The 123,992-nt window shown below is 37.4% G+C and overlaps 10 protein-coding genes and 1 long non-coding RNA gene across 23 annotated transcripts; 5 read left to right on the top strand and 6 right to left on the bottom strand.

Moving 5' to 3' along the window:
* Window positions 1–2,867: 2,867 nt before the first annotated feature.
* si:ch211-178n15.1 (uncharacterized) lies at window positions 2,868–14,936 on the top strand. The gene is made up of 3 exons (XM_055058369.1): window positions 2,868–4,569; window positions 9,295–9,939; window positions 14,418–14,936. Exons 1-2 carry the CDS (start codon window positions 3,607–3,609, stop codon window positions 9,832–9,834), a joined length of 1,503 nt encoding a protein of 500 aa, XP_054914344.1. The 5' UTR covers window positions 2,868–3,606; the 3' UTR covers window positions 9,835–9,939; window positions 14,418–14,936.
* A 4,927-nt stretch (window positions 14,937–19,863) lies between these two features.
* loxl5b (lysyl oxidase-like 5b) lies at window positions 19,864–27,078 on the bottom strand. Its single transcript, XM_055058145.1, has 7 exons — window positions 26,306–27,078; window positions 24,634–24,742; window positions 24,128–24,265; window positions 23,755–23,911; window positions 22,857–22,952; window positions 22,653–22,768; window positions 19,864–21,690 (listed from the first exon to the last, which is right to left on the bottom strand). Exons 1-7 carry the CDS (start codon window positions 26,955–26,957, stop codon window positions 21,684–21,686), a joined length of 1,275 nt encoding a protein of 424 aa, XP_054914120.1. The 5' UTR covers window positions 26,958–27,078; the 3' UTR covers window positions 19,864–21,683.
* A 1,711-nt stretch (window positions 27,079–28,789) lies between these two features.
* On the top strand, window positions 28,790–42,909 carry LOC129377935 (uncharacterized). 3 transcript variants are annotated; one of them, XR_008608010.1, is made up of 4 exons: window positions 28,790–28,873; window positions 29,097–29,283; window positions 40,240–40,383; window positions 41,133–42,909. It is a non-coding gene; the product is annotated as an uncharacterized LOC129377935 (long non-coding RNA). The 3 variants fall into 3 exon arrangements; XR_008608011.1 differs by having other exon boundaries at window positions 41,123–42,909; XR_008608009.1 differs by having other exon boundaries at window positions 40,240–42,909.
* Window positions 34,554–37,391, bottom strand: LOC129377933 (nicotinamide riboside kinase 2-like). Of its 2 annotated transcripts, none has more exons than XM_055058151.1 (8): window positions 37,188–37,391; window positions 37,015–37,105; window positions 36,308–36,356; window positions 35,909–36,086; window positions 35,764–35,835; window positions 35,581–35,687; window positions 35,416–35,501; window positions 34,554–35,334 (listed from the first exon to the last, which is right to left on the bottom strand). In XM_055058151.1, exons 1-7 carry the CDS (start codon window positions 37,211–37,213, stop codon window positions 35,416–35,418), a joined length of 609 nt encoding a protein of 202 aa, XP_054914126.1. In that variant the 5' UTR covers window positions 37,214–37,391; the 3' UTR covers window positions 34,554–35,334. The 2 variants fall into 2 exon arrangements, with proteins under 2 accessions (XP_054914126.1, XP_054914125.1); XM_055058150.1 differs by having other exon boundaries at window positions 34,554–35,337; window positions 37,188–37,390.
* On the bottom strand, window positions 38,490–52,110 carry atcayb (ATCAY kinesin light chain interacting caytaxin b). 3 transcript variants are annotated; one of them, XM_055058148.1, is made up of 14 exons: window positions 51,620–52,110; window positions 51,195–51,343; window positions 47,608–47,715; window positions 46,181–46,224; window positions 45,881–46,108; window positions 45,329–45,487; window positions 44,637–44,739; window positions 43,953–44,084; window positions 43,793–43,879; window positions 43,048–43,146; window positions 41,954–41,989; window positions 41,824–41,871; window positions 41,585–41,631; window positions 38,490–39,138 (listed from the first exon to the last, which is right to left on the bottom strand). In XM_055058148.1, exons 3-13 carry the CDS (start codon window positions 47,682–47,684, stop codon window positions 41,592–41,594), a joined length of 1,053 nt encoding a protein of 350 aa, XP_054914123.1. In that variant the 5' UTR covers window positions 47,685–47,715; window positions 51,195–51,343; window positions 51,620–52,110; the 3' UTR covers window positions 38,490–39,138; window positions 41,585–41,591. The 3 variants fall into 3 exon arrangements, with proteins under 3 accessions (XP_054914123.1, XP_054914124.1, XP_054914122.1); XM_055058149.1 differs by having other exon boundaries at window positions 51,258–51,425; window positions 51,620–52,109; XM_055058147.1 differs by having other exon boundaries at window positions 51,258–51,343; window positions 51,620–52,109.
* A 5,412-nt stretch (window positions 52,111–57,522) lies between these two features.
* On the bottom strand, window positions 57,523–64,111 carry rx2 (retinal homeobox gene 2). Its single transcript, XM_055058146.1, has 4 exons — window positions 63,888–64,111; window positions 63,049–63,513; window positions 60,648–60,904; window positions 57,523–59,719 (listed from the first exon to the last, which is right to left on the bottom strand). The coding sequence occupies exons 2-4, from the start codon at window positions 63,338–63,340 to the stop codon at window positions 59,282–59,284; spliced, it is 987 nt and encodes a 328-aa protein (XP_054914121.1). The 5' UTR covers window positions 63,341–63,513; window positions 63,888–64,111; the 3' UTR covers window positions 57,523–59,281.
* A 3,085-nt stretch (window positions 64,112–67,196) lies between these two features.
* On the bottom strand, window positions 67,197–74,825 carry cplx4c (complexin 4c). The gene is made up of 3 exons (XM_055058239.1): window positions 74,536–74,825; window positions 69,289–69,376; window positions 67,197–68,271 (listed from the first exon to the last, which is right to left on the bottom strand). Exons 1-3 carry the CDS (start codon window positions 74,700–74,702, stop codon window positions 68,053–68,055), a joined length of 474 nt encoding a protein of 157 aa, XP_054914214.1. The 5' UTR covers window positions 74,703–74,825; the 3' UTR covers window positions 67,197–68,052.
* Window positions 74,826–77,545: 2,720 nt separating this feature from the next.
* On the top strand, window positions 77,546–81,375 carry LOC129378085 (excitatory amino acid transporter 1-like). Its single transcript, XM_055058368.1, has 10 exons — window positions 77,546–77,936; window positions 78,098–78,293; window positions 78,378–78,515; window positions 79,082–79,289; window positions 79,374–79,416; window positions 79,502–79,559; window positions 79,668–79,833; window positions 80,084–80,317; window positions 80,396–80,590; window positions 81,237–81,375. Exons 2-10 carry the CDS (start codon window positions 78,125–78,127, stop codon window positions 81,373–81,375), a joined length of 1,350 nt encoding a protein of 449 aa, XP_054914343.1. The 5' UTR covers window positions 77,546–77,936; window positions 78,098–78,124.
* Window positions 81,376–83,243: 1,868 nt separating this feature from the next.
* calr3b (calreticulin 3b) lies at window positions 83,244–88,043 on the top strand. Its single transcript, XM_055058367.1, has 9 exons — window positions 83,244–83,443; window positions 83,749–83,850; window positions 84,466–84,669; window positions 85,109–85,203; window positions 85,279–85,488; window positions 85,578–85,691; window positions 86,030–86,173; window positions 86,257–86,349; window positions 87,043–88,043. The coding sequence occupies exons 1-9, from the start codon at window positions 83,356–83,358 to the stop codon at window positions 87,241–87,243; spliced, it is 1,251 nt and encodes a 416-aa protein (XP_054914342.1). The 5' UTR covers window positions 83,244–83,355; the 3' UTR covers window positions 87,244–88,043.
* Window positions 88,044–89,082: 1,039 nt separating this feature from the next.
* LOC129377985 (epidermal growth factor receptor substrate 15-like 1) lies at window positions 89,083–113,623 on the top strand. Of its 8 annotated transcripts, XM_055058210.1 has the most exons (25): window positions 89,083–89,165; window positions 89,551–89,592; window positions 89,695–89,784; window positions 89,883–89,930; window positions 90,028–90,123; window positions 90,776–90,832; window positions 90,917–91,042; window positions 91,132–91,191; window positions 91,267–91,563; window positions 92,944–93,101; window positions 94,082–94,247; window positions 96,265–96,327; window positions 98,420–98,505; window positions 98,816–98,888; window positions 99,461–99,622; window positions 100,569–100,766; window positions 101,161–101,325; window positions 101,445–101,556; window positions 101,656–101,795; window positions 101,943–102,003; window positions 104,892–104,977; window positions 105,168–105,219; window positions 108,230–108,351; window positions 109,386–109,402; window positions 110,499–110,585. In XM_055058210.1, exons 1-24 carry the CDS (start codon window positions 89,139–89,141, stop codon window positions 109,398–109,400), a joined length of 2,502 nt encoding a protein of 833 aa, XP_054914185.1. In that variant the 5' UTR covers window positions 89,083–89,138; the 3' UTR covers window positions 109,401–109,402; window positions 110,499–110,585. The 8 variants fall into 8 exon arrangements, 7 of the variants coding, with proteins under 7 accessions (XP_054914185.1, XP_054914184.1, XP_054914181.1 ...); XR_008608015.1 differs by having other exon boundaries at window positions 108,230–109,402; window positions 110,499–110,598; XM_055058209.1 differs by lacking the exon at window positions 108,230–108,351 and having other exon boundaries at window positions 110,499–113,623.
* A 2,041-nt stretch (window positions 113,624–115,664) lies between these two features.
* On the bottom strand, window positions 115,665–118,073 carry klf2b (Kruppel-like factor 2b). Its single transcript, XM_055058397.1, has 3 exons — window positions 117,721–118,073; window positions 116,686–117,583; window positions 115,665–116,539 (listed from the first exon to the last, which is right to left on the bottom strand). Exons 1-3 carry the CDS (start codon window positions 117,790–117,792, stop codon window positions 116,364–116,366), a joined length of 1,146 nt encoding a protein of 381 aa, XP_054914372.1. The 5' UTR covers window positions 117,793–118,073; the 3' UTR covers window positions 115,665–116,363.
* Window positions 118,074–123,992: the final 5,919 nt, after the last annotated feature.

Raw genomic sequence — 123,992 nt, 5'->3', positions numbered from 1 at the left:
CTGAGTTAGCTTAGCTTCGGCGCTACTATGGCGACTCCTGGATGAATTGTGTTTCACAAATTATTTTAGAAGCTATTTTATTAAGTATATGAAATGTTCTACATTGTTAAAAATGGACAGTGAAAACATTCAAATACAAAAAGTCATTCTGGCTGTCGTTCCCATTAACCAAAAAATGCGCAATTTAATTCTTTGAAAATAAATTTGCTAAATGAAAACAGCAATTTCGAAAGAAACTCTTGTTTTTCGATAAAAAGTTGTCACCTTGATGAATTGTCGTTTTTTAGTCTTATTAAAATTAGTTTATTTTTGCAAAACTGCAGTAGAGAAGCTTTTTTTCACGTGAGTCACGTGATCAAACGACTACAGGAAGTATTTGGAGAATAACATGGCATGTTTTTTAATGACCTACTGCATGAACACATTTAAACATGTAATTTTGTAAATCTAATCAAAACACCACAATTAAGAAATTGTGTTTTTACAACATTAGCAGAATATTGACAGAGGTTTACACACATTTGTAATTGAAACTCAGCTATAGACAGGGTTAATTCTGAGATTAAATTACGAACAGATGGACTCTATTATTCCTAATAGATTGTTCCTGGGTTGAACTGGGTTTTACTGAGGGATTTTTATTTGTGAGCTAATCTAAAAAGGAAAACCTCATCTTCCCCCCACTTCACGAAATATGCCTTACAAAATAATCAGTGGTTTTCCCTTCAAGAGATTAAATACTTTTGTAAAGCACTATCCAAAAGGAATACTCAATTCACTTAAGTAACTAAAAACAAACACATAAAGCTTTTTAAAACTTTTAATGCAGTTCTCTGCATGTACATGTGCATACCTCTGTCTTCCACAGGAAAGCTTGTATATATTTATATAATAAGATAAAGTTATCTCAATCCTGTTTCATCTCTAACCACAGTACTTCCTTGCAGCTGTGGTTGGACTGCTCATCCTCCTGCTGGGATGGACGGATCCCTTCATCTTCCTCTGCTGTTACCCTCAGCAGTTCTTTTTTTACAACCCATTGTTTTCAAGGCTCCAGTTATTTTCTTTCAAAGCAGAAGCCTTTCTCAGATGAAAATCTGCAACACAGGCGAAACAGAGAGAGATATTGCTAGCTCATCCTGCGCTGACACGCCTGTTTTCTTCTTCTTATCAAGTTTAGTTACACACATGAAAATGAAAGAAGAAAAACTAATGACTTTAAGTCATAATTGGGCACCGCTTTCTCCTACAAAACCGTGGTAGAGTTGGAGTTAATTTAGTGCCTCGCAAAAGTTACAATCACAAATTCGAGTGTATATCATTGGGCTGTTGTTCATAGTTGTAAAGGGGAAGGCCCCTTTTCTCTAAATAAAATGAAGCCCAAACATTTACCTTCAGAACCCACCAAGCAGTTGATGTAGTCCACGTGTGTGTACAATTTATTCTTAGTATAAAAATAGCTTTTCTAAGAAATGTTTCAGTGGACATTTGTGAGCAAACAGCACATTGAAAACAGAGAAAAGTAGAAAACAAAAAGCCAAGAGGCTCATGGTAACTCAGAAGGAACTGCAGGGAATCAATGCTGACGTTTCTCTTCAGCTAGTTCTATCTGATTAGTCTGCTTCCTGCTTTTGAAAGACTTTCCAGTCCACTTGCCGTTCTGTACATTTGAACTGCAACGGAGTTCATGTCAACCTAACCAAGATCTACATTTTTAGATGGACCAGGGTTCTTTTTTTGGTGTTCATCAGAGTTTGATCGTGCAATAAAAATTCCTCAAATGAATCATACTTTCGAAGACAACAAACTCGGGTTCAAGTAACATGGACTAAATACAGCTAGTGTGAATGCACCCTTGAAATAATCCCAAGTCTAGAACTGAGTCCAATTAGAAATCTTCAAAATAACCGTTCACAAATAATCTTCATCCAATCTGATCAAAATGGAGGTAATTCAATTTGAAGAATGGTCAAACATTACCTACGACACTAGGGCTTGGTTTGGTTGCGATTTGAATGCATATGTGGATGAAAGCAGACTAGGAAATGCTGCAAAAGAAGGAAGTAAACTATAGCACTGGGCATTCTGGGTAAATACAACCAAAACTAAAGCAAGTGTCTGTCACTAGTGGGAGAAATGAATCATGGTCTTTTCCCAAAGACAAAAGAGAAATCCTGCAGTCGCTAAAGGCTGATATTACCCCATCTTTGTTCACATTCATGAAGAAGGAAGTCAAACTAATCTTCAATGTTTTTTGTGTTTTTTCTTGTAACTGTTTTTTTTCTTGGTGAAGAGCCACTACAGGCGAGGCCATGAACAGGTTCTTTAAAAGCAATGGATCATTTCACAGTGTGAAAGTGAACTGCATCATCTGTGAAAGTAGCAAATGGTTTTATTTGGTGCCCAGTCACACCACCACAAGATCAGGTGTGAAAACATCCTAAATGCGTAAGGCCCCTAGAGACGTGCTCCAAAGTTCAAAAGGTGGTTTTGTTCACATGTTCATTCCTTCCGTTGGTTTGTCACATAACATGTCAACAAAATACGTAATATCCTGTGGTTGTGAATTGAGAAAGTCAGAAGCGAATGAAAACCTTTGCATAGGACTGTGTCTGTAATCTGAAGTTTTTTCAGCTGCTGTGCTGAACAACATTTTTTGAATGGAGAGAGCAAAAAATATATAAGTGAGAGAAATCTGAGGATGAGACTAAAATAATGAAAAATTGTCGTCCCTGACTACATCTCTTTTCACTCAGATTGCTGTCTGCTCCCTCTTCTGTGTATGTCTGAAACTCCACCTCCCTGAGCGGTCCTCTCCAAACCCCTCCCCTTCACTTTTCTCTCAGTCTCTGGCTGAGGAATCCCAGGCAGCGTTTAATTGCAGAGTGCAAAGGCTTTTAGATGGGCTAATGAGCTCAGCACCGGAGCTGAGGCGCTTCCACGCACCCTCTGAGAAAGCAAAACACCACATGGAGTCCTTCACCAGACGAGCCTCACACGGCGGCTGGATTTCAGGTGGAGGGGAGAGAAGGGATTCTCAAATAATCCAGGTACTATCGACTATGTGAGAGAATATACCAGAGGCGAGAGGCGCTAAGAGGTGGAGAAAAGAGCCAGAGAGGAGAGGGGAGGGGAGGAGACGGGAAATACTCTGCCAAAGAGAGAGAAAGAGAAAGACTGGACGCCTGCAGCACCAAATGAGACAGAGCAACGAGGCGGGAGAGGTAGAAAGAGAGACAGAGGGAGGGAGGTGGAGAGGGGCCCCGTCCTGAAGAGAGGGCTCGAGGGTGACCAAAGAAGAAGGAATGAGAAAAAGTTTGAGGGGGGAAGTACGTAAAGTAACGAAGGTCTGAGGAAAGTGTGCATGGAAGATTAGCAGTTACAGAAGAAAAGAAAAGGGAAAACAACAGACAGGAAGGAAGGGGAGGGAGGAAGGAGTCTTGGGTTGAGAGTTGAAGAAAAAAAAGAAAGACAAAAGTTTTCTTGTGGGAAGACGTAGATGAGAAAAACAGCGAGCAAATGACTGGGCTGGAGTGAGCTCGTATGGTAAGGAAAGCAGTCGTTTTTTAAGGCGTTTTCTTCTCAAGTCTTCTGCCCACTTCGGAGATGTACACAGAAGGCTCCGAAACGACGGGACACCACCGATTTCTGAACTACAGCAACAGTAACAGTCCCTGCCCCTGCCGGCACTGCATCTACTATGACCAGCTGCACGGGCATCAGCAAGCCAGACAAATGGACCCGTCATTGCACGGCTGCTGGAGAGACACCCAGGCTCCTCGGGGTAAAGATGGAGGAGGCAGAGACTTCCTGGTGGACAGAGTTGAAAGAAGCGGTCATTTCAGCCCACAGAGGAGGCCTGTGTTTGTGGGGCCGGGCCCTTGGAGTCAGTCGGACGACTTGAGTCAATCCTGCCCGTGGGAGTTGAACCCTGCCCAGTGGGGCGACCCGACGGAACCTGGGGTGAGACACTACTCATTTGTGAGAGAACAGTGTGGCTGTGTGGCAGGCGGTGACAGAGCACGCCCCTTCCACTCTGGGATACCCCACCCTCTCCCTCATCTTCAGGTCAAAGGTCAAGGGTACAGAAGAAGGCGGACTGTCAGGTACATATCGGTGGACGAGGAGGAAGGCTGTGCGTGCGCTCCTAATGGCTATCATTTGGAGCTGCGCCATCCCCAGTCGGGTCATTCACACTTGACAAATGGCCACTGTGGACCGAGGCGTGTGGTCTTTAAGGGAGAGGAGGAAAGAGATTGCTATCTGGACCAGGGCAGGCCAAAGGGTGGATCAGAGGACCACTTTAACGGCTACGCTGAGTCTGATAAGGGCTTCTTTCCGACTGAAGTCCCTCAGAAGCACTTGAGCCAAAGGAGACATAAGGGATCTGACATCACCTGCTCAGAAACCTCCAAAACAACCACCAACAATAATCTCCACAGCGAAGGTTCAGAAGTGACGAGGCAAAGGGGGCGGCAGGACTTGGTGAGGGATCAAATCCGACAAGTCGTAGCAGATCTGGAGGAAGTGTTGGGGGGTCTGAAGCAAGTTCACGTGGAGATGAAAGAGGTAGGAAGGTCTGTAATTAAAGATGTTTAGTCCTCTGGGCGTACCTCAGGTGTCCAATCATGAAAGACTGCATCAGCTGCAGATACCTCAGCCTTTCATCAATTCTCTCCTGGCTGCAGTGACATTTAGAGTGATTATCACAAAGCTCAGATCCAGTAATAAATGAGCATTTTGACACAGGTCGCGTGTGTGTACATGTGCACACGTCATAGCATGTGTGTGTATGTTATACACTCTTACTAAATCATGCAGCATTCATTGTGCATGCGGCTGTAAATAAGCGTTGATTTGAAGCCAAATGCCTGGTGTTGCTGCTCAATGAATAAAACTGAGCCATACGGACACAAAATAGATGAAATTTTTTTTAATTTAAACCAGTTGTTCATAATTTATATTAATGTTTACACAAATATTCCAATTTGGCAGTGATGAAATAATTAGCGATTGCTAACAAAAGCTTAAAAATGCTCAATCTTCAGGTCTGGCTTTAACACAGCATATTATTAGACGTTATATAACACTTAATAATACTGTTAAATAAATAATAATAATAAAAAAACACTTCTTTTTTTTCTTACATGAGCTAGAAACTCAAATTTATGTGAAGTAATCAGAGCCAACCCAACAGTGCTAAAGCAAAACATTCTGCCAAGTTGGTCTAGTCAATAATTCCTTGATATTTATAAAAAAACTGCTTGCTATTAGTGAAATAATCTGTCAGTGGAACAAGACATGGGAAAAATGCCATGGGATTATTTTACTGATAAATAGAACTTATGGTTGTAAAACCAACCACACAGTCTGCGTTGAAATGCTACACAATTTCCAGATCAAATAGAAAAACCTTTTAGAAATAATCTGAATTCTAATAATTTGAGGGTAAAGCAGAGCCAGTTTGTTCATTTTGTTTGTTAACCATAAAATAAAGAGTGTTAAATACACAACTTTCAAACAGTTGAGTTTTGACAGAGTTAAACTCAACTAATAACTCAATATTGATTATAGTAACTGGAAGTGGGGCCCCAAATTAAACTATATTTTTGGCCACTTTACTGTTTTACCTGCAGCAGACAGAAACCCCTGTGGTCAGAGTTTGAAAAAAATCGGAAAACCTTTTTGCACAAGAGTAATGCTCATGGCAAGTTAGCCTTAAGCAAGAAAATGATTCTCTATGAATGTGATTTTAGGCATTGGAAACATCCTTAAGTCAAGAGATTTATATTTGGTTGACCACAGTGTATCACAAGCCTGGCGGACCGCCAGGCTTTTCTTGTGCCCCCACCAGGCTAAGCATTGCTTATTTTTTAAAGTTTTTTTTAAAGATTTTATAGTTTGTGTTCAGGTATTAATCTTCTAATCTTTTAATAACTTATAATGATCAACTCAAAAAGACAACGAGCCGCTGGCTGAATGAAAACCCCGGGCCTAGCAGGTTTTCTTGGGGAAACCTGTTCAAGCAAACATTACATTAACTGTTTGTTGTGGGGAAGATTTGCACAGTTTGGCCTCGTTTTCTCAACAAAGAGGGTCAGTGTTATTTCAAAAACAACTGCTCGACAGTAAAAAGAAGCGATAGCAAAGCAGAAAATAACTTTGCTCTTCGGTGGACATGGGAATAAACAAAGGAACATAAACACAGAAACTACTGGTGGTTACAGAGACGCCAACAGAATGACAGAACAGGGATAGAAAGTGACAGTGCTAATGTGAAGACTCCAGAGAGAAAAAGTCTCCCTGCTGCATTTTGGTGCCACTTTATTTCAGCTGCAAATGCTGAAATGAGTGGAATAAATCAAGGACACAGCTTCATTTTATCTCCAGAGGAGATGCCAGAGCTCTGTAGTCGGTCTGTATTCTATATCAAGCAGATATCCAAACCCTCTTAAATCCTCCTGTAGCCATTTTGTTATATTTCAAAGATATATGCACAAAAAAAGCAAAAACAAAAACAACCCAACACCGAAGGGGCCGGATCAAAACATTTACTCCTCGGATTGAGTGACAGGTACAACCAGCAGTCAGCCCAGGTAGTTTGTGTGCCAACATGTTGACATTTTGTTTGTTTCCATGCTTGTATTTCACACACATTTGTATAATTAAGCCATTGCACATAAGTTGATTTGTCATATTACTGAGACAAATAAACATAAAAAGCAGACTTCCATCCATAATTCATTCGCATATTTTTCTAATTCCAGTTTCAGCAGCTACCTAATGCAAATATAGGGTTTGATCAGTGATCCAACTCAAATAACTGAGCAACCTCTTGCTAGTTGACAACTTTTATTGAAGTTATATACATTTTTTCTTCATAGTAGATCATTGCAAATTACCTCAAAATATTGTTTCTGCTGGTACAAATTGATTTGTGACTGGCACAAAATTTCTAAAAATATTACGAAATCATGTTTTGCATATTTTTAGAAGACAAGTCCTTTTTGTATCAAGAAAGGGCATAATCAATATGACTAAACCTGCAACAAACAGATATAAAGGAACAGCAAATAACCAAAAAGATTTAAATCGACCAAATTCAGCATTTCTTTCTTTTTCTAAGTAGGACGTTTTTAGTTGTTTTGGTTAAGCTGTAAATTGTTTCATAAAGACACCATGTCTGATGAGCTGCTAACTTTACTCTGAATTTTTAAATTGTTAATTCTGTTTCAGAGTGCTACGACATCTGTTGATTAGCAGGTAACATAATGGCAACTAATATCAATAAGATATATAAGAAGCTCTCCACAAATTACCAAAAGACTATAGTATGTCTCTCTGTTGTTTATTAATAGAGCATAATTACAAAATGCTCAAAGCAGTTTAAGAACATGACACTTTCATTTAGCTTTAGCAATATAGCAGATTGGTTATTGTTAGACATTCTGTCAAAACAGAAATCATCTGTTATTTGTACAGAAACTGGTTTCATCCCAATTTAGAGCAGATATATTTACTTTAATAAAAACAAAAAGCTGTTTGTGTAGCCCTGAGCATGTCATATATGAAAGAAAGCAATGACAAGTACAATTGCTTTAAGGCCAATTATATTTCACACCTACTTCACAGATCCCTGCTTCAAAAACAATTCAAGACATCTCTTCTAAATGCATCTTATTTTTGAAGTTTTTGTACCTTAAGTGTCTTTTAAAAATCTGTAGATAAACACAAACGAGTCTATCATTTAAAATGTATATTTCTGTGATCATTTTGAGCAAAATCCAGAATGAAACTTCAGAAAGAAGAATGTTAATAATGGCACATGATTATGTATTTAATCACAAGCTGACAGTATATTTTGAGTTAAATGAAATTCAGTGATTTCATTAGGATTTTTCTAAAGTAGTCTAAAAAAATGGAAGAATAAAATTTTTAATAATGTTTGCAAAGTAAAAGGTGAAAATCATTTGTTTTCAGTTTCACTCTCTAGTTCAACCAGATGGATTCAAATGTCACATAACTAGAGAAAAGAGTTCTGGTTTGGGTTTAAAGTGGTATCATGTTAGAAAAACGAAACTGAACAGTTCAGACCTGCCATGGCTGTCCTTTCAAACATAGTAATTGACGAGCATTAATCAGAGTTAATAATAAGGAGCTTTGATTGGATGAGAATAAACCATAATTTTCTGGGCTACCCACATATGTGGCAAACAGCTACAACTGTGAATCATGATGGTGGCAGCATCATGCTGTGTGGCTCCAATCAAGTGGATGGGGCCCAAATACACGTCTGTCCCAGAAAAATACAACTGTTAAAGGCAGCAAAAAAACATCAGACGGGGGCGGCGATTAATCCTAATAAAGACAATAATGATGAAGATACAGACAGAATTAGAGTAGAATAGCTTGGATCAAAGATTAGTCATGCGAGAGCGGCCTAGTCCAAGTTCAGACCCAAACCCAATTGAGAATTTGTAGCAAGATATATCTATATCTTAGTACACTTGAAGTAAGACAAAACTTACAAGTAACTTTTCAGTAAGTAAGTATTTTTTTTAAATATTGGTTTAAAAAAGCAGCAGTTCCACTGGAAGATAGTTTTATTTATAACATTTTTCCTATAAATGAACTAATGGGCAAGTGGAAATAATACCTTTTCATCAACATTAAGAAATTACTTACTTAAAACAAGATTGTACATCTTGCTGAAAAGTTAATTGTAAGTTAGTTTTGGCTTATCTCAAGTGTACTAAGATATTTCCAGTAGAAATTATACCAAAAATATTTGGTAAAACTGCAGTGTGGACCAGAACTTTAGTTTTCAGATACAACAAACAAGAGAAACGTCTAGAAAGCATTAGGTCAGTGTGAGGATTAAAATATATATTTTTTATATTTATGTACTATCAGTTAGGCTAACACTTAAATTAAAATAGATTTGTAGCTAAGAGTTTACAAGAACAAATACCTTTCTAAAGTTTGGCAACAAGTTAATGTTTATAGGTGTCTGAAAAATTAGCTGTTTCAAAAACCTTCTGAATGTTAAGTCACAATCAAATGCGCTGATCAGACTGAAATCTCATTATCTAGCAGCGATTTTGTGCAAAAATGTAATGAATGTGTTTTGTTCAGTCTATAGAGCCATCATAACTTGTTCAAGGAATCACAATGAGTCACTTTTAAGAACATATAGAGAATCTTTGTAAAAAAAACTATGACTCAGAAATTCAGTGGCAAACTGCAAATTGCTCTGCAGTTTGGTAATAACCGCCTCCTCTATTATCATTCAAGGTGGTTGAGCAGATTGATCGCCTCACAGCAAATATCGACCTCAGTGAAGAGGAACCGTGCATCCCTCTGGAGTCATCCAATAACCTTCATGATTCAGCGTCTTCAGGGGACTTTAGGTTATCCCCTCTACCCGCTCGCAAGCCCGCTGCGGTCCGGGTGTCATCGCACGGCGCTGACGAAGACCACGTCGCATTCAGAACCAACTCTGTCTCTCCCGTCCACGTGGCATCCGTCGTCAAAACGAGCCACTTCACCCCACCCAGTCTCCAGAAAGGCGTCAGTCACAAAAAGCTGAGCGCAAACGGCCACCTGCCTCACCTGAAACTCGCAGGAGATTCAAACCACAACGGTCCAATTCGTCCAGAACCTTACCCACACAGCCTTGACCCTACAGTCATCATAGGCAACAGCACTTCCAGTGCAAGAACTCAAAAGCCGCCACCTTACCCTCAAAATGGCCGGTGTGGGAAGGGCCCATACCCGCCACTGAAGCCCATTAGGACCCCTGCTAGAGGACGCCAGAGCACCAGCATGGTGTAAAGGAGGCGGGGGGTGGGTGGGTTGGTGGAAGACCCCCACTGGCACAGGAGGCCCAGCCATGGAGAGCAGAGCTCAGAAAGGGACAAGGCAGGGGAACAATTCACAGTAAGTCTTTTCCTTTTCTCCCTCTCTCGTCTTTTACAGTGTTGATGTTTCTGTCTGTGCCTGCAGCTGATGACGTTTGCTCTGTTTACTGGCAGGGCAGGGTTCAAAGTCAGTAAATGAATAGCAGCGTTCCATCTCTTTGACAAAAAAAGAAAAAGGAAAACATGTGTGTTTAAAGTGTGTGTGTGTGTCTGTGTGTGTGGGCGGCAGAGGAAGGAGAGGGCGTAATATGTCTGCTTTTGTTGATATCACATGATTTCCCGGTCCTCACCACACTGCAAAATGTGTCTGGCCTGGCGAGCGCAACAGGGAATTTATTTCTGAGTTATGTTACACATGTGGTTATAATCAGACAGCAGAGTTGGATGATTTTCTCTCAGGAAGGCAAAAGTCCTATTTTAAGACTTTCTCACTTTATTGCAGCAAATTGAAAAAGTATTCACACTTGTTTGACTTGTCCCACATTTTTGCAAATTACAATCCCAAACTTCAAAGTATTTCATTTGAATTTTGTAGTAGAGTTCAGCTCAGAATTGCACATTATTGTGACATGTATTGAAAAGATAGGTGATTTTTAAATTTATATCTGAAAAGTGTGGTGTGCACATGTAGCCAGGTCTTAATAAAAACAAATATCACTGCCATGTTGTTCAAAAAAATATATATCTCCCATATAGGAAGTTTTCATCCACATGAACCCACACAAATCCACCACTGATTGTTGTTTTAAACATGCCAACCCATAGGGGGCAGTGTAGAGCAACTCTAAAATCTATGTCAGCCAATCAGATTTCTTCAAAACAAACACAGCTTCCTGATAGGACTTAAATATGGTACCAAAAAAGTTCATTTGTGTGGATTGATATTTAGGTTGAACTACTTTTAAATAGTATTTCAGAATATAAAACTATTAAAACACAAGACGGTGTCGATGGGGACTCATGTCAAATTAAGTGTCTGGATACATTGGTGCTTTATTGTAAAGCACTGGACCCGAAATCTCAGTTTTCCCATATACATGCGCAAAAACAAATATGGAGTATTTTTAAATCTCTACTTTGACCAGAGTTTTTACAAATGATCTTCTTTAATTCTATTAATCTGAGGTCAAAACACAAAGATATTTTTGTTTTCCCAGATATCTGCCTCCTTGTCAATGCTTTGTCGAACTTCTTGCTTACTCTTCATTACAAAATTGCTCAGGCTCAGATGGAAAGTGTCTTTATATGTTAAATTTAAATTCCTTCTATGTATTTAGATCTGGACTTTGAATATTCTGTGATACAGCCTGAATATGTCCTCAAAGAATCAGTTGATAAAATTATCTTTTGACAAACCGTTAAAATTTCTCTGCTGTTTATAAGTATTTTTCAAAATGTAAACATCTTTTTATATTGATGGAATTTGGTTATGTTCAAATGAAAACTGATTTAAGTGATAAAATATTTAACGATACAACAGTTATCGTAAGCTTGAGATATAAAAGCTGTAGCGGGCCAGATTTAGCCTGCGAGCCTCGAGTTTGACACCTTTGATCTAAACAGATCCACTGTTGGTTGTATGTCTGGGTTTAAGGGTTTAAGGGTTAGGATAAATATCTGCGCCAGTCTCACCCAGATGCATTCATAAGACGCTTCAAACCGTGGGATATTGTTTTATAAAATAACTCTGCTTTGAGTTCTTACATGCCATTAGCTAAGACATTTAGCTAAAATAGCTTGTACTCATAAAACTGTAGATTTAAACTAGAACAAAGAATCATTCCAGTCTGAATAAGCAGCCAGAGATAATGAGCCAAAATGGAACTTGGGGTTGCATTCACATCAGGCCTGTTTAGCCCACTTAATCGAACTCTAGTTTGTTTATTTAGAAAGTCCGGTTCATTGGGGAGGTGTGAATGCACAGTTGAATTCTAAACCTAAAAGGCGAACTCTGGTCTTCCTAAAAACCTACGTCTCACTTTGATTAAAGTGAACTTTGGTGTTGTTTGAATGCATATCTGTATGCCAAACAAACTAAAGGCTGCTCCCAAAGCAGAAACAAACTATAGTACAGGGAATTATGGGTAAATACAGCCAAAATGAAGGGACCAGCCTAGCTCTACCTCAGAGAGAAATGGTCGCACTTGATTTTATCAACATTTAAAGGTTTTCAATACAAATGGTCAACATGTTTAGATTTTAAAATACAGAAAAATAAAAATAAAACCCTGCATTATCCACCACTGTTTAATGGTCTGTCACATAAAAACTACATGAAGGTTTGTCATTCTGATGGGATATTAAGTGAAAATGTTAAAGTGGTACAAATATTCAAGTAAAACGTACAAGGTTGCCTTGTGTTTCCTATGTTTTAGCTAACTGGTTTGAATCTGTTGGGTATGAAGACAGAAACATGAACAGAGCAGACATCTTTTTTTTAGCAGTCATCACTTTCAGAAAAATAAGATTTAACAGGAGTTTTTCTTTTTCTTTTTTTTTAATGGAAAACCCCAATCTTGCTTCACACTCCTCTCATGAGACAAAAGAAAGCATTGGTATATTTACTGCGTGACTCAGAACTGGGTAAAAGACGGGGAATTTAGTCACTTTCACATTTGTTTTCACAGAATGTGAAAGTGTAGTTGCAAAATGTTTTCAACCAAAGGTGGAAACTTGACTTATACTTGAATTTCAGTCCTCCTCATGCGGGTCTACCTTTCCTAATGCTGCAAAGGCTGAGGTGCATGCTTCTGTACTTCCCTCTTGTGAAGAATATCGGTAACTGCAATCTATTTTTCTGGCTTCTGCAAACTGCGGGAGTCTGGTTTTAATCACTAAACTCCTTCAGCCATGTGACAGAGCAGAGTAAGTCAAACTCTTCGTACGTCTGAGAGGTCGTTATAAACATAAAACCTGCAGCTCTGGGTTTTATTCGTTCAAGGTTACAGACTCAAGCTGGAGCTTTGCAATCTTTCAGCTTTTCTTGAGTTTTACATATTTAAATAACACCAGCTCCTCTGTTTATTACTCTCCTTTTGTCACCAAAGCATCTCTAAACCCTCCCTGCTGTTGTTGCTTTGCAAGCATGAATAATCTAAATTAATCACCCAATGCAGGTTCAATGTTAAAGCGACTAGTGCAAGACATTGCTAAGCAACTGAGCCCTGCACAGCAAGTTGTCTCTTGGTCCCCTTTTCTTTATTGCTAAATAAAGAATTCCCATTAGAGTCCTTTTGTGGGATCGCCGGCCTCCGAGTGGGCATCAAAGAAACAGAAATTAGTTAATTAAAAAATGATGCATACTGTAATGCTAATTTGCAAAAATGTCTTAAATAATGTAAGATTTGCATGTTATCTTGTATATTAGATGTTATTTGCACCTTGAAATTGCTAATACTATAATACATTATTGGATAAAGACATAATTTATAAATAGAATGGTAATTAAAATGAATAAATTGAGTTTTAACGTTAAATGAGTGTGACAATCTGTTTTTTTTAAATTGTCAAAATATTTTTTTTATTGTTTGGTTTTTTCAGTGCTTTGTTAAAACATTCAACACCCTCTGAACATTAAACCACAGACTTTGTTTTATTTTATTGGGATTTTAATTTATAACAGACAGTGGTGTGTCACTGAGAAACAGAAGGAAATTGACTCATGATTTTCAAATATTTTTAAAAATAAAATATGAAAAGTGTTGCTTGGAATTGTATTTAGCTTTTCTAACTTATTTGTTTTACAGAATCGTCTATTGTTGACATTACATCTGCATTTGTGTACATGTAATATCTACCTAAGAGAAATTTCTAATTTCTAGATGAAGTTTTTTAAATTTTAACTAGAAACCTAAATTTTGTGAAATTTTTGTTTTTGCAAAGTGACCTCAGTCAGATTGGATGTAGAGAACCTGTGAATCTCACTGTTTAAGTCTTCCTTAAGGATCTTTATTTATGTTTCGACTTTGACTAGGCCATTCAAATATAATGATCTGAACCATTCAATCAATCTTGAAGAAGTTCTTATGTGTTTCATGCTGTTTGCAGCCTCTTAAGAGCAGAAAAAAGTAAATAAACAGTGAGAAAAAAAAAATCTTCTGTGCATCAGTAATGACCAAAAAGTTCATTTTACTTCCAAATGATAAGATGTGAAGTTAACATCTCAAGTTTCCCAAATTTGTCCTTGCAAAAGGTCCAAAACTTGCAGTGGCTTTCATAAAATCAGAAAGATCAAATGCACAAACTTTTGACAAGTTTGACAGAAACCTGAGTCACAGTAAGCCGACGTGACTCACAAGGACACACAGTGTCTCCCTTTCAGTAAAAGGCTGAGTGGTTTTGCCACTGAATGATGTTACTGGAAAAACCTTGAAAAAAGCACAGACTGTGAATAAAACCATATTTGAATGGGGAGTTTGAGCTTTCTGAGCTACTGCTAAGTTCTCAATTTAAACTGTTTGTTCTGACATTTTTAATTTCTTGGTGTTTTTTTGGTAGATGCTGCTGAAACAAGCTGGTGGAAACGGAGCACGGCCTGAAGGTGGAGATGTTTTCACAGGGAAAAACTCTCCTGAAGTCGAGCGTTGACCTAATGCTGTCGCATGAGAGAACAAGGCTCTCAAATCTCTCTCAAAAATCAACCTGGAGATGTACAGCTAGGACAAACAGAAATTAAATGCAAAACATCCATCAAGTGAAACAAAAGGATGTATTTTCATGATAAAATGTATTTATTTTTACTGTTTTCATCCCACAAAGATCTATTTTTATGCTGTTTCCAGTAAGAATGTTGCTTAAGATAGAGTGTACTATAAAAAAAGATATCTATAAAGCTATTTTCTTACATGAGACTGTTTTTCTTTCTGCTTTCTGAAGAGCAGAGACTGAATTGCAATAAAATGAGATTTCCTGCACTTTTGCCACACAAATCAGACATGTCAGTTAATTTAGAAATACATAATTGATTATTGAATGTCTCGTGTTTGCAAATCAAATAAACAGAAGACACCAGCATTACATCACAACCGTGTATGAGAAGTTCTTAATCTGTCCTCTGAAGGAGGAGTGCTTTTGCTCAATCCGCTGAAACGCTTCTTCCTCATCAGTGGTGTGTGGTCCGAGAACATCTGAACCGCCATCGGTCTCGCCGTTTGTTTAAAACTTGTCTGAGAATTTCACCACCCTCTTTATTCGACCTGCTGCTGCTATCGGAGCGCGCCGCCTCCATTAAAGTGCAACCACAGTTAGTCCGTTAAAAAAATGGCCCTTCCCTTTAAGGACCTCTTTGTGGCACCAAGGACGATACTTACACATATCTTCTTATTCACTCATGGAACAACACAGAATATGTGACTCACTGCTTCTTGCTCATCAGCTTAATCTTCACCTTTCTAACAGCAATATCAGCTGTTTTCTCATTAAAGGGATCCAAGATTAGCTGAACATGTTGGCCTAAATATGTTGTATCTTTCCTGCTACCTAAAAAAATTGTTGTGATACGACAAAGCTCAAAATTACTTCAAAATAGATACTTTTTGTTATATTTTTCACCCATGGAGGTCACCATTTTTAAACCCATTGAGTGGATGACGCATAATACATAATGTTCATTCTGTACTGGAATGTACAGCGTAAACACAGGAAGGCTAACTTTACCTGAGTTTATCATACTGCCTTTGACTTGTGTAACTTTAGATAATGTCACACTGTGTCACTGTTGGCTGCAATTAAAAAATTAAATCAGTTGAGGTGAATCTGGATGCTTCCAACACACACACACAAAAAGAGCGCAGTGCGAGAAGAATCAGAGCCGAACACAGCTTCTGAAGGACCTAATCTGTGACCTCAACATTTCTTTCCAGAAGACTTAGAGTCACTTGTATGAGCAAAACTTACAAATACTCTAACAGGTGATCATTACCTTGGCGAGTTGAAAACAAATGCAGTGCGGACAGTTTTTGTCCACAATGCGCCTAAACCCTGCTACCGCCGGAGCAAAAAACGCTGGGAGATCAGACTGACAGCACTGGGAACTCTTTTAAATGCTAACAGAGCTCTGCAGCAATATAACCGGCGGCACTATTGCCTCCCCAGACGAACACCGAACCAGACACAGAGCTGTAGAAGTACTGACTGGATCACACAGTCTGATCACAGGTACTGTCATTCATTGTTTCATTTACGAAGCTGAAGGCAGCAGCAGCAAACACCAGCTCCTGTGACTATCTCTGTCCTCTTCCTCCATTTGGTCCTCCTCATCACCTCTTGTGATTTCTTCACTCCCATGGTTTTCAACACTCTGGTTCAAATTAAAAAGGTTCCATGATGCTACGCATCGCTGTTTGGCTGGTCGGGGCTACCACAGTTGGACCATTAGACATCATTTACCCAGAATGCATTGCAGCCTGAACAACATGGAGACATTTGTGAGACAATATTCAAATTTATGAAAGCTAAATGGCCTACAGTATTATTACTGTATTGTTTTTACATCTAAAATAAATATTTCTCAAATAAAATTTATTGTTACAACTAATAACATTAATAAACTTTATTCTGTCATCTCTTTTCATTTATTATATTAGGACCCAGATTTCAAAAATAAGGTTTTTTGTGTTCAAGCAAGGTTTCATTTGTTGTATCAAAACAACTTTTATCTTGTGGCCACGATCACTAGAAGAGATGAAGAACATGTTGAGTCAAGAGAAGCAGAAATCCCTCCAAATACCACCCAAGTCACGATACCACCCACCTTGAGAGAAAGAAAAACCGAATCCATCACCAGTCCTTTCAAAGATGACTCAACTGTTTTGTCTTTGGCTTCGCTGGAAGAAGTGTGTGTCTGCTTGTTGTGTAAGGACTCCGATGTGAGGAAGTGTGTGTCTGCTCTCCGACTCCCCTGGGCCATTGGATGACCCCCAAGCCGTCCTGAATAATCTCAGCAGGATTACAGAGCTGCTGAGGAATTTCTCCTCTCTGCGCCTAAACCAACCTGCCGATGCTCTCTGGAGGCCGAGCACGTTTCCCTTTTCTCGCCCGCTGTCACGCGGCCCGGCTTTGTTGAAAGACGACCTCCAAATACCAAACCCTGCCCTCTGTAACCTCTCCAAACACTACAAAAGCTCTTCTGGTTTCCATTCAGTGTACGTTAAATACATATGGTACAATCTCCCTTCTTTACCTCCCTGGACACTGGAATATACGTTCTCCAGCCAAATAAAAGATACCAGGCTAGTATTTTTTCAGCCCTTTAGCTTGTCAGTGCCAAAAGATCATCTCCAGATGTTGACGTGAAGCTGCACAGCTGAACAAACAGGTATTGTCTTCTCCACAGCATGGCTTGTTTGAAATGACATATTGGTCTGAAAAAGAACAAACCGTTCTCACTCAGGTTTAAATGCGTCATTGGATGCATATTGGCAAAAGCAATGTGGAGAGTGAAAATTTATATTGAAATGTAATCTTAGCTAAGAAAATGCGCCACAAAATCTGATTTTCACTGCATTTTCAGCCAATTCAACCAATCCTAGTTACATTACATTCAATTTAGACATCGCTACAGAGGATTTCTGAGTTTCAAATGCGACTCGGATGACAACAACAAAATTCAGAAAATTCATATTTAGGACATGATCCATATTGTCTCGGTAAAAGAAACTTGTCATATAACCTTGAGGATTTACCCAATGGCGAGGCGATCAACATTAACTGACGAGCCTTTCAATAGCCTGGAAACATGCAATTATTTTGTTTGGGTCAAACATTTATGATCAAGACAAGTATTAGATGTCTGTCGACTTGTTTAGGTGAGTAGCGCGTTGTGCTATTTTGAGTAATTAGTTTACGATAACAATGCTGTTGCTATGCTAACAACAAGCTATGTGCTTGAATCTACATCATTTGACTGCAGCCCAGAAATTCGTCCATTTTTCTGTGGATTTCTTAGTTGAGCGCATCTATAATACTGTAAAAAAAATTTGCAGTTTAGGAAATGAAAATACTTACGACAGTATATTATGGCCATTGTAGATTTTTATGAAGAAATGGTAAATATCTGCCAGATAATGATGACATTTTCTAAAAAAAAACAACCTGGTTGTATTTCTCTTTTGTTATAATTACACAAAATTTCTTTTTGTTTGTTTTTTTGTTGTTGTTTGTATTGTTTCTTACCTGACTGAAACACCTCTAAAAATCATTGTTTTAACCGTGTTACTTTAAGATCCGAAGCCCCTCCTTTTTATTTCTTCTTCTGTGGTATAGCCTTTAAATTGTTACACCGCCGCCCTTTTGTCATGTTGTCCTGCGGGGGAGGTGTGTGCTGTTTATTTTTCATCTAAATACATCCAGTTTATTTATAGATTTAAATAAACTGGATGGAAATGAAAATACTTACAATCAACTAACAGAACTTATTTTCTGTTAGTTGTTCTCATCAGAATAAATCGAGGAATCATCCTTTTTGAAGACAAACCGTATCACGGCCTGATCAATCGATAAAACCAGCACAACAAAGAAAGGATTCGGTTACATGAGCAGTGCCAAAATTTGTGACAAAGAAACTTCAAAATGTTCATATTCTTTGTAGTACATATACATAATTAGTCTCAAAATAACTATTTATAGTGGTTTAAGAGCTAGAAACCTTTCAGGAATATTGATAAAAGTATACACTTCTCTTTCCATTTCGAGACTCCTTATTGATTATTTTCTTTCTTCCTATTTCCTAACATTGCATGTTTTATTTTCCTGATAGGACTCACATACATGTGAAGTTCCATTAAGTCCTGAATGTCCCGGCAGTAACAGTTATTATTCTTTCTTGAATTGTTTCTTCCAGCACAAATTGCTGGAGGAAACCGTTGTTTGTGCTGGAAACACAAGCAATTTTAATTAAAAGAAATGCTTAGCATTTCAGAGAACCATTAAAATCCAAATGGTTCTTTGAATTGTTCGAGAACAATCCCTCTTTTGAATCATCTTCCAACTGTTTCTGCCATTTTATCTTTAATTTTCCTTTCAGGAATGCTTTTAACCTCTGATTCAGTCAAAGGTCGTCTGCTAATGAACCATCGTTTGATTCAGGTGTGTTGAACCAGGGATAAAAACTAAAACACGCAGGATGCCAGTCCCATAACGACTGGATAGTTCCTAATGAACATTTTATTGCAGAAACCTCAAGATGTTGTTTTTTCTGCCAACATTAGTAACAAAGAAAACAGTTTCTTTCTCAAGTACAACCCTGATGAGTTTTTAGCACATTGCTGAACTTTGATATTTATTTAGTCAAGCACATCAATCTCAGCTTTAGGCTTTTGTAGCTGAAATCAGCTGCTGGAAAGATCCCTGTCTGTAAATATTAGCTCCAGAAGTCCAAGACAAACAGGAATGGAGATGGATAATTGGAGTAGGGGGGATTTCCAGACATATTTTGTGGCTTACACAATCTATCGAGGCAGGGAAGGAGCCTGGCAAATAAAATGTCCTGGTCTCTAAAGCTAACACTGAACTCAAACACCATGTTGGTGAAATACTTTATATATGTCCTCCAGGATTTATGCATGTTTGCAATTTGAAACTTCTACAAAGTCCCCAGTGACGATGAATGCACGATGTGTTGAATTAGAATAAAAATGGGCTTTTTCTTTAACAATGCAACAAGGAGGACAGTAAGAAATGGCCACTGTTCGTTTCTCCCTGGAATGAGCAGTGGTTTCAGTAAAAGTGACACAGAAACACGAGATCTCGTTATTGTGCCTTCACAGAGATCTGTCGGCAAACATGCCATCGGTGTTTGATTGCAGCTCTGTTTGTGTTTGAGGCCACAAGCTGCTCAACCTCATCCATCAAAACCAGAGCTCCTCCGCTCACCCGACAGTGGGAAAAAGACGTTTGCAATAACGTACGACTATTTTCATTTTCATATTAAAACACAAGTATTTATTGCAAATAAAGAAGAGGCGATTTAGGTTTACTTTAGAAATGTTGCTCTCATAAATTTAAACACTCAACAAAGTGCGTTGATTTAAATCCAACTGGAATCAGTTCTCAAGAATATTTTATTAAAATAAAGTCGAGATCCACATGAACACATGTACGTAAGGTCAGAAATTTCACACTCACTCGACAGTTTATATTAATTTCAGGCTTTTAAAGATTGATTCAAACACTTCTTTTTCTAGGAGAGAAACATCAATTCATTGTCAATATAAAGTGCACCACTATGGAGCCCCAGGATGTAATAATGTACAAAAACTTTAATTCTTTTTTTTAATAAGCAAGTTTTTAGATGCACATGTTTTGGTTGATTATTGTGCCTCATAAAACTATAACCTGACAAATAATGTTTTGTAGCCTTTGACAAGTTTTTGTGCAGTTCTTTGTGGGTATTTATCTAATTTTATTCTGGTTTTTCAACCCAGTTCTTAGATCTTCAGTAGAGCTGAGTTGGGGATTCATTTTAGCCTAAATTAAAATGAATTAATCTGTTAAATTAACTCCATAGCCAGTTTTGATGTGTCAAGGATCATTGCCTTGTTCTAACTGTGTTCAATCAGCCATCTGATCCAAACTATCACTAACTCCGTTTTTATAAAATTGTGCAAATTTAAAGTACAAATATAAATGTACTTAATGGAAACACAATTTAAAAAAAATAAAAAATTTGATAGTTTTTGCACTAGGATGAAATGATCAACAGGATGTAGTTGGAGGATAATGGTGCAACATCTCTTCCAATGACTTATTGCATGATTTTAGTTTAATTTCTTATTTAATGGCAACACCGCAGTTGTGAAATTGTGTTTTTTTTTGGGCATCTGCAGAATAGCAACCAAGACTTGTAATGGAGACGCAGCTTTTCCTATGAGGAAACTGGTCATAATATTAAGGAACAACCCAAAACCAATGAGGTTTTAGTCTAACTGGAACACCAGTGTCTTCGTTGGAGAGAACATCTGGAAAGAGTACATTTCTAATTAATCATTAAAAGCCCACATTAATTTGTGTAGGTAAATTTCTATGCTTGGAAACAGCAAATCAGATGTGAGGTTGAAGAAAAAGTCACAGGATAATCAGTGTTTCGTGTGTCATGGGGAACAAATCTGATGTGCCCCGAAAATATTTGGTTGTTCTGTTTAAACCGGACATTCCTTCATTATCACAGCTACTTTTGGTCGAGCCCACATCCACCATGAGGTTGCCATGTTTGTGCAACAGTTGCCAGAAGTAACACTTGACAGTTGTTTCAGTATCCTGCTGCGTGCAGCTTTTTAAATAAACCAAACTACATAACTCGGGACAAATCTTCGAGGTTTCTGAGATTGTTTTCCCCAGAGTTGGGTTCAGACTAAACAACGTTCACTTGACGGCTGTCCAGCCTGGAAGATGGAGCCTGACCAAAAATGCTGCTGGTTTTAAAACTTTCCAGGAGTTTTTATTGTTAAAATATACAAGTATCCCTGCGGACACAGACAGGACAGAGCAGAGCACAACAAGAACAGAGCCGAGAAAAGACAACAAAACAAAGATTTAAAGCCGACAAGCAATGCTTCTCAAAGCAACAGTACTTGCTAATTTTGCATAATCAAGTAATTCTTTTTAAATCTATAGTTTCATTCACAATATTTTACAGAAATGACCAATAAATGCAACTTTTTCCATTTAAATCTGTAATACAAACTTCACCAGTTGCTTTTCTTAGAATACAGGAGGCGACGTTCTGCTGCAGAAATCCAGCAGCTTGATGCAAGACTTTAGAAATATTTAAGCCCTGAAAAAAGAAAGACATGATAAATGTAAAGGCATATGACCAACCGGGGTTTATATGCATATTATGGATAAAAGTGTTTTTGAATGATGGTCTTTAATGATTTATTTTTGCTGTTCTGCAACCATTAGCATGAAAACAATATTATCGTTTGCAGAAACTACAATTTATAGAGAAATTTCTGTAAAATCTATGCAAAAATTCACCTAAATCGTTTCACAAATAACGGTGAAGATCTTACTTCACAAAGTCATGACCTGTTTACTTCTGCAGAACGTTAATCCCATTTACAAGTAAACAATAATTTATTTGCCTGCATTCATTGGATTAGCAAATACTCAGAGAAATGTGAGAAAGAAAAAGTTCAAACTTGAGACCTGCAAAACTTGGAATAATTTCAAAACAATAGATCAAACCAAAATCTATATTCAGACATTGGCACAGAAGTCCAAGATTTCTGTGACTAATTAGTTTAATAAGAAACCACAAACTGAGCAGCTCAGATGAAAGTGAATTTGTTTGAACATTCAGAGACAATTAAAGAAAAGTTGATGCTCATGAAGTTGAACTTGCTGAAACAACTCCATAATTTACATCGACACAACCTCCTTCAAACTCAGGAACTCCTGATTAAAATTTTTGCTCACATGGAGAAACAGCATTACTTCTTATATCAGAAAGATATTGAGCTATTTGATGATAAGGCATGGTGTTGACAGTGTCATGCTGTGGGACTTTTTTCAGCAATTGTGCTGCTCAAAGTAGATGGAATAAGGAAGAAGGGTTAACTTTAAATAATTTTATCTCATACTTCAAAGAACAAGTTAAGATGATTGAGAAGTGGACACAACTTTCACATTAATTTCAAATGAATCAAGTTTTACCACATAATCTGTAACAGAACAACAAAGTGTGTTGCCATACAAGCTAACTATTAGAAGGTTTCTAAAGTGCGTTGTTGGTACCTTGCTATTCGACAGCCACGTGTCTGAACATAAACGCCCGTGTATATGACGTCACACCTCACAACGTTGTTGGTGAAATCTGATTCCAGGACGTGGAAATTGGGATTCACTGTAACCTGAAGAAAACAAAACAAATGATGAGAACTTCTGCAGGAACATTTTTTAATGTTGGGAGTTCTGCTGTGAACTAAACAAATCGTAAACCTGCAGGATGTAATTTCCTGGAGGCACGTCGGTGATGTCGATCCACTGGCAGTCGATGTTGGCGGCGTAAGTGTCATGGCAGCCTGGACTCAGTCCCTGAAAACACAAACACTAAAACTGTGACAACCTGGAAAAAGTTTCTATTTCTTCTTGATGGAAGATTAATTTATCTTTTTAGGATAACTGTCTTTATTTAAAGTTTTGTATTGATTGTATAAACTGATATAAATTTGAAGTTAAGTCATTTTTAACTTTGTTTTGTATAACTTCTGATTGTTTTTAGCAAGACAAATTTATCGGGAATAACATAAAAAATCAGCTATTTGACTAGTTTTGGTCCGTTAATATATATATAATAATATAATAATAATAATAGCTATATAATAATAGCCAGATCTATTAATGTGAATTGTCCCTACCAAATAAAATAATAATTATCAAAGACCAATTAACTTAAATTTTTGTCAAGAACACAACTATTGACCTGGAAGACAGTTAAAAAAATACAAATAAAAACCACACACAACTGAAACCAAAAGTAAATTGTGAAGTCTTTATGAACAAAATATCCCATCAAAAAATAGTAATCATCAAGCTCATTTTAATTTAATGTGATTAATTGCTAAATTGCTTATTGTGAATAGTTTTGGAAGGCTTTATCGTTCTTTTCTGATCAAATTAGGACAAAATCCTACTGAAATATGTTCTGGAAAAGGCAGATTTTTGACAGGTTTTACCAAATACTCTCTTGCTGAGCAGAAACTGCGCTTGGCGGCAGACCTTCCTCGGCAGCTGGAGGTCCGTTTACAGTGACCCACAGGCCCACCTGGACTTGTATGTTTGAAGGAAAATCATAACAGCTGTAAAGTCTTGGCTCTCTCTTCATTTCCAGCTCTACCTGCGTGTGAGACGTGCAGGCGTAGCGTCGTCTGAATCCGGGGTCGCAGCCTGTGTCCTCCAGGCAGAAACTCGCCTTGTGTCCCTCGGCCACTTTACGTCCCGTCATGATGTCCAGCAGGTCGTAGTTACTGAAGGCGTCCATGCTGTGGAAATGCCTGAGGATGTAAAACAGATTAAGCTGAACTGAAAATAACGTTTTATTTCTTCTGGCGGGCTTCGGGAATGCCTTCAGGGACACAATTTTATTGTTATGACTATATTTTGGGGCTGTGGTGATGCTTTCCTGGCTCGTCAGATCAGAACGGAGCAGCGCTAATCCGACCATCTATGAACAAAATGATGCAATGCCTCTTTTTCTCCATTAAACTCACTGGTGACAGCTGTGCCAGTCCCACTGATATCTGGGCTTGAGCGGGAGGAAGTCTGCGGTTCCCTGGTTCTTCACTTTCTGAGGGAATCGCAGCAGAACTCTGAAGTCGATGTCTCGAACGTTGGGCGCATAAGCCGACCTTGGATGGAGATGAAAATAAAAATTAAAAAAATAAAAAATGGCATAAGAGGAGCTGGAAAGAGCTGCTGCTGCTGCTGCTGGCTGAGCTCCCAGCTGTAGTTTTCTTAAATGTATTGAAGCACAAATGATTTGTTCGTGTGAGCTCAGTGCTTTTGGGAAAATCAACCCAGAACATTTATGTCTTGGCAAGACTTTATTCTGGCCAGCCACTTCTCCATAGGAAGATCAAACAGCTTTTATAACTTCACTCATGTAAATCAAAAAAGAAAAAACCCAAAACAACCTAAAGCTGAAACGTAAAGGAAAGTTACTGTGCAGACGTGCAGCTGAGCGCGTACCAGACTTGAATGACCTTTGGAAACGTACCTGGACAGACAGTTTTCCTCTGCAGCACAGCGTAGCGCGTACATCTGCATGCGCTGGACGTAAGTCCCTGCTTGGATGGCGTAGGGGTCTGGAATGAGGTCTGGCAGTCCTGGAGAGGGAATAAGAAGGACAAACCAACTTATTTAGTCTGGAAACAGTTTGTGGAGGTGAAATCTGGGCTGAAAGATGTTTGCATTCCTTCACGATCATTATTTCTGGTATTAGCTTGATTCAAAGGTTTTCTCAGTTCACATCACCGCTCTTTAAACTGAAATACTCACAGAATCAGGTGATTCAAAGGATAATCATCAAATTATACAAGTTGGGAATTAAAAACAAAGTCTTACTTTTTAAAATAAATTTTTTGTTTTTTTTACACATTTGTAAAAACGGTCATCATCTTGTGAAATTGGTCGCCTCCCTCTCTGAGCTTCTATTGCCTTTTGAAGAAACGCACCACTACCAACAAAAACTAACCAATCAGAGCCAGGAGGAGGGTTTTAGCGCTGTCAATCATTCTCATGTACTCACTGCTAAATTGAATTTTCCAATAATGTGCCAGGTTACACATTATTGACTGAACAGCCAACTTCTTAAGCAATGAGTTGGTGTGCCGGTAAACTGCCAAGTAAGCAATATTCCCTCTTACTGTGGAGGCCATAACTGGACCAAAACATGTCCGACTTACATGCTGTAGTTGTTGGTTTTGTGTTACTTTAAAAAAATAATAAAATTATCTTTAGAGAAACAGAATTTTAGGTTGCAATTATAATAGTTTTGAATTGATTACATTAAATCAATGATTTAATGTAATTAAAACATTTTTACATTTAAATTTATTGAGATGCAGCTGAATAAATGATGACTCTCTGAGAATTACACTAACAGATAGACATCCTGGCTGTTCTTTCAGATATGAATGAATAATTTTTACGGTAATAAAATTTGACATTCATTTTAACAAACCCCCTAATCTTAAGAATAATCACCAATAAAGGATTATCTAATCCAGTTTGTACATTTCAACTTCTGGATATCAAATTCCATCAGATGCTTCCTGAAAATGTTCCAGTTTTTGAACGAACAAACACATATTTTTACTCCAGTGAAAGTAAAACTCACTCGAGTAAGAGTAAAATATGTATTAACAGATCAAAACATTAATGTTTTAATGTTTAAAAGTTACATATTGAGACGGATCAAAATATAAAGTTATGGTGAAATTTTGGTATTTAAAAACCGAAATGAAAAGAATTCATAACGTAATTACAAAATAACAAAATGAGGCAAAATGGCCATTTCCAAATCAGTTTCTGGCAATATCAAAATATAAAGGTTATGAAACTGCAGGAGTGTCTTCATGTTTGGTGAATTTTTGGTTAAAATATATTTCTGAAGTAACTCCAACTGGGTAGAGTATCCAGTATGAGTAACTTCAAACTGGAAATTACTCAAACTGATACTTTTACGTGTGTCACACGTAAAAGTATCGATACTTTTACTCAAGTAGCGATACTTCACATTAAAATCACTCAAGTAATTAAAAAACTCCTTAAAGTATTTTTTCCCCCAAAATGTTACTCAGGTTAATGTAACTAGTACTCCGATTAGGCTTGTTTTTAATATGCCTGGATTTATTCCCAATGAAAGAGACATGCACTTTTGGACTCACCATTTTGAAAGTACCTGGTTCCGTACCCAGTCCCGGGCGGGTGGCGCGTCCGGCCCACTGGCCTCCCTCTGGCGGGATACATGTTGTAAAAAACAGAGTTCCGGTGCGTTCTGAACGGATTTCGGGGGTCGTCGCTGACCATGCCGTCTCCGTCTGCCTCGTTTGTTAGATAAACTCTTGACACGGGGAGCGGGGCGGGAGCGTCAGATTCGGTTTCCAGAATTGATGGATGCGCGGGTTGCCCGGAGACAAGCATCCCGTCCCGCAATGCGCGTAACTGTTGGAGTCGGTGCTGCTCTCCTGTGATACTGGATGCGCCAAGAGCTTCTCTTCTCCTTAACGAGTCTCTTAAACTCCCGGATGAAGAGAAATTGAAGCGCTGGGCGTCAGTAGACCTCGCAACCTGCGCTCCTCTGTGCGCACCGGGCACGTTGCTGGCAGCGCCCTCCCTCCTCCTGCTCAGATAAACTCTGGACTGGCTGCCAGACCGAGCCGGAGCCTGGTACTCTGATCCGGTGCTCATCAAGCTGTAAACCTGCCCGTTGTTCTCCCACTGGATGCGGTGACGCCAGGGTCCGGCCGGGCGCTGCTGTCCAAAAACTAAAGGCAGAAGGACTTGTGGAAGATATAATAAAACCAACCACTTTGCCATGACAAAAACAAGAGAAAATAAAGAGAAATGCACGAGTTTAAATGATATGTTATCAGAAATCAGGTGCAGAGAAGCTGGAAGAAGAGGATAAAAAGCGAAGATGCGCTCTCGGGTCCAACTCTTGGAAGCAGCATAACTTAACAGTCTGAACAGAAAGGAGGGACGGACCTGGCCTCTGAAATGTGTCCACTTACTTTTGTAAAGTCAAACTCCCATGACGATGAATTAACCCTTCCCTCGCCTGGGTTAACTTTACGCACAGGTGTGAACACCGGCCATCCCAACGATAACATTCAATCTAATTATTTTCCACAAAGAAAAATTACCCAATCTTTAATATCTTACATTTACCTGCGCATCTATAATTAAATATGTGGGTTTTTTTTTCTCAAGTGTTGCAGATCAGCAAATAGAACAAACAGCAGATGTTTATTATTATTATATTATTATTATTATTATTATTATTATTATTATATTATTATTATTATTATTATTATTATTATTATTATTATTATTATTATTATTATTATTTGAAGAACTGGAATGTTGAAACGAGTCCTAAAGTTTGTTTGGAGTTCATACGTAGGGAGCAGTTTTAAACGTTCACCAGAAGGCGGCAGTATAGGTCTTTCTATTTCTTTATAATTCATGTTTTTGTCGCATTAACGTTGACCAATGTGCCTGTGAATTTTCTTAAAATGTGGATAATGAGGAGCACCAAAAGGATAGGCAAAGTTTTTACATTCTTCTGGATAAATGCAATATTGTTGATTTATTTCTGTTTTGATTGTCAGGTTTATTTTTGTTCATTTGGAATATTTCTATGAAATAATGACATATTATTTGAGGCAATTCCAGAAGACATAAAGCTGCTCTTACTCTGAAACGAAGCCTTCAGGGTCACATTAAACCTGGAGATTTCCACATGGTCAAACTAAATGCCTTCGTGAGAAAAACTGAACTATTCAGCTATTTTGATTTGGACAACAATTCCATCTGGATGCTGTACAGTTCGAGAAATTTCTGCCTTTATTTTTTTTTTACTTTTGGATGCACAACCGTCTCAACAAGGTCTTATTTATAGAACCAGGTGCAGTTAGTTAGCATCTCAAAAGCTCAAATAAAACCTTATGTGACCCTAAATCCCAGAGCAGATGAAAAAGAGGCCCCATGTTTGGCGAGCTTGAGAAAGAGAAAATCTTTTCCATCTGTTATAAAAGGGAAGTGTTATGTCTCTGATTCCAACGTCTCTCTAACTATCGGCAAAGATTCAAAGTGGAGCAGCAAAAGCAAATGAGGTGGATTAGCAGTGCTTGCTAACAGCTGACGGTGTCATTCAGGACAGTTTGCTCAATATTGAGCTGTTAGCATGTCATGACACAGTCAGTCTTCAGTCAGAGGTCTCTTAAGAATCACTGCAAGACTGACTGCTACTGGAAATTCTTCCTACCTATAGATAGATAGATAGATAGATAGATAGATAGATAGATAGATAGATAGATAGATAGATAGATAGATAGATAGATAGATAGATAGATAGATAGATAGATAGATAGATAGATAGATAGATAGATAGATAGATAGATAGATAGATAGATAGATAGATAGATAGATAGATAGATAGATAGATAGATAGATAGATAGATAGATAGATAGATAGATATTCATCTTCTGTCAGATGTAATAACACCCAGTGACTTTTCCTCAGCCAAATAGGGCATCGTCATGGAAAGTTGCTCTATTTTTAGACAGAGAAACCTTCCTCCTGTTCTGGGTCCGGCTCCACCCCGTTCTGGGTCCGGCTCCACCCCGCTCTGCTGTCTGCCACCACCCGGATTTATAAGAAGCACCGAGCCTGGGCAGCGGTTTGGCAGGAGACCTCCTGAGAAGAACATGTAACCCACAAAATATAGCCAGTAAGTATTAACGTTGAATTGAGCCTTTATTGTATGTGTGACCTGAAAGTAAACAAATCACAACAAATGTTGCACCAATAATAGTTTTTACTGTAATTTAGAAATGGTTTGGAAATAAAGCAAAAAAAAGTTTCTGGTTGTTTTGATAGTAGAAGAGCAGCAGCAGCAAATTACTCCCTGAGTGAAAGACTAATGCTTTTACACTTTGAATATATTGATCTAGGTGACCAAGGCTGCTCACACCTTTGCTTCTTGTGAGAAATAAAGAAGATGATGGTCTTAAAATGGTTTTACTAGAAGAAACTCCCCCCGTTCATGGAATATACCAGTTGTGTTTCTGTGAGGCCTTACTCTGCCATTCTGATAAATCCAGAGGGTTTTTACCACTGATCTTTGGGGAGACAAAGCAGGTGAGAAGCTGGAAAACTGTTTGAAAAAAATGAAAATTAATAAACTCTGCTGCTATGTATGTGTGTCAAAGACAAAAACAATAAATAAAACATGTATGTTGAAGGAAAATGGTTAATTAAAGTGTAATATTACAGAGTAACTCATGATTTGACACGTCGTTTGGTGTGACATGTCTGGCTAACCTTATCAGCTCGGTCAGCTCTCCTCGTGTTTCAGCCCTGAGCCACATGCTGCTCTGTCCATCTTCACGTTTTTCATTCATCGACATGTGACAAATTAGTGTTGCAACTTCAATATGTGATCCATTAAAAACACTCTGACCTTTATTCTACCTTATGTCGATCACATGTATTAATCTTGATTTCTTTTATTAGAGAGAAGCAACAAAAACTTTGAAGTACTACTTGCATTGTTAAAGCAAAAATGTCCACATTTAGAGGAGGTAAAAATGAATTTATTTGTAGTTTTCAAAATTCTCCCACTAAAACAGGTGAAATTATGCAGCTCACTTTGCTTCTAAAAAATGAAGAGACCACTTTAAATGATCAGTTTCTCTGATTTTACGTCTTATAGGTTTTAGTTTGAGTAAAATGATTGTTGTTCTTTTCTTCTATGAACTCCTAACAACATATCTATGACTTTCCAAGCAATAATTTGGTTCAGCGTTCAGGAATCAATATTTGGTGGAACAACTTTCAGGTTTTCAATGTTTTTTTTTTTCAGAGCTGTTTTGCTGTTTAGTCGTTTCCCTTGAAATTGTAAATATTTCAGTAAATATTTTCCTTTCATCAACCATGGAAGGAAAAATTACACATGGTTGATGCAATGAGTCCCCTGGTGGTATGTCTTTGCAGAATGACCTTTTACCTTTGACCTCATTTGCAGCTGCAGGTATTTCATAGTTTGTCTCTGTTGGCTTTGAGACTGAAAACATTTTCCATTCTCATCTGATGGAAACTGTTTGTAATTTTTGACACTTACCAGAGATATTCAGATCTAGCTGTAGACCAGACTGATTGTAAATAATAGAGTTTGATCTAAATTACGATATTTCAGCCTTTGCTGCATGTTTAGGATCGCTGACCTGCTTGAAGTCTCACATCTTTTGTCGTCCTCTAACAGAATATTTAGCTCCATTAATCTTCTAGTCAACTCTGATAAGTTTGCTTTCCCTTCATATTTTTATCTTTCAACAGTAGCTTTCCTCTTGGGATTTCAAGTCTTTCCCTTAGATTTTCAGAGAGATTTAGATCTGGACTTTGACTGGTCCGTTCCACAAAATGTGGGAAACGATTCACCTGACATATTTTAGATGCCATTATTTTACATATTAATGTTCTTTGTTTCTGGCTTTATATTTTGGTTCCTTTTCTGCTTGTTCCTGCCAACAAAATGCCTTTTCCCACAGTAAGATGCTGCCACCACCGAGTTTCAGTAGGACCGGGGTGTTTAGAGAAATGTATACATGAGATTTGTAATTAGGACAAAATATATACATTTCTGTCCCATCTGAACAGAGGACAAGAGTAGTAGTTTTGTTGATAAACTTGAGCTGTGTGTCTCTGCAGCTCCTCCAGAGTCACCTTCAGTTTCTATGATTAACTCTCTCTTCGCTCAGCCAGTTTAAGTGGACGGCCATGTTGTTTTAGGTCTGCAGTTTTCCCACACTATTCAGTTGATAAATGATTTAAGAGAAATCGGTGAGACGTTCTTGGGAAATTGTTTTATACTCTAACTCTGTTCAAACATCTCCATAATTTTTGACTTCGTGGTTCTACCCCCCCTTTCTGTAACCAATTAAAATGTAAGCAATTATCAAAATGTTTTTCCAGCAGAAAGCAGTTAGCTAATGTCCCAAGAAGTCGTCAATTTATTTTTTCATGATGGCACGATTATTATTTTCTATTCCTCAGCGCTCCATCCTTTTCTAATGCACTGTAAAACATTTGAACATGGTTTACGTTGAAAATGAAAGTCCTTGTTCTGCCTTAAAAATGCAATTTCAGTCAACAGGAAAATTGTTTTGATTTTAACTTAGAAATTAAAGTGCATGAAGTTGATTTAGCAACAACAAACAAGTTGTCTAAATATATATTTTTTAAATTCATAAATCTTGAATTGAGTTTTAACTTAATGCTGCAATTTAAATCAAATAATTAGTTCACAATATGAAAGAAAAAACTAGTCAAAAAGCATTCATATATATCAATATCAAGTTAAAATAACTTGATATTTGACTTTAGAATAATTTACAATCTTATTTTAAATTGCATGAAAAACTTTATGATCTGCCAATGAATTTTATTAAACTTCACAGTGAATTCAGCTCAGAAGCATTTAGTGTAAACAGGACATTATCCTCAAGCATTAAAACGACAGACAAGAGTCAGATCAATCTGACACACTTTCATCTCAGGATACAAAAACATGCCGCTAAGCATTCTGGGAAATAGTTCCCACTCCTCTCTTTTTCTTATTTTAGTTTTTTAAAGTGCTAACCTAAAAATTCTGGTTTATTTGACTCTTGTTAAAAAATTAACTTACTGTTGTTGTAAGTTCATCTTTCACAAAGTTACACATCCCAAAATCTAAAACTCGCTAAATTTATTTGACTCAAAGACACAGAGCTGAATGCAGCTCAAATGTTTTACAGTGCAGTACAAAATGGCGGCTGTTTACTGCTGTTATACTTTTAACTTTTACTTAAGTAATATATTTTTGGATAAAATACTACTATCCTTCAGTTCAGGCTAAAGTGAGACTTATTATTCGTGAACAAGGTTTATTTTCAAATGTTATTTTCTACCTTCTGCACAATTTGGCACTAGAAGTACCTCACCCTGTTCAAACATATATTTTATTTGAATTACTGACTATAAATATTAGTTTCATAGTTTTTTTTTTAAATATTTGGTTATTTTTATTAAATTTGAGGTTGTAAAATACCAGAATTTAGACATAACTATTTTTTTTCTCAATGATTACATTATTTTTAAATATTAAAACATTAAATAGATGTTTTTACTTGTTACTCAGTACTTCAGTAGTTTTTAAACCACGTATTGTTTTTACTCTTACTTGAACAGCTACTTTGTACTTTTATTTGGGTAAAAATATGTTGAAGTTGTTCTACTTTTACAATTTTTGGAAACTACCAAACTGTATGTCAGCAATGAAGTGCACTGTTTCATTACTGTGTATTTCTGCTTTATCTATCTTTATTTATCTATTATATTTATCATAATAAATAAATATATGAAGTTGTAATTAAATTAACTGTTTGTAAGAATAAGACAAAAGCAGGACTAAGAAGTATTTTTACTCACATAAGAGAAGGTATTTCTGTGTCATTTGCACCTGATTTAAAGATAAACTCCTCCTCACACAGCATGTGATATGTCTCCTTATCTCCTGTGTCGTTGCCTCTCCGTCCTTTTTTGGACTCCCTGGCTGGCCGTCCGGAGGTTTCCATGATGACTGATCACGTTACGTTTGGGGGCCGGGCAGGGAAACCACACAGGGCTTCAGAGCTGTGAGTGGGTGTGTTGCAAACAGTTATTGGCTGTACATTTGTTACATATATTCCCTTGATGCCTCAGGCCCCAAGCCTAAATTTACTCCTGCTTTTCTGGCATGTGAAGAACCCCGCAGACGCATCATGAAACCCTGACCTTCCCCCGACATACCCTCGGTAGTGAAAATGCTTTGAATATACAAACTGAGGTCTGTCTTTGAGACCTGATGATTGTAAGGATTATAGTAATCATATTTAATCTTTTTTTTTGTTTATTTTGTTTGTTTGCCTTTTATTTCCCACTTGGTTTTCATTTTAAAACAAAAATAAAGTGAAACTACACCGCTTTGTGTTTTGATTTGTTTTACTTTTTGGCATATTCTGATAAAATGTTGAAGCAGGAATCATAAAACAGAAAAAGATAAAGTTTATGAAGCATTTTAGCCCTGATTGGGACAACATTTAATGTTACAGGATGTAGAAAAATGTGGCGTAAGCCTTAAAACCAACAGCTGGTGCTCTGGGCGTTGGATTCAGCCAGACATACACAGTTTGTTCTGCTGCTGACTCAACTTTGCCCGGCTGAAAGGGAAAGAATATTTTACACATGGGTTTGTTGATGTGTTACCTCTGGAGGTCCTTTAACAACCTCAAGAAACACAAAGTAAATCTAAAAGCAGCATATTCAGCCAAAAGCACATTTGGTATTTCCAAATTTATCGTTTACAATTTACTATGTGGGCCAAAGTAACAAATTAAAAGAGAAGAAATAACAAATACAACAAATTAAATTATAGTCATGATGGGCGTAAATGAAAAATTAGGTTGAATTTTTATTGATTTATTCAAACTGTTGAAATTATTGTGTATTATTTACATCTATAAAAGGTTAAACGAATAAGGATTTCTCCTCTTTAACAATCCTTGAGTTTATCTTTGACCACATAAATTTTGTTATCATAGCTGATAATGTATCGCTCTTCTTGGAGGGTTGGATAGTTTTTAGTTAAATTGTTTGATTTTCTTCAACAGACTCAACATTTTAATGACAATTTAAATATTGTTTAGATTGAGGTTTATTTCAGATGCTGGCCAGTTTTATCCTTACTGTGGAACGATCAAATATGAGATGTTTAGTTTAGTTTAGTTTTATTTGTTATGTAATGCTTGTGCTGCGTTGTACTGTTGCTTTTGTGGGTATGCCCCAAATTAATATTACATTTGGGACAATAAACTCATAACTAAAATAAGTTCTTAATCAAACTAGAGATGCAATAAATACAAATTCACACATAAATCAAAAATAACATTTGATCTTTTTCACTTGTTTACACTTTATTCATATACTTCTTTTATTTTTCTATTGAATTGTGCAATATTTTTATTTTGCTTAGTTTCATCATCTAAAATCAAAATCATTCCACAAACTGATGTAAAGTGTATGGCTGCATTAAAGTACATCTTCCTCTCATGTTGAACTTTCCCTGTCAGTTTGAGGCTTTCAAACATAACAAGACCACAGCGGCTGAACACGGTGGTGGCAGCATCATGCTCAGTTGAGCTATCATTGGTTTAATACAAAAAGTGGCTGGGATAAATTAAAATCATCTAATAAAAACATTAAAACTATTTTTAAATAATTTAGTGTAACATTTTGCTTATGAAACGACTCAACAGGTAAAGATTTTCTATTTCTGCTGATAATCACTTCTGTTTCAAAAAGTCAGCAACAATCATAAAAGACGGCTTCAAACGTCTTGCTCATTTACATTTATACAATTATCATGACACAAATATTCTTTTATTTGTACATATAAGTGAACTTGTATGAATAATTGGTAAAAATTTACAATAGTCAGATCTGTGAACTCAATGGTCTGATTCTTTTGCTTATGAATTTAAAAAAATAGAAAAATTTCTGAGCATTGCTTGAATTGTCAAGCTAATTTCTTTTATGAAGTCAATGACTGGTGCACTTAACTCTTTTCAGTTGGAAAAAATTCCTGCACATTTGGAAATCTGTCTTTGATGCAACAGAAAGTTAATCTTAACCATCTTTATTACTTCTTCATGTTGCCTGCTTTCTTTCATCTTCTTCTACTTGAAGTAGCGATAAACCTGTAGCTGTGACAACCTACTGGATTTTATCAGTCATGTTCAATAAACACAAAGGATTTGGCACTGAGTCGCCATTTTACGACGCTTTATGGGCTCTATGTGATTGTGTGTGGAGGTGTTTGATTGTATCTAACAGGAAGGAAACAGGAAACATTCAGTTTTCTTTGAGTTGTTTCAGGTGACAGCTTTATAAGTTCACATCAGTTACAGGTGTTAAACACTGGGCAGTCCAGAAGTGACTAATCTCTTAGAAAAAAAAAAGTTACACATGATTATACAAAACACTTTTTCTGCTGTTCAGTCATAATAAGTTACACTGGTGTCTATTTACAAATCAGGCCAGAAGTACAGAGCTGGTGTTACACATTTACTCAAAATGATATTTACAAGTCTATACACAACCCGGTGTCGACCCAACCTGCTAGAGAGAGAAGAGAAGCAGAGTTACTCACATGCATCATCAAGGCTTTAATATGTGTTATTAAAACAACTTATTTACCTATAAGTATTTCTGCAGGGAGTTCTGAACGCTTTCGTAAACTGCATTGTAGATATCGTCCTTCGTTGTTGTTCCATCAAGGTATTCTGTCAACAAAGACACAAATTAACGTCAACACTTCTCAACAGGAAAGTGTTTTACGTCTGATTCTGTGTTTTTGCAAACCTATTCTGCTGCAGTTGTTGTCCATCTCCTTCCTGTGCTTCAGATACATGGGCCAGACATGGCCGTCGAACAGGCCAGGGGGGTCTGGGACTGTGTATGTTCTGGTACTGCAAAGACCAGATCGGTCCAGAGTTACAGCATGCTCTGATCTGCGTCCCGAAAATTACTCCAACAGCTGCTCACCTTCTCCTCCGCTTGCATTCCTCGTAAGGAATGGAGATGTAGAAACACTTGTCATAGACATCAATGAGAGGCCTGCGGAGGGAAACAGGATCTCAGGTCAGGGAGAAGCTTTGAAGGTCAAGAGGTCAGCTAAATGGTGACGTACTTATAGTTGTAGACGAGGAACCCCTCAATTATAAGAAAATGGATCCCTCTCAGCTCCGAGTCGGACTCCTCGGCTTCGGGTGACAGACTGACTCCGTGCGAACGCGCAAACTTGACGGGGTTTTCCTGCCAGCCTTTCACGGTGTTCACCATCGCTTCCATGTCCAGAGCGCTGATCACTGATGGAGACAAGCAGAACAAAAACAAAGCTTCACCGCGTGTGGGGCCGACGTTTCACACCAATTTATTTCAATCAGTGAATGACGTAGCATTCACAGTCTATTTATTATTATATATTTATATGTGGTAGTCTACGACTGATTGGTTACCACTGAAGAAATGTGCAGGAAAGGAAAAAGTACATTACTGAAAGGTTTTCCTACGTGAAATCCACTCTTACCATCCCACTGTCTAAAGCCGTCCTCCCCGACTTGTATTTGATCGGGTTTCTGAAATAACAGTCACCAACAAAACATTGCTGCAACCCAGTAACCAATGGGAGCTGATCCCTCCTGGACAGGACAAGCCAGGTACTCGTCTCCACCAAAAGTGAAAGCGCGGAAACGATTTTTTAAACAATATTTCGGCTGGATTTAATCTCCTTTGTTGTTACTTTCTCATTTTTTAAGTCATTTTTTCGTTATGGTCATAGTATATGCTGATGATGCCTTTTTTTAAATCTTCAAAATTTTTGTTTACAATTTTTTTAACAATCTTTTAAGAGAAAACAACATGTACTTTTTTTGTTTTTTAATTCAGCTGTTTTCCCAAAATAGGGAGGAAAACAAAGGATAGACAAACCAAAACTCTCGGCTATTAGTACAGACGTTTTAGTCATTTAACATTAAAGTCTGACTTTTAGTGGGGACGCTCAGCCCTTTCATTGGCTGTCCAGGAGACAATCAGCCAGATGATTACAAGGCTGCTTCGATGATAGGACATCTGCAGGTCAGACTGGCCATTTCTTAATTTTTAAGCATTTAAAAAAAAAAAAAAAAGAAAAGGCTTCAAGCGCAAATGAAACTTATGAGAAATATTCTAGCTGCCAAACAAAAATAGTTTAACACATAGTAGAAAAAGAACACCAGACTTCTTTTTTTGTCTCACCTTGAAAAAGTCATCCTGATGCACCACACAACAGTTAGGTAATGTCTTTAGTAGTCTATTTGTCAAAGTGGTCTTTCCACCGTTGGTCACTCTGAATTTAATGCCACACAATAATTAGTTACATCTCAATTTCTTGTAGAAGCATCTTGGCATCTATTTTAGCTGAAGCTTACCCTCCGATGCCGATGATGAACTTCATTTCTGACTTCTTCTGTGTTGTTGGTCACCTCAGGAATTCAGTAAGTCAAAGAAGGGAACCCCACCAAACCAAACTTTCTCTCTCTCTCTCTCACAAAGGTTTCAGCTAAAACCTCCCTCTCCTTCTCCTTCGCCAGAGATGTCCCCCCCCTTCACTACTTCATTGATAGACTATCTTCTTGTGGCGCATATAAAGGATGTGGCAGCCGTGTCACCGCCCGCTCGACCAATCGGAGCCGCGTTTCACCGGCCAATAGTCTGCCTCCTCAGAGCCGGAAGCACCAACTTCAGAGGATGCACAGCTGAAGTTTCAGTGTGAAAGCTGATCCTAAAATTTGCACCTGCTCTCAGGGGTCAGGGGAGCGAGGCCGACCACATTCGGGGAAAGTACAGACGCTAACTTGTGGCTGAGCTGTGAAATACAATTAAACCACAATGAAGTCACAAGGGGGGTGCGTCTGGAAAAGAACATGGAGATAACTGGGAGAGAGACAGTTTGAGTCTGCAAGAATTCAAGTTTCTGACACGTAAGCGGTTTAAATCCAAGAAAGGTCATAATTCTTAGGACAATACATCCGGACAGATGTAAAAGCGTCACTCTACCAAGCCGGCTGCGGGGCGAATGCAAACCAGGACCTCTATAATTAGTCTGCAGCGCCTGGCTTCTGCATCATGAATATTTCTGATGCAACCAGAGTACGTAGCAGCTCTCCTTGTGGGCAAAATGGCGCATCTGTCAGCCAAAGCTGCGATAAAACCTTTCTCTGAAGGTTAGCGCCTGCCGCTTATCAGCTCTGGTCGTTACACACCTCCGGGTGTGAGTCTGTCGTGTTTATTTTGTGTTCAAACAGTATTTACCCAATACTACAAATCAGTTTCACCATTTGTTCTTATCTCTTGGAGAGATACAGGTGTGAAGGAGGTGAACTTTGAGTTTTAGATAAAAGCTGACATGGTGTCATGTTTCATTGTCGGGATACATGGTGGCACTGTGCGACTAAAAGACAGATGTTTGTTAACTTAATATATTAAAAGGATTCACATCATTTAAATGCAAAATACTTCTACCATATGAGACTTTTCTCTTTAATCACTGAGACATGCAGGGTTAAAATAACCTATTCTAGGTAATTTTGCCTTTCCGGTTTACTAATTTCAGAACATAAAAGCAATATTCATAGTAAAGGTGAGAGATGTCCTGTGAGCTCCTTCATCTCTTAAGGAGGCTGTTCAAGGCTGAATAAATGGCAATAAAAGACAAAATAGACAAATCCAGCTTATTTTTTAATTTTGTTTTATTTTTTAGAAACATTAAATGGCACATTTTCATCGATAACAGTTAAAGTAATTCTTCAGGTTCTCTTTCTCGAAATATATTTTATTTTATCTATAACAATTCAGTCTTTCCGTCTTGAAAAAGTACTGCCTTTCTTTATAATTTAAAAACAAGACAAATACAAATACCGAAGAAGGAAAGGATACAAACAAGCATGCCAACTGCATATTTAACGCTGGAAAACCTGACGACTGTACAATACTTTTGCATCAGTAACATCTAGAACATGTTAAAGAAGAAGAACGTCATTGGGCATCATTCAGTGAGCAAATGTATTAAACCGAAGAAAAACCCATGCCAAAATATTTCAGTTTGATTCTACAGTATCTGCAAGACGAATCGGTTTTAGGAGTCTGTACGGTTTTAATTTAAAATAGTTGCCATGCATCATAGAACAGCTCAATCTCACATGCAGAAAGCAAACAATTTTATCTGTAACATCTTGTTGTTGACAGGTTCTGAATTTATTTTATGTAGAAACAAGAGAAATACTGAGGAGTGATTGTCCTGCAGCTAACGGGTCCGTTCTGTGCAAGAAGCTGCTGAGTTTACTGAACGACCGTTCCCCAGCAGATCTTCAACTCACTGTGCTGCAATGCAAAAAACACAGTTTAATTTGAGTATTTTGTGCAACCTTTATGCAACAATTGGCACATTGTTCACATAGACATTGTTAGTACTCGGGAGCATGTAGAGATCATAGACTGTAAATCTAAACTAAATCCAAACTGACACATATCACACCGGTTGGGAGACAGAGCCTGTTTCCATTCTTGGGATGTCAGCCAGTCCACCGGCCGCAGGATCTTTTGATATACGAGGGCAGAGAGGAGCGCACTGATGCTCATGGGGTTGGATTTCTGAAATAACCCCATGTACTTTACCCACTCCAACCCACTCTGACTGGCCCAGGCAGGTATTTCTCCTGATTTCATGACCGGTACTGCAGCTCATGACTCGTCTGTGAAGCCCAGTAAAAATAGACCTGGATGGTTCTGCATAGACGAGGGGAGCAGCTGTGTTTTATGTAACATCGGGGAGCCGGTCTGAGGATTAGCTAACATTTGGATTTGGATTCACACGAGGGCTGAATTGCAAGACCTGAAACATGACTTGGCAGAAAAGGAGCCAGGCTTGATGTCTGACAGTAATCAGAAAGCAGCATTCAGTGGGTTCATATTCACAAATACAGTTGTTCCTCAAATCGCTCTTTAATTGGATGGAATGGCTGACATTTTCATGTCAAAACATACTTCATCGTAACCAGACTCATCTACTTTGCCTTGCTAAAGTATCAACATTTTGTCCACGAACTCCAATCATTCCGTCACATTAGACCCAACGTGACAGATCAACGGAGCAATGCAGTTTTGTAAGGTGGAAGAAAAATCATTCATGACTTTCCTGCATTTGTATTCAACACATTGTAGAGGAACCTTTTCCAGCAATAAAGATGCAAGTTATTTTTGTCCATTTTCTGTCACAGTTTGATTTCGTACATCAAGAAATGACTTTTCTGCCTATTGTGCCATAAAAAGTAACTCAATATCAGTCACCTAAAGACATCAGTTTTCTCTTCTTGAGTTTGGTCTTTACTTTGACTGAGCCATCCTAACCCATTTGCTACCGCTGGTGTTGTAAAATGTTTTGCGCAAATTTACATTTATGCTTTGTGCAAATTTACATTTGAGGGTGCAGGTGCCAGTACGTGATTGGTGGATCCCGAAGATCAGAGGCAATGAATTGGTGGCCTGACCAGAGATGATGTAAAAAAAAAACCCGGCTGTGGATTTCCTGCCACCCTTCTTCTGCTCATCCCAGCCAGGTTGGACAAGGTGTGTTTCCATTACAAAAGTGCACAAAACTTTGTTGACATTCCACTAATGTCTAGAAAACACAATTTTGCAACTGCAATGTTTCCATTGAATAAAAAACACAACTGAAATCACACAGGAATAAGTTTGTCCACACGATAATTCATTAAAAACATGCAGTGCCAGGATCCTCCAACTCCTTCCTGTCACCTTCTTCTTTGTGGTTTGAGCCAGTGGCAACATCTGGTTGAGAGCGGACGTTTTCTGGATATACTTTTACTAAAGTTTGCTGAGATAACGAGTGAATCTTGAGCAACCAAACTCTATTTTGTACCAAAATTATGAGACGATTGGTGTTAACTTGATTCCATCTTTCAAATGTATGCACAACTGCATGCAGTGCCTTGCATTTGAAAGGTAGAATCAGGTTTAACACCGATCATCTTATGATCTCGAGAAAAGCATCAGGAAAACGTAAATGCGGAAAAAGTCTCTTGGCTTTTATACAACTCTTCTAAAAAGGCCAGAAGTTATGAATTAGGAGTGAAATCTGAACTGTAAACAGATTCCAGAGCTACTTTGAACCTCTTGGCTCGTTCTTTAAATAATGTTGTCTTTAGTTAGTCTGATCAGCCTCATCTCGGTGAGTTTGTAGTCATGTTCTCTGTCCATTTTCTGCTCATTAGATGTTTAACCCATTGCTACAACTAGTGTCGTAGCAAATACATGTTATTTTTTTAAATTTAAACCTGATTTGAAGTTCTCAACAGCTTTATCGCTGACGCCCGACGGTGTTCCTCGATCTACATGATGCTGCTCTTTCTCTGATGCTCTCCAACAAACCTTTGAGGCCTTTACAGAACAGATGGATTTATAACTTGTGCTATAACGTGACAATGTGTAAAAAAAAAAAAAAGTCCAAGTGCATTGAATATTTTTGCAGGACATCTTGTATTAGCGCCGTTAGCGAAGGATTTTTGAACTATTTCAAGAGTTAAAGACTCGAGGCGATGTAATAATTAGGCGACTAGCGCTTGGACGCCAAGATTCCCAACAAATGTTTCTGCAGGATTTAATTTGCTGTTTCTTTTGCACTCAGATCCAAATGTTGTGTGAAAACCAAACTGACCCTATGTGTATCAGGTATAAGTTACAGGGGACTGACATTACAAGCCGGAGTGCAGAGTTAAAGACGGACTGTTTAATGACTGGGACCTCTTACCTTAATGTCAGATGTCACTGTTGACTGATGCAAGCATCGACTTTGGCCTGAAAATAACATTTAAATAAAGCAATAAAGAAACATAAGTATTTTCTCAGTCATCTAGTGCTAAAGATTAGCTGACAAACATTTGCAAAAATAATAAACAGGATAATTGATGGCTGATGTGACAGAAATAGAGCTAAAAAAATGTTTCTGAGTCTTGCGTAACGTAGCTGCATGAAACAGAAAGAGGTCACCTTTCTCCAGGAAGAGCTGACTTGGTCTGCTGCTGCTCTTGTTCCTGTCTGCAGGAAAAAGACAATTTAGTTACTTAAAATAATGGTGGAAATTTCTTTCTTTCTTTTTTAGGGAAAAAGGGTTTCTTACCTCAACTTTTGTGCTTTTAGTTTCTCTTCATCATACCTAAATTAGATGAAATAGTGTTTGTAATATGCTGCTTCATTCCCACTTGTAGCAGCAATATGCTACAAACATGTCTTTATAAGAAGACACATAATGGCTACACCGAATGCTGGCTGCAGTGACTTTTACAGAGCTGTCATAGGTATCCTCATGTTTGATAGATACAAAGGAAAACAATAAGTTGGGCCAAAATCCATGTCTGAGTTGCTCATTAAAAATGAAGCAGGTCATCAAAAACCAGAACGCTCCATGTTTCCAATACTGGTGCTGCTCTGGTTTGGAAAACACTGAACTTCTCAGGTTTCCTGAGACGTGCAGAAGCTGTAACTGTTCCTTTAAATTGGATTTTTTTTTTTTTACAGCTGCTTTACTAAGAAATATATTTCTTCTTAAATTGAAGAAAAAAACATTGTATTTCAATTTGTGAGGCACAAAAGAATGGGAAAGTCAAGTTATTGAATCAATTTGAAATATAGTTGATATTTTTAAGATTTTCCAGAAAGGTTTTTAACATTTTAAATATCTGAAGATTATAATTTGCTTTGCAGATATTGTGAGACAATAAATAATGTATAGAAAAAACAAAACTTTTCTTGTCAATGATTAAAGGAAGTGTATTTTGTAATATAATTTGGTGTATTTTAGGGTCTCTTTGTTTGTTTGTTCACTAATGTTCTTCTTTCTATACAGTTATATTCAATATATTTGAATATTTGTCCCAATATATTTGGTTGGTCAGATTAAAGGTGCCTTATGACAATAACAACTTTCAAGGAAGTATTAAAAATATTTTTCTTTGAACCCAAATTTCTGTTATTTTCTTGGTCTGATGTCATATTTTAATTCTAAATGTCATGTTTCCATTAACTGTAAGCAGAAAACCGTTATAATTAACAGAAATAAATGCTTTCAAACATCAATTTGTGTGTCATTAATCAATCTAATATCTTTTATTTAGTGATAAAGTTCCTGAAATTAGTGTTTAGTTGAACGTTTGCTTGCATTTTGTGAGATGTGCGGCATCTCAACAGCGTCGCCCGGTGGTAGAGAGGACTTACTGCAGCACGCAGTCGGGAATCTGCACATGCTCCATGGGGATGATGTGACTGAGCTCTTCCAGGGAGTGAACGTATCGAATCTTATCCAGGAACTTCACACTGTGGAGATCATGAACGCGTCAAATTAGAGGTGAAATTTATCTCCATCAAAACAGCTTCTGTTTGTTAGATAAACTGCACATCAAAATCCTATTAAATTTGAACTGTCGCCTTATTTAGGAGTAATGAAACCCACAAATGTACAAGTTGTAAACATGCCAAGGAAAATCTTTATAATCTGACGATTAATGAGGCAAATTAGTTTTCTGTTTGTGCTTATGATGGAGTCACTTTGTTTACACATTGGAATGATAAATACATCTCAAATAAATTAAAATATTTCTTGATTTCATATTAGAAAAACCTATTCAGCTTGACTCCAAGTCTTCCCATTCTAATAAAAATTATACAGAGTTTACACCAGACAAAGATTTAAAAGATTTCAGACCAAATGAAGGGGAAATAATATTGTCTTTACAGGTTTTTTACCATTAGTATGTAAGGTGACTAATGTGGAGTCAAGCAAAAACACCAACAGTCATATAATACATTTAATTGTAGGTTTATATAATAAATTTAATTGTAGGTTTATATTTCAATGCACAGCCTGGACAGCTTTTATTATTATGAATAATGTTCAATATTCTCTTTAAATTTAGAGGAATAATCACAACCAATAAGCAGAATGAGAGTAAATGTTTATGACCTGATGAATGGTCTTGAGATGGCCAGGACGGTTCTGATAAACCATGTTGGATGTGCAATGATCAGACACTTCAGGTTTTTTCTCAGTCTGCAAACACAAACGAAAAGATTTCAGCTCCGATATCTAAGTCTGTTTTTGCTATTGATGTCATTTTTCTTACTTTCTGTCAATCATCTGGTAGCATCTCTTCAGCCAGCTGATTCCAGGCATCTTCCTGCGAGGAGTTGCACCGTTCATGTAAACAATCATATAATCTTCAGCCACCAGCAGCTCCAGGCTGCTCACAACGTACCTGAGAACAAAGAGACATAGTTTAAAGCAAGTTTGTTGTTTTTTCTCTGTGTCTGAGCCAAATGAAGGAAAGAGCACTTGACACTTTATCACTTCTATCACCCTGGTGCCTCAGAGTGACAATGCTGGTCAGAAGTGGAGCAGAAATCGCAAAAATGCTTCCAGAGTCTCAGATTTTTAGTTATAGCTTTCTTCACAAACAATCATTCATCACTGAGGCGACAGTGTGCTTTTAAACCCCTCTGCAAGGTGCCGGTTTGTTGCAATTCTTTCATATAAATATCACCACTCTTGAGCTTTATTGATCATGTTCTCAGCTGATTTTTGTATATTATGTATTTATACATACATCATATATATGTATCTATTTCAATTTACAATTATAAATGAATATAACTAAGTCTAAACACAACAAAAATTGAAACATAAAGATAATTATATAGGTTTTTTTAAGATTATTAAAGTAAGGAAAGCGTGTTTGTGACGTTTGATGAATCATGCAGTAAAGTGAGACTGATGCAGTATGCTGCAAGGAGACGTCAGAAGAACTTACAAAAACAGATTCTCCATGATGTATGTGTAATCATCACAGCTGCTGTCGGGGAGGTAACAGGCTGCAAACACAATGATGGCGTTCAGACCTTCACCATAATAACCTGAGAGAGAGAGAAGAAGAAGACACATTCAAGGTACTGGCCACTTATAACGTTTTTGTTTAATTGCTGCCAGATTATTAACTAGAAGTCAGATATTTTTATAAATAATACTCATTGATCAGGCATAAAATTGTGAAACCTCACAGTTAAAAATAAATACTGTTTGTCTTTTCACCAAGATCCTTGTTTCATGAAACCAAGAGGGTTGCTTTTATCTGCATTCTGTTATGCAAGACTTTTTGTTTTCTAGATATTTTTGGTGTTTATTAAATCTTCATCTTCACCATGATCCTCCAGCTGTACGGTGTGCATTTTAGAACAATCTTTGGATCTCAGGAAAACATTCTCACTCATTAGAAAAATTGGCCTCATTTGTTGGACCAAAAGAACATTTTATCTTTAAAGTTATCATACAAATGACTTTGAGAAGGTCACAATTGTGATAGTTACAACTCAGCATTAAAGAGGTTCTTATGGAGTTTTCCCAGTTTGCAGGTGTCAGTTTTCATCAATTCAAAGATGTGTCAGTGGGCTCATTGATAGGTTCATTCATTCATCAATGAATGAATGAACAGATAGTTTAGCTGACCTCCATGGGTGACCACTCGCAGGTAAGGTCTGATGATCTGCATGTCAATTCGCTGCTCCTGATCGCCGATTATCACCGTTCGCCACAGACGACCAGAAGAGTCTCTCTCTTCTTCACCTTCACCTGGAAGACGTTTGGCTGTGGCCACAGGAGTGTCATCTAAAAAAAAAAACAAGCAAAAGAAACAAGGTCAGTCAGCTTTATCTTAGTTTCTTCATCCTTTAATTAGTTTAACCAAATAATTTACTTCACTGTGCATCAATATGAACAAAAATAAAGCGAAAAAATTCCAATATTGCAGCTCTTATTTGTATTTAATCAGTTTTATGGGATTTTAAATGTTTTTTTATATGAAAAAAAAAAGTTTGAGTGAATAAATAAGTAGATATTTTTCTCATTGGGTTCATTACTTTTAGTTGCAATTAATGTTTATTGTTACAGTTTAGTAACAATAAACATCTTCATTTTTCTCCCTTTGTTTTCACCATCATAATTCATGATGAAGAAGAATCCACTCCTCATTTTGGGGTCTGAATCCTCCTTTTGTCTGACCTTCCCACTCCAGCTCGTTGCCGTTGTTCAGGAACTCCAGCGAGTCGGTCTCATCTGGAGTCTCAATGTCGTCGACGTTGATGTCAAGGTCGTCGGGCGTTTCCAGGAAGTCGTCCGAGAGAACGGAGCCCTCGCTCTGATCCAGGGACAGGTTCATGTCGGGGGCGACCAGCGTGCGGCGCTTCCTCTGGTTCATGGACTCCCCGACATTCAGGCTGGTGGGAGGATCTGCAGCAACAAGCAGGTGTAAGTTTACAGTTTATGCTCGGCGATCGAAAGCTGGATGTTTATTCCACCTACTGCTTCTGTTGTCAGTGAGACCAACTCCGTCCTCTGGCAGCGGCCTGCACAGACGGCACAAATAAGATCATACATTAAAACAATTTAACAGCAATTCTGCAGGAAGTAGAAATACTCTCATTGTTCACTCTTTAGCCAGTTTTTATATCCTCATTCGGTGTAATCGTCTTTTGTTTGAGAAAGCAACACCATTATAATTACCAACTCCCCTCAAGGATTTATTCTGTAGACACCTTTAAGCTCAATGTGTGGGAGAAATAAGGGATGGATTACAGTTTTCTGTACCAACATGCAGACTGAGAGAAAGATAGGGATTTATCCAAACACACCCTAAACATTGCAAGCATGGGCAAGCTGATGTGTTGACGGAGTCGGCTGTTTGAGGTGTTTCAGCACCTCGCAAATCTATTCATACACCTTTAACTTTTTCACTTTTTGTCTCATTACAAGCACAAACATTAATTTATTTTATTTTGAGAGACCAGGGTTTGTTTGTTTTTTTTTTAAATGATGTGAGCAAAAAGAAATCCAGTTTCTGGAATAGTTGAATAGAATGACAGCAAAGAGTTACTGTGTCTAGATGAGCCCAAAATGTAATTGCTCGTTTCGGTTTGTGAAGGAAAATAAACACTGCAGATCAACCGAGAAGCACAGTTTGGATTGTGAAAAAAAGTGATGGCAGCATCTTGCTGCAGGGATGTTTTTCCTCTGCAGAGAAACTGGTGCGAAGTTTAAATTTTCACTAGAGGCTTACAAAAGAATGGTTTATATCAAAGCATTCCCATGTCCAAAGATGCCGATTCAAAGCCATCGTAAATTAATGTTTACAGAACTGTTTTGAAAGAAAAATATAGAAAATGTTCCGTCTTTAGATGTGCAAAACAAGTAAAGACATATCACAAAACACCAAAGCTGTGACTGCAGCAAACAGTCGTTTGCAAGCTATTCCTGCTAATTATGGGACTTATGGAGGCAACTGCCTGCACACAAAGTAATTTGGGGATTTCATGGTGAATCTTTGATTACACATGAAATTTGAAAAGCATTCCTCGGGTCAGCAATTTGTGGAATTCACACTAAAATGGTTATTGTTCAGAAAAATAAAAGCAAAACAGTAACCAGTGTTACCTTATTTTCATTGCGCATTATATATTTTCTCATAATAACTCTGATTATACCAATATTAGGTGCAATAAAGACTTATATGAGGAGGCAGGAGATAAAGACTTTTAATACACAATATAACAGCACGACACACACATTTTCCACTGACGTCTTTTATGCTTTGCCAGCTGCTATTTTGGTCCGACATGCTGCAGTTTCTCCATGTACTCACAGCAGAAAGACCTGTTTCCACGTGACTCATTTTCCATCCATCCCAACCCGTTTGTCTCAAACTGCACACAGACCCAGCCGTAGACAAATACCTGGGGAAGTCCTCGTCCTGCCACTCGTCCTTGACCTCCATGCTGTCCATGCGTAAAGTGGCTTCTGCTGTACCCATCCTCTGCAGGGAGGTCGGGCACAGCTGCTCGCTTTGGGCAACAGAAAGAGGGAATAGGTAGTGAAGGGTGAGAGACAAGGTGTCATAAGACAAAATATTTGAAACAGCTTTAAGCTGAGGTGCAGAACAAGGGAGCAAAGTAAACCGCAGTAGTACATACAGCTTATGCTAATATATTTTAACATAAAATGCTCAAATGTAGCCTGAACAAGTTTTGCCACGACTAATAAATAAAACAGGAATAATAAAGTTCAATCCAACATTCAGACCTTTAAACAAATGCTCAAAATGAATTTAAAAAGAAGGTTGCTATGAAAACATTGGGTTACAAAAATGTTTTTTTTAACTGAATTAGGATTATTTTGCACAGTTGAATGGTCAGATTTTTATTCTAATTTGAGTCAGAGAAATCAAATGAGATTATATTTTTGTGACATTAGTTCATTTCCGTTAATATTTCCCATCCAAAAAAGGTTTTAGGAGAAAAAAAATGGTTTTCTAACAGTGTATTAGTTAAATGTTGCAAACTTGGATTTTTGTAAATTGAATAATAAACACTTGACTTTACACCAATAATTCTGACTTTCGGTGCTACATGGAACATTATATTGATCTCATCTACAAAAAGCCCTTCACACAGAAGCATAAAGTACATAAAAAGCATACGAATTGTCATTAAGGCAGTATATTTGTAGTATGTTCAATTTCTAACTCACAGTTTTGACTATTTATAGGAAAATGGTCGTCAAATGAAAGCGTGACATCATGTGAAAGTGGATTTTTGACCCCAGCTGCTCCAGGGATGGAGACTAAAATAAAACACTGATTTGCTCATACAGCAGCCGTTCCCTGAAGGCAGCACACTCATCTCCTATGTGCATGTACGTAACCAAAGCACAGGTCTTCGTCTATTAACTTCCATTTCTGGTTTTTCGATGTGCATCTGCAGAGTTTGCTGTGTTTGAATCATTTATACAAATATCAGTCAAGCTAAGTAGAGCAAACCCATCAAAGGGATTTTCCCTCACAAATAAATCTCTGTCCCAACCTGAGTTTATTTAACAGACGTCACCCTGGCCCATTAGTCCGGTGGGATGGAACTGATTTGATACAATCTATTTTTGGATCTAAAACTGCAGTTGTGGGGTAAAAGACACATGCTCTGTGCCTACAGGCTCCTGATGCTGCTGTGCTGGGACTGGGGAATCGAGGTTGACTGTTTAAACCCGTAAGTTGCAACGATTTTTTTTGCAGTCCTAAAACAAAATGGTGTTTGCCTATTAAGGCTGAACCTCCTCTCACAGACATCAGTCATATCTCAATGAGCAACGAGGATTGTAGTCACAAATGTCACAGCCTTGCTTGTCCATTGAGTGAACATCTGAGACGCAGACGCACGTGTCTGGTGAGGATTTGTGTCCCGATGGCTGCAGGACTGCCTGTGCCTTTGTGCCAACCAGAATATAAAAGAGAAGAAACGTAAACTGTTGCACAAGACGGCGATTACAGGTTTTTTTCCTGACAGGTTTGGTCCCTTTGAAATTCAGTAGAGGAGTTTCACCGTGACAGAGCGATATTTGTGTTGGCTTGCAGCTTGAAAGGCGTTATTGAGGATTAAAGATAACTCAGAAGAAATGATTTATTACAAGCTCAGTTTCTTTAACTTGTTTGTCTTTATCCAAAGGCAAAAGGAAGGGATGATAAGGCCTGAACACATTAGAAATCCTCTGCAGCATTTAATGTCCCTCACAAAATAAACAGTATATAAGATTTAGTTTGGTAATGCTCTATTTTAATGCTATGATCTAAAATAATTTGTGAGAAAATCACTTAGTTTCTTTAGAATAACCTATTCAGTCCTGAAGCTAGCTGCTTTTCTGCTGCAATCTGCTAGCTAAAACCTGAAAACATTTTCAATAAACTACAATAAAAGCTACTGATCTTTGAATTTCTAAAGATGCAGTTTTCACTTTAAAACTGGAAGTTGGCCTTTTACTTACTAGAGCTGATTTAAGGTCATTGGTTGTTAAGTTCAAAAAGATTTTGGAGAATGTTTGTCCATCTTTAGGAATAACGTTATTTTCTCCATTTAGATCAGGGGTGTTGAACTCAGTTTCATGATGGTCATATCTAAATTTGTATGTCCTTAAAGGGCCAGTTGTGCCAGAATATATTGATAAAACCCATGAAATTGTTATTTAATTTTTATTTTAATTGAATAATATTTTATTTTCACACTGATCAGTCCAGCCAGGATTTCATGAGTGTTTTTATTGCAATCAAAATAATAATATTTTTAAGGAAGTTTTATTTGCGCTAATATAACATGTTAAATACGAGTTTTTATTAATCGCCGTATTGATCACGGAGTACAACTAGACAGCAGCCAATTCAACCGAATGTTTTTGGCCAATTTTGAGAAAAAAATTGCAGCTAAAAAATCTGAAAAAAATGTGAGGATCTGTTGACTTTGTGTGAATTTTACAGATTTGTTGAAAAACTGGGGGGTTTTCAACAAAAAGCTGTTGTAATTTTGAGTCGAGAAGGCCACATAAAAACCTACGGTGGGCCAGATTTGGCCCTCGGGCCCTGAGTTTGACACGTGTGATTTAGAAAAGCTTAAGTCATTCAAGCTTAAGTCAGAATCTAAGAGACAAGAATCTAAGAGTGACTTTTAGCAAACAGAATCAGTTGGAAAAAAAAACTCGACTTTCCCTGCAGCTTAGAGAGACGAAGGCGAGAACCACATGAACAGACATGCGAGTTGGATTTCCATGAGAGTTTCAGAGCCGACGTCCGACCCAGTAACTCCTTTTCGTCTCTCTTAAGGTGGTTGATGCTGAAAGTGGGCTCGTCAAGACTGGTTCTGAATCTTTCTTTTTCCCTTCTCTCTTATTTTGAAGTGAGGAAAATGTTATTTAAAAACGGTAATTCCTAGATTTTATTTCAGTTGTACAACTTCGCCTTTGTGTTTTCATATGTTTTTCTGTTGCCTAGACATTAGTGAATACTCCTGCTCATTTTTACAGTTTTAACTGTGAAATAATCTGTCGGGGGAACAATGAGTTCTTTTTAAATTCATATTAAGAATATTGAAGCTATAAAACAAGCTGCTCTGTCTTGCTGAAAAGCTACTTGCATGTTAGCTTCGTCTTATTTCACATGCTCTAACCAGATGAAAAAGACTTGGTAAAGGTTTCTGTTTTTCAGTGGAGATCAATAACACGCTAAACTCTTGATTGCACTGATTAATAACTCATGGTTGAAACCAAAAATTGTTGCTCTTTGTGATGATTCAAAATAAACCAGATCCTTCTTCCAGTGTTTAAAAAAACCAACATTTCTGAAGAGAAATTCCTCCAATCTGAATTGCGACAGATTATTTCATGTAGCTGAATGAAATAATCTGCATCTTCATGATGTAGATTTATATCTGCAGACCTGAAAGTCCATCCAGAGATTGTTTTACCTAAACCCAGTCCAGGAACAAAAACCTTGCAGAGCACTTACGTTATATAACGATGTAGTTCTGCTTTTCCTTAAATCAGCAGACGGAGGGTCATCACTGTTTACCTCTCCAGGTGGTGCGCTCCTGTCTTTATTGACGCCGTAGTTCCTGTTGCGTACTGATGTTGCTGATGGAGGGAAGTCGTGTCTTCCTGTGGAGAGAAGATCGATGAAGGGAGTCTGGAGGTGACATCACTGTCCTCTCATCTGTCATCCAGACGGATCCCAGCCTGACTTTTGGGCAAAACAAATTGTTCTAACTCTTTGCAGTATTCTCTTCTTTTTCTCCAATTTGCATCTGCTCTTTCCCCCCTCATCATCATCATCCTCCACCAGCAAACACTAAAACCCCCGGGCTCTAATCCGTTCGGATGATGTCAGCCGTTTGGGAGCAACGTTCTGATGGTTACGCAATCCCAGCTGCCTACCTTTTTCCTTTGATTGTGTCAGGCTGGTCGTTGGCAGGATCACCTGTTTTCCTCCAGTTTAGTCCATTTTGGATCCATCTTGAACTGACTTTTCATCCTCTCCCAAACTGCAAAAGACGGTTCCTTCTCTCTCAGTCTCGTTCCCTGGCAACAGCATCTTCCTCCCTCACATAACCTCTATCTCTCTCCTGATTTTTCTCACCATCTCTAATAGCCTCTCTCACGCTCTGTGAAACTCCTCCTCCACATGAACTCACCTCCTCTCCTCTTGCTCGTTGCCCGTGATGCCGTCGCCACCTCCCCTTCCTCTCTTTCTGCCCTGCTTTCCTCACAGCTGCTCTGAGTGCGATGACAGTGAACACACAGAAACGTTTCGCTCTTATTGACCGTGTTCCTCAGCAAACGCAGCCACAGTTCCAGCTCCTCTTTCCACCGTCTACTGTGGAAAAATATGGATTTCTGGTTGTTTTACTGTCCTGCACTACACCACAAACACTGCAAGCTAAAACAATCTGTTCTTTCACCAACATATATGGCATAACCCATGGTTTTGGTGTTCACACTCAATGTTTTGTCATTACATATACAGTGTTTTGTTGAAATAGGTCAGCCAGCAGGTGGCGAGAGAGAGCTGCAAAGGAAACTTCAGTTTTCCTCTCTTTCTTTAGCTTGTAGAGGGACAGAGCTACACTTTTCTGATTTTGTTTTGGTGTTTTCATTATTAAAATCAAGTAACCTCAGGTTAAATTTTAGCTACAGCTTAGGAAGCTTTAAACCAATACAACTGAGGAAGTAAATGTTTCAGTGAGTGTATACTTTTCAGGAATTTAAGCTGCTGAGGTAAAACGGCATACATAAAAATAAATGAGACAAGCTGCTACTAATAGTATTTTTATGTTGTTGATTCTTCTTCAGGACAAGGTGAACAGAATTAAATAACGACGATTTTAATTCAAATTCAATTCAAAAATACTTCATTGATCCCAAAGGGAAATTGAATGTTGTAACTGTCCAAAGTCTTCACAGAGTTATTCTAGACAGTGATGCTCTTGGCAGGAAATATTTTAGAGAAATTATAAACCTAAATCTAGTATTAAACCCGGACACAACTGCTGGAAAACAAAACCCAACAGTTTTACAGTTGATGTACCATCCAGAAACCATTTGATGCTTCTGCGTTTCAAAGATGCACACGATGAGTTGGGGGGCGTGGCCATAAGCAGCCTGTTTGGATTTAAAGTTAGAAGCTAACAAAGCTAACATTTTATTCCAAAAGGAGCGTAAAATAGGCAGAACTGATCAGACTATGTAATGAACGTGTTTTGTACAGCCCATAGACCTATCCTAACAGAAAAGATGATCTGAGGATTCTCGAAGTTTAATAGATCAACTTTTAAATCAGGGTCCAATTGTTAAAAAAACAAAAACAAATATTGATTCAGAATTATGCCAGAACCTTGTTGATTTGAATAAAAACCACATGGCTAATTTGCAATTTGTTAAGGGATGTTCAGCCAATTATTAGAAGTTGTGTGTATTTATTTGAGCCAGTATAATTTTTACACTGTTTGGATTAGAAAACACCCTCAGTAAATTCATGCTTGCAAAATAATTAAGGTTTTTTTGTTTTATGTACTCTCTTCATGCCACTGTTTGTAATGGTGCTTGTTAAAATCATCATGTAAGTTTGACAAAATGTAGCAAACTCTAGATTAAAACATTTGCAACTGTGTTTGGTGCCATGTGACTAAGTGGGCAGCAAAAGAGGATGTTCTGCTTGAGTGGTGCGTCCATTTTCTAAAGGCGAACATTGCCGCGAAGACAAGCAACTGGCGCCAGCCATCAACCCCGCCGCCCCTCCCTCAGAGTGATCTGTAATTATGTCAAGAGGGGAAAATAGTGTCCCTTTGAAAAGTGTTCTTAATCAAACCCAATTAATTCCGCTCTTTTCCCTTATTATTTTCACCATGGACCACGTCCTGCTCGCCAGCCTGTTAACTAGAGACTCGGCCCAGCAAAGGTCATGCTAGGTCAACCAAGATAACATCATAATGCATGTAATTAATTACTAGCTGCAGTATGTCATGAGTGTATTCTGGGTGCAGTTTGCATGATATTCTTTGATTTATCACCTCAAATTATTCTATAAAGGGTCTCAAAGCTAAATTTTATGGGTGAATAAGATGATAAAAATGATTCTGTGATTGAGACATGATGTTAAAAATTAAAACTCTGATGGAAATTCATTTTATTCAACCAGAAATTAAGATAAGTTGAGACAAAAACTCTTCTGACATGGAAATGAAATAAGTAAATACAAAATTGATCATCAACATGCTACTCACTTTATTAAAGTTAAATTAATTAATTAAATTCTTAGTATCTTCTAGGAATCATTTCTCACACTTTGAGCACAGAGAGTTTAAAAAATACTTTTACATAGTTTGCCTGTCTCTGTAAGTGCAGAGATGGGTAAATTTATTTATTCAGGCATAAAAAAGTGTTTTGTTTTTTTCTTTTTTCAGTTTCAGGTTTGGTAGTTTCAGCTGACTTCATGACTGTTCGTTGATATAAAGTATTACTAGCACTGCTGTGTTACATAAAAATGGACTGAGGAGGTGGAAGAAGAGTTGAAACTTTTGATTTTTGTGAATAATTCGTCCTGACTTTAGAAAATTGTTCCAAAAGCTGAGGAGAAAAAACACACAATTAATAGTAGAAAAGGATAAAAACTTATATATTTAGGTGAATTATACTGTTTATATGAGTACTAAAATTAATGTCAGTTTCTCTTTGAGCATAAAAATGTTTTTTATGATAATTAGTCCACATGTTATCTGGTAATATTGTCAAATTAATTTTTCCAAGTACCCATTTATAACTTTATCTACTTTCTATCCCATTTAAGCACCAAGTTTCCAAACATATTGCAAAGCTTATGGATTCATTTGAGTATCTTAAACAGTTCAAATGTGGGAATAGGGAACTGAGTATGAACAAATCTCTACAAAGTTTAAAGACTTTCCTCCCTCCTGACATAAAGAGGGACATTCGAGCCACACAGGCTACTGGAGGGCAATTAGGGCTTAGCCCTTGTGGCCTCTGCAGCCCGGCTGACTGGGCCCCCCGACGCCCCCGGTTGGGCCTGATGGAGTGGAGCTTCATCTGCCTAACGGGCTGGCAAGGCTCCACAGGTTTGAACGGACACAACAGGCCCCCATCAGGCCGGCTCTCCCTGTCATAGCTTACGTTGGCCTATTGTCAACCCGTGCTTCAAGTCATTTTAGAGCCTCGCTAATGGATTTGTGGAGAGAAGACAAAGTGAAGACAACATGCAGCCTCGAAATAGATTAATCGTTGTGCAAGAAGAAAGTGAAAGCCGCTCTAAACCCAGGAAGATACTGAGCAATTGTGCAGAATTGTACTATTGATAATATGTGTTGATATTTTTTATGTCATTTAATTCATCTATATTCAGGATTAGTTGTGTTGATTCCACATTTTTACTTAAACTTATAATTAAACAAAATCTTACCAAGTATTTTTTTTTTTTTAGCCTAGTTTCTACTGAAAATATCTTATTGCACTTTAAATAAGTCAAACTACTTTACAAGTAACTTTTCAGCAATAATTATATTTAAACAAAAAAGTTCTAGATTTAGGTTTAATAATCTGCCGGTGGAACAAAACTTATAATATCGGAAAAATGCCTTGTACTGGCAGATTATTTCACTTGTAACTCATAATTTTTTTATAAATATTGAGGAAATATTGACTTAAAAAAGCTCCTGTGTCTTATTGAAAAGTAAGTTTGTTTTGTCTTATTTCAAGTGTACTAAGAAATTTGCATTAGATAGAAGACAAAATACTTTCAGACAAAAATATTTGATGTTGCTGTAGTGTTTATAGTTGGGACTATCACAACATAGGCTGCTTATTTAAATCCTATGCTTATTTAAAAGTTTAAATAAGCATTTCTAAAATTAAAGAGGTGAGCTTGAGTGAATCCACTTTAGTTTTTTATACTCCTCCTTGAATTTAGTGAGTGAAAATCCCATTGACAAACTACTACAGTACCAGTTTAAATTCTTGTTTTTTAAAATCTATTATAAAGCCTATCTCATGACAGCGACATGAAAGATTATCAAAATATTTTAAGTTGGCAAAATTTTATCTACTTAATCAGATTTACAAAATTGATCATTCCTCTAATAGATGTAAATTTGAAGTTATTTTTGTTCAACCGAAACGTTTGGAAATGACAGACATCTCAAAAGATTTATATAAAAAGGCAAAAAAAAATTTATTTACATGTTGAAATCTATTCATATGCTTCTCAATAATTATCATAATTGCTATCTAATGTTTTGCTTGTTTCCACATTTTGATTTTACAGATGAGCTGACGCCAATCTTTAGTGTTTTCCACAGATTCCCTGTCAGTTTTAAGTCTGAGAATATTAATCCTACTACTGGTAAAAAGAAGCAGAATTACTTTAAATATAAATCCACCAGTGGTGTGAATGTTTGTCTTACTTTTTTGTGATTGATCTGAAACATTCGATTCCTAAAGATATCCAGGAAAGCAAGCAAAGGAGTTTCTGTCATCATCTGATTTACTTTCATTTATAAGAAAGTTGGCTCCAACTTCTTAAAAATTCAGCTTCATGCTTTAACGTGTGGGCTGCACCTTTAATTATACACTGCACTATATCCTTACAATGTCAACCTGACTGTAAACTTAGCAGTACCTCCAGGAAGGATTTATTACCAATTTGAGTATCATATTTTACCACCAATAACCATAATCATCATAACAATAAAACAAATTGTCAAGTTTGCTTGAAAAGGACAATTTAATCTGGTTTTAAACAAGGTTTTTCAAGGGTAACTTATGCCATTCTGTCTGTGGCTGAGAATCCAGGGTTAATCGCTTTAAAAGCAGTAATTAGGTGTTAAGAGGTATGCTTGTCTGTTTAAATTAGCCTCCAAATCAGATTACGCTCTGTGACTTCCGTTAACCTCGCTCATCAGAACTCAATGCTCTTCACAGGCCGTTTTAATTATTTAGATATAAATGCCAGGATTCCCTTTAAACCCATTCCTAAGTGAAAATTGAGCAAACGTTTGTACAACTCTGTGAAAAAGTATTTGCTCCCTCACTGATGTCTTAAGTTTTTGTTTCAGATCATCAAGCGAACATTAACATTGGACAAAGACGACCATAATGAGTCATTTATTAAGGGAAAAACTGTCCAAAACTACCAGCAGAGCCGTATGTTTAAAATTTATTCTTTTTTAAAAACATCTTAAAAGAGCATAAAACCAAAGTAAAGTTGAGGAAATTATGTCGGATTGTGTCGTTTCCATTAAGCTCTTGTAATGAGTTACTTAAAAAAAAAATGGCTGTGATACGTATGAGCCTAGAAACATTTACAAAGTGAGACTTTGGGACTCTGACATTTGTTATCCACAAATGAAATAAACATAGAACAGGGATGAATGCCCCACTAAAACCAACCAGATACGTCACAAAACAACCCAGAAAACATCCAAAGCACTGCTGGCCTCATTTCCATCAGTTAAGGTCATAGTTCAGGACTTAAAAAAACGCACACACATATATATAAATGAATATCTTCAAGGCAAAATCACCTGTCAACCAAAGAAAAGCCATGAAACATCTAGAACAGGTCTGTCAAACTCATTTTCATGTTGGACCATATCAAAGTCTAAATGTTCTTAAACGGCCGGTTGTGCCAGAATGTATTAATAAAACCCATTAAACTGTTAAAATATCAATAAATAGCTTTTTGTTTCACCATTTAGAGTGTTGTAAAATTAAATAATATTTTATTTGAACATCTTTTCACAATAATCTGCCCACCCAGGATTTTGTGATTGTTTTTGTGTTTTTTTTTTTTTTCAATCAAAATCATAGATTTTGTGGTGCTAATTTACAAATATTTTTAAAGGAAGTTTTACAATATTTGCGCTGATATAAGATTATTGATATCACGTAAACCTGAAGCAGCACTCACTTAAACCAAATGTTTTCGGGCCAATTCTGAGAAAGAATTGCAGTTAAACAATTAGAAAAAAATGTGGGGATCTGCTGACTTTGTGTGAATTTTAATTGTAATTTGGATTCTAGAGAGCCTCATAAAAACCTCCGGCGGGCCAGATTTGGCCCCAGGGCCTCAAGTTTGCCCCATGTGATCCAGATGATCCCCAACATATGTGGGAAAATGTTCTGTGCAGTGGAACTTTTTTCATCTGGTTACACCTGACATGAAACTAAAAGCATAACAGAATGATAATACCACACACTGAGTCAAACATGGCGGCAGCTCTAGGAGACCTAGACCAGCTTGTTGCTCTATGATCCCTCAACTTTCTAGCCATTCCTCTTTTGGATTTCTACTAGAAATCTCCAAAAACTGCAAGATATTAAGACCTCTGAACATATATGAGAACATAATACCCTTCCTTCATTCGCTCTACTGGCTCCTCATCCCTGCAAGAACTGAATCCAAAAACTCATTTCCCCCCCAACATGTTCCCTGCTCAAACTGACTCCATCTAATGATAGCAGAAAATGAATCATGTTTTATTGTTGTCAAGATGAAGCATAATGACCCAAAGCAAGTTGCCTCAAAAAGAACGAAATGGAGGTTTTGGAGCGGCATTTAGGAAATCCACATTTGAATCTAATGGAGATGTTGTGGCATGGTACTCGAAAATGTTTCAATATATCTTCAATGAAACAAATTTCGTAAAGAAGAGTAGTTAGAAATTCCTCCAAAACCAGTTCTTGTTAGCAATTTGCTGACAAGCGTGGCACAAATATTGATTTCTCCATGAAGGAAATACTTTTTAAGATTAAAAATAAAACTGCTACCTGGAAACAAATTGTGTATTTACTCTGGTTGTCTTTGATATTAAAATAAGTTTGATGATCTGAAACATGCAAACAAGTGCCAAAACAAAAGAAATCTGCAAGCTACAAACATTTTTTTGCAATATAATTTGTAAAAAAACAACAGGTTTTTAACTTTGTAAAGTCTAGAGAAACAAAACATATTTTCATTCAAAAACAGTGAGAACTTTACAGGTGTGTGAAACCTTAAAAGCAGAATTTATTGGCCGTTAGTCCTCAAGAAGACATTTTCATTTCAGGGTCTCTTGCAAAATCTTCACAGGCAGCTGAAGCAAGACCTATAAACATGTGTTTTGAGCAAACACCAAAATAAAATCAGAACACCTCTAGTGAAGACATCAAACATATATAAATTTGTTCAGATCTCTCAATAAAATCCATTAAAAAAGTTAGCTACCTCTGACAAAATGGCTTCAAACTGCCTTTCTGTTCATATATCTGGATGCAAATACAGTCTAAAATAAAGACATGCACGTTTACACCAGGACAAAAAAAAAAGGATCTAATTTGGGACTCTACACCTAAACATTGGGATGAGCAAAACCAACGTTTTACCAGTCTACTAAGAATTGGTCATATTCGAAGAAGACATTGAGAAGTTCATTTTTAAAGTGTTAGTTCTTTATATCTTTGGTTCCACACTTCACCGCCAATGGTTTATGAATCAAAAAGCAGTCTGTAAACATTCACAAGAGAGAGATCCGTTCACATTAGGCAGCACAATCACATGTGCTGCCAGGTTTTATCCATCGACTGAATGTGCTCTTTCGCCTTCATCCTGAGCGCGGCGATGCTGGAGCTCCTGTCGTCCTCTATCGGGTACTTATCGTTGAAGCTTGGTGGACACTGATATGGAGGTGGGCCCATGGGCTGCATGCCTTGGACCATGCCAGGTGGGCTGTTGAGGAAGCTGTGGCTGGAGTAGGTGGGCTGCAGGGCCTGAGGCGACCCCATGAACCCTGGGATGGTGTGCATGGGCGTGGCACTGGAAATAGGCGAGCTCAGCCAGGGGTCGAGTGGCATCGGGTTGGCCACCGGGCCGACGTTGGGAGGCATGGGGGGCCGATTGAAGGATAACATTGGAGAGTCGTGGAGCTTCATGGTGCTGGTGTCCATCTTTTCTTGCCGTCTCCACTTTGCTCTCCGGTTCTGGAACCACACCTGGACAGAGAGTCAGAGAGACTGAACACTGAGGTTTTTATTGCACTTGCTGACATAAGGATGTATTCACACCACCCTGCTTAATTTGCTTTAGTTGAACTGTAGTTTATATGTCTGGGAGGTCTGGTGTTTGTTTGGGGAGGTGTGAACGTGCAATCAAACTTTGATGCAGAACAAAAAAGCGAACTCTGGTCTGCCTAAAAATCTAGGGTTCATTTTGGTTGAACTGAACTATGATGCGGTTCAAATGCAATGTGAATGCCAAGTGGACTAGAGATCCCTCCAAAAATGGAAAGTGGACTAAAGCGCAGGGCATTCTGGGTAAATACAACCAAATCAAACACATGTGTCTAGCGGGAGAAGTGGCTTGTGGTCTTACACCAAAGACAGAAAAGAAATCCTATGGTCAATAAAATTTGATACCACTCCATTTTTGTTTATGTTTCTTGAAAATAGAAGTCGTGCTGAGTTTCTTCAGACGTTTGTGTTGTTTTTCTCAGTGTTTCTTGGTTGAACTGGATTTTTAAACAAACCAACAATAGATTGGTTCGTTTTGACTCAGTGCCGTGTGAAAGCGAACTGCATCAGCTAAAAATTTAACAAATCTAATTTTGGTGCCCAATGAAACCGAGTAAACCGGACTATCAGATGTGAAAACACCTTTATAGATTGTGATCTAGTGAACACAACTTAACAAAACAAAACAAAGGACAAAAACAAGCTCTTTAGTAGCTGAATTCAATGTTCTTGATAGACCTCTGGGAAACAAAGTGGTTTGGTCACAGGAGATATTACCATCAACTCTCACTAAATGAGCATCATGCCAATCATGTTCAAGGATCCTTCAACGTACAAAGAATTACTCAGCTTCCAAGCATTATTTAGGCTCTGACTAACCATTCATTCGGTGATTTACTTCAGTCTTTACCTGAACGCGAACCTCAGGCAGATTGACCTTCATTGCCAATTCCTCCCGACTGTAGACGTCCGGGTAGTGGGACTTTTCGAAGGCTCGCTCCAGCTCATGAAGCTGGTAAGTAGTGAAGGTGGTACGATTTCTTCTGTGCTTCTTCTTAGTGTGCTCTTCCTCTTTACTTCCATCTGGAGAGTCTTCAGCAACGTCCACCTCCTTGTGCAGGTGGCCTATTTCTTCATCACACTTATCGTTGGAGAAAAGGTCTGACTCTAACATGAAAAAGGGTTTAATTGTTAATATTTAGTGTTTCAGAAATACATATTATATCTCATTTGATTTAATAATCATCCATTTTTTATTTTCCTGAAACCCATGATCACCATGTGGGCCTTGACCCAATTTGCTTTACTATGAAAAAGTTAACAAAAACCAATAGTACATCACAAGTAGGACCAATATGTCTCATAAAGTCTATAACCAATCTGCCCATTTTTCATCCCACTTTCAACATTTATGAGTCCCATATTTGAATGAATGAGAGGTGTGGCAAAGATTTCAGGCGAAACGTATTTTATTTCTGTTTGTTTTAGACAATAATTCAAGCTAGGATTGCATATTTACAGCATAGAAGTAGCTCAGTTCACAAATATTTGGTTTTATAGTCATAATTCGCTCTAATTTTCAACTAAGTTGCAGACATTCTTTCAGTGTAGAAAATTCACTTAAAAATAAATTAAGTTGGACCCTATAGGAGACAATAACACGTCCTAATTGTCTGAGTAAAATGTTTAAAATGATTAAATTACTCATTTTTACCCACAAATGCAAAATTATCTTCCTATTATTAGATTTATCTGCTTGCACTTATTTAATACTTGTCAAGCAAACATGAGTTTGATTGAATTAGAGTCAAAGCTATGGATTTGCATCACTCTGTGCTTCCAATCTTCTGCAGTTAACAACATTCATTTAAATTGGGCCTGATAATAATTAAACTGATTTGTGTTTAATGGGATTTTAATTAAACCTGTAGATTTGTAGTGGCAACTAACAAATTAATAAACACGATTACACCTATAAAACTTTGAAAAATAAAGTTTTGATTTTGTTCCTGGTTGCCGCATAAGTTTTTTTGATGAGTCAGCATACCGGCAGACGAGAACCTTTAAGCGTTTTTGAACTCGAGGTATTTGGTGAGTCCAGCTGACATCAAGTCTTTCACTTAATTCAGTAATCCCATAGTAACAGATGCTGCCTGTCAAACCTGCAAGCCTCTACTTCCTCTAATCTAACGCGGGAGTCTTCAGTTCATTTCTGCACAAGCAACAAGGCGAACAGTCAGAATCAACTAAACAGATTCAGATGTTCAAAATCAGTTTCATGGACATATTTCTGTATATTAAACAAGCCTTTTGAGTGACAAATACTAACTTTTTTGTTTAAAATATGAATGCAGAGCACAAAACCAAAACCTAGAGACCAGAAGCGACCTCTTAGATTGCATGAAGAAAGGGTTTGACGAAAACAATACAATTCTAATTAAGTAAAACGATACAATTTATTAAATTATGGCAAACTGACAAATTAAAACAACATTAGGATCTTTGTAACCCTCAAGTGAAGGTTCTGCTGATTTATATGGATAAGCACTGCTCCTGAACATAAAAGCAGTGCTCTTAGAATAAATATTTTCATTACTATTTAGACTTCTTATATGTGTTTAATTTATTTTAAATTCCTCCTGTCCCAACACATTGGTGGGTCTGGTTGCTGTGGAGTGTCAGCACAGATTTTCTCAGGAAAGAGAATAGAAAGTTTACCTTAATAAATAAATACATACAAAAAGAAAAAAACATCTAAATTAACTGTTAAAATCTAAACGAATTTATTTTGCACATTTCCAATGATCTGCATGTCAAGCTGAGTGAAACCAAAACATGTTTAAGCATTTATAACTATTATTCAATACACCCATTTATGTTTATCAAGTGAAAACATATAATGGGAAAAAGACAAACTGTTTCTTAGATCTCTTCCTCTTCAACATCGAGTCTTATTTCTGTCTTATGCCCTCTAGTGGAGGACCGAAGTACTGCAGGAGGCGTGGAGCAGTTTAAATAAAAGTCTTTGACTCTTAATATGGAGTTTTTATGCATTAAAGACATTCTTTAGTGGTGGTAACAAAAGATTAAAACTTTTGAGAACCTGATCTTTAATCGAGTCATGAAGCATATAATAAGTTATAGAGCATTGAATGTTTTTCAGAAAAAGAGGAAAAATTACTATTATGAATAGAAGTTCTTTTGGAAGTAGGAAGAGTTAGCAGTTTTTCTGATATAAAGTTGGTATTTACTGTGTTTCAGAGGAAAGTGATCAGACATTTTTGCAGCAGCGTCTTGCTGGACGGACTCACCGTGGTAGTCAGCATGTTGGGAGCGGTCACCCAGTTCTGGTAGATGCCCGTATGGGTGTGTTTGGACCTGCTTTTCAGGATCTTGTGCGTTTGCTCTCGACTCTTTCGGACTGTCCCCGCCTCCCACCGAATGGAGCAAAGTCTCCTGGTCTTTAGTGAATCCCAGAATGACATCGATGCTGTGGACCCGACCTCCAGCGCTCGACCCGGCACCTTTCCCCATGTCATAGTTGTCCACTATTCCATGTCCACTATCGTCCACTATCCCCAGGGTATCCATTGACAAATGCATCCAAGCCTTTTGGATCTCCCTCAGTATTCTCGGTTAAACACAGTAAACGGCTTCCGGCTGTTGTTGAACACTCTGGTTCTAGTTCATGTGCAGGAAAACAGACGACGCCAAGAGCAAGGTGCTCCAAAGATCACTTCAACAATGAAAGCAGCAGAACTAATTTTCATCTTGGTCTGCACAAGGGAAAAGACTCTTTTCAGTGCCTCTGATAAACATTTACATACAAGATTTTTAGAAGAAGTTTAACAGTCACAGTTTATTCACAAGTCATAACACTTGTAATTCCTTGCTAGAAATGCTATCAGAAAATATTGATTTGTCAACAAACTGTTGAATTGTTCTTAAATTTAAAGTCCATATTTTAGCGTAATTTCCAGTTTATTCCACACATGCTTCTGAATCAGTGACAGAAGAATAGTTTTCATCAACAAATAATACAAATTAGCATGATTCTTTTAATCACTTCCATCGTTTTAGAGTTAAAGCAAACCATCTACAAAGTGAAGAAGTTGTCAAAAAACTTAAAGGAAGCATTAGATAATCTTACCTTTTAGATTTCACTTTACTTCCTACATAGTGCCCATGTTGTAGGCCATAAGTACACCAACAATATCTTCTGTATGCACTTGTTACTCCCAGTTAAGTCCTTCAAATCCCCTGCAAACAATTGCACGAAGGACCTAATGCTTGTGATCCATGCAGCAGCAGCAGCAACATGTAATGTCTTTCTCTCCTGACAAAACTCTCCTTAACCGCATGAGACACCAAAAAGCTGTCGGTGGGGAATGGTAGTAAAACCAGAGGCTTTAAGAGGTTTATTAATTGGAATCCTTCCCCTTTAAGAATGACTGACAGTTGTTTTCTGGTCAAGTAATTGCTCCAAATGTGTCCTGCTTTCAGCCCTCAGAGGGAGGCCATTGCTAATGAAGCCTCAACAAAACTTTCTTTCAAAAACTCCATTGTTCGGAAGATAATGGCTTGTGTTCGGCGTTTTTTTTTGGGGGGGGGGGGAGTGTTTTTTTTATTTTTATAATCCCTTTATTCTCAATAATGTTAGGGGGAAACAGACCCAATCTCAGACTGTTTCGTGTTAGGGGTGTCTTCATTTTTAACCTCAAAATGAATGTTGTGCAGAAAGTTATTATTCTGTATCTTTACTTGACTTGTCACAGCTTCTGAAATTACATGCTAGCAATAAGCTGTGTGCTTAATTCATGTTTTGCATCATATTTTTTGCATGTTCTTCTTCTTAAACTTCAAGAAGAATATATTTCAATCATTTTTGTTTGTCGAGATTACGTAAAACATTCATGTAGAGTTTAAAAGCCAGACTGTAGTTGTTCTTCTTTCATTATACAGCCTGTAAGTTTCTCCTTTGCCAGCTGGCAGAACCAAAGCTGCCGCTACAGTAGGTGTTGCAGAGATCAAGCCCATCCTTAATGAGCCTAAAGACTTCACTGGGAGATTTCCTCTGACCTCACTCCCCCTACATGTAGATATATTTAGGAGCTCTTTGGACGTCATAAACAAAACCCCGACATGGAAAAATGGCACAGAAAGATTTTTTTTTTTCCAAACTGCATCCCTTTTCCTTACATAAACTTCATAACAACAATCAGGGTTTATTTATTTGTTTTTAATTGTAGATGTACATCTTTCTTATTCTGTTCTTATTCTGGTGAAGTAACCCTGCACAGCTGACCACCAGTGGATGCATGCATATCTGTAGACTCTCCAAAGGTTAATCAACCAATTAAACTAATTTTAATTAACTAATTGTGCATATTTCTGGACTGTGAAAGGATCAGGATAAAAATTTACATCATTTAAGACAAATTAAATGTCCAATATTTCTCGTTAGTTTTTTTTGTGTTGTGCTAAAACCAAAAATTAGAATGAAATTCTCCTTGTATACTTCAAACACGTTGAGTACAAGAAGCAGTTATTGTTTTTGCATTTTGCGTTTTTGCATTCTGCGTCGGAAATGCATTAACATCTCAGCGTCAGTGACACGTTTAAGCAGCTGAGCTGAGCTGAAATTTAAAAGCTAACAACTACTTAAAGGCCTGCCTTTGCTCTGCTGCAGCAGACTGGATGCAGGTTAAGTGGCTTTGCACTGACCACGCTTTCCGGGTTGTCTGCGTTGCTTTCCAAGAACGTAGAAGTTGAAAAGCCTGTTACTTTTGCCTTTGAACAGAAAGAAAGAACCTCAAGATGCGAGCACAGCAGGGCACTCGAAACCAAACACATTAAAACCATATGGCAATCATAATGAAAGTCATCTATATTTGAGTGTCTCTAAATGTGTCTCTTAATTTAGATGTTGGTTTTATTGCCAACATCTAGTGACAATATAACGCTTAAATTTAGCTTTTAAATAATTGTTTACTGATATGGGTTTTTTTCTGAAGGAAGAACAAACTTAATAAAATAAATCTCTTAATAATTTCATCACTAGAAATATGAGATAATTATGCCTTGAATGCATTTTTATAAAACACCAGTTTTGATTTCCTAGGCAGTCATTCAATTGGTTTTAGTTTTCAAGCCAACTTTGGGCCCTGAGGTTCTGATAAAATATTTCTTTTCCATCTGTCAGTTTAAATCAAAAATTTCTGTGATATTTGAGTGGCACTTTGAGCTCCCATTCTTACCTTTAAAACTATAATCCAATCATCAATCAAATCAAATAAATGTTCTTATCATGCTTTAGCTTATTTCATCAATGACTAATATTTCCAATTAGCCCTGCAAGATGCTTCTAATAGCACCCAAGTCATAGACAAGAGAAACTGATAATCATTTTATCACATTAATATATTAAAGCTGTCCCTCTTTGCTTGTTTCCCCATTATCCTAATTGAGTACAAATTGGTTAAGAGGGTGCAGCACAGCTATCAAGCGCCTTAGTTTTATCAGATGACAATGTAAGTCCCTCAGATCCTATTAGGAAGAAAGCAGCTAATGTTTAAAGGCGCTGTGTCAGCTTACTGGGGGAAAGGGGGATGGTGAGCTGCAGAGGGAGGACAGGACACGACGGAAAGGGAGGGTTAGATCAGGTGGCGGTCCAGGAAAAACCCAAAGACAGTCTGCCACTAGCGGGATGGGTAATAATGACAGCTCAGCTTCATTCTTCACAAAAGAGACAGAATTTGTAAAAAATAAAATTAAAAAAACAGAGAAACAGCTGAAACACAGAGTTCCTTTAAATCCAGACTTAAAACACACCTGTTCAGAGTTGCTTTTGAAACATTAGAAATGAAACGTTGATGAATATTCTGATTTCTATGACTGTATTTCTGTGTTTCTATGATGTAAAGCACTTTGAATTGCCTTGTTGCTGAAACGATTGACTGATCTGAGCCGTTCTTTTTCAGGTTTTCTTGGAGCTTTCTCCTGTTTTTGGCTCTTTCCATCATTCCATCGACTCTTCCAGCTTCCCTGTTGTGCTCAGAGCAGATGCATAGAGTGTGTGTGACTCTCTCTGTTGCTGCAGGGCAGGACTGACGGGTGCTGCTTCACCTGCTGCAGCTCATCTCCACTCATCATGAGGTTAAATGTAGGAAAAGGCAGAACTGAGGAGGAATTGTTTTTGGATTCTCCTTTGTCTTCTTTACACGTCTGCATAAAGTTGTTACTTCCCTCTTTGTTTTTTCCTCTCTTTGCTTCAAATCTGAGCATCTGCTCTCATAAAGAACTCAATAACTCACTTTGTGGATGTCAAAAGATAAAATATAACAAGAGGTTGAACTAGAGGGTACATTTAAAATATATAAAAAATAATATAGAAAAGGGGTGAAAAATGGCAAACTGAGATTAAAAGAACAATTCTAGTAAAAAAGAATGAATACCTGCATAGCTTTAAAAGTTTATTGAGTTTGTTGGGATATGGAAAAAATTAACAATGCCATTGAAAATCTCCTGGTTATTCCACAAAGTATTGATTTCTCAACTCTTCCTGAGTTAAAACATTCTTCTTATTATTATTATTGTTTCTAAATTAATATAAAATTATTTTCGGTGCATCGTTTGAAGTACTGCAACTTTTTTGTTATTTTGACCATTTCTCATTTTCTGCAAATAAATACTACATTTTTGCTTGGAATGTCATAGATATGTTGTTAGTAATACAAATAATTAAAAATCTGAGAAACTGGTCATTTTAAGTCGTGTCTTAATTTTTTTCCAGACAGGAAAATGCACAACATTCATAATTTTAAGTAGAGGATATAAATCTTTTCCCAGCAAATCTTTTACATACCTTCCAGAAAAGCAGACATTTTTGTATTTTTACATGCTTGTTTTTGTTGTTGTTGTTTTTACTTATTATTACTTTTTTTTTTTTAGCATAATACATTTTTTTATTCTTGTGACCATTTTCTTTTCTTTTCATCAACTTATTTTATTATAATTTTTGTGCCCCACTCTGGTGCAGTTTTAAACCTGTTTTCAAAGTGCTATGTAAACACATTTGATATTGACAAACCTTGAGAGCATAAAACTTCTCTCATCTCTTTTTACATCTGTTTAAGAAGCATTTAAATGTTTCCCAGTGAAAGAAATGGAGACATAGAAAACAAGGAGCTTTTCTGTGAGGAAACTGTCCAGAGCTGAGGCTGTTCTGTAGCAAGTAAATAAAAAAAAGAAAGTGACACGGGAGCTAAATTTAAATAATAAAGCTGGTCTGGGCGTGGCGCCTGTCCTGCAGGCGTTCACATGAGGACACATTTCTCCTCTGCAGTCTGCCTGAGCTCGCTCACTCTGCTCTGGGCCTTGGCTTTCAGTTCGTCCAGGTCCATGTTTTGAAGCTGGTGGAGGAATGAATCGTTGGTCTCCTCCTCCTCCTCATCTTCATCCACCATTTTGGCCAGTTCCTCCGGCAGGTCAGCGTCGTCTCCGGCCATCTGAATCATGGCGCCGTCGAGAGCGCTCTGATCAAAAAGGCAGCAAAAAAAAGATAGCTGAATGGTTCGGTCTTAATTAAAAAGCAGATATTACCTACACTTATAAATACAGTTACAATCTGAACAAGATATTTTCTTCACACTGTGACATTAAAATTTATTTAAATTATTTTTATTAGCTTAATGAAGAGAAGCAATAATTTCAACTTTCTTTACGTTTAAAGTTTACAAAACCCCCTCAGTGTTTAGCAGTTTTACCCATTTAACTTTGTATCAAATATTTGGTGTATTTGCTGTAATACAAGCTTGCATGTCTTGTTGCGACATACAAGCTCAGCTTCAGGGATTCCAGCATATTGATGCCGTCATCTGGGTTTGCTTAGATCAAAAACCTTCTATTATTCAAATTTTGCCAATTTGAATAATAAAATGAACTTGACTTTGTTTGACATGCAAAAAGTTGGCAGCCCAGGATTCAAATCTATAATGTTTTGAACAAGGTAACATTGCTAACAAATGCACAATACTGCAGCCTGCAATAAATGCTAGACTTATTTAAAATGGACCAAAACATTTTGCAGAATTAAACTGGAAATGCAACAACTTATAACATAAGAGAATCAACTCACTGCTAAATTTTCATAGAGACAAACCTTTCCACAATATATTCTATTTGTTTTGTTTCTTTATCATATTTTCCTCCCTTTATCATCTCAACTTGTAAATGATTGGCTTTGTTTCTTATTCAACAAATGTTTAATCCAAATGTGTGTATTTTACTTTCTTTAATGGGGTGCAGGTGTGCTTAATTTCTTTTTGTAAACTGAATGTTTATGACATTAAAATAAACACTTTTTATTTTTAAAGCTTTTCCTGCCCTCAACTCCCAAATTTCACAATTTGTCAGAAATAAAGTTTGTCATAATTTGTCATAAATACAGAGCCAGAGTAAGTCATAATTGTTTTAGTTTTAGTTTTTTTATTTAAAACAATGCATTCAGATGTCAATAATTAAACAGATAGAGAATGATGAGAGCTCCTCACATCTGGTAGTCGGTATTTATCTCTGAGTGCGACTCTCAGATTTGCCCTCCCAGCCTTTTTTGTTGCAAAGTCTTTGTCTCGTTGAATCCTGCAGAACAGAAACATGACAGATAAGACAGACAGCCAAAGAACAAACTCTTACTCATAAAAATAACATCAACATTTGCATAAAAATTGTTTAATTTGTATTTCATTACAGTGTTTCCTGTCACACAGCTCATCATCAGTGTTATAAATCCATAGCTTATGTTCTCAAGAGCTGACATCCAAACATAGAAATGTTTTGCAGGTATTGCAGCAGAGGGGCGAATTAAAAGGTTAATGGATTGACATAGCAGGTGGCGAGGAGCAAAGCCTTTCTCGTAAAGCGGTATCTCAGCACCAGCAGAATTATCACATGATAATAATGTTTGCGTTGAGGGACAAGCATCCCACACTTTCTGTCCGAGTTCATTTGTTCCGGTTCTGGGTCACGTTTCCCCATTCCTACGTGGAGAAATCTCCAGCTCAGTGAGTTTGGATGAAGTGAATATATTTTCATCAGTTTTCAGGTTTTTATGGGAAGTCAGATGGAAAATAGCATTTCGCTAAATCCAATGCATCGTACGTTCATTGATTTCCTATAAGTTTAGCCTACAACAGGTTTCTGTTTCGGGTCCAACATTTCTCCTGTCAACTCTGACCAGCTTCTGCTTAGGTCAGGTGAGCTCATCAGGATGGCCAGCTCTGTCCTGGGCTGACCTCTGGACTCAGAGCAGGCGGTGGGAGGCAGCAGGACTCTGGCTAAAATAGCATCGCTGTTGGACAACGTCTCCCATTACATGCATAAAGCTGCTGCAGAACTGGAAAGCTCTTCAGTGACAGACTGCTGCATCCTGGGTGCCCACAGAAGCATCATCACAGATCCTTTCTTCCAAGCGTAACTTTATAATTGGGTGTTTGCATCACTGATGGTTTTTGCACAGTTGTTACTTCTCATCTGTTATAAATCAGGGATGTCAAACTCATTTTTGTTTTGGACCAAATCAAGATCATAAATGCTTTTAAAGGGCCAGTTGTGCCAGAATGTATTGATAAAACCTTTTCACCAACTGCTAAAATGTCATCCTTCAAATTAAATATTATTGAATATCCTTTCAGGTCCTCCAGTATTCGTGATTCTTTTTGTGGCCTTTTGCAGTGAAAATTAAAGAGTTTGTGGTACTAATTGGTAAAAATTATGAAAGGGTTTTTAATGCTACCATAACAAAAGTGGAAGTAAATCCATTGGTCCTTTTCTCCAAATAAGTAAATCTCAATCAACATTTTAATCAACAAAATTTCTTCAACAGACAAGAAAAATTATTTTCCCCTTAAAATAAGCTTTTAATTGGATTGTCCCTAAGTTTGCCAACAAGATGTTTTGACAAAATAAAACTTTGGATCTTCAGACAATCTAGTTTATAGTTCAAGGTGGATTTTTTATCCATGTTTATTTATTTAATTTTTGTGGCACTAAAAATTAACTCCGTATGTTTGAAACTCTTTTAATTATTCCTCTGACAAGTTTTAACTACAGACTTTTAACCCTCTCAGGCTCAAATTACTTGAAAAGACTGTTTAAGTTGTTGCAAATCTGCAACCCCTGCCTGGAGAGGGTTAAAAATAAATGCTTGTCTGCCTTACTTAAAGTTCACATTCTGTTCATATTTTGAATAGTGGATACTAGAAACGGTCATCTCTTCTTAACAAGAATTAAAGAATTACAAATGCAAATGTTTCCAACTTTAAAAATGCTGTAAATGCAATTCGGGGAGGGGTAATGACTGTGGGTTTCAATAAGAATAATTTCTGTCATGTGGATTTTCTTGACACCACCAATTAAATAAACTCTAAAGGTTTGATTGTGCTGCAATGAGAAATTTTCCACTTTAAAGGATTTTTGTTTATCCATTTTTATCAGTTTGATGGATTCTGGATGCTAACCAGTTTCTTTCTCCAATTCTTGTGTGATTTGGAGATTTTGACTGCAGCATTAAAACACCTTAAAGGTTTAGTTGGGGTGCAAAGTGCTTCACAGAGCCACTCAGCTGTTTATAAGCCAGACGGTCATGAACTGACCTCCTGACTCCTGATTTGCCTCTCTGGAGTCTCTGAGCTGACGTCATTTGTGTTATTAGCCCAGTTCTGCAATAATGTCATTATCAGTGTTATATGTCAGTTTCCATGCCGCGAGATTTACCCTGTGTCTATTTAAGGGTGGTCCTCTGTAACCCTGCTTTAATAAGATTAGCTTCCACAAGAGCTACAGCTTGGCATAAATCCTCAGTTGCTTGATGTCTCGGTCAGGACTGTCCTCTCACCTCGCATGTCTCTGCCGTCAGGACAGTGTCCGTTTTTTCTCACACATTTTTGGAGCAGATACCAAAGGTCACAGGAGGTTCAGCAGATAAACTGAAACTAACTTTAAGCCTCCAAAATGTCTATCTAGTTGAACGACAAATTCCCTGATGCTGAATCCTTTAAGGAAAGATTCAGACTTAAAGCACTAAAGGTTTCCTGTTTATATGCTGCAAAAAAATAAATAAAAAAAACTGTTTATCACATCAAGTAAGTTGCAGTTTCATCTATTTGGACTTTGATTTCATATATTTAAACAAAACATTTGTCTCAAAACCTCAAAGCATTACATGCCAGTTTATTTCTGGTATTTTTTTTTTTATAATTTATGGAGACTTACACTCATATTTTATTTAACCATATATTATTTACCACATTATTAGACTGTTTTTAATTCAAATTCAATTCAAAAATACTTTATTGACCTCAAAGGGAAATTTAATAATTTATGCTGATTTTGATGCACTGCATATAACTGCATATAAGTTCAAAAAAAAAAAGTTAAAATAAAAAACTTTGTTTTGATGGATTTAATGAATAGAGCCACATTTTCCTATTTGTTATTGCGTATTAGCAAAATTTTCTGTGCAATGTGACACTAAAATATTAATACCTGTCAAAGATTTCTTAGAGCAAAACGTTTGCAACAAATGCAGCTTTTTTTCACATGGCTGGCGTTTACAAAGCAGAAATGAGAAAAACTATTGATTTTTTTTCTAGTAATGCTGAAACTGTTTGCACTGTGTGTGATATATCTATATATATTTGTTGTTTAAACTATAAAACACGTCATTTTAAGTCTTTTTAGAGGGCGTCTCATGTAGATGTGGATTTTAGCCATTTGTCCCTAAGTGCATAAAAATAGGGATCACTGCAAAAACATAAAATCTTACCAAGTATTTCTGACAGTTTCTTCTGGAAATATCTTAGTACAACATCAAAAAAGACAAACCAACTTACAAATAATTAAGTTAATATAATAATATCTTATGTTACTAAAATATAGGAGCTTGTTTTAAAAAAATATTGATGAAAAAGTGTTAGCTCCTTTGGGAGATTATTTCACTTTTAACAAGACATTTCCCATGTCACTTTTTAGTTAATCTTTCTGCCAATGAAACTAGCATTTTTCATCAATAGTAAGAAATTATTTACTTGAAATGAGCCTCCATTTCTTGCTAAAAAGTTACTTGTAAGTTAGTTTGTCTTATTTCAAGTGCACTAAGATATTTGCACTGGAAACGAGACCAAAAATACTTGGTAAGATTTTATGTTTTTGCAGAGAAACTAATAAAGATCAGAGGTGGTGTAAGATGCCCTGCAGGATAAAGCTTTTTTAATTTGGTAAAGAAAGTCAGATAAGAATTAAAAAAATGACTGGAGCACATAAAAAAGGGTCACAGTCACTAGAAACTAATTTCCTCTGCTGATTAATTAACTATCATCTAGGAATTAATGCATTTTGGGGATGATGTTTACAATAAAACCCAAACCAGCGATTAAAAAACAAATTAAAAAAAAGATAGAAAGAAAAATGCATTTAATTAATACTTTTTGTGAGGACAAAAGAGTAAATAATTTCTGACTTTCTTATTTTCTCATTGGCAACAAGACTTTAACTTCATTTCAAGTTGTCTTTCACCTAATTGGAGGTAACGGAGGGTTCAGCACCAGATGAGAACGTAAAGTGATTAAATAATTATTGTTTTAAAGCGCCCTGGCTAAGAGATGTGTTTAATGGTGGCTTCTGTCATGACAGGTTATTACACACAAGCTTAATCTGCTTCTCTGTCTAATTTGAGCCACGAGGAAATAAACCCTTTCCTAAAGCTACCCGGTAAACCCAGCCCACATCCGTTGATGTCATACGTGCATCACAAGTGGCCTGGAGACACAGTTTAAAAAAGAACAGACCTCACCTTCATTTACACAACATAACACGAGGCAGTAAACTTTGATTCACTAAATTGAGACCAGAATGAGTTGAAAAGTGCTCACTACTCTGACAAGCCCTGAAAATTGTAGCTTTATTAAGCCAGGTTTGGCTTTATGTTAACAGTTTCATTCGCCATTTTGTAGCAAATGAAGAAGATTGTATTTAATTAATAAGAGCGATGTTGTCCTGGCACCTGGCTTCTCGCTAAGACAAGCTGGAAGTGCCGCAAAATGGCCCGTGGAAAAAAGGAGATCAGTGTTCAGTTGGGTGAAATGATGAAAATGCAACACTTTGAAGCTTCTTCAAATGCAGAAAGAAGATTTCTGAGCAAAATGGAAGCCGAACTTCGCATTTTGTTTTTTAATTAAAGGCTCTTCAGTCAAAGCCCTCCATAGTATATTTATAATTTTATGGATTTAGAATGGTTTGTCTTTATTTATTGCACATTTTTATAAAGAGAATATAAAGTCCTGACTTTTTACTTTAAGACAATACGGTAAGGAGGTGAATGCACATAAAATATACAGATATGCATTTTTTGTATTCAGATGTGTTCGGTTGATAGATTTAACTACAAATCTTTGCCACACAGTAACATCATACAGCAGAAGCTAAATGCTCTAAATCCTTGCAGTATAATTTCTTCGTTATTATCAGTGATCAGGCTTCCCTCTAATTTTATTTGAGACAACAAAGAAGCTTCTTTTATGTTGTTTTAAGACAATCTGTTTGAATTTTTCTGACTGTCATCACTCAGCTGAGAAAAGACTCTCATTGTATTTTACATGAAGATTGTTGCTGGTTCACATTTTTGATTAAGTAAGTCAAGACAGCATTTCCTCCTGGGGAATCTACTGTTAATCTTATTTTTGTCACGATTTTTAATGATAAAAAAATATATATTGGTAATTTAAGTTTCTTTTTGTACTCACTTTTCTTCCACCAGCTGTTTCTGGTATTCCTCAAACTCCTCCCTGGACATGCCTTTGGACTCGGCCGTTTCTTTTCCATCTGCTCCAGCTTTGCTGCCGCCTTCGCCACCTGCATCAGCAAAACTCTTCAACTTACTGCCCATCATTTGATTCATGAGAAATGCCATAGCTTAAAAAAATAGAGTGTGACTGGGTATGTCTTGTAAAAAAGGAAAAAGATCTGACAAATTTATTTAATATTTTCAAATGAATAATTGATCTGACAGAGTTCCTCAGTGTACAAACATCCCAATTTGGACCTTGTCCATAATGATTAGAGTGTATCAATAAGTTGTGGCTGAAGCAAAACCGCTAAAGAGCTTAGCTCATAATCAACAGGCTTCAGACAATGAAGAGTATTTACCTTGTCAACAAGACGCAGCAGAGCAGGATAGGAGCTCTGCATGTCAGCCATGTTTCTCATGTCGAAACGAGCACAAATCAATAACCAATACAGAACTAACAAGGCTCAAGATGTTTTTATTCTATGGACTCAATTCAAACTGTCAAGACGATTAATAAAAATGATAACATCATTTTTTATAGTGTGAAAATCATGTTTTATCAGATGGAACCAAGATTTTTTTTACACAAATCCACTCAAACTGTTTAGAGCTTGTTTTAATTTGTTTTCTCATGAGAAAAATGTACTTTTTATTTCCAATATTCCCTTGTTTGCATGTCTAATTAAGCTCTTAAAAACTGGTCTTACAGTCAGGAACTCCATCCACATGTAGCGGCAGCTTTTAATTTTACGTATTTACTCTATCGTTCCTCTTTTCTGTGAGTTCTGACCAGTTTTTAACCTAAGATTTCCTTAACATATTTCTAGTTTCTAGTCAATTTGTTCTCAGGGTGAAACAGAAAAAAACCAACAAACCTGTTTGTCTCTTTTCATTATTACAGTAAGTGGCCAAATCAAGCTGAATTTGCCTGTCTCTGCTTTCTGGTTTTGCCTTATCACCACAAACGCAGATAAAACTCTTTCATTGAGTTGTCTGAGCTTCAGCTGGTCATACCATCCATTAGAGGAATTGCATTTATTTTATTTATTTTTATGAATCTTGTTTAATATAAACAGAGAGTTTGTTCAACTTTAGCAGTTTCTCATTTGCTTTGTCTCTGGAAACATGTCTGAAGTAGATTCTGTTTAGATAAAAAAAAATCAGACAAGTTAAATTTGTTCTGACCCTTCAGGTGAAGTAGTTTAATTAGACACCAAGCTAATATTTTGAATTTTCTCAAGATCAATTCCTTTATCGTTCTCACAACGGCTGGTGTCGTAGGTAAAAATCTTCATATTTTGTCACTTGCATTTCTTCTAATGAAATAGTCATTTTATGGAAAATCTTGCATATTGATTTCCGTCTGTGTTTCTAAGGGTTTGTACTGGGTTTTTCACTGTGACACATTAACATCTCGGAGAGAGAAATAAAATATTAACTTGTCCTGATAGCTGCTGGTGAGAACGCTGAAGATGATGCTGCTTCCTCCTGTCATTTTGACTCTAAAGATCTACTGTTCAACTTGAGTTCATTTGGGTATTGAAGAGGCTTGTTAAAGCTATGAAAAGGATAAAAACAAACCCATGAAAATGTTGCAAGGAAAAATGATCGAACTCACTTTTGCACTTTGTTTGTGGTGGGTTTATTCAGGCTTCAAAGACCATTAAAAATCTGTAAAACACTAACTAGTTCTTTGTATTTCAGGCATGCCAGATGTAGACAAGATGGCTTTTGGGAAAGTCGGGCTGCGAACCTTCATCTACTACTTGGTAGATGAATTCACTGGCATTTTCCTGGCAGTTCTCATCAAACCTCAGCGCCCTCTGCTGGCAGAAAAGAGGCTCTGCGGAGAGTGGATGCTTTCCTGTATCTCATCAGGTATCAATGAAAGACAACCTATACTGTTTCGTTTTGTTTTTGTTTTTGTTTTATTTTGTATATTTGATAAAGAATCACCTGCAAATTGTATTTATTTCCTGCAACTGGTGGAAGCTTGTTTCAGAAAGGTAAGAAAGTTCTGATGAGTTTAGATATGTGATGCCATCAAGCAGTAAAAATGTTATTCAGAATAGAACATGTCACAGCAAGGAATCAGAAATCAATCATCTAGCAATAGGTAACGTGATTACCAAAAGTGAGCATATTTCTTCCTTCTAAATAATATTATTTAAGCTGAAGAAACACTTTACTAAACCCTTTTTTTTACTGCATAAATCTTAACAATCCAGTAAATGCATTAGGCACTGTATATATTTGTTAGAACCGGATAAAGTCCTTCCAGTAACAATTTATCTGCAATTTGTCTCCAAATGGCTCAACAGACAAAATATGATTAGAACAACAAAACTTATGTACAGAGGTCTCACTGTAACATAAATATACAATGTTTTTCTTAAATAACCACTTATCAGGTGTTTTACTCAAGTAAGAGTAGCTGTACTTCATGATAATATTGTTCAAGTGAAAGTACAGTGCAATAAAAATACTCCTAAAGGTAAATGTTTTCCTACAAAACATGGCAGAGTTGAATAAATCCTTAGTGATTTATGCAGTTGAATAAATCCGTAAGGATTTATTCAATAAATCACTCCATGTGATAACTGGGCTGCATCACGCTGCTGCTCAACCACGTTATTGCCACAAGATAGTTAATATTTCTGCAACCTTGCCTGTTACTTTTCATTGTATGGAGGAAGATCTCAAGATGGACAAACAGGTGACGTGCTTCATTCTGCCTGCAGGTGCCACTACGAACGTGGACGGTGCCGCTCTTTGTGAAGCAGTGGCAGCCCAGGTCAATGACATGGACTTCAATCTTGGACAGATTATTGTCCTCAGCTACTTTGAAGTGAATTTGTTTACCTGCAAAGCCTTGCAAAAGCTATCACACATCACATGAAGCAACTTTGCCCAACAAAATACATTGAAGTTTTGTAGTAAGATAATCTGTAGAAAAAGTACTTTCACAAAGTACGGTACAAATCAGACCTCTGCATTGGTAAAACGTGTTCTGTGAAATATGTCCAAGAAGAAGAGAAATGGACTTTCAACCTATTACTGTTAAAATGTAATCTTGTATCAAGCCTTTACAACGTAATAGAATGCAAAGAATGCAAGTATTTTTTTCTTCTGACATTTCTGTGCCGTTTTACCGTTAACTGTGCTGAGAAGGGAGCAGAGTAGGGCAATTCTTCTTAAATGTAAATCTTTCACTCCTAACCTCAGTGGCAGCTAGTATTTCTGAGCTGGCCACAACTGTTTTCTTTTTTTCCTCAAAATTAGATCCACAAGTCAAGTCAAATCACTTCTTCAATCCAAAGGAGCTTTATTTTACCAAGGACTTCGAAACGCAAGCTGGTAAGACTTGAAGGAAAATTTAAATATCTTGTTTATAAAATGTCTACAACATAATGAGTTAAAACTCGTTATGTTTTAACTTTTGAACAGTGATTTATTCATTCAAGCTCCAGGCAAAAGTGTTCATCATTCATTTTTCCCATGTTTCTGCAATAATGTAGATATCAGTGCTTCCAAGCTCTAAGAACATGTCGGAGGTAGAGTTGGTGGAGGTTGCTAAACCCGAAGATAACGAGAAAAACGAAAGATGTTCTCAGCCCTCAGGTGAAAGAGGATTAATTAGGAATCGATTTAATATTCTAATTTTCCTCAAGAGGAATGCCTTTGTCATTCTCACAATGGCTGCTGTTGCAATAGGTAAGAAATCATCAGTTTTATGTTGTATTTTCTCTTGCATTTGCTTCTTTGTTGGAAAACTGTGCATATGTCTGTGTTTCTAAGGGATTGGGCTGGGCTTTGCTCTGCGATATGTTAACATGTCTGAGAGACAAATCATATATTTAACTTTTCCTGGAGAGATGCTGCTGAGAATCCTGCAGATGACGGTGCTTCCTCTCGTCGTTTCAAGTCTAATTGCAGGTCAGATCAACTTTTTGGCTTTTAGCTTGACTGTAGCAAACAGTTTGGCTAATAAAGCTGGATTGGTACTATCTTGAGAATTAATCATCTTACTTGTAAAATCAACAGTTAGGTCATTAGTTTAGTTTCACCAGAGGTTATCCAAACTTTAATAGTTCAGTCCTTTAACAGGCAGCTTGTGTTTCACACCCGAATGTATGCTCTTATTGTGAAGGGGAGAAAGTGACATGAGAAGACACCAATGGTTGTACTACATCCTATTTTTGGTTTTGATTGGAAGACATTGAGAATAAAAAAAGACTCAAATTATTTTTTTGTCTTTTTCCACATTGGTGACCCCGAACATCTGTGAACATCTGAACAAGCTAAAGTTTTAAAATTCATCAATTTGGCTCGAATAAATCAGTTCTGTCAAGAAGATTGGATCAATCACCAATGATATTTTCCCAATAATAACTAATATATTTTTTGTATCTTCTCTGGTCATTTTTATCTGAAATCAAAATTTGATGATCTATAAAGACTGACAAAAACTGTCTTGCCCATTTTTCCACTTCAAATTTCAGGCATCTCAAATGTTGACAGAAAAGATTTTGGAAAAATTGGGCTTCGGACCTTTGTGTACTACTTGGTAACCACTGTTATTGCTGCGTTCACTGGCATTTTCCTGGCGGTTCTCATCAAGCCGGGGAAATCACCCAGGTCCACGTCCGAGTCGTCTCCTACTAAAAAGCAGGCCGTGCAGAGTGTGGACGCTTTCCTGGATCTGATCAGGTCTGCACAAAAGTCACGTGGAGATACATTTTTGCCACTTTATATTTTGAAGAAAGAATGATTCTATGATTATGTATTTTATAGAAACATGTTTCCCTCAAATCTGGTGGAAGCTTGTTTCAGAAAAGTAAGCTAGTGCAATTGTTTTGTTGTTATTTCACTGTAAAATGTTTGTAAAGTACTAATATTTTAATTCTATGTTCTTTAAAAAGTATTTAACAGTTAATCTCAGCAGTAATTCATCAGGAGCCACAAATATATCAACAAACAGTGAGTCATAAAAATCTGTGATTGTTATGATTTTTGTCCTGCCGTGCACTTTTCATTCTCCTGTTGTCCTTGTTGTTATTATGTATTGTAACTTTATCTGCTGTTTAGCACCAACAGCAGGAACCTCAGACGGCATCAATGTTGTGGGTCTGCTGGTCTTCTCCGTTGCCTTTGGCCTCATCCTGAGCAGTATGGGGTCAGAGGGGAAACCTCTGAGGGATTTATTCAACTGCATGAATAAAGCAATTATGCGTCTTGTTAGCATAGCTGTCTGGTAAGAAGGGAAGACTATTGATGAACCACTTCAACTGTTTCAGCATTTATGTGTTCCTATTAAACGTTTACCTAATTTTGAATTATCTTTGCATGTTGTCGTTAAATTGACTCAAAAATTGCTGTGTTTAGCCTGTATGAGTGCATGATTTGGTGGAAATGTGCTTACTTTTTAAGAATTTATCTGTGGCTCCATCTGCTGTTTGGAAAAGTACTTACATCTCCATTTTAATTACACCTCTTCATAACAGGTATTCTCCAGTGGGAATCATCTTCCTGCTGGCTGGGCAGGTTGTTAAAATGACGGACGCAGCAGAAATAGGTCGTGATGTTGGCATGTACACTCTGACTGTGATCACTGGGCTCATCATCCACGGCTGCGTCACGCTGCCGCTCATCTACGTTATTGTCACAAGGAAGAATCCCTTGAGGTTTGGTGGAGGAATCCTCCAGGCTCTGAGCACGGCCTTTGGGACTTCATCCAGGTAAAAAACAATTACTACAAACAATCAGAAATGAATGACTCTGAAGCATAACTTTATATCTTATGTGCTTTTTAATAGTTCTGCAACCTTGCCTGTTACTTTTCGTTGTATGGAGGAAAATCTGCAGATGGACAAACAGGTGACGCGCTTCATGCTGCCTGTAGGTGCCACCATGAACATGGACGGTGCTGCTCTCTATGAAGCAGTGGCAGCTTTATTCATAGCCCAGATCAACGACATGGACTTCAACTTTGGACAAATCATTGTCCTCAGGTACTTTGAAGGGAATTTGTTTACCTGCATTGCCTTGCAAAAGCAATCACACATCAACAGAAAGCAAACTGAGTAATATATTGGTGAAAATAAATTTTCCCAAAGAATCTAAAAAGCATTGACTGCTTAAATTAATATTTTGTAGAACAACTTTCTGCCATTCCTCATTGCAAAGTTACTTCCTGAGTTTATGGCATTTCGCTGTTTTCTTGTGTTTAATTCCAGTGTTTATCTAGTGTCATTCTCAGTTTTGGTGTCAGTAACACCAATAAATGTCAGGAGAAACAACTTCTTGACTAAACAAAATAGATTCAAAGAATAAACTAATTTTGACAAACTTCACATCTATAATATTGTTCAAATAAAATATCTGATTATTTCCAGATCAGATATTTAACAGGGTTAGAAGCAGAACTTATCGGAATTCTATACCAATATTTTAAATGAATACTTTTTGTGCTTATGTGATGCTATCTGAGCTAATCATTTAAACAATTTAAGAATTTCTAAGGATTTCAAAATGAATATAAATTATTTAAATAATAATGTTGCTTTGCCTTAATTTTTCTGACTTGGCATAGTGTAGTAAACTGATGTTGACTTATTCAAAGTAGCTCTTACACTGCATTATTTTCTTTTTGTTCAGTTTGGTTGTCACAGCAGCAAGCACGGGTGCAGCTGGTATCCCACAGGCCGGCATGGTATCCATGCTGATTGTGTTGACCTCGACAGGACTGCCCACTGAAGACATATCACTGCTCCTCATGGTTGACTGGATTTTGTAAGTATACCACTTTGTATAATTTCATCTGCACAATGAAATACAAAAGCTTGAGATAAAACACAAGAAAATCAATGAGCTGGGAAATAGTTCCTAACCTCTCAGATGTTACTGTTTTTGTGTTTATAGGGATCGTTTAAGGACTGCCACCAATGTACTTGGTGACTGCATTGGTGTCGGAGTGGTGCAGCATCTCTCCAGACATGAACTACAGACATCCAGTCCTGCAGAAACAAATCTAGCGTTGGAAGAAAATTTACCCTCCAAGAGCATCAGCATCAAAATGGAATGAGTTGCATGAAGGAAGAAAAAAATCACTTCCTATGTTAAGTAGAATAATGAAATAAAAATTATAAAATTGCGTTGACTAAATACAGAGATGAGGCCATTTTGTTTCTTTTTGTATCCTGTGGTTTGTGGCACAGAAACTCCAGAGGGAAACACAGAGATCAGTCTTCTTGTAAGACTCAATGGATTGCACTGGGGGATCTCAAAGGTTTTCAGGCTAAATCAAAAACTTCTAAGCAACTTCAAGTCATTTGAAAGTCTTCCTAAACTTCAACAATATTCTTTCAGTATGGAAGAAGCCAAAACCACTAAAAGTTCCCTCCAAATGACATTACTCCTTGACTACATAACATCTGGATCATCATAGAAATGTGTTTTCCTACCAAATTAGTTTCTGGCTAAACCAATTTTTAGTATTTGTTTTTTCAACAAAATGATGACATTTAGTTTGATTAGGGGCTTGCTTTTTAGTCAAACTAAATCAGATGTAGTAAATTTACTCTTATCTTTAAAATCTGTGAAGTGGTTTCACAGAAAGATGTAAGTGGTTAACCGAGGCTTTCTGTCCCACCAATCTTAAATATTGTTGTTCAATATTTCTTTTTTATATATATTGTCAAAATAATTGCCATAACCTTTTGGTTATGCTTTTGTCTGTTTAATAATATCAAGGAAGAAGACATCTTTATTTTTATCTTGTTGATCATTTGCAAAGCCTGATTTTTGATTGATTTTGTTAGTTGCCATATGTCACCACTTGTCCAATGAAGAGCTTTGTATTCACAACCGCAATCTCAGCATTTTTCCTTTGTGAAACCAGCATATGTTGTTAATTGCTGTCAAGATGTGTAACAAACAACAGTGAAGCGATTTTACAGGCATAAAGGCTGTAATCTTCTGCACTGCAAACTGCTACAGTGGATTGTTGTGAAGTTAGAATATTAGATGTCTCCAAGAATTGTTTAGGTGATACTGGCACCATCTTGTGGATAATTTTCACTATGACAATAAAAGACTGTAATCTTGCTGATGAATATGACGCCCCCCACTGGGTAATCTTTAATACAGCAATAGAATATGAATATAATATTAGCCTGGTGTTTACTGTGACAGAGATGATAAGACTGGCCTCATTGCACAATAGAAGCTACACAAAAACAGATAAGATAACGTGTGCATGTGTGTGGCAAATTTGTTAAATTTGTCCTAGAAACTAATACAAATTTGGATGAAACGGCTTGTTCCTTCATAAAAGTATCATTGTTGTCATTTACTTAATTTATCACATTAAAACAGATAGAGAGAGAAAGGGCAGAGTTAATTCTAATAATAACAATAGTAAAAAAGTAATTGTTAAACGCAGGAAGTGCCTGACATAATATGCAAAACATGACATGAACCCAAAACAGACTGGTACATGGGGTCTCGTTTAGCACCCCCTAGTGGATAATGCCCATTATGGCAACAGAACGTGAAATGGTCAGCTGATCTCGCTTCATTCGACACTGGTTCCTGTGTTTTCGTGGTCCACAGTCATTGGTCCAGACACACCAACCCGCTGCCCAATCAGAGGCAGCCATCTGTTCGCCGTAGCCACTCTAAAATATTCCCTTCTCTTCCTTCTCCCGCAAACTACTTGCTGTTTAGCCCAGAGGTGCCTCTGTGAGTAGCGGGACGTGCAGCTGAAAAGAGCAAAATGAAGCTTTTAGGTTTAGTTGTGGTAATATTTGCAGTTTACTGCGCTCACGCTAAGGTTTATTTTCGGGAGGAGTTTCTGGACGGTGGTAAGTCTCACTCTGACCCAGCTTATTTTAAATTTACGACACAGTTGTGGCATCTATCATTCGGAGTTATAGGTCACAAATCTGTTTTAGTGATCTGATTAATGGTCGTTTGTGTTAGCCGAATTTCCTTTTTAGTTCTTTGCGAATGTGAGGTTTTTCGTCGACCACATGTTCTGAAGCTAACTGGTCATAATTAAAGTGCAATTGAATATTAGAGTTACGAATCAGGGCTTGAATTTGATGTATTTCTAGAAAGTCATTAACCGTCAAATTGCTTCTTCTTCTGCTACTTCTTCTTCGGGCAGATGAATGGAGAAGTCGCTGGGTGAACTCCAAGCACAAGTCTGACTATGGAGAGTGGAAACTGACTGCTGGAAACTTCTATGGAGATGCTGAGAAAGACAAAGGTAATTAACAGTATTTATTTAGCCCAAACTGATGTTTATTGGTTAATAAGGGCTCATGTTAACCGATAAATCATATATGCTTCAGAGCTCATAACATGACTGTTCCACTTTTATTTTAAAGTGAAAGAGAAACTTGTCTTTTATATCCTTATTCTCCAACAAGTTTATTATTTAGTCCTTATTGTACCATTAAAATGTCAATTGTCAAAACAAATTAGCATTTAAAATAAACCTTTATGATGTCACCAAGCTCAACTTAAGTATAGGATTTTAAAGAATTAACTTCTGGTTTAACTCACATACATTCTTTGATAAATGAAACCTTTTCTTTGGTTTGAATAAATGTTTAATTGATTTGCAAAAATTATTTAAATATATTTGCTGCTGAAGGAGAGTAGCAGATTTACATTTAGACAGTAAATAGAACAATGAGGATCTATTTACTTTATAAACTGTAATGCCTGAAACTTTACGCAAACATGCAATACCAAATAAGCCATTTTAAAAGAGGCCATGCAGGAGCAGTCTGTCAATTTAAGTATCTTTAACTAGAATTAATACAAATCAAGTTTTTTTGCACTGCTCAAATGTATCATTATTTTTTTCCCACTTCAGGTCTGCAGACGAGCCAAGATGCCCGCTTCTACGCCGTCTCTGCCCGCTTCGACCCGTTCAGCAACGAGGGGAAGCCTTTGGTCATTCAGTTTACGGTCAAGCATGAGCAGAAGATCGACTGTGGTGGCGGCTACGTGAAGGTCTTCCCCTCTGACTTGGAGCAGACCGAAATGCATGGGGAATCCTCATACTACATCATGTTTGGTAATAAAAATATATGTATTAAAATAACAATAAACGTAGGAATATATATCATATAAAAATGGCAGTAATTAAAGTGAAGAATTAATAGCCATTTTTTTGAAGCCCTTTAAAATCTCAAGATGTACCGGACATTATAAATAAAGTCTACCATTATTCGTAAATATTAATGGTAGAAAAAGGAATACATTAGTGGTTGTAACATTTGGTAATAATGGATTAAATTACAAAAAATGTAGAGAAAGAAAAATGGATGATATAATAAGAAATACTTCAACAATAAAACAAACAGGAACTAAAATAATCAGAAGAAATAAAACAAAATGATAGGAATTATTGTTTTTTTTATTCTGTAAACTGGTTGATATTACTAGAATAAAAACGGTAAAAAAATAAAGTATGTTCTGTAAGCTATGAAGAATTACATGTTTGTTTGATTTAGGCCCTGACATCTGTGGCTACAGCACCAAGAAAGTCCATGTCATCTTTAACTACAAGGGCAAGAATCACCTGATCAAGAAAGAGATTAAGTGCAAGGTAACATTTTATTTTAAAGATTTGCCTTCCATAGTGCTGTTGCACAAGAAGCTAAACTCAACCGTTTCATTGCAGGACGATGAGCTGACCCACCTGTACACCCTGATCCTGAACCCAGATCAGACCTACGAAGTGAAGATTGACAATGAGAAGGTGGAATCTGGCAGCCTGGAGGAAGACTGGGACTTCCTGCCTCCCAAGAAAATTAAGGATCCCGAAGCCAAGAAACCAGAAGACTGGGATGACCGCCCCAAGATCGATGATGCCGATGACACAAAACCCGAGGTGAGAGAACCTAATCCTCTTCTCTGCCTTGTTTTTAATGTTCTTTACATTGTTACTTGAAACTTTAAATTGCATGGTTTTGTTTTTAGGACTGGGACAAACCTGAAAACATTCCTGATCCTGATGCTAAGAAGCCTGAAGACTGGGATGAAGACATGGATGGAGAATGGGAGCCACCGATGATCCCCAACCCAGAGTACAAAGTAAGCCACATTTACACAGAAACGATCAAATACAGATGGACCAGAGGTTGGACTGGATCTGTTTTCCCTTTATTGGCCATCAAATACAGAACAATGCTTGTTTGTTGTTGGGTTTTGTTTTTTGGGGGTTATTGTTGTTTTGTCAAACTAGCTTTCATGTTTGTGGGAACACATTTAATTTAAAAGCATAAATTCCTTCATTTTTGATTGATTCCAAAAAATGTGAATCAGTTTCAGACCTTAACAAAGCAATGGTCTCATTGGTTTGTCTCTTTAATCGGATATTGTGCTGATGTTCCTGTTTGACACAGTTTTTTTTTTTTTTTTCTGTATTACAGGGAGAGTGGAAACCCAAACAGATCGACAACCCCAACTACAAGGGAACCTGGGTGCATCCTGAAATTGACAATCCCGACTACAGTCCCGACTCCACCATCTACAAGTTCGACAACATCGGCGTTCTTGGTCTTGACCTTTGGCAGGTGAGGAGAAGTTTATGTTCCCAAGTTGTTGTTGCATAAAGAAAATACCAAGAACAGTCTAACGTTTTGTATCTGCCTCTCAGGTGAAATCTGGTACGATCTTTGACAACTTTGTGATCACCGACGATGTGAAGGAAGCAGAAGAAATCGGGAAGGAGACATGGGGCGTGACAAAGGTATGATGGTAGATTGTGAGAGCCAAATAAAAGTTAGGCTGGATAGATTTTAACAAATTAATCCTAGGGTGGAAAAATTTGCCTCACAACTATTATTATTATTTTTTTGAACCAATAAGACAGTAAATAAAATTTTAAATAAAACCCAAACAGCTAAGTAAAATTATCTACTGTACTTGAAAATAAAACTAAAAATACTGTTCAAGTATATATAAGAAAATGAAACCGAAGTATTCAATTTAAAAAATAGTTTTACAATTTGTAATGATTATGATGAAAAGAAAGAAATATGGTAGTTGAATTGAAATGTTTTGGGAGAAAACGCAAGAAAAATGCTTAAATAATCAAAATCTCTTTAAAACTTCTAAAATGCAATATGTCAGTAATAGACAAAATAAGATATATGAAAATGAAAGGAAAAACTAAAAATGTAATGATATAATAATTAATAAAATGAAGATAATAATAAATAATATTAAAGATGTAATGGCCAATCAGAAATAACTAAATATAATTCTTTAATTTAAAAAAAATGGAAGTAATAAAAAAAATGTAGTCTTATGTGTTTTGACTTTTTATAAATACCGTTAGCAGAGCTGTATCATTAATTTTGTTGTACTGCTTATTAAAAAAGTATTCGTGACCTTTAACCCAACAAGAAGCGTTGTCTGATTGTTGCAACCTTTTTCTCAGGAACCAGAGAAGAAAATGAAACAAGAGCAGGATGAGGTGAAGAGAAAAGAGGAAGAGGAGAAGAACAAAGAGCAAGCCACTGAGGACGATGACGACGATGACGAGGAGGCAGAAGAGGACGAAGAGGAGGATGATGATGCAAAGGAGGAGATTCTTACAGAAAATGAAGACGACGAGTCAAAGCCCAAAGATGAGCTTTGAGACGGTGTAGCTAAAACAGATTTATCTATTTTTTTTTTCTTTTCAACCCCTCCTTCCCTAGAAACTGTCCCGTCATTCTAGGGGTGTTGTGGCTGCTGTGCATCCTTTTCCCTGAAGTCGGGACACGAACCAATGTCGGGGTTTGAAGTAGAAAATATGGAGGAGGGGGGGTGTGTGAGTGGGTGTTGAGGGACTTGGTGTCTTTTTTTTTTTTTTTGTCACAGTTCCCTTGAACTGCTGAAATTATTCTGTGGTTTCTGACCAACAAACTCCATTCCTCATTTTGTTAGCGACACATTCGGTCGGCCCTGACATCTGCTGTTTTTCTTGATTTTCTTGATCGAGCCATCTCAGTTTCTGACGGGGTTCTCAGGTGGTTACTATAAAAGTTCTTCAAAAGTCACCAACATGTTTTTTTTTTTTTTTTTTCTCTCTTTTGTTAGATGAAACAAATCAGATTCAAACCTAATCAAAGAAAAAGGAAAAAAAAAAAATAATAATTTATTTTTTGGTTGTTTCTATGGCACTGACTGTAACCTTTTACTCTTTGTTCTTGAGAGGTGAATGAAATTCTATATATATAGAAAAGTCCTGTGAGTACTTTTATTTTTATTTCTCAGCACGTTTTTTTTTTGTTGTTTTTTTTAATTGTTGCGTGACGGGATGTGCAGCTTAATCCTGAAAGTCAGGACAAACAGATGCTTTTGTGCCGGGGCTGCTCACACAAGGGTAACACACACACAGGTTTTACCGGACAGAATGTGATTGATGCCAAAGGTTCTATTAAAAGAATAATGCTTTTTCTGTCTCCTCATATTTATTTATGCTGCACAAGCACACAACTTTGAAATGAGCCACTTCCAATTTAGTTTATTCCTGGTTTTCTTGCTAATTGTTCAACTTTTGTAGCACTAAACTATTCATATATCTGGGGAACCATTATGTAAAGGTGTGTCTAAATGCAAACTACATAACATAAAATCCTGCAAACTGACTGTTTGCATAATGGGCTTTTAGCAAAGCAGTTTTTGTATTTCAGTAATATTCACTAACTCCTGTAGTGTCCAAATATAACTCCTTAGATACTTTGACATTTTGAAACTGCACACTTCAATGTGTTTCAGTGGACTTTTTTGTTAAAAATCAAAAAGTAATACATAATTTAAAATTGTGGAGTATTTGAAATATTTTAAATGAATAATATTTATCCAACACTGGAGAAGCAGATTTTATGTCTACACAGTGATATTGTCTTTTTTTTTTTTTTAATGTAGCTTAGGTTTATTTATATTGGACAGAGAGCAGCAATGTTAAAACCTTGCCTAGATTCTCAATTGAATTTAGGTTAGTACTTTGACTAGCCCATTCCATCATGTGACCATTTTTTGATCTAAGCCAGGGGTGTGGAGCTCATTTTCGTTTAGGGCTAAATTAAGATCATGAATGCTCTTAAAGGGCCATTTGTGCCAGAATGTATTGATAAAACCTGTTCACAAATTGTTAAAATATCAATAAATTCTTAAAATAAAATGTTATTGAACAACTTTTCAGTCATTCCAGGATTTTGTGTTAATTTTTGTGATTTTTTGCAATAAAAATCTGAGTGTGGTACTAATCTGAAAATATTTGTGCTTGTTTATGACAGCAAATGCAACTTTTTATTACTCGCTGAATAGATCATGGACTACATACAATCTTATATCATTTAATGCTGAGGTACAGGTATCTTTTAAAAAAATCACAGATAAAACAAACAATAAACACTGCTCTCCTGCCTTTTGTTGATGACGTCACATTCCGGGAAACACAGGTCCCTCCTTCCGCTGGTGTTCTAAAGCCGCTCGCGCCCCTATGGGCGTGTGCGCGGCGCGCGTTCACGACATACACCAGGAAATATGGCGGCGCTCATGACTCTCAGTCAGGTAACAACGTCAAACAAGATAAAGAAAGTCTTACATTTTTAATGTCCGTGGTTATCAAATAACAGTGACGTTTTTTTAAGTGTGCTATTTTCAACGTCACGACGCCATAAGCCGTATTAAGTACGTGTCAGTTAAACCGAATTAGCGAGTTTTCGTTATTCACTGAGTAAACATAGTTAGCTAGGTAGAATGGTGATGGGTTAATTGTACGTTTCGGTGAAAATTAAACGTACCTAGATAAAAATTAAAGCTGTTTTCTTGTAGAAATGTGTTCTTAATTAATTACGTATTAAATATTTTGCTTATTTAGCACCAAGCTACGTTCTGGGTTAACTTTAGCAGTGCGTGTTGACAGTTGACATTTTTATCTGCCATTCTTTTCCAGTTATCAAATGGAAACGCAGCATATGAAAATTATTACAGACAGGTAAGAGTTTTTGTTACCGGCATTTTCTTGTTCAACTCTTCATGGCTCCTAAGATAAATGTTATGAGTAATCTAATATTTAATTGTTTTGATTTTTATGCAGCTTGATCCTGCAAACACAGGCAGAATATCAGCAGGCGATGCAGCTCAGTTTCTTAAAAAGTCTGGGTTATCGGACAATACACTTGGAAAAGTGGGTCTTGGACTGATTGACATGTTGAGTCTAAATGTATTCGGTAAATCCCATCTAATAATCTTTTTTTTTTATTATTATTATTTTCACTTTTTCAGATATGGGATTTGGCAGATTCTGATAGAAAAGGCTATTTGGATAAGAGGGTAACTCAGTCATTCTTTCCATAGAGCTACTTTGTTGGTTGGATTCAGACATATGCAGAAAACACCAGATTTGTTCTGCTTTGTTCCTCTTTTGTAGGGTTTCTTCATTGCGATGAGACTCGTGGCATCAGCACAGGGTGGAAATGACATCAGCCTTAACAACCTCAACCAAAATGTAGCTGTGCCAAAATTTGTAAGTGTTCAAATTACTTCATCTATAGCTGTTGTTGATCTGATGGAATTAAACTACCTCTGCGATCTTTTAGGAAAACAGTCAGTGGGTTTTATAGTCTCTACAAGGTAATTAGGCTTGATACGAGATTGTCACGGTATGATAACTTTTTTTAGGAAGGATTCAAGGATTTTTTTATTGTCATACCACCTTGATAGTTTGTGGTACAAAATTTGTACAAAGGTCCTGGATCAAGAAATACACTAGACTAATCTACAGCATCATGTAATTGCTTTAATTATAACAGATAAACTTATTAGTAAAAGTAGAATAATGGTGGCCATAATCTTTAACTTGTGTTGTATGTTTTTACTTTTCTGCATTTTAAAGACAGCTTTTTTTCATAAGAAAGGCAAAAATGTAATATTCAGTGTAAAGGCGAGTTATCATTTTTACTGTATGCTCCATGCAACTGGGGAAAACTCTGATTATTCAGTCACTTTCTATGCCATCTTATAAAAGGATTTTTGGAACTTTGACTAAAACAGCTTATAGAGATTTTTTTACTTTTAGTGCCAGTAACCTCCCAATCATAAAGTTCTTCCAGTTTTTTTTTGTCCTATCCACATGGATATTATTGCATCATCATAATGACTCTATTTTGTCTTTTTAGAGAGACACTGAAAGCCCGTTAGTAACTGTATCATCAACATCTGACTGGGCAATTAGGGTGAGCCAAAATAACTTTACTAGACTACTCTCAAGAAGAGTAAACGGACAACCTTGTCATCTGAATGTTTTTATTCTCTCCTAGCCTGATGAAAAAGGAAAGTTTGAGGCGATTTTTGAAAGTCTGTCCCCTGTGAAAGGTCTCCTCTCCGGTGACAAGGTCCGACCTGTTTTGATAAACTCCAAGCTACCTCTGGATGTGTTGGGAAAGGTAATGTAAACTCTCTAAGTAGCGCTGGGAAGTTGTTCAACATTTCAAAGGAATCAGATCTTGATCGATCAATTATTGTTTAACTATAGATTTGGGACCTTAGTGACGTGGACAAAGATGGACATTTGGACAAAGAGGAATTCATCGTGGTATGCGTAGATCCTTTTCATTATTTACAGTTCCCTAAAGAGAAATGTGACATACATAATGTTTATCATGTTCAGGCCCTGCATCTTGTTTATCGCACCATGGAGAAGGAGCCTGTCCCAAGCAGCCTTCCTCCTTCTCTAATCCCACCTTCCAAAAGAAAAAAATCTGCACCTGCTCTTCCCGGCGCCGTGGCCGTTTTGCCTGCCATGGCGGGCCTTGGATCCGGAACGGCTCTGAAGGATGCTCTTCGGAGCTCTCCTTCTCTGAGGAGCGCCACTCCTCCTGTGGGTGGCGTTTCCCCCCTCAGCCCCAGCGCTGTCGCCTTGTCTCCAAAACACTCCTTTAAATCCAGCTCACCATCCACTCCAGCGGTACGTCAACATAAAACTGCTCTTTTCTTTCTCCATAAATGTGATCATTGTTAGCGCTACGGGTTTTAATCACAATATTTTGTGTTAATCTTGTGATAACAATGAAAGTAACTGTAATAAATATTTATTACTACTTTATTAGGTAACTGTCTGGCTGTAACAGCATGACATAGCAATTATAGCACCACAAACAAACAATATATTTTTTAAAACCTTCCTATTTATAAGACAGTACTTTAGGACAGCAGTCGCATAATGAAGTGTGATTTTTATCACTAAACTGAACAGAGTAATTGCTTTTAATTATATTTTTATTTGTTGACATTTATTGATACTCACATTGAACAGTGGAAAAAGTAGTAAAAGTAACTATCCTGTTTTTTAAACATTGATTGGACTTTATTGTGACAACGATAAATCAAAATCTTATAAGAAATGTATCACTAGAAATGATAAATGTGCATAGTTGATGCACTTAAAATATAACGTTTGGATTAAACTTCCTACCTTTGTGTGTAATTTTAAGATAAACCTTATATTGAAAGGTTTATCTTTCAATATAACTTTATAAGAATAATTGAAGTCTTAAGTCATAAATAACATGCTCCTTACTTTAATTTTTCTTCTTAAATTTTTACATATTTGAAAATATTATTCATCATATCTTTTATTTTTGGAAAATAAAAGATGCTCTGCTTGCTGCATTGGTTAGTTCTGCTCAGTTTCTCCAAAAAAAAAAAAAGCTCCATATTCAATACATGTTACAGTTTCTGCGCTTTGACTTTTGGAGAGACTAGCATTTCATGTATTAACTTCACTGTTACCAACAGTAGGACTTGTTTTACCACATTGTTGAGCGCATTGTATGTGGGACAGTCTGTTTCTCCTGCAGGGACTTTTTTCACCCGTGACTTTCTGAGAAACAGGTTCTCTTGAAAGGGAAGCAAATGGCATTATCAGAATAGTTGAGACATGGTATGAATTCACGTAAATGTAGATTTATTTGCAAATTTTGTAGATTTGTCTCAAGAAAAATGTAGTTGAAGGTAACATTGCTTTTGTAACTGAGAGGAATCATGAATAGTTTATAATTATTTCAGTGTAGATACAGCTGATATTAAACTTTAAAATATACACTTGGACAAAATACACTTGAACTTGATTGACATCAAAGTAGGAAAAGGCTTTAAACGTAATTGATCGAATAGCTTTTTCTCCACTCACATCAAATCCCAATAAAGCATGTTCATTTTTGAAGCTGTAATGCGACAGAATGTGAAAAATCTCACAAAACTTTTACAAGGCGCCGTTAGTCTGCGGATGCTCTAGGAATTAAATGCTTGTTTTTATTTGTTTCTTGTTGTCTTTCGGTCCCTCCAGGCTGCAGTGAACTGGGTGGTGCCGGTGGCCGACAGAGAAAAATACAGGGAGCTTTTTAAGAAAACGGACACTGATGGGGATGGCTTCATCACAGGCACTGAGATCATTGAGATCTTCATGCAGTCCAACCTCTCGCAGACCATGCTGGCGCAGATCTGGTGAGACGCGGCCAATGCAAATTGTCTTTCAGACGTTTACAGCGGCTTGAAAAGCAAACCACACTCTGAAATTCTTTTAAAATGTGCATGAAATATGTTATTAGATTTATTAAGGCAACAGAATATCCAGAAATCTGCATTTAAAGAGTTTTAATTTGGCCTTAAACAGCTTTGTAAACACGTCAACATAATTATTGGTGCTTCCAGTAAAGATGTGAAAAGACTTAAAATAAAATAAACTTTCATTGTTGAAGCATAACACCACACTGATGAAGTTTAGAAAAATCCGACCTGTTTATTTATTTTTATCTCTTTAGTAAGATTCAACAAAATAAATGAGACCATGTGGGAAACAAAATGGTCCTCACTATTCTATAATTTTAAAATGTTTTATTTGCATTAATTAAGTAACCATTGTCAACAATTTTGCTCCTGATTGATTAAAGACAATTATTTCTAAATTTGATAAAGCTGAATTTTACTTCTTTATTTTTCAAGGAGTTCAAAATGAAAGGATTTTTTTCCTACAGTATAAAATAAGAGTATTTTAGGCTTTTTACTGGTATCTGATCAGTGTTTAAACATTACTTGTTTATTTCTCAATATATTTGTAGATCAATTTTTATGGTCCTGTTTAAGTCTTGGTCTCTCAATTTCTTATGAAAGTTTAAAATAAAACATTTGTTCTGCAGAAAAACTGTTCAGTGAAATTAACATTTTGATACAGAGGACATAACAAGCAGTAGCAGCGTTTGTTGTGTCTTTGACCTCATAATCTTATACTTAAATTTACTGTCAGAACTTTTTTTCATGACCTCTTACCTTCCGAATATGTTGTATCCTTCAACGTTGTTTAATTTAGGAATTTTAAGAATTGTCTTAAAGCAGAGTCTCCACTAGAGAGCGATGTTGGTATTAATTCTCAGAAAATGCTGTGTTTTTCTCTTTTAAAAGGAAAAAAACTGTCTTGTTTTCCACAGGGGACTCGCTGACACAAAACAGACAGGCAAACTGACCCCGGAGCAGTTTGCTCTGGCCATGCATTTCATCCAGCAGAAGGTGACAAAAGGCATCGACCCTCCCTCTACTCTCGCTGTAGACATGATCCCCCCTTCAGAGAGGACGGCAGCATCAGCTATGGGCCTTGTGAGTCCAGACTTCATCTTTAGCTCTTCTTTAAGTCACTCTGCATCTTTTCAATTTAGGCTGTTTGAAGTATTTATCAGTTGTTAGTTTTAAGTTTTGATCAGGCCCATCAGTTGGACTTTGGAACTTTTCTTTGGGTTTTAAATGTTGTCAAGTATGCGTTTTACTCTTCTACAAATCTGCTTTAAAAATCAAATTAATTCCTTTAAATATCAGTTTCTGCAACCGCATCTTGCATGTTCTATTCTTTGGACTTCTCTTGAATGTTTCAAATGTACTCCTGTAGCAACCACAAACATCTATATATTTCGCAGGGTTTGTTCGTGATAGACCAACACAAATTGGTCCATATTTGTGAAGGGAAAAGAAAGTTATGCATGCTTTGCTAAATTTAAAAAAATGGCTATGCATCTCAAAATCCACCTTAGATGACTTCTAATTAATAATTTAACCCCACAAATCCAGTTTCTCGAAAGTTTATGAGAGAACAAACACCTTCATGGAGACCAAGGAACAGCACAAAGGTCAGGGGTCTCTTTGTGGAGAAGTTTAAAACAGGTTTATGATAGAAAATAGGATTATGGGACAGCATTAACCAGAAGAGCTGCACACTTCCACGTCTTAGGTGAGAGAATCCGTAAACAGGACAGATTAGTTGCATCTGTCACAATCAATCAATCAAGTTTATTTGAATAGCACTTTTCAGCAGTAAGGCCAAAATATGTTGCTGTTCAAAGCGCTTTACGTTGTGAAAACATGAAAAACATTAACAGTTGAAAGAACCTGCAAAAAACATTACATTTGATTTTCATTCCAGCTTACAATTTTGAAGATGGATGGAATTAAAACATAAAATTCCTTAAAGATAAACTGCTAAAGATTTGAGACTATGGCGACAGTTCAGCTTCCTGCAGCAGGTAAAAACGAACAAAACATGTAGCCAGAGCTAAAGAGGAAGGAAGTTTAGAGTTTGAATGGCCCAGTCAAAGTCCAGAATTGAAAATATACAGCAGAGATCAAAATTGCTCTTCCAACGTTACATCTAAGTAGAAAACAAAATGCATCAAATTATTTCTGATATACATGAGAAAAAACAGATTTTGGTCATTTTAATGCTTCAGACATCAACGCAAGGTTACTATGTGTTACTGCGCTCAGCTGTTTGAGGCCTTAAGGAGAGTCGGAAAGTGCAGGTTGATTCCTCCTGAGAGGATACTGCCTTCTTCTGTTGTTGAGTTATTGAGCTCAGACACAAACAAAAGGAAAGGTCCATCCGGTGCAGTTCAATTTTTATTATCAATCACTCATTTATGTTGAGGCATAAAACTTTTTTGCAGTTTTATGGAAAACTGCATAAAAGTGTCAGTCTCTAGACTAACAGCTCTACAAAATAGAGGCGTGTCACCATAACAAATTGTTGCTGGACAAAAATCCAATAAATTGTCCCAGTAATTATTGCAACAAATGATAATATTGTTTTGGAGCCAAAAAAAAACTGTATAAAAATGAAAAAGTTTAGAAGAATCCAATATGTTAATTTATGCCTGAAACACCAAGAAACTTTTTTATAAATTTCGTAATAGGAAAATATAGAAATAAAACACAACCACCAAAACCAAACAAAACGAAAATGAAAAATAAAATGTATTTTGATGTCTCTGTAAATAAAATGTTAATAATAATGGAAATTACTGAGCTCATTTTAATTAATCATGCAATTGTTGCTTTTTGCAACAAGCTTAAAGTGTAAATGCATGCCACACTTTCCAGATTTTATTTGTAAAATGACATGAGCATGCATCATTTTCTTTCTTCTACATGATTATCCACATTTTTGTGTTGGAGTTTTACATAAAAACTCAAAACACATTGAAGTTTGTGGTTGAAACATGGCAGGCTATACATTTGATTTGAGTAATTTTAAATGCTGAGCTCTTCCTTGCTGCCCTCCAGTCCTTCAGTGCCAACAGTCTGATAATGATTTTTCCTCTGAGTCCTTTTCTGTCCTGTCTGTCAGAACTTTATGGGGATTCTTCCTTCTGTGAGAGCAGACCTGGTTTCCTCAGCTAGTATGCGCAGAGTGAGTATTTCAGTACGACGCCACTAGGTGGTGCTGTTGCTCTTTCACACGTGTGAGAAAAGGAGCATCCAGCTGTGCTTTCAGAGTCAGGCCACCTGTTAGACCAGATGGTTTCTTTAGTTCTTCAAGTTTTTCTTTGTAGTACGTTTCATTTTGAGTGTGTGTGTTTGTTTTTAATGGTAGCATGACTTGTTCCCATTTCTGTCTACATAGATGTTTAACATTTTCACAGTTTTCACAGAAGAAATTATTAAATTGCTGTAAAAGCAATGAATTTACATTTTTTTGTGTGTTTGGGGGTTATGTAGTTGTTGCTTTGAATCCCAGCCCAGGCTCTTTCTGCTTCCTCCCGCAGTTAAAGACACATGACTGTAATCGGTCTGTAGATTTGTGTGTCGATGGTATTAATTGGAAAACGTCTTTGAACCAAAATGACTACTTATTAATGAGTTCTGTTTTAAAACTCACTTTTCTATGCTTGTTATAAAGGTGCTGTTTGAGAGAAGACGTTTCCCTTTCATTTGGGTTCTTGTAAATGAAAAGTTTTAGGAAAGAACTTCAATTTTCAGTCTGGGTTCTTTGAGTTTTCTGGTAAATTATAAACTGAAGTGTGTAAGTTGTTTGTGTTTAACAGGACAGCGTGCAGAACGATGTCTTGGAAGGCTAAAGTTGCCTTAGTCGCTACTACCTTGGACATAGACACATACAGGTTGGGAGTCCATCACAGGATATAAAAGCTGCGTTCCATTCCAGAAATGTGTAAAAAATATCTTTAATATTCTCCTAATGTAAAAAAAAATACAATTTCACAATTGCAGTGTTTTTATTAAACAAGAAATGCTATTACAATCACATGTGAATAAACTTGTCCACATAAAGTCATTAAAACTAATGGCAGTGTTGGAAGTAAAGACTTACATAACTCTAATTAAAAAGATTCTTTTCTCTGATTTTCTCTTTACAGGTATATGTTTGAGTAAAATAAACATTGTTCTTCTATTCTACAAACAACACTTCTCTAAATTTCCAAGCCAAAATTTGGGGGGTTTTTTTTGCAGAAAATGAGAAATGGTCAATATAACAAAAAAGATGCAGTGCTTTCAGACCTCAAATAATGCAAAGAAACAAGATCATATTGATTTAGAAACAACAATATTAATGTTTTAACTCAGGTAGGGTTCAGAAATCAATATTTGTTGGAATAACCATGAGGTTTTCGATGGGGTTCAATGTCGTGAACTCTTAGTTTAATCCAGAACAGCCATTAGAGGAAACGTCTGCTTCTTTTATTCAGGCATTGGAGATACGAGCAACATATAGATGCTGTGTTTTGGGGGAAATTTTACAGAAATATAACAGATTAAACACTTTCAAATGACAAACCCCACTTTTGATGGAACTGTGTGACACTGTTGGACATTGTCTGAGGAGGCTAATGGCTACAAATAAGCATCTGATGCATTGCAGTTTGTAAAATCATCTCAAACAGTTGTTGTTTTTTCAAAATTGCCAAATGTATTTTTCTAATTCCAATTTGTGCAATTTTAAAGCCAGTGGAAACTGTCAGGATGTGCAGGACGAGTAGCTAATCTCACACTCCAGGCTGGGATTCAAATGTTTTTTGTTCTTTTATTTTTCTTTCTTACTACAGTGTTACACCACTATGCAGCCCTCTGTTCCAGAACAGCGTGATGTGAAATTTTGTTATGTTTTAAGGATACAATCAGCCCATAAAATCCTTTGCATGCATTTCTCTCCATTCATGTATTGTCTGCCTCTCACGCTCCCTCCAAGCTGAGAGAGAGCTTTCTGTTTCCTTCCTGTGACTTTTGTTTTCTTAGAAATACCAGCGGGGAGCTTCTCTCTCCGCCTTTATTCTGCGCACGTCCCTTGTTTTACTTTGTGCCCCACTTTTCATCCTCCATCATGTGTGTCAGAATCACTCCTTCATGTCTTTAATCACGTCGGTGTCATCAAGTACGCGTTCTCCCTCCTGGTGTTGTCCAGCTTGTCATCTCTGCTCTTTTCTTTCTTTTTTTTTTTGTCTCCCCCGGCTTCTCTTAAACGTCTGTCTCGATGTCTCTCCCCTCAGGATAGCACCAGCTCCGTTGGGTCAGTTGAGCTCACAGGCAACAAAGAGCTGGATGACCTCAGCCAGGAAATAGCTCAGCTGCAGAGGTGAGCGCCTGCACCCTGAGTAACAGCAGGATCTCTTTGATTCCCTTCCTCCGAGGGGAAAAAACGAGAGAAAAATTGAAGTAAAGAAATGCTGACAATCAGATGTTTTTCACTTTAACACCACTATATTTACTGAAGAAATGAAATAAAACAAATATGATGTTTTCAGCTAAGTAGTTCTTGTTCAGACAGAATGCCAGCAATCACTGCTCTTTTCCAAGTTTGTTAAAAACACAAACCTTTCAACACATTTATGGATGTTAATCTCCTGCTTTTGTTTACCTTTTCTTTTTTTCTTTGTCATTGATAGAGAGAAATTTTTCCTGGAGCAAGAGATTATGCAAACGGAGGAAACCATAAGACAGAAAAACAGTGATGTTCAGGTAAGGTGAAGCTAAAATGTTTACAGGTTTGTCTCAGTAAATTAGAAGATTTTAATGTAACTTGCTTTAAAATATTGCATTATAGCGAAGGTGTGTTTAACCGTCAGTCATCATGGAAACAATCCTCCACTGGCATGAAGCCTAGCATGTACGGAGAAAAACTGGTTAGCGTCTCTTCTGTATGCTCTTAATGCTGTACTAATTTAAGAGGAGACGCTATTTATGACATAAATCACGTGGTGTGAACTCAGGCAAAGACGGTAATTCGTTCAACACATCAGGCAGGAGGAGGTATGGGGTCGGCTTCTAAGCTAACTGTTTCAAACTTCAGTAAATACTGTCGTCTATGAGCTCCAAACAGGTGTGATACGTTCAAAGACAAATCAGCTCGACTCGAACAAGAAGAAATCTTGAATAAACTGGCAAAAACAGTCACTGAGTTCAGTACTCCCGGTCCTCATTTCCGACGTCCATCATGGCGCTGTGAATGATAAAGTGTCTTAGTTGCAAAGGATCGATAACTGCTTTGATTAAAAGTCCATCAGCAACCTTTGTGTTTTGGTGAAACTCAGGACATTCAGCTCGATTTGGACAGGGAGAGCAGCAGCCTGCACAGCCTGACGGCCCAGAAGCAGGACGCTCAGGGACGTCTGGATGAGATGGACCAGCAGCGCTCCAAGCTGGAGGGAATGCTCAATGTGCTGAAGCAGAAATGCCAGGAGGAAACTCAGCAGGTCAGAGACGGGACGTTTCAAAACAGGCCTTGAACATGTTATAAATGTTTTCCACTTATGTACAGAACAAACAAAAATGTAAACATAAACTGGTAACACTTTAAGAAGTGTAAACATTGTTGTTCACTGTCCTGTGAACAATAATGACTGTTGTCATGAAGTCATTAGGTAAATAATGACACTTTTAATTAACTTTTAATGTTATTTTGCACTAAAGGTTTAGTTGTTTACTGAACAATGCAAGATTGACACTTTTAATAAACTTTCAATACAGCTTTTAGTGCAACTTTGCATTGAAAGTGTCATGATTTACCGAATGATATTTCAAGACAACAGTCGTAAGCATTTATGCAGAGTCATTCATGTTTACGTCAGTCTTATGCACACTCCTTCAAATAAAGTGTCACCTATTCCGGTCAGTAAAGGGGTAATTTACATTAATTTCGGTGTATTGTACATATTAAAGTGACAATATGGCACTGGTTTACAATTTAATCTATACTCGTTAAGGCATGTCATCCTCTATTAGTCCAAACCATGTCCCATGGGTTGCCTCTTCTGTCCTTTTTGTCCTTTGTCCTCCAGTTTATACAGCATGGATTGAGAAGATGAAATCTCCACCATAGGATTGATTTCCAATATTTCAGAGACTGTAATCAATCTAACCTTAATCTGCAATCTGTCTAAATAACTACCCACTAATTCCTTCCTATATTTAGTCCCAAATCTTTTTGCCACAACAATTTCATATTTGTAGTTTCATCATTGCTTGAAAGTTTTGTCAATTTGTAGAATCTTGAGTCTGGGATTAGTCCTTGTGATAAATTTAGGACGGGGTTCTCAAAGTTGTTGAACTAGTTTTAATGAAAGACTGTAATCTGTAACACAAGACAAAGTAAAAGTAAATGTATGAACTTTATCTTCACGTTTTGTGTTCGCTCTGCAGATTTCTTCTTTGCAAAGTCAGATCCGCTCTCAGGAGACCAGCGTCCGCAGCCAGGAGGACGAGCTGAGCCGTACCAAGGCGGACCTGAGCCGGCTGCAGGAGGAGGAGGCCCAGCTGGAGCAGAGGCTGGTGACCGGCCGCGTTCAGCTGGACAGCATCGTGAAGTCGCTGCAAACCACACAGGATGAGATCAACCAGGTCAGGCAAACGGCTGAAGACAATTAAAGTTAGAGATCAGATTGAGGTTTAATGCATTTTCTTAAAGTAGCACACTCTCCCCTGAATGCATTTGGTGCTCGGTGTAGAAATTTTACAACTCGGTAGTAACGGTTATTTCCCTTATCAGTTTAACCACCAACCAAGGCTTCAGTTTTAGTTTGAAGGTTTCATACATTCCTCTTTCCAGAGTCAGAAGTTGTAGTTCTGCAAACACAAGACCCTAAATCTCACTTCAAATATTCACGTTTCAATTTTAAATGAAAGTAGCAACCCAATACATGAGAACTTATTTTGCAGAAAAGAGTAAAAATGAGAAGTTTAATAACACCAGTAAGGGAAATTTATTTTCTGAACTGAAATGTTTTGTTTGTAGGCTCGCAGTAAGCTGTCACTGATCCAGGACACACAGAAGGAACTGACCCAAACTATTGAGCAGTACAACAGCGCTTTGAGCGAGATCAGCAGGGGGAACTTCAGCAACCTGCCCGATATGAGCGAAGGTTTCACTGAGAGGGAGAACGGAGGATTCAGGAGTTCGGTAACAAATTAAGGCTTTTTCAAAGATCAAAAGACCACTACTAATTTCTGTCTTTTCGTAATTTAAAAAAAAATTCCATTCATTGTTGATGAATGAATGAATTTGCTTCTGTTTGTCAGGATGACTCTTTCAAGTCGAGGATAGCCATGTTCAACAACAATGGCAGTAAAAAGGATCTTCCTGCAGACCCCTTCCAAGTAGAAGACCCCTTCAAATCTGACCTTTTGAAAGGTCAGAATAGCAGTCTTACTGTTATTTAATCATATGTCTTCATGCTTCCAGATTGTTATTGTTTATTTCTAATTTATATTGATTTATTCCTTTTTCCAGATCCATTTGGAGAAGATCCTTTCAAAGAAAACGATCCCTTCAAGGGAACTTCATCTGACGACTTTTTCAAGAGATCCAACAAGACGGACTTGTTTGGCTCTGGAGATCTTTTCAGTAGAAAACCCACACCGCCAGCTAAGGTACTACTCTTTATTTTTATTTTTAGTGCTAATTAATGTTCCCTTTACATGCAGCTTAATTTTGAAGGTTTGAGGTAACTGCAAACTGAATAGTCTCTTAATTCTCTCTGTTTGATTATATTTGTGATGTTTGTTTTGCTTTTTCAGCCGAGCGCCTTTGGGAGTGGCGACCCCTTCGCATCAAATAGCTCTCAAACAAAGGATACAGGTAAGCAGCTTGTGCAGAGTTGTTTTATTAGCCTCTGTCTGCAGAGACTAAATGACCTTTGATTACCTGTAGAAACATTTTTCTTAATATCTTTGGAGCGATAGCAGCACAAACGAAAATTCTTGCGCTACAAACGTGGCCGAGTTGATTTACTCCTATTTTGTGCGATTTTATGAAAGTGGGGGGACCGGTTGACCTTTTGACCTTTAAACCTTAATTAATATCTTCAAAGCCAAACGAAGATTTCTGCTGCACAAACGGAGTCCAGTTCATTGACACCCATTTTGTCTGATTTGAAGAAGGTGGTGGGGAGGGGAAGGGGTTGGTTGACCTTTGATGACCTCTAGAAGCATTTCTTTATATCTTTAAAATGATAGCAGCACAAACAAAAAATTTTGCTGCATAAACATAGTACAAACGTTTGACACCCATTTTGTTTGACTTCATGAAAGTGTGTGTGAATGTGAGGTAGGGACCTGGTTGACCTTTTGACCTTTAAACTTTAGTCAATATCTTCAAAGCCAAAGCAGCACAAACAAAAAATGTTTGCTGCCCAAACGAAGTTGAGTTCGACAATTTTGTCTGATTTGAAGTTGGTGGCGGGGGGCCCACTTCACTCAGGTCATGAACCTGCTTTGATATAAATCATCCTGTTGATTTTAAAAGATATTTTTGTTTGTGCTGCATTGATATTAATGAAAATTTAAAGGTCAATCAGCCCCATCCCTTTTACAAAGTCAAGATAATCCTAAAAATGTCATTCATATTTTCAAAGCCAAAGCAGCACAAACAAAAACATTTGCTGCACAAACACAGTAGAGTTGATTGAGATAAATGTTGTCTGATTTGAAGAAGTTTGGAGGGAAGCTAGTTGACCTTTCATGACCTCTGAAAACATGTCTTAATACATTTAATACCTTTTCCTTGAAAAATATTTGCTGCACAAACACAGCACATTTTTTGTTTAATTCAGACACTATTCTTACCTGATTTGGAGAAGGTGGGAGGGGCTTTTTGACCTTTAATGACCCCTGGAAACATTTCTCATCTTTAAGAAAAACAAAACGTTTTGCTGCACAAACATTTGACTCCATTTTTGTATGATTTGTCGGAGGTGAGGGGCCAACTTCAGTCAGGTTGGGTCCTCTTGCTTAATGGTTGGATGTTTTGGTTGAAACATCCAACCAAAGGTGGAATGTTTCAGTCATGGTGTGGGAAGTGGTAAAAACCATGAGCTCACCTCGTCACCCTGGCACACGTAGATTCACAGCGTCACCTGTGGACACACCTGTGTGGTTCCTGACGTGCCCAGGAACCACTCGTAACTGGTGCTATGAGTGAAATAACAACACAAAGAAAAGTTTCAACTAATCCTAAAATGTTCCCACCAGAGGTTAGATCTCTGCATTTCCTGCAGTTACTAAATGAGTTTTGTCTGATTCTCTGATTAGTGCTCTTCCTGCCAAACCTGTCAGGTCGGGTCAAAGAGCAATCATTTTTGCCCTCAGTCATGCTCAATAAAATTTGTCTAGACTCCAAGCAATTTTCTTTTGTTTGAAGTATCATTATTTGTTTTGTTTAGCCTCAAATGATCAAGCATTGCTCTGTTATTTCAATTTAGGCAATAAAAATGTTTGTTTGCATTTTTTGTCTTTTTAATATTTTATTCTGTAGTTTATTGTAAAATCTATTAATATAAATAATTAGTAAAATTCACAATAATTTTTTTTTCTTTGACTTCACTACTCTGAGTTGGTCTTTTATATTAAAAGTCTATAAAATACACTGAAATTGGTTTAATGTGGAAAACTTCAGGTATTTTTTCACAATCCACTAAGCAAAGAAGTTGCTGACGTCAGATAAAAGTCCTACACATTTATCCCTTTGCTCAAAGAAGCGGATTTTTCCTTTATTTTCCCAGAAAGTGACTCTATTACCGGACTTGTGAACCTGAGAGCTGTCGGGTCAAAAGACTCATTCTTAGCCGCTCTGGGTGACGTGCTAGATTCAGGTTTTATTTTTGGACGGTGGGGCAAAAGGGGGCAAATAATTTTTACTCTCTGTGGCTTCAGTTTTTCCTCTGGTCCCAGGTTATTTTTAGCCGAGCACCTACGCATTTAACTACTGGCCGCCTGAAAATACTCTGTCTTCCCCCCCTCACCCTGGAAAAACAGGAGGCCAGCAGGAGCCAAACAAAACAGAAACTCTGTGACTGCTGCTCCTTCACTCCGAGAACACACTGCCACTCCTTTACGCGCTCCTGCTGCCTCTGTCCTCCCTGCGTATCTGCTGCCATTGAAGTGCGGGGCCTCGTTCGCTGAGGAAGTCGTTTAAAGTTGTTGGTGGCAGCTGCAGGTCGACGCTCTCTGCGCGCTGCTCACGCTCTTCAGAGGAACACAGAGGCGACTGTCGAACTGAGCCGAGTCACCGAATCGTGTAAAGGAAAACGCTGCGCTGCTGCACATGAATGGGCCCTTCTGTGGTTTAGGCTCACACAACAAATGTATTGTGTAACAATGTTTTTGTTTTCGCTCCAACCCTCTGCAGTTTGTTGCTTTTTAATTTTTATTTCTTTTAAATTAAGTGGCGTCAAAACAGCTTCAGCTCAGTTGTGGACTGATGCCTTTCATTAGCCAATCAGGTTGAACAAACAATAAATAAAATAACACAACTTCAACAGGTCCACACAGAAAATCTCATGGAAAATTAAACGGTCATGCCACATTCTCTGCTCTAAATAGCACAAAACGGCCTCTAATTCTTTAGAATAAGCAAAATTTGGAGATAAATTTGACGTGTGGTTTTTAGGGCCAAACTTTATGATTTTTGGCTCTTTTTGTGTCTGCAACCAAATAATCCAGATGCCTTTAAATGAACTTGTGTTGCAGACTTGTTTGGAAAAGCGGACCCGTTTGGAAGCAGTTCTTTCGGAGGCAAAGGCGGCGGATTTGCTGACTTCAGTCACATGTCAAAGGTGAGCTCTTGTACTCATGAATCACTTGCACCATAAAGCAGTTTTCCACTGATTCTTGTGCTTTTCAGCCTTTACTTTCACCTTGACCAATCTCTGGTGCCTTTAAAAATCTGCTGTGTTCATAACTTTTGTAAAATTGTTGACTGTTTTTCTTTCTGTTCTCTTTTTTTATTATTCCTCACATGAGCAGAAGCCTGACCCTCCTAAGAAGAATGTGCCTAACCGACCCGCGCCTCCCTACGGTAATCCCTCATTTTAAGTTCCTCTCTTGGTGTGTGTTAACATTTGCAGTTTATTTACACATTAACAGGTTAGTGCTCTTCACAAGTGGCATTTAACGCTCTTCAGTAACATTTTACAACATCAAAATATCCAAATTTATTGGCACCAATGTGGTTTATATTTTGTACAACCCAATTTTGTTTTTTTAGCACAATAACTCATTTTTCTGGATGATAAACTGTCCAAGAATTTACTTATGTAAACATTTTTAAGTAATAGCATAACAATGCAAACACATCTTCTCAATAAGCTTTAACTTTTGACTACATATAACACTGGAACTGTCAGACATTTTAAATATCCAAAATAAATGAGAAAAACAACTGAGACAACACATAAAACGGAAACTCTATAAACAAAATTATACTTCTTCAAACGGACTAATTGAGACCAGCCTTTTGTCATGAAGTCTGTGCTTGGAAGAAAAACACAAGAAACAAGCATCTGAATGGAAAATTTCATTTTAATTTATCACGTGATTAATTGCAGCTTCAGCTCGGGTTGAGCTGAAGGACAACCGACATTCTTAAAAAAATTTAAAAATCTTAACTTTAGGCATATTTAAAACTGTTTTGAAAAGTCTTAAATATGCCTTTATTTTCTGCAGTTGATGCTAAAATGTAACTTTTGTAAATTACAGCAAAAGGAAAATGACACCAAACTGGTGAACGACTCGTTTTTTTAATTTGTTTTAGTCTTCCCACGTTGGCTCTGTGTACCTGCTGCTGTGGCAATAAACTGCAGTAGTTATATTAAAAACATGTTTTGTCTGTTATTATGTTTTCAGGCGTGATGTTATTTTTGTGGTTATTAATAAGTAGTCTCCCAATCCAAAGTAATAATTACTGCGATGATTTTCATTTATTTATTTTGTCATTTATTCGAACTTGTTTTGTTGAGTTTTGGGGGGTTTTTTGGTGGTGTAATTAATAAAGTTCTAAACGTTTTGGATCTTGGTGAATATTTTTGATTTGCGCGCTCGTTTCAGCGAAGACGAAGCTGCGGTAATCGACTCAAAATCTTCCTGAGATCGACTGGTTTAGCACCCTATGATGAAAACCCTGAAGTCACATACCACATCACTTATGATGATTACTTTCTTTTTTTAGACAAGATGCTGCTCTTTGCTGCAGTTCTCTAGTTTTTAGTTTGTGTTTTTCTCTTTTCATCATCCTCTCAGTGTGAAATAGCAAGATAAATATTGATCTTTGTGTGTCAGTCAATTAATTAATCTTCCTTTTTAGACCAATTTTCATACCAGGAAAGATGAAACACAAAGTGTTTCATTCAAATCCAAAAAAATGGTAGAAATAATTGAAAAACAATTTTATCTGAACTTCTTCTAACAAAAAAAAAACTGGAGGAATTATTAAAACATGAAAATAAATGAATGAAAAAATAAAAAATTTGAATCTACACAAATTATATAATCAAAAACGCCATGACGGTATCAGAGGACATAAAAATATAGATTGTGATTGGATGAAACTTGATTATTAAAACAAAGGGTGAATTAAAATATAGAAATTAGGATTCTGTGTTGTATTGCTGCCCCATGATGACAAAAAGTCCTTAATTACTCATTACAAGCTAGAATGTAAAGAGGAAAATCAAGTATAAATACATTTGAAAAAGGTTTAGTTACATCACTGTAACTAACAATCAAATTAAATGCTTCAAAATTTAAAGTTGAGTTTGCTTTTTACCCATCACTGCCAGGGCTTTCATAAAAAAAAGAACTAAAACTATTTTAAGCATTCCACTTGCGTTATTGATTTATTTTGTTTTTTTCTATTTTTGTGGCCTTATAAACGTTTTATGGCCTAGATACATGCTAGAAACTTGCTTCCTTAGTAAGGTACGTGATTTCAGAGATAGTAATTTATTGATATTGTCAACAGGAAAGCTGCTGCCAGAGATATGTGAATAGCAAGAGGTGAAAGCAGATGTGATCCTCCGTATGACACGTTCCCATCATGCTGATATTAATAGGACATGTTTTTTAAAATGTTTTTTCCCCTTACTATAATAACCAATTCTAGTTAAGTCAAATTCTCCTCTGTTGGATGACGGCGAGTGCTACTTTTTCTATTTTCTTTCTGCACTCAGAGCCTGGTGTTTATCTTGCTTTTTCGGTGCATGTGAAGTCACACAACACCTACAACCCATTCCCAGGCCATGCCCTTCCTGTGTGACCTTGCACTTATTCTTTAAGCAGAAGCTGCAGCCTGAGAAAGCTGGTGTTCCCCTTTGCTTTACCACTCAGAATAGTGTTGAGATGAGTTGCCACGGTTTGCCAGCGAGCTTGTTCTCGCAGCGTGCCTCTCAAGTAAAAGGGAAGTGAGAAGCCCACTCCTAAATTTGTGGGTTGCTCTCAATATCTGCATTGCAGAAACAGTTGCACAACTAATCCTGGTCCTGTGAGAGGCTGCAATTTATCTGTTTGTCAGCACTTGTGTTGAAAGATTTGTTTACAACTCCAGACACAAGTTTGGTTTAGTAATAGGGTTTTAATTAGGCAAATATTTGGTCAGTCTTCCTACATATTTTGCTTAAGCCCTCTAGGTTTGCTGTGACGGCGGTCGCTGATGGGAACCGGTTAAAAGTGATTATTGGAAATGTGTTTTCAGTTTATAGTACAAAAGGGTGTGTCTGGTTTTTTTTTTTTTTTTTTTTTTTTTTACAATCATATGTTCCAGAAAGCAGCACCGTGCGCATTGAAGCATCAATGCATCAGTGAGCTTTACTCAAACAATGTGGTTAGCACCTTTTTTTTGAACCATCATCGCTTTCCCCAGGGTGCCGATTCTGAACGGCGAGGACCCAAAGATTTAGGCTTCCTGTGAATTTTTCAGACGGCCCACGATCACGCATTCTTCTTTTAAGTGTGAGCTTATTTTCCCAAGGGAGCTCTGATGAGATGGGAAGATATTTTAGATATTTATACATCTAAATGTTTATCTCCTCCAGTGGATCTGCTCGGTCCGAGCCCGTCAGAGCTACTGCAGGGTGTCAGTAGAGACTCTTTCATTGCGACACAGTCAAGAAAAGAATCCAAAGACTGTCCTGTGGGTTTTGCAGATTTTGGCTCTGTAAGTTCAGTCCACTCTCAGTTATTACTATTGTTTTTTATTTCATGGACAAAGCATTGTCGTCTGCATGAGCTGCAGAGCTGACATATGAGAGATGTCATCTAATGCCGCTGGGCCACGTTTCGTCCCTTTACACCGGAAAACAAATACTCACAGCGAACGTGTTTGCTGGCTGTTGACTAACAACATTCAAGAGCTTTTTCACAGTTGGGGTGCAAGGAAGCCAAATGTTTGCATGACTGACTCAGAAAGGTCCGGAGCTTCATCTCTGTCTCGTCGTATGTTTTTGGTAGGGGTGCACCGATTGCAGTTTTCTGGCCGATCATCAATTTTCAACCTATTAAAAATCCTGACCTGAGGATTCTGATTTTAGTCAATACCAATTTTTTTTTTTTTTTGTCTAAAATGTTGCTAAATGTAGCAAGAAATCTGATGAATTGCCAACAGTGAGATGACTGTGGTTAATACCAAACATATAGATGTGATCTGCTGAGCTGGTCTGCTAGTCAAACTTCTGTCACAGCTGAGCAGAAGAAAATGGCAGTTGACTTAAATGTCTTTTCTGAGATAGAACCAGTGGTTAAGATCAGCTTCACATGTAAAAATCGGCCTATCACCGATTTCCCAAAATTAGGGAAATCGGCACCGATAAATCAGTACATCCCTAGTTTTCGGGCTTGCATGTTCTGCAGGAAGTGGTGATTTATAATCCGTACCGCTACCAGACAAGCAGACATGGTTGCACTTCAGGAGCATTTTCCAAGTCATTAAGTTCAAGACGAAGGCTTATCTGCTGTCAGAGGATGATTTGCCTCGGAGCTGAGCTCAACTCAATAAAATATTCCCCTTCTGCTTTCCTCATGACGGCCGGGCATGCTCTCCAGTGGAGAGATGATGCATGGCTGCTGTTGGTGTCTTTTCACGTGACGTGAATTTATTTTTCTCATTCATGCCTGCATGATTGTTGTTAAAGGGATTTGTGGGGTTTTTTTATGTGGAGCTTTGCAATGTGATTTGTTTTGTTTTTCTGCCAGGATCTGAAGTTGTGAAGGTAAGACTGAAAAAAAGAGGAAAAAAAGGTGTGGTGATCAATCTTTGCATGTGAGAAACTCGTCTGCAGCGCATAATCTGAATATAGTGAATCATGAGAGCAATTATTTTCTATAAACAACCTACAAAGCAAAAAATAAAAAGATAAATTTTACATTTTGTTTGCTTTAGCTTAGCATTGCTTTTGAAAAGTGTTGCTTTTAGCTTCTAGTTGTGCTTTTTGCTTTTTTTGTGAGGAAAATAAAGTGCTGTGCCAAAGTTACCCTTCAACTTTTAAACATTTTGTCACATCATAACCACAAAATGTATTTTTATTAAATTTCCCTTTGGGATCAATAAAGTCTTTTTGAATTGAATTGAAATTTACAATATTTTGTTAGATTTTTTTTATGTGAAAGGCAAAGTTGTGACACAGAATTTTATTACAAAAGTAAAAATCTGAAAAGTGTGGTGTACATTTATTCAATGCCTCTGAGTCGACGTGTAGAATCAGTTTTTGCTGCAGCTCATTTGGGGGTTTTTACATCTGCAGACCGACAGATGTATTTCTTCCTTGCACAAAAGATAGAGCTCAGAGTGTCACAGATTCTCAAGTGAATTTAGGCCTGGACTTTGACTAGGCCATTACTAACACATGTGTATGCTCTAGTTTAAGCCACTCTGGCTGGTTGTTTAGGATTGTTGTCCTGCTAGAAGTTAAAGCCCCCCAGTCTCAAGTCTTTTGCTGCCTTTGTGTTAAATATGTATGCCACACTTTTCAGATTCTTTAATCAGCTGATTTATGGTCTAACGTGACAAAATGATGAAGTTTTACAATCATTCGTCCTCCAACAAATCAGTACATAATTATATCTGCTCCTCTTGTTTTACATTCACCTTAATTTTGTATCAATTTGCCGCCATTTGCTGCTGATCGTTTCACACAAGTCCGTCGTCGTTTTTGACTTTCTGCCTGTGTAGAAACGTCTGCTTTTGTCCAGTGATTTGTCTGTTTCTGTGTTGACATCTGAGCCTCAAGCCACAACCACATTCCTTTTTCTGTTTTTTTTCCTCTCATTTTTTATTTCCCAAATCTAATGTTTGTCTGTCTGCTCCAGTTTGGAAGTGAGAACCAGCAGCTGGAGTGGGCCAAGCGGGAGAGCGAGCGGGAGGAGCAGGAGCGGCTGAGGCGACTGCGGTTACAGGAGCAGCAGGATCTGGAGCTGGCCATCGCTCTCAGCAAGGCTGACCTTTCCAACGCCTGACCTCCGGCTCTGCTCTCTGTCCACCTTCAGTCCATTTACAGGCCCGTCACCGCAGCTCCTTATTTCTAAAATGACTCTAGATTTAAAACGGTTGGAGGTACAAATGCCAGCTGTAAATGGGGGAGAATCCAGACTTCATCTTTGCTTAGCGCCACAATAGAAAAGTTTCACAGGCTCCTGAACTGCATCTCCGCCTGCTGACTTTCCAACCTGCTTGCTTGGTAAACCCTTTAAGAGTTCTCTATAATTATTTAACATCCTGCGCTACAGTAGCCACCGTCTCTTCATGTGCATAAAGCTTTCTGGGTCAATGGTGGCGTAGAATTGCCACTTGAGTTACCACAACAGTACTGTTACAACTTTTACCAGACGGTTGGTCAAATATTCTCCTCCTGAACCTGCAGCCCTCAGTATAAATTAATGTGAAGATCAAATATTTATGAGCGTGATTGAAGACAAGTGTCATTAATTTTAGAGATGCACCAAGCAGAATTTAGATTTTTGTAAACGTTTCCCTCTGCCAGTATGGATTTTCATTTCTTTTTAAGAGCTTAAAATGTTTTCTATCCTTTCTCCCATGACAAGTTGTTGAGTATTTACACAGAGAGTATATCCAGTGTCATTATGTAAACTGACTTTATTAACAATTAAAACATCGGTCTCTGTGTTGAACCTTATTTCAGACAGTCACAAAAGATTGTCAACATTTTCAAATCCACACAGGTTGAAATATTTTATAAAAGTCTAAATGAAAAGATGTGAAAATATTTTTTCTCTTTAAAGCTGCAGTATGTGACTTTAATTAAAGTTTTTTTTTTTTTACATATTTATTAAAACTGGCACCATGTCGTCACAGTACAATATGAGACTGATAATCTGTGTTTTCCCAGTAATAATTGGAAACAGCCAATCAAACCATGAGGCAGGTCTTAGCGCTGTCAATCATCCTCCTTGTGGCGCTGCTCTTGCCTCTTACTCTCTCCAGCTAGCACAGCCTGTTGTGAAGGCTCAGGCATGTTAGCATAGCCACTGGTGTTCACAGTTTTTCTGTGACGGTAAGTTGTTTACCACATTTAGCAACGAGTACATGAGGATGATTAAAAGCGCTAAGATCCAATACTCCTGGCTGTTTTTGTTCGGGCATTGTGCATTTCTTCAGACAGCAATAGTAGCTCAGGAACGAGGTGGAGAAGACTGATCTTTTCACAGATTATCTGTCTCTTAACGTATCGTCATGGTGACAGTTTCAACAAATATGTAAAGAATATTTCTTATAAAAGTTACATACTGCGGCTTTAAATAATTTTTTGCATTGCTGTGCTTTGATAGTGAAAATAGATAACTTGGCTGTACTCCTTTCAGCCCTCTGTTAATGTGATTAAAGTCTTGCTTTCTCTCGCCGTCTTGCAGCCTGTTTGAGAAAATACGATTTCCTTTCAGATCTATACATCTTTTCTCCCTCTAAGCTGATTATTACAGAAAAAAAGCTCTTTTTGAGTCTTTTACTGATGTATTGTTAGCACAACCTGATAGTAACTACTTATGGTGCGTTCATTGATCAGAAAAGTGTCGGATTTTCAACCAATTCAACCACCATAAACTTCTTGGTGCATCACTAATTACTACCGACCAGATCTTCAGCTTCTGCTGTATCTTGTTCTTTCTTACCCTTTTAAACCTTGGAAAAACAGCCAATGTTCAAAAACAATAAAGCTGATCACAAAGGAACAACCTGGACTTGTTCCCCTGTGTCTGTGCAGCAGCCATTTTCCGTAAACTCTCCTTACTCCCAATGACCGCCCACCTTGTGCTTGTTCGTCTGTTTACCTTAAGCAGCTGATTACAGGAGGTGGAGCTGCTCTGCCAGCATTAAAAAGGCACTTGTAGCACAGACTCAACACACTTTACCCCTACTCTCATCTCCCCACCTCTGTCATCATCTTCATCTTGGCGCGCAGGTCCAGTAATCTCTGCAGAGTTGTCTGAGACGGCACTCGGAGGGGGGGAGGATGTATTTATCTCATTGTAGTCTCGCAGACTGGAGCCATTCACAGACATTTTATCTAACTACTAACCATAATGCTTTGCAACATAAACACTGGAGGACTTTTCTCTGATATTACGACATCCATATGGCTCTTCTCTGTGTTACTGTAACAGGTCGTGCGAGTTGAATTAGGAATATTTTACAGTTTTTGTATGAAATCAAAGAATGTGTGGCGTATGAAGTAAAATGCATTTGATGTCTGTTTTCCATAACCATGAGTGAGGCAGAAAACATTATATTTAAAGTCAAACAGAAGACGTCAGCCTGACTAGGCCTGAGCTTGTCCAGCTCCAGATGGTTAAAGAAACATTTTCACCTACTCCATGCTTTATGATTACATTACAGCAAAATGTGCAAGTTTTGGATACTGCAAAGCTGTCTTGAAGGACTTGGTGTGATCCGTTTTTCTGTTGTTACACATGCTTTTAGTTATTTGTGCCTTTGTGTCTGCGGAGGATGAATTAAAATCAAAGCCAGTGATGATCATTCATCCAGTTATGACCCAGTTGTTCCCAGTTTCTCGGTGTTTGTCGGATTGATGCTTTGTTGTGACAGACTTGCACTCCCATACAACTAAAAGCCTCTTTGAAACGGAAAAGTGTAAACCCACTCTGTTTATGCTGCCCGATGTTACATTTACGCCCTCTGATATAAGTGACATCACTAAAGATTGCTCTTTTCTGACAAACAAAATCAATTTTTAGATGTTTTGTTTTTGTTATGTTTATGTTTTAGTATGTACTAAAATGCATTTCCAAATGCATTACCGCCCTCCAACACTAATCAGGTCTATCTGGCACATAATGAATGTACTGTATACTCCATACAGGACATGTACAGCATGTGACAACGCCTTAATTATCTACATATCAGCACTGTAAGCTGTAACATTGCAAAGTATATATGTAATTAATAAAAATCAGCTATCTTGTTTTGATTTTTTTTTCTTCTGAAAACTAACGACTTTTAACCTAATAAACTTGACTTATTCCTGGAAATAACAAAATAATTCAAAAATACTTAATTTCTTATATCATGAAAGTGGATGACGGTGCTGTGGCAGTAGCAGTCAGTAACGCTGTGAATCTGATGAGGCCTCTGACTGAAGACTCGCTGTAAGACCGTAATGAAACACTAACAGCTCAATTTACTGTCAAGCTCTGCTGATCCACCTTATTTGCTTTTGCTGTGCCCGTTTAATAAAATTTCTGTCTGTATAGTTAGAAAGTCGAGCAGAGACAACAGTTCAGGTATAATTTTGGCTTTTACAGCTGCAAAAAACAATACATTGTTGCCATAGTTTCTTGTCAGTTGTTTAGAAATTTTTTTAAAATCCTTCTCGCTGCACAATGCTTCCAAACATGCAACACCTCGACCAACTAAAATTTGAACAAAAGTCAATCAAAACTAGCAGGGCTGCTCCAACATTTTGATAATAATGAATTTAATTTGTAACACAATTCATTAACAAATCTCAACTGTTTTTCGATATTTGGCAACATTTTAAACAAACAAACAAAAAATTCTGAATTGGCAGGTGATAGGTCAGAAAACTAATCGGTGCACCACTAATTAGAGTAGCAAATTCAAATCCAAAGAAATTTTCAACTGACGAGGACACATATTGTTTTTGAATGTTTGGATGTCTAATTTTAATTGACCTTTGGACCTGACTGAGTTCATCTTGAGTACAGGATGAACCAGCGACACATAAGATAAACTACGTGCAAACTCACACACCAATAGACCATTTTGACCTTTTAACCTACCATGCAAATGACTGTGGGAGAAAGCCAGAGTACCCAGAGAGAACTGGGAAAACATGCAGAAAGAGTCAAACTCTCCTTGCTGCAAAGCTGCACTGTGCAAACAGTAAGGAATATTTAAGTTAACATTAGTCAGGGGATTAACTGCATGTACCTATAATTAGATCAGAGAGAATCCACAATAAATGCAAGCTTCTGCACCCAGATCTTGTTTTTAAAACTCATTAGCGTTTTCATATTCTAAAATAAAATTAAAACCTCATTTCAATGATATTTACACCCCTGATGAGTGTCCAGTGTGTCAACTTTTCTCTGTTTTTCTCTAGATATTTGCCAAACTGCAGTGAGACAGTTTGAATAAATTGATTTTATTTACTCCCCACCTGTTAAAAGATACTGAAGATATTTATTTCTATTTTAGAGTTTATGTAATAAAATTGGAACCAAAAAAGTGAAATGAGAGTCATACATTTGCATTTTCACTGTAGATATTTTTAACCTAGTAAGCACTTCCCCTTTTAAAAGAAAAAATATATAAATTTTGACATATTGATGGAAACGTTTCATTGTACTTGTTTAAAATGCTGTTTTTGGGGCTTTCCTTACATAAAATTTTTGGTGGAAACGTTTTGAAAGCCGCTCCTGAAAGCAGTCACCTATCTTCTCACAGCTGCCATCTGGCTTTGATACGCGCTCTCAATGCACGTCTTCATGCAGGAGATACAAATGCTCACTGACACCATATGCATAACATGAAGCCTGGACCTGGATACTTTGAAACTGTAGTGCAGAGCGACTGTGTGTAATTGTAGTATTAAGACGCTTTGATGTCCTACTATAATTTCTACCCATCTGAAAGGGAGTCTAAGGGCTCCATGATGAGGGTTTGCTGTGCCCCTCTGTCCAGACGGCTCCTGGCCTCACTCTGTAATTATGAAAATGGAGTGTTTGTATTTATAGGCTAAGCCCACAAGCGGCTACCCTTCTCTGTCTTGCAGCTGCAAAACATCACTGGAAATCGAGTTGCCCTCAAGTTTTAAAAGTCAGCATCTTCGATGGCGAGCCGTGTATTTACTTATGTGGGTGACAGGGTAACCTGCAGCTCTGCTGGGTGCGCCTATTTTCAAGCACAGTTGTGAAACCGTATTGAGTGGGTGGATGTGGTTAATCAAAACGAGCGAGCAAGGTGGGTCTGAAATGACTAAGTTCACCAGTCAGATTCTTTTTTTTTTCAAATCTGTTCTTTTTAATATTTACAATAAATACACATTTTTTACAGTATAAAATCCATGTACTTATTTATATAAATTTAAGTAAAAAATAATGCACAGGACGTCAAGCCCTGATAGTGTACAGAGGGGCTGGATCCAAGAGTTTCACACAGAGAAGAAGGAAAGAAATTCCAAATAGGATTAAGACAAGTCAAAAAGGCAGTTCAGACACATGAGGCAGTTTAAATAAAACATTGTCTCTGCGCTTGTTAAGCAACTGTATGTGCATTTTACCCCTGTCAACAAGAACATTTACATTTTTTTGGCCACGTCGTTCTGTTACAAAGAGTTTTACAGTAGCACAGTCATAGAAAGGCACTTTTGTGTCAAACACAGCGTTCCAGTTCTGTCAAGGAAGAGTAGTATATACAGGGCCAGCCCCTTCTTGGTCTGCCTGCTCTTAAGCAAACAAAGCTTTCCTAAAGCTTTCTTTATACAACCAAAGTAGTACCAGCTACATTATTAGAAAAAAACATACACTAAAATGTTTTAATTCAATATTTTATATGTATATAAAAAACAGATTTTGGCCACGTGGAGAGCATTTTAAATAAAAAAATACAGCTGAATCACAATACAAAATAATACAATCCCCCCCTTCGTGAACACCCCAAAGTCCTTCTCCTGAGCTCCTTCACATGTGTCTCTTCATGTGAAGCGCCAAATGGTCAGACCTGGAGAAGGCGCGCTCGCACAGGTGGCACTGGAAGGGTCTGTGTCCGGTGTGTTTACGGAAATGACGGGTCAGCTCGTCGGAGCGGGCGAACTTCCACCCGCAGCCTTCCCAGCTGCAGTGGTATGGCTTCTCACCTGCGTGGAAGAAAGCAAGAGGAATACTGTTAGCAGGAGTTTAAAGTTCGGATCGTTGTGCGTAATTGCGCACAAAAGCTGTAAAGAGATTATGATGATCAGGAGGAGGAGGAGGAGGAGGAGGAGGGGAGGGAGAGGATACGTACCAGTGTGGGTTCTCAGATGTGCCTTCAGGTGTGAGCTCTTGGTGTAGGTTTTACCGCAGCCGGCAAACGTGCAGGTGTGCGTCGCCGTGCGCTTCCGCGGCCACGTACGCCTCCCTCTCTTGGGAGCCTTGGTCTCCATCAGCTCCAGCGGGGACGAGGGCGGCGTAAGCATCACCCTCTGCGCGCCCGCGGGCTGCAGGTTGAGACCCTCGTCGTACATCCCGAACCCGGGGTGCGGAGCGTGGTAAGGCATCTGCATCTGCGGGTGGTGCTGGAAGGACGCCGCCGTGTGGTATTTCTGCTGGAAGCACAGCTGAGCCTGGCAGTCCGTGGCTTGCTGGTCGTCGGGGCTCAGCGGCGGGGTCATGCTGCTGGCCGCCCGCGGGGAGATGGCCACCCGGGGCTGCTCGAAGGACATCATGCACGAAACGTTGCCTTCTTGCTTGATCTTGCTGCAGCTCTGAGGGACCATCCCCATCACGGGGCCGTAGCTGTCCATGGCTGGCTCTATTTTGATGTTGTCCGGGCGGGGGAACGGCGCCGTGTTGACGAAAAACCTCCCCTGAACCGCGGGGTTGCGCGTGACGCCGTAGCCGGCGGGTCCATCGGAGCGGAGCAGCTCCGTCATGAGGCTGGCGCCGTAGGGAGGAGGCGGGGAGCGGTGGTCCTCGGCGGGATACTGCGGCACAGAGTTCCCGGTCGTTGAGTACATGTTGGGATCAGCTGTGCCAGCGTATTCCACCGTGCTGTCTGATCCGGTCGTGTTGGAGAGAATAAAATCCAGATCCAAGAAATCGCTCAGATCCTCGTCGTCCTTTTTGCTCTGACAGTCCAGGGTTTGTACCAGTTCAAGCATGGAGCATGTAGGTGGGAGTTTGTCCATGTCTCCTTTCCACCTCTGCGGGGAGAAAATCAAAGAATTAAACATTAGAAATACATTTGCACAAGTTAAATCTTGCATTTCTTGATTCTTTAGCGCACAATAAAAGTGTTTAAAGTATTTAAAACCATCCTGCAAGATGAGCGAAAACTTACATTTTCCCAGTTTTTTTCTCTTTGGTTCGAGAACGTCGAAAATGAGGGCAGCATCACTCCTGACAAGGCCATCGTTTAGCGTGAAATAACTCTAAAACTTATTATTTTCGGTTAAAGTTAAGCGGAGCGGCAGCCGCGCCAGAGTTTCAGGTGCTTTCACTGCGTCCCCCTCTCTCCACAGCTGCACTCCAAACACACGAACACAAGTTTAAAAGTGGTAGGAGGTCCTCCCCGACCTTATAACTCTCCGAGCGGAGATCGCCTGGCCAATTGAGAGAGCTCAGGAAACAACGTAAAGTTTGGTAAATTTAGCGCTTTATAAAGCAGTGCGGGCTGCGGGGCTCAGTGTGCTGTGTGACAGGCACGGCGCAGCAGCCCTATAAGAAGATGATGACGCAGAGAGCGGCCAACCCACCTTTAAAAAAAAAAAAAAAAAAAAAAAAAAAGACGTGTTTCAGGATAAACACTCAGCTTGTATAGCAACCATAGGTACTTACGTAATAAGCGCAGAAGAACAGGTCTGATGACAGAAACGGCTGCAGGACAAGACGCACTAACAGCTTCATTTATAAGCTGTCAGTCGTTCTGTAATCATTACCCCACTGGAATGAGGCGTTCAGGTGTACACTAATGAGGTTTTATTTAATCTGATGTTAGGCAGGAAAGATCTGGAAGAAAAATGGCTTTCGGTACTCACGCAATCACGATACACCACAAAAACATCTATGGGCATTTTTTTAATTCAGGGAAATTTGTATTAGTTCTGAAAATCATTTTATTTATAAAGAAACACACAAGTGTGTAAAAGAAAAAAAAAGTAACAATTGTTAAATGATTGTGACATAGATTGTTTGTAGCTACAGCGCTAATGCTAACGCTTAGCTTGCTAGCAACTGACTACAAATCATTTCGTTTTAATCAACTATGCTTGTTTTAAACACCTAATGGTAGCAACATTAGCTGCTTTTTGGGTAATACAGTTTATACTGCAAGTAGCGTTAACCACAATTAACCCTAGTTTCTTCTTAATGTTAGCAAATCCTTCAAAACGGTTTAGGCTTCAACCGAAGCTCATTTAGCTGTTAGCTATCCTTGGTTTCAAGTTTGGGTTGTATTAACAGTCAGTGTGACAACTTCCCAACAAGCCTTGCTTTTAAGTCTACAAGTAAGAACTACATTTGTCTAATTTCAACTTGGTTAGCCGCAGTCAAGCTTGTCAAGTCAAGTCAAGTCAAGCTTGCTAGCAATCCATAAAATAATAATTAATAAACTATATATAGTTTTTACACATTAGGCTCACTAGTTGTAAAATTCCAACTTTAGATACTTTTTCTTGGGCAGTTAATTAAAGTTATCTAGTTTTATAGCCTGTTTTAATACTGAAGACGACCTTAGAGCTTAATGAACCATTTGCTATCTATTTGTCATGTTTGGATTGCATTAGCAATGACTGTATCAACGTGGCAAAAGTATTTTTGATCCAGTTTCAAGTGAAAATATATTAGTACATTTGAAATGAGACTAAACTAAATTACAAGTAACTGTTCAGAAAGTTTTAAAATGAATAATAATTATTATTCATTATAATCATTATACATATTATAAATATTGTTACCAAAATATTAGTTCCACTGTCATTTTTTAACTTGCTTGTGAAGAGTATTTTTTGCAGTGTGGAGACCATTAATATTTCAGACCCCCCCCCACACACACACACACACACCCCACCCCATCATTATTTAATCACAAAACAATTCTTATTTTTGTTTATTTCACTGAATTCTAGTTACTCAACTTTTAGTTTCTTTCAAACGTTTCAGGTAAGACCTGTTCCCCGGGGTTAACAAAGCATTTTAAGGACTTGCCTTTAATACTGTGATAATTCTCTTTTTATAGTGTAGGGAGAGCGGCCATTGGCAGTGTTTCATTCACCTGCTTGGCGCGTCCTGCTCTCGACTCATTATCATTAATGGAAGATGACTTTTTGTTCCCTCGCAGCGGGCTTGTCCAAACAGGCGCCAAGATCGTCTGAATCGGTTTTCGTAGCTGGAACCTCTCGTGATGTAAACACGATTTAGGACAACGTGTCTTTCAAGTGTAAATGGCGGACATTTAAAGGGAACGCAGTAGCCTATCGATCAGGGCCACATTTGCATCACAACGATCAACTCGCTGCTCCGCTTGTTGCTGTTTCTGCAGAGGAATCTGGTCTCTGACGAGGAAGAGGATGGAAGAGTTGTTTGGTCAGCAGGAAAACCGTTTCATTGCCTGCTGCTGCATAACTTATTTTTATCTGTTTGCTCTGGAAACTGAACATTTCAAGCCCCAGCTTCCATCCACACTTAATTTCTAGAAATGTTTTTTTAAGAGTACTATATCTAGATATCTAGATCAATCTTAATAATATTCACATAAAATGAATATTATAGACTGGAGGAATGAATTCCTCCAGTCTTTAAAAATTAATAATAACTATAGAGGATATGTTAAAATGTATATTTAAATCCTGTGGAAAGAATAATAATAGATTAGAAACTAAATATTTGTATATTTAAACAATGATTAATCTGATTTTTCTATCTCTCGATATGAAAGTGATGTATTTGTCATACACAAAATAGTTGATTAACTTCGTATTTTTGTTAAATTATATTAAGAAAAACATGGTTTTCTATCTAATGAAACAGGACAGGTCTGCTCAAGTGCTGCATAATATCCCAAACATAACACTTTTCCCTCCATGTTTTACAACAAGTATGAGTTTTTTTTCTAAATCAGGACATGTGGTATGAAACACTGAAATATTATTCAGTGTTAAGTGTATTCCTTGTAAACAAAAGCAATTTTTTAAAACATGTTTCTGTATTAATTTTCTGAGTATTGTTAAAACTGAAATATCTAATTGTTCAAATACATTCAGTGCAGTTGGATCGTTGTAAAATTGTTTAAACGTTTGACTTTCAAAGCCTTTTAGTTGATTGTTCCAAAAATTATTGAAAAGTTTCTATATAAAGATATAAAAACCTATTTTAAAGGAAGTGAAACAGAGTCGGCCTATGAAGTGAAACAGAATGGATGTGTCTCCTCCCGCCGCCGCCGCTGCTGCTGTAGGTACGGCGTGCAGGCGTGATGTGTTGCTGACCTGGGCTCGTCGGAGTTGCTCACATCCATGTGACGGACGCATCACCTGTCACCAGCCTGTCATGCCCAACATGGTCAGTAAACTCTGTGAGTGCAGCTGTGAGATTTCCACATCCTGATGCTTGATCCACACAGAGTTTTCAGTGGAAAGTGCGTCACACAGACGGAGTGCAGTAAGGCCTGACAGGAAACATTTTTTTATTTGGCCGGCCTGATGGTCGAACCCCTGACCGCTGAGTCTGACCCCAGTTTTTGCCACAACCCTCCTCTGTTTGCTACTAGTGAGAGTGAGCACTCTCACTTCCCCTTTTTCACAAATACCTTGGGTACTTTAAAAAACTCTCTAGTTCGAATTTAGGGAACTTAATTTCTTGCTGAACTCTTGCTGTCATCTTGTTTTATTAACCAACCCAGATCTGCTTTCCTCAAAGATCCTTGAGCAATATCTTAGATTTTTTTAAAGTGTTTTGTTTGCTGTGTGTCAGCAGCTTCTTCATCACGTAAAACCAATAGAATGACTTTGACACTTGTCATGAAGGAGTTTTAAACTGATCAGAAGTTGCTATACAGTCATCAGGAATGTTGATATCAAAATAATTTCACGCTTTGAATGATGAATTGAAAGGTTAAGCTATCAAGAAATGTTTGAAGTCGTTCCCCAAACCAACTGAAAGCACGGTGGTAGCTGTATTATGGTATGACGTATTTCAAGGGAAAATCTAAAATTATCACATCAAAATAAGATTTTAACACTCAAACATATATATATTTCTCCTCACTAATATTTGCTTAAATATTCCTGTATCTTTTTCATGTTCAAACACCCAATTGGATCCCATGTAGTTTTGTTCATTTGGACACAATGCACCTACACAGAATCTCAACAAAGTTGCTGTAGTTCATTCACAATTTAAGGTTTTCAGACATGAAGAACATTTTAAAAGCCAGGCCCAAGCATTGGAAATTCGATTTATGTCTTAACTTTGACTAGGTCACTCTACCACCTTCTTTTTTTTCTTTTTGAGCTTTTCAAGAAGAGGGGATTATCTGCAGACTGGAAATTAGCGTTTCTAAAGCGTTTCTACAGTGGAAACACCGATTGGCTACTTTCAGTTACAGAAATCCTACTGAAACCTTCCAGAAATCACTCTTTTGCGGTGATTCACTTAAACAGTTGAACAAGAAAATAAGAAGATATGGATACAAACTTTTAATCAAAGCAACATTATTTTTTAAATTATTTAGTTTTTATTTATTTATCATTGATTTTCAGCTACTAAGGTCAGTTTGAAATAATTTTAGTAATCAAAATAAATGTTCTTTTGTCAAATTTAATCAATATTTAGCCTTAAATACTTATAAACATCTCTAAAAAATAACTACCATCAGCAGCAGTGAACAGAGTGATTGAGCTCAATGCTCTTATTTTGAAATGTAACCGGATGTTCGGTATTAAGACAGCGATAGGAGAAGCTTAAAACGCGGCTAATGTCGGACCGGCTAACATAATCTATTTGCCCGTTATTAGCTTACTTTGTAAGTAAGCTAATAACTTACTTATTGGTTTGAAATATAAAGTGTTTGAAACCAATACTTTCTATTGGTTTCAAATGCGTATCTACCTATTAAACTAATGACAGTACGAGAAGTAAGCTAGCAATATTTAAACGAAAAGAAAACTTCGAATTAAATACGTTTTCTCGTCCAATCGTGTTGCGCCTGATTTTGTTTGTCCAATCAGGTGTGGCTATTGAGGAACGCCTTCTTTTGGAAACGCCTACTTCGTCTGCAGACGCTCAGAGCCTTGAATCAAAAGGGTGAAGCTCACACACCATCACATTACTACTCCCATGTTTGGATGTTTCTTCGGGTTTGGCAGCAATCGGACCTGGATGTAGGTAGTTAAATTATTTCTATAAATGTTGATAATTAAGGTAGATTCATCACTTAACCAGTTTTACACAAATACATAGTATTTTTTCCATTAATAAATTCCTTTTTTTTTTAGCAATTTTATATAAAAAATATATGACGATCTAAAAAATCCTTGTATGTAAAAAAAAACTAAAAATCCAAATTACTTATAGTGTGACATCAGGGATAGCTCTGATGGGGAAAAACCCCCAGTAACTTGGCAGCTCAAGTGGGAGCTCTCAGTAATTCGAATGACGTTTTTCGAGCCAGGTTTGTATTTCGCCGTGTGCCGTCACTTCCTGTGAATTAATGTGCATGACCGGTGAGATAATTTTATTTAAGCAGTCAGGGCCTCGGACGTAGAATGGGTGGGACGCCTTTCTGAGCACAGCAGCCTTATTTAAAACATGTTCTCAGTGGAGGTTGCACAGACAGAGGGATTTGTAAGCACTTCATAAAGAACTGATGCACTTTCAAAGGGAGGTCAAAGGTCAGAAACAGGACAAATACCCTGGTAATTGTGAGGATTCAGACTCTCTGACTGCTTGTTTAGTTCTTTAGTCCCATCTGCAGCGGAACCTTCCAATGAGGATGAGCAACATTTCTAGAGAAAATTCAGAGAATCCTTCCCTTAAACTGACATTTGCACAACATTTTTACCATTGGGTAATCTGCACTATTTCACAACTATAACATCTACTTTCTATTGTTGCTACTGGCGCCTTATCTTTAGCATTAAACAACTTATCAGCAAATTGAAGCATTAATGACAAGTAGTTGGCATACTGAACAGCCTGTGTCTACTTTTACCTTCAAACTAATCCTTTTATCTTTTTGATGCGGTTGACCTAAAAAAAACTTTTCTGTGAATATCTTAAAAATGAATGCCAGGGTAATCTACTTCTGTTTTTGGGCGTAAATATTTTAAAGTTTCACTTTAAAAACTGCACACACAAAGCAAAAATGCAAACGTGGCTTTCCAGGAATTAGAATAGAAGTGTGATATTTAAATCCCAACAGTGACTAAAGAATAATGGATATATTACATTAATCTGAAATGTCAGTCTGATGGATTTATAAGAGCACATAAAGTATTTATAGATTTTTTTGTTTTCTTTATAACACTTAACTGTTTCAGTTGATCAAACTTATTTTATATAGGATAAAAGTAATCTGATTAAAAAATTAAATATGGTTTTGATTTGTTTAAAGGAATC

This window comes from Poeciliopsis prolifica, unplaced genomic scaffold (assembly GCF_027474105.1).
Source record: "Poeciliopsis prolifica strain line A6 unplaced genomic scaffold, Auburn_PproV2 SCAFFOLD050, whole genome shotgun sequence".
Taxonomy (NCBI): domain Eukaryota; kingdom Metazoa; phylum Chordata; class Actinopteri; order Cyprinodontiformes; family Poeciliidae; genus Poeciliopsis; species Poeciliopsis prolifica.
Note: the sequence above shows the minus strand (reverse complement) of the source record. Positions and strands in the feature narration are given on the sequence as shown.

Excerpts from the sequence above, each read along its gene's own strand:
- si:ch211-178n15.1 (XM_055058369.1), top strand. The coding sequence starts at position 3,607 with ATGTACACAGAAGGCTCCGAAACGACGGGACACCACCGATTTCTGAAC. Across the intron at positions 4,570-9,294 it reads TTCACGTGGAGATGAAAGAG|GTGGTTGAGCAGATTGATCG; the intron begins GTAGGAAGGTCT and ends TTATCATTCAAG.
- loxl5b (XM_055058145.1), bottom strand. The coding sequence starts at position 26,957 with ATGGCAAAGTGGTTGGTTTTATTATATCTTCCACAAGTCCTTCTGCCT. Across the intron at positions 24,743-26,305 it reads AACCAGGTACTTTCAAAATG|GACTGCCAGACCTCATTCCA; the intron begins GTGAGTCCAAAA and ends TTCCCTCTCCAG. Across the intron at positions 23,912-24,127 it reads GACTGGCACAGCTGTCACCA|GCATTTCCACAGCATGGACG; the intron begins GTGAGTTTAATG and ends TTACATCCTCAG.
- LOC129377933 (XM_055058151.1), bottom strand. The coding sequence starts at position 37,213 with ATGAAGTTCATCATCGGCATCGGAGG. Across the intron at positions 36,087-36,307 it reads CGGCTTTAGACAGTGGGATG|TGATCAGCGCTCTGGACATG; the intron begins GTAAGAGTGGAT and ends TGTCTCCATCAG. Across the intron at positions 35,836-35,908 it reads TTCCTCGTCTACAACTATAA|GCCTCTCATTGATGTCTATG; the intron begins GTACGTCACCAT and ends TTCCCTCCGCAG.
- atcayb (XM_055058148.1), bottom strand. The coding sequence starts at position 47,684 with ATGGGTACAGCAGAAGCCACTTTACGCATGGACAGCATGGAGGTCAAG. Across the intron at positions 43,880-43,952 it reads TACCAGATGATTGACAGAAA|ACTGAGAAAAAACCTGAAGT; the intron begins GTAAGAAAAATG and ends TTGTGTTTGCAG. Across the intron at positions 41,872-41,953 it reads CTAAAAGCACAAAAGTTGAG|ACAGGAACAAGAGCAGCAGC; the intron begins GTAAGAAACCCT and ends TTTTTCCTGCAG.
- rx2 (XM_055058146.1), bottom strand. The coding sequence starts at position 63,340 with ATGCATTTGTCAATGGATACCCTGGGGATAGTGGACGATAGTGGACAT. Across the intron at positions 60,905-63,048 it reads CCAACATGCTGACTACCACG|AGTCAGACCTTTTCTCCAAC; the intron begins GTGAGTCCGTCC and ends TTTTCATGTTAG. Across the intron at positions 59,720-60,647 it reads TGCCTGAGGTTCGCGTTCAG|GTGTGGTTCCAGAACCGGAG; the intron begins GTAAAGACTGAA and ends CTCTCTGTCCAG.
- cplx4c (XM_055058239.1), bottom strand. The coding sequence starts at position 74,702 with ATGGCATTTCTCATGAATCAAATGATGGGCAGTAAGTTGAAGAGTTTT. Across the intron at positions 69,377-74,535 it reads AAACAGCTGGTGGAAGAAAA|GATTCAACGAGACAAAGACT; the intron begins GTGAGTACAAAA and ends TCTGTTCTGCAG. Across the intron at positions 68,272-69,288 it reads ATAAATACCGACTACCAGAT|AGCGCTCTCGACGGCGCCAT; the intron begins GTGAGGAGCTCT and ends CTTTTTGATCAG.
- LOC129378085 (XM_055058368.1), top strand. The coding sequence starts at position 78,125 with ATGTCGGAGGTAGAGTTGGTGGAGGTTGCTAAACCCGAAGATAACGAG. Across the intron at positions 79,417-79,501 it reads TGGAAGCTTGTTTCAGAAAA|TATTTAACAGTTAATCTCAG; the intron begins GTAAGCTAGTGC and ends TTCTTTAAAAAG. Across the intron at positions 80,318-80,395 it reads GCCTTTGGGACTTCATCCAG|TTCTGCAACCTTGCCTGTTA; the intron begins GTAAAAAACAAT and ends GCTTTTTAATAG.
- calr3b (XM_055058367.1), top strand. The coding sequence starts at position 83,356 with ATGAAGCTTTTAGGTTTAGTTGTGGTAATATTTGCAGTTTACTGCGCT. Across the intron at positions 83,851-84,465 it reads AGATGCTGAGAAAGACAAAG|GTCTGCAGACGAGCCAAGAT; the intron begins GTAATTAACAGT and ends TTCCCACTTCAG. Across the intron at positions 85,204-85,278 it reads AGAAAGAGATTAAGTGCAAG|GACGATGAGCTGACCCACCT; the intron begins GTAACATTTTAT and ends GTTTCATTGCAG.
- LOC129377985 (XM_055058206.1), top strand. The coding sequence starts at position 89,139 with ATGGCGGCGCTCATGACTCTCAGTCAG. Across the intron at positions 90,124-90,775 it reads ATGTAGCTGTGCCAAAATTT|AGAGACACTGAAAGCCCGTT; the intron begins GTAAGTGTTCAA and ends TTGTCTTTTTAG. Across the intron at positions 93,102-94,081 it reads ACCATGCTGGCGCAGATCTG|GGGACTCGCTGACACAAAAC; the intron begins GTGAGACGCGGC and ends TGTTTTCCACAG.
- klf2b (XM_055058397.1), bottom strand. The coding sequence starts at position 117,792 with ATGGCCTTGTCAGGAGTGATGCTGCCCTCATTTTCGACGTTCTCGAAC. Across the intron at positions 117,584-117,720 it reads GAGAAAAAAACTGGGAAAAT|AGGTGGAAAGGAGACATGGA; the intron begins GTAAGTTTTCGC and ends TTCTCCCCGCAG. Across the intron at positions 116,540-116,685 it reads ACATCTGAGAACCCACACTG|GTGAGAAGCCATACCACTGC; the intron begins GTACGTATCCTC and ends TCTTCCACGCAG.